At 49.3% G+C, this 143,298-nt stretch overlaps 1 long non-coding RNA gene across 1 annotated transcript; it reads right to left on the bottom strand.

Annotated features, from left to right (window-relative positions):
- Nucleotides 1-67,711: 67,711 nt before the first annotated feature.
- Nucleotides 67,712-142,504, bottom strand: LOC127462134 (uncharacterized). The gene is made up of 2 exons (XR_007900299.1): nucleotides 141,829-142,504; nucleotides 67,712-68,251 (listed from the first exon to the last, which is right to left on the bottom strand). It is a non-coding gene; the product is annotated as an uncharacterized LOC127462134 (long non-coding RNA).
- Nucleotides 142,505-143,298: the final 794 nt, after the last annotated feature.

Below are 143,298 nucleotides of genomic sequence, written 5' to 3'. Positions count from 1 at the left end.
TAGTTAATACTGTATTAAATGCTGTTTGTAGTATTTGTTTTAATGCCACCCGATAAGATAGTTACTTTGTATCCTTTTTTAGTTTTTAATTCCTCTTGCTAAGTTTATTACTATTATTATTATTCTCACTGTAATAAAAGATATTTTGTGTGCTTGAGTATTTTTTGGTACTTGTCTTTATTCCGGACATGTATCCAAAGGTACTGCTACACACAGAGATAACCTTTGGTGGGGGGAAAGAAAATGCATAGGGGAGAGAAAGGCAGGATAAGAGCAAGGGAGAGTAAGAGAAAGAAAAGCTGAGTGGACAGATGTATATAGTCACCGCCCACGGGGTCCAGCGATGCTTCCATGTCTGTCAGTTGAAGTGGTGGCCTTGATCTGCCAGGGGTGAAGGAGGGAAGTCCCCATACTCCAAGAAGTTATGAGTCATAGCCATGATTAGTGTCACGGACCATGCCTCGAGCCTCCAACATCTCGAGGGTTGCAGTCTCTCTTCTAAGGTTAGGGAACAGGCTTTGGGCATAGCTTGCAGTTACTGTGTGGACCAATTGTCAGAGACTGAAATGGTTAATGATTTATGCATTCTAGGAGACTTTTCAGGCTTTTGACTTGCATGATACCTCGGATGAGCAGTCGGGCCCCTCCCTCCCTCCAGTGTTGACGGTGTGAAGCCCTTAAAAGGCAAGAGCTGAGCTTACAGGCTTTTGACTGTTGATATATCTGATGAGGAATCAGGCCCCTCCCTCCCTCTGCTATGAGATGTTAGGGTTAGGGTTAGGGTTAAGGTTAGCAAGGGTTAGGGTTTAGGTTTTAGGGTTTATGGTTTGGGGTTTAAGGTTGGGGTGTGGGTTTGGGTTAGGGTTTAGTGTTAGGGTTAGGATTAGGGTTAGGCAGAATCGGTCTCAATGCGCGATCTAACAATCGCGGGTTTAGCCCATTCCAGACATGCAGCGGTGCCCAATAAGCCCCTCTCAGGCTATAAGCCCGATTCACTGCCCACCGCTGTCAGAATCTTTTGCTTTTTCTCTTGGGTCTCTGCTTTTGCTGTTGCTGTTCTGTTGCGTGTCTGGTAGAATACCTACCGCCGTCCGGTATGTACTCTGCTTCTATAGAGCACTGGCCCCGCCCACTGGGTGGAGTCAAGAGGTGGAGTCAGTGCTGATTGTTCTGTGTCACTGGCTTTGCCTACTGGGTGGAGTCAGTGCTGATTGGTCCACACAGTAACTGCAAGCTATGCGCAAACCCTTTTCCCTAACCCTAACACTAAACACGAGACTGCAAGCTGTGCGCAAACCCTTTTCCCTAACCCTAACCCTAAAAAAGAGACTGCAAGCTATGCGCAAACTCGGTTCCCTAACCCTAAAAAAAACCTGCAAGCTATGCGCAAACCCTTTCCCCTACCCCTCACCTTAAAAAAGAGACTGCAAGCTACTAAGGCTAGATTTAGGGTTAGGATTAGGGTTAGGGTTAGGGTTAGGGGTTAGGGTTAGGGTTAGGGTTAGGGTTAGGTTTTGAGTTAGGGTTAGGGTTAGAAAGGGTTAGGGTTAGGGTTAGGAAATTTAGGGTTAGGGTTAGAGGTAGCAAAAGTTAGGGTTAGGGTTAGGATTAGCAAAAGACAGGGTTACTGTTAGGGTTAGGGTTAGGGTTAGGGTTATGGGTAAGGGTTAGGGTTAGGAAGAATTTGTTTCAGTGGGCGATCTAACAATCGCGGTTTTAGCCCATTCTGGACACGCAGCGGTGCCCAATAAGCCCCTCTCAGGCTATAAGCCCGATTCAGTGCCCACCGCTGTCAGAATCTTTTGCTTTTTCTCTTGGGTCCCTGCTTTTGCTGTTGCTGTTCTGTTGCGTGTCTGGCAGAATACCCACCGCCGTCCAGTATGTACTCTGCTTCTATAGAGCACTGGCCCCGCCCACTGGGTGGAGTCAAGAGGTGGAGTCTGTGTTGATTGTTCTGCGTCACTGGCTTTGCCTACTGGGCGGAGTCAGTGCTGATTGGTGTTACAACCCACCCCAGGAAAAGGGGAGAGGGGGTAACTCAGGTTTTTATTAATAATTCCCTTGGGGTGGATTAAAGTGAAACGACACTAAATAATCGGTGTCTGAAAACATATACTGGTAAGGTTTATTTTAACAATTCTGTATCAACAGGCATGCTAGCAGTTTGGGAGTTGGGCTATCAGTTGGGAGGCATGGCTGAAAACAGGAAACAATAGCCCTAATTCCCAGGAAAGAAAGCCTGGAAGCTTTGGCTTTGTGGTGCAGTTGGTGGGCCACACTGGGCACTCCATGGGCAGGCAGCAAGAGTTTTCTGGATCTGGGAGTCAATCTGGGGGCCTCGGAGTGTTTGAGGGGAAGTTGGGAGTGTCCTGTGGGACCAGGATGGGATTTGAGGGCTCCTGGAGGGGCTGGGACGGGTGTATACTGCGGGCATCGTCTAGTATTGATGGGGGTGATCACTGAGCTGACTGTTTCATAATCATCCAAATTTTAACATACAATATGATTATTAGAATAAAAAGCAAAAAGGTAATATCAACAAAACAGTAACAGGGTGAAACTCTTGGTTGAAGACTGGTTTCTTCTTTTTATCCAGTGATTTTAATTCTTTTTCGTCTGAGTTTTAATCCCATCTTTGGCATTTTGCTGCCAACATTTTGTCCCCATATCCATTGGAAATTGTATTAACTGTTGATGAGAACAAAGTGGAATCCCAAGGTATGTGATATATTGATAGGATTTCACTGGCTGGCTTTTAATTTGTCCAGGTTTATCGCCATAATGCTTCTGCTCTTTAACCACTTGAATCAGAATGAATTGAGTTGTTTTCTGGGTCGGGTTCTCTTTTTGAGTCCAAGGTTTTTTAGTGGATTCAGTATCAGGCACAAAGGAAATTGAGGGAGGTAAAGAATAATCTTCCCTTTGTTCATTATCACAGGGATCACTCAGTGTATTTTCATTAATGTGAGGAAAGCTGGGAGACTCTAGAAACATCAGTTGAACTTCAAATTCTCCTTGTTTCTTTCTCTCCCGAGACTTAGAATCAGGGTTCTCTGTGGTTTCCCAAGTCTCAATGCCAGGGTAAGACACTGGTTTATGAAGTTGCCTGACCAAACCAGGAGCCTGTTTTTTTTAGCAACAGTTTTCTCTCTGCACTCTGGCGCAACAAGACTTTGAAGGTGGTCAACCTCAGTTTGAAGCAGCTCATTTTTAGCAACAAGTTTATCCGATTTTTCTCCTGTTTCCCTCTCAAAGGTTAACGATGACTTCAGCACCACATTTTCTGATTTCAAAACAGTAGACTCAACATCAGAAATCCATTCATGACTTCCCTGTCAGCACTCCATCCGAATGTCTGTGCTCTCACTTTGACCTGAGAGAAACCTCAGGCAGGTGGAAAAGGGTTGATAAAGAAAAAACAGATGGGTCCAGCAGAAGTGATGCTGCTTCTGTCAAAAGCAGAGCAGAGACCGAAAGCACTTTAGGAAGTTGCTTACAGAAGCACTTGTGCATTCCAAGTTACAGCTCAGGAGTCTCAGTGACTTGTCCAACATGAGAGTTTCTTTTCCATTTCTCAACCCCCAGATTCCTCAGGAGTAGGAAACTGGAAACACTGACTGAGAAAAGCTCCATTCCTTCCTAATAATTGTGCTTTGCCCTTCCCATTTGACAGTGCTCTTGGAAATGTGCTGCTGTGATCTGGATCTGTGAGCAGCCCTGACCTCCCAGAGCACTCATCCAATGGCAGGAAGACCCCACCTGGCTCCTGCTGGGGTTCTTGCCACCACGACCCAGTATGGGTCAATGGAATGGGGAGCAGGGCGGTGGGACCAGTAAGGACCAGTTAAGGGGGTTGGGGGCACTTCAGCATCTCCATCAAGGTCAGACCAGTACAGAGCAGCATAGACCAGTATAGATCGGTATAGACCAGTATAAACCAGTATGGACCAGTATAGACCAGTAAAAAACCAGTACGGACCAGTATGGACCAGTATGGACCAGTACAGGTCACTAGAACAGCGAGCAGGGTGGTGGGACCAGTAAGGACCAGTTAAGGGGGTTGGGGGCACTTCAGCATCTCCATCAAGGTCAGACCAGTACAGACCGGTACAAACCAGTATGGACCAGTATACACCAGTATAAACCAGGGTAGAGCAGCATAAACCGATATAAACCAGTACGGGTCACTGAAACAGGGAGTGGGGTGGTGGGATCAGTAAGGACCAGTTAAGGGGGTTGGGGGCGCTTCATCATCTCCGTCAAGGTCAGACCAGTACAGACCAGTATAAACCAGTATAGACCAGTATGGACTGGTATAGACCGGTATAGACCAGTATAAACCAGTACAGACCGGTACGGGTCATTGGATTGGGGAATGGGGCAGTGGGACCAGTAAGGACCAGTTAAGGGGGTTGGGGGCACTTCAGCATCTCCATCAAGGTCAGACCAGTACAGACCAGTATAAACCAGGGTAGAGCAGTATAAACCAGTATAAACCAGTACGGGTCCCTGGAACGGGGAACGGGGTGGTGGGACCAGTAAGAACCAGTTAAGGGGGTTGGGGGCACTTCAGCATCTCCATCAAGGTCAGGTCAGTATAAACCCGTATAGACCAGTATGGGCCAGTATAAACCGGTATAAACCAGTATGGAGCAGTACAGGTTACTGGAACGGGGAATGGGGCGGTGGGACCAGTAAGGACCAGTTAAGGGGGTTGGGGGCACTTCAGCATCTCCATCAAGGTCAGACCAGTACAGACCAGTATAAACCAGGATAGACCAGTATAAACCAGTATGGACCAGTACAGGTCACTGGAACGCGGAATGGGGTGGTGGGACCAGTAAGGACCAGTTAAGGCAGAACTCAGTTGGGACTTTATGGTTTGGGGGTGGGCGTGTCCCTTCTTTAGGTGGGCGTGGTCTCTCCCTGGTGGGCGTGTCCCATCCCAAGGTGGCCATAGCCTCTGCAAGTGGGCGTGTCTTTTGCATCCTCTCCCCCTCCCTGAACTGGGAGCTCAACTGGGACTTACTGGGTTTTGGGTGGGCGTGTCCCCTCCCAATGATGGACCCACTTTCAGCCCCTCCCCCCACCTTTAAGGGCCCCCCCAAAGCCCCTCCCCCCCCTTCCTGCACCTCCCCAACCCTCAGGGTCCCTCCTGTCCCTCCCCCACCCACCCTGAGGGTCCCTTCCTTCCCCTCCCCCCAGTGAACCTGCTACCCACCCCCCACTCTCAGGAGCCCTCCCTGTCCCTCCCCCACCTTCAGGGGCCCTCAGGACCCCTCCCCCAACCTCAGAGACTCTCCTGCCCCTCCCCCACCCTCGGGGAACTTCCTACCCTTCCCCCACCCTCAGGGACCCTCAGGGCCCCTCCTTCACTTTCGGGGTCCCTCCCTGCCCCTCCCCAACCCTCAGGACCCTCCTGCCCCTCCCCCCACCTCGGGGTCCCTCCTGCCCCTCCCCCACCCTCAGGGACTCGCCTACCCCTCCCCCACCCTCAGGGACGGTCCTGCCCTTCCCCCACCCTCAGGGAACCTCCTGCCCTTCCCCCACGCTCAAGGACCATCCTGCTCCATCCCCACCCTCAGTGTTCCCTCCTTCCCCTCCCCCCACCACTGGGGCCGTTACTGGTCCCTTACTGGTCTGTACTGGGAAGGGAGAGGGGAGGGGCCGCCCCCTCGAGGCCCCTCCCCCCAGTGACGTCACCGGGTCCCAAAAATAGCCCCGGGGGCCCAAACTGGAGGGGGGACCTGGAGCCGCTCCCAGTGTGACCAGTTCAGGTACTGGGAGGGACTGGGAGGGAACTGGGAGGGGCTGGGAGGGGGCAGGACTTCCCCCCCTCTCCCCCCTCCGTTTCCTTGGGGTGACCTTGGGGAGGGAGGGGGATGGGCCGCTCCCAGTGGCTCCCAGTAGCTCCCAGTAACCCCAGTAATGCCTCCGGTATCTCCAGCGACCCCCCCAGTAACCCCAGTCACTCCCCCAGTAGCTCCTAGTAGATCCCAGTAACCCCAGTGTCCAACCCAGTAGCTCCCAGGAACTCCCAGTAAGCCCCCCCGTAGCTCCCAGTAACTCCCAGTAACCCCAGTGACCCCCCCAGTAGCTCCCAGTAACCCCAGTGTCCATCCCAGTAACCCCAGTGACCCCCCCAGTAGCTTCCAGTAGCTCCCAGTAACTCCCAGTGTCCCCCCCAGTGCCTCCCAGTATGTCCCAGTTTAACCCAGTTCCCCCCCCCCCGTGGGCCCTGGACCGGGTGGGGGAGGGGCGGGCTCACATTTCCATGGCAACATCCCTTTCCCTCTGGCCCAGTTTCTCCCAGTTCCTCCCAGTTTAACCCAGTTTTTCCACATTTTTCCCCATTTTTCCACATTTCCCCCCATTTTCCAGATTTTTCCCAATTTTCCTACATTTTCCCAGATTTTTCCCCATTTCCCCCCCATTTTCCAGATTTTTCCCAATTTTCCTACATTTTCCCAGATTTTTTCCCAGTTTTACCCCATTTTCCCAGATTTTTCCCCATTTTATCCCCATTTTCCCAGATTTTCCCCCCATTTTCCCAGATTTTTCCCCATTTTTTCCACATTTTCCCGGATTTTTCCCAGATTTTTCCTCCACTTTTCCCAGAATTTCCCACATTTTCCCAGATTTTTCCCACATTTTTTCCCATTTTCCCCACATTTTCTCAGATTTCTCTCCAGATTTCTTCCAGATTTTCTCCAGATTTTCCCACATTTTCCCACATTTTCCCACATTTTTCTTGATTTTTCCCGATTTTCCCCATTTTGCCGGATATTTTCCCCATTTTGCCGGATTTTTTCCCCATTTTTTCCCATTTTCACACATTTTTCCTCATTTTCCCCCATTTTCACGGATTTCTCCTCATTTCCCCCATTTTCACACAGTTTTTCCCAATTTTTTCACATTTTCCCAGATTTTTCCCCATTTTCCCCAGATTTTTCCCCATTTCGCCCCCATTTTCTCCGATTTTTTCCCATTTTCCCACATTTTCCCAAATTTTTTCCCACATTTTCCCAGATTTTCTCCCTTTTTCCCCAGATTTTTCCTCAGTTTTCCCATTTTTTCCTAGATTTTTTCCCGATTATTTTCCCCATTTTCCCAGATTTCCCCCCTTTTTTTCTCATATTTCCCCGGATTTTTTCCCAATTTCCCCCCATTTTCCATGATTTTTCCCACATTTTCCCAGGTTTTTCCTCATTTTTCCCCATTTTTCCCAGATTTTTTCCATTTTTTCCCCTTTCCCCCCCATTTTTTCCACATTTTTCCCAGATTTTCTCCCATTTTCCCCAGAATTTCCCAGGTTTTTTCCCAATTTTTCCCCATTTTCCCAGTTTTTTCCCAATTTTTTCCCCATTTTCCCAGAGTTTTTCTCGATTTCCCCCCATTTTCCCAGATTTTCCCCCCATTTTTCCCACATTTTCCCAGATTTTCACACATTTTTCCCCATTTTCCCCCTTTTTTCCTCATTTTCCCAGATTTTCCCATATTTTTCCCCATTTTCCCCAGAATTTCCCACATTTTCCCCCATTTTGTCCCATTTCCCCGGTTTTTTCTCACATTTTTCCCAGAATTTTCCGCAATTTCCCCATTTGCCCACATTTTCCCAGATTTTTCACCATTTTCCTGATTTTCCCCCCATTTTTCCCACATTTTCACAGATTTTTCTCCAGATTTTCCCCCCATTTTTCCCCCATTTCCCCGCATTTTCTTGGATTTTTGGGTCCCCAGTTTTCCAAATTTCCCAAATTTCCCCAGTGGGAAAAAATGGGGGGGAAAAAACAGGAATTTTGGGGAAAATGGGGAAAAATTGGGGAAAAAAGTGGGAAATTTGGTGAACACAAATGAAAAATTGGGAAAAATGGGGGAAAATTTGAGAAAAAAGTGGGAAATTTGGGGAAAATTGATAAAAATGGGGAAAAATGGGGGGAAATTTAGGAAAACTGGGGGAAAATCCGGGAAAATGTGGACAAACGGGGGAAATTTTGGGGAAAAAGTCAGAAATTTGGGGAAATGGGGGATTTTGAGGGGAAATAGAGGGAAAATTGAGAAAAGATTAAGAAATTTGGGGAAAACGGGTGAAAAATCAGGAAAAATGGGGGATAATTGGGAAAAATTAGGGGAAATTTAGGGAAAAATTGGGAAAAAATGGCGGAATTTGGGGAAAATGGGGAAATTTGGGAAAAATGGGGTGAATTGAGAAAAAAATGGGGGAATTTGGGTAAAATTGGATGAAAAATTGGGGAAAGTTGGGAAAAATGGGGGGAAATTTGGGGAAAATGGGAAAAAATGGGGGAAATTTGGGAACAATGGAAGGAATTTGGAAAAGAAATGGGGAAAAATTGAGAAAAATGGGGAAATTTGGGAAAAATGGGGGAAATGGGGGGAAAATTGGGGAAAGAGTGGGAAATTTGGGAGAAATGGATGAAAAACTGGGAAAAATGAGGGGAAATTTGGGAAAAACTTGGGTGTCCCCACCAGGTTCGGCCCCGCCATGGCTCCGATAGCCCCGGGATCAGGTGAGACCCCTACCCCATGCCCTGACCCCTCCCCCTCCCCGAGGTCACTGCCCTGACCCCCCGAGTCCAGGCTGTCACCCCTCCCCCACGCCGTGGCCCCTCCCACACTTTATGGCCCCTTCCCCATTCTGTGGCCCCTACCCCATTCTGTAGCCCCTACCCCACTCTGTGACCCCTCTCCCACTTCATGGCCCCTTCCCCACCCTCTGACCCCTCCCCCACTCTCAGACCCTTCCCCCACTTTATGGCCCCTCCCCCACTCTGTGACCCCTCCCCCATTCTGTGACCCCTCTCCCACTCTGTGGCCCCTCCCCCACTTTACGGCCTCTCCCCCACTCGGTGACCCCTCCCCCACCGACAGCTTCTCCCTGCAGAGAGAACAGCCAACACACTATTTCACTTCTCACTTTAACAAAGCTCTTTTCTCCTTCAAGCCCCTCAAAGGCGCCAAGGCCACATAGGAGGCCACACACAAACAGTACTCCTCTTCCCACTTGACTACACCTTCTCCCTCACTGTTCTACAGGGAACACCAGGAATCTGCTCGCAGAGGCCTCTCCTTTCCCAGCAGTAGCTCAGCACAAGGAGTTAAAGGAGCTCAAGCCTTAGGCCACAAGAGCTGACAGCGAGGAAACTTTGGGAGCAAACTAATGCTGCTAACACGGACCCAGCTGAATCCAGCACACAATCACAGAATCCAAGAGTCCTTCAGCTTGGAAAAGACCTCCAAGCTCACTGAGTCTTGTGCAGCCCCTCCCCGACCGCCTGCAGGGACTGGATGATGCTTTGCACAAGCACCAAAAGGAATGTTGTGAAAGCCATGGCCTGCAGGAGGACACAGAGAAGGGCTTGGTTGGGGCTGGGAAGGAGGGAGCTGGCGCTGGGGGAGCGGGGATGGAACCTCGGGGATGTGACGCAGCAAGGACAGGGGTCCAGGCAGCTGGCAGGAGGCAAGGCCTCACCCCCTGCCCCAGCAGCAGCACCGGGCCCTGCCCAAGGCGCTCCTGCCAGGGGCTGGGCCCTGCAGGCAGGGGCAGAACCCACTCCCTGGGGCGGCCTTGCTGCCCCGGCCCTCGTCCGGCCCAGCCTCTCCCTGTGTGCGTGCTCCCCACAGCACAGACTGCACTGGGCAGCATCCCCTGATGGGCCCTGCAGAGCTGCCCCACGGGGGCACTTCCCTTTTATGTCACAGGTGCCACAGCCTGTCCCAGCCAGCCCTGCCCATTGTCCCCACCCCGGCTCAGTGACTCACAGTGGCCCCTGGCAACCAAAGAACCAAAGCCCCACACCCCCAGAGTGCAGCCCTACCCATGTGCAAGGGGCCCCCAAAGGGTTCCCTGCACAAAGCAGCCCCTCCAAACCCTTGTCAGATAGAAAACTGGGGGACGTGACCCTTGGATGCTTTTAGGACAGAGATACAAGCTTTTCTTGAATAATGGAGGGGGTCACTTTTTAATTATTAATATTTACAGTTATCCATTTGGGGACAGGATGTCCTACAGGCTAATGTGGTGTCACATTTGGAGTGAAAAGTACTTTTCAAAGAAACCCAGGGTGCATGGGTGATGCAGAGGAAGCTGCCAAGTCACCCAATGTGAAGCTCAACACTGCTTTGCAACAGCACTGCCCTTTCACACACATCTTTGGCAAAGACAAAGATGTCAGGCTTTAGTTTCTAAATCAGTAACACTTGACAAGACCTCTTTAGGAACTGACAGCAAGAGAACTTAGGAGCAGCTTAGGGTTGGCAAGTGTAGGAGCCAAGAAGAGAAGGGCTGATGGGTATGTCATGAACACTGACAGCTGGATGGTCGTGGAGCCGACCAAGGACTGCCAGATACAAAAGACATCACCTGCTGGACTTGGCCCAAACACCAGCCCCCTCCTCTCCCTTCTCAACCACTCAACCACAGCCTGCACACACCCACACCTGCCAGGGCCAACTGGCTGTTTCTCTTCTCTTTTCTGCCTGGGGGCGAAGGAAGAAGGACAGGGAGGGCATTTGCCTTCGGGCCAGAGGGAAGGGGAAGGAGATTCCCCCAAATCCATCCTTGGCAGGATGGGGGTTGGAGGAGACATTGGGGGACCCCCAAGAATATTTTCGAGATGAAGAAAGGATGGGGGCACCCACAGGGGGTTGGGGGGGGGGAGGGACCCAGGAATCTCGTGGTGGGACACTGGGGAGTTCCCAGTAGTTTCTTGGGGGGGCGGACCCCCAGCAGTCCGGGGTGGAAAAATGGACGGAGGAATCCGCCGTAAAGGGTTGGTGACACCCAAAAGACTCTAGGAGGGGGTCGGGAGGGGCCCCGGAGTCCTGAAGAGTGTTTGGGGGCCCCCAGGAGGGAGTCTGGGGGTCTGAGGTAGTCCCAGGAGATTTTCAAGGGTTAAGGGGATGCACAGGAGATTTGGGGGAGGAGGGGGAAAGGCGGAGGGTCCCCAGAAGTCTTGGGGGTGATCTAGGCGGTTTCCGAGAGTCTTGGGGGAGATTCGGAGGGGTCACCAGGAGCCCCTGGACCCCCTGAACTCACCCCACACCACCATGGCCTCCTTGGTGCCGCACGTGAAAAACAGCGCAGCGGGGGGAGACCCTGGGGCCGGGATCGATGGGGACCAATCGGGTTTAATCCCGATCCTCCCCTCCCCCGCCATCACCGCCCCGCTCCCGGCAGCCCCCGCGGAAGTTTCGACATTCTATTGGGTGACTCACCGGCACGAGGACAGGGGCCCAGCAGAATTTGGCAATGATGTCATTCCAGCAGAGCCGTTCTATTGGCCGTGACCCACGAGGGAGCCCCAAAACCTGTTCATGGCTTGGGGGGGAAGGACAGCCGGCACAGCCGGGAACGGGGGTGCAGAGGGTGTTCAAGTGCCCAGGAAAGAGGCAAAAAACATTCCCCTCTCCCTCCCAGTGCCTCCTCAGCCCATCCTGGTCTCTCCCCTGCTCTCCCAGTGCCCCCGTCCATCGAGGTCCCAGCCCGACCCTGCCCCCTGCTCTGCTCCGACCTGGATTTCTCCCCTGCAGGGGCAGCTGAGGTGGCTCCAGGGCGGGCGGGAGCTTTCGGGGCAGGGGGTGGCTCCTGACATGCTGCTGGAACCGCCCCTGTCTGGGCGGGCTCATCAGCCTGGGGCACCTCCTCACCCGAGCCTGGGGGACGGGCCGGCAACTGGGAGGGGCTTTGGGAAGGAATGGGGAGGCTGAGAAGGGCTTGGAGGTCGTGGGGGTAACTGGGAAGGTGTTTGGGGGAGTTTGGGGGTTTGGGAGGGAGGTTGGGGAGATTGGGGCAGCTGTGAGGGGTTTTGGGGAATCGTCGGGGATGTGGGAAGGAACTGGGAGAGAGTTTGGGGGCATACTCAAGGGGAAGGGGGCAACTAGGAGAGGGTTTGAAAGGTCCTGGGAGGGCTGGAGGTAACTGGGAGGGGTTTGGGGGCATCTTGTGGGTTTTTGTGGGTCTGGGAGGCAGTCTGGGGGCCTCGGAGGGTTTAAGGGGAAGTTGGGAGTGTCCTGTGGGACCGGGATGGGATTTGAGGGTTCCTGGAGGGGCTGGGAGGGCTTTATGCCTTTATACTGCGGGCATTGTCTAGTATTGATGGGGGTAATCCGTGAGTTGACTGTTTCATAATCATCCAAATTTTAACAAGACTTTGAAGGTGGTCAACCTCAGTTTGAAGCAGCTCATTTTTAGCAACAAATTTATCCGATTTTTCTCCTGTTTCCCTTTCAAAGGTTAACAATGACTTCAACACCACATTTTCTGATTTCAAAACAGTAGACTCAACATCAGAAATCCATTCATGACTTCCCTGTCACCACTCCATCCGAATGTCTGTGCACTCACTGTGACCTGAGAGAAACCTGCCTGTTTGCAGCGCACTGACTGGGTAACTTTTCTTTTTGCAGGTGGAAAAGGGCAGATAAAGAAAAAACAGATGGGTCCAGCAGAAGTGATGCTGCTTCTGTCAAAAGCAGAGCAGAGGCCGAAAGCATAGCTTGCAGTCTCTTTTTTAAGGTTAGGTTCAGAGAAAAGGGTTTGCGTATAGCTTGCAGTCTCTTTTTTAAGGTTAGGGTTAGGTAACAGGGTTTGCGCATAGTTTGCAGTCTCTTTTTTAAGGTTAGGGTTAGGGAAGAGGGTTTACGCATAACTTGCACTCTCGTTTTTAGGGTTAGGGTTAGGGAAAAGGGTTTGCGCATAGCTTGCATTCTCACTTTTAAGGTTAGGTTTAGGGAAAAAGGTTTGCGCATAGCTTGCAGTCTCTTGGTTAGGGTTAGGGTTAGGGAACAGAGTTTGCACATAGCTTCCAGTCTCTCTTTTAATGTTGGGGTCGGGGGACAGTGCTCTATAGAAGCAGAGTACATACTGGACGGCGGTGGGTATTCTGCCAGACACGCAACAGAACAGCAACAGCAAAAGCAGAGACCCAAGAGAAAAAGCAAAAGATTCTGACAGCGGTGGGCAGTGAATCGGGCTTATAGCCCCAGAGGGGCTTATTGGGCACCGCTGCGTGTCCAGAATGGGCTAAAACCGCGATTGTTAGATCACGCACTGAGACAAATTCTTCCTCACCCTAACCCTGACCCTAACAGTAACCCTGTCTTTTGCTAACCCTAAACCTAACCCTAACCCTTACCCTAACTTATGCTAGCTCTAACCCTAACCCTAAATTTCCTAACCCTAACCCTAACCCTTTCTAACCCTAACCCTAACTCAAAACCTAACCCTAACCCTAACCCTAACCCTAACCCTAACCCTAAACCCTAACCCTAACCCTAACCCTAACCCTAACACTAAACCCTAAACCAAAAGGAAACTTCCTTTGCTATGCCTACTGGGTGGAGTCAGTGCTGATTGGTATTAGAACCCGCCCCAGGAAAAGGGGAGAGGGGGTAACTCAGGTTTTTATTAATAATTCCCTTGGGGTGGATTAAAGTGAAACGACACTAAATAATCGGTGTCTGAAAACATATACTGGCAAGGTTTATTTTAACAATTCTGTATCAACAGGCATGCTAGCAGTTTGGGAGTTGGGCTATCAGTTGGGAGGCATGGCTGAAAACAGGAAAGAACAGCCCTAATTCCCAGGAAAGAAAGCCTGGAAGCTTTGACTTTGTGGTGCAGTTGGTGGGCCACACTGGGCACTCCATGGGCAGGCAGCAAGAGTTTTCTGGATCTGGGAGTCAATCTGGGGGCCTCGGAGTGTTTGAGGGGAAGTTGGGAGTGTCCTGTGGGACCAGGATGGGATTTGAGGGCTCCTGGAGGGGCTGGGACGGGTGTATACTGCGGGCATCGTCTAGTATTGATGGGGGTGATCACTGAGCTGACTGTTTCATAATCATCCAAATTTTAACATACAATATGATTATTAGAATAAAAAGCAAAAAGGTAATATCAACAAAACAGTAACAGGGTGAAACTCTTGGTTGAAGACTGGTTTCTTCTTTTTATCCAGTGATTTTAATTCTTTTTCGTCTGAGTTTTAATCCCATCTTTGGCATTTTGCTGCCAACATTTTGTCCCCATATCCATTGGAAATTGTATTAACTGTTGATGAGAACAAAGTGGAATCCCAAGGTATGTGATATATTGATAGGATTTCACTGGCTGGCTTTTAATTTGTCCAGGTTTATCGCCATAATGCTTCTGCTCTTTAACCACTTGAATCAGAATGAATTGAGTTGTTTTCTGGGTCGGGTTCTCTTTTTGAGTCCAAGGTTTTTTAGTGGATTCAGTATCAGGCACAAAGGAAATTGAGGGAGGTAAAGAATAATCTTCCCTTTGTTCATTATCACAGGGATCACTCAGTGTATTTTCATTAATGTGAGGAAAGCTGGGAGACTCTAGAAACATCAGTTGAACTTCAAATTCTCCTTGTTTCTTTCTCTCCCGAGACTTAGAATCAGGGTTCTCTGTGGTTTCCCAAGTCTCAATGCCAGGGTAAGACACTGGTTTATGAAGTTGCCTGACCAAACCAGGAGCCTGTTTTTTTTAGCAACAGTTTTCTCTCTGCACTCTGGCGCAACAAGACTTTGAAGGTGGTCAACCTCAGTTTGAAGCAGCTCATTTTTAGCAACAAGTTTATCCGATTTTTCTCCTGTTTCCCTCTCAAAGGTTAACGATGACTTCAGCACCACATTTTCTGATTTCAAAACAGTAGACTCAACATCAGAAATCCATTCATGACTTCCCTGTCAGCACTCCATCCGAATGTCTGTGCTCTCACTTTGACCTGAGAGAAACCTCAGGCAGGTGGAAAAGGGTTGATAAAGAAAAAACAGATGGGTCCAGCAGAAGTGATGCTGCTTCTGTCAAAAGCAGAGCAGAGACCGAAAGCACTTTAGGAAGTTGCTTACAGAAGCACTTGTGCATTCCAAGTTACAGCTCAGGAGTCTCAGTGACTTGTCCAACATGAGAGTTTCTTTTCCATTTCTCAACCCCCAGATTCCTCAGGAGTAGGAAACTGGAAACACTGACTGAGAAAAGCTCCATTCCTTCCTAATAATTGTGCTTTGCCCTTCCCATTTGACAGTGCTCTTGGAAATGTGCTGCTGTGATCTGGATCTGTGAGCAGCCCTGACCTCCCAGAGCACTCATCCAATGGCAGGAAGACCCCACCTGGCTCCTGCTGGGGTTCTTGCCACCACGACCCAGTATGGGTCAATGGAATGGGGAGCAGGGCGGTGGGACCAGTAAGGACCAGTTAAGGGGGTTGGGGGCACTTCAGCATCTCCATCAAGGTCAGACCAGTACAGAGCAGCATAGACCAGTATAGATCGGTATAGACCAGTATAAACCAGTATGGACCAGTATAGACCAGTAAAAAACCAGTACGGACCAGTATGGACCAGTATGGACCAGTACAGGTCACTAGAACAGCGAGCAGGGTGGTGGGACCAGTAAGGACCAGTTAAGGGGGTTGGGGGCACTTCAGCATCTCCATCAAGGTCAGACCAGTACAGACCGGTACAAACCAGTATGGACCAGTATACACCAGTATAAACCAGGGTAGAGCAGCATAAACCGATATAAACCAGTACGGGTCACTGAAACAGGGAGTGGGGTGGTGGGATCAGTAAGGACCAGTTAAGGGGGTTGGGGGCGCTTCATCATCTCCGTCAAGGTCAGACCAGTACAGACCAGTATAAACCAGTATAGACCAGTATGGACTGGTATAGACCGGTATAGACCAGTATAAACCAGTACAGACCGGTACGGGTCATTGGATTGGGGAATGGGGCAGTGGGACCAGTAAGGACCAGTTAAGGGGGTTGGGGGCACTTCAGCATCTCCATCAAGGTCAGACCAGTACAGACCAGTATAAACCAGGGTAGAGCAGTATAAACCAGTATAAACCAGTACGGGTCCCTGGAACGGGGAACGGGGTGGTGGGACCAGTAAGAACCAGTTAAGGGGGTTGGGGGCACTTCAGCATCTCCATCAAGGTCAGGTCAGTATAAACCCGTATAGACCAGTATGGGCCAGTATAAACCGGTATAAACCAGTATGGAGCAGTACAGGTTACTGGAACGGGGAATGGGGCGGTGGGACCAGTAAGGACCAGTTAAGGGGGTTGGGGGCACTTCAGCATCTCCATCAAGGTCAGACCAGTACAGACCAGTATAAACCAGGATAGACCAGTATAAACCAGTATGGACCAGTACAGGTCACTGGAACGCGGAATGGGGTGGTGGGACCAGTAAGGACCAGTTAAGGCAGAACTCAGTTGGGACTTTATGGTTTGGGGGTGGGCGTGTCCCTTCTTTAGGTGGGCGTGGTCTCTCCCTGGTGGGCGTGTCCCATCCCAAGGTGGCCATAGCCTCTGCAAGTGGGCGTGTCTTTTGCATCCTCTCCCCCTCCCTGAACTGGGAGCTCAACTGGGACTTACTGGGTTTTGGGTGGGCGTGTCCCCTCCCAATGATGGACCCACTTTCAGCCCCTCCCCCCACCTTTAAGGGCCCCCCCAAAGCCCCTCCCCCCCCTTCCTGCACCTCCCCAACCCTCAGGGTCCCTCCTGTCCCTCCCCCACCCACCCTGAGGGTCCCTTCCTTCCCCTCCCCCCAGTGAACCTGCTACCCACCCCCCACTCTCAGGAGCCCTCCCTGTCCCTCCCCCACCTTCAGGGGCCCTCAGGACCCCTCCCCCAACCTCAGAGACTCTCCTGCCCCTCCCCCACCCTCGGGGAACTTCCTACCCTTCCCCCACCCTCAGGGACCCTCAGGGCCCCTCCTTCACTTTCGGGGTCCCTCCCTGCCCCTCCCCAACCCTCAGGACCCTCCTGCCCCTCCCCCCACCTCGGGGTCCCTCCTGCCCCTCCCCCACCCTCAGGGACTCGCCTACCCCTCCCCCACCCTCAGGGACGGTCCTGCCCTTCCCCCACCCTCAGGGAACCTCCTGCCCTTCCCCCACGCTCAAGGACCATCCTGCTCCATCCCCACCCTCAGTGTTCCCTCCTTCCCCTCCCCCCACCACTGGGGCCGTTACTGGTCCCTTACTGGTCTGTACTGGGAAGGGAGAGGGGAGGGGCCGCCCCCTCGAGGCCCCTCCCCCCAGTGACGTCACCGGGTCCCAAAAATAGCCCCGGGGGCCCAAACTGGAGGGGGGACCTGGAGCCGCTCCCAGTGTGACCAGTTCAGGTACTGGGAGGGACTGGGAGGGAACTGGGAGGGGCTGGGAGGGGGCAGGACTTCCCCCCCTCTCCCCCCTCCGTTTCCTTGGGGTGACCTTGGGGAGGGAGGGGGATGGGCCGCTCCCAGTGGCTCCCAGTAGCTCCCAGTAACCCCAGTAATGCCTCCGGTATCTCCAGCGACCCCCCCAGTAACCCCAGTCACTCCCCCAGTAGCTCCTAGTAGATCCCAGTAACCCCAGTGTCCAACCCAGTAGCTCCCAGGAACTCCCAGTAAGCCCCCCCGTAGCTCCCAGTAACTCCCAGTAACCCCAGTGACCCCCCCAGTAGCTCCCAGTAACCCCAGTGTCCATCCCAGTAACCCCAGTGACCCCCCCAGTAGCTTCCAGTAGCTCCCAGTAACTCCCAGTGTCCCCCCCAGTGCCTCCCAGTATGTCCCAGTTTAACCCAGTTCCCCCCCCCCCGTGGGCCCTGGACCGGGTGGGGGAGGGGCGGGCTCACATTTCCATGGCAACATCCCTTTCCCTCTGGCCCAGTTTCTCCCAGTTCCTCCCAGTTTAACCCAGTTTTTCCACATTTTTCCCCATTTTTCCACATTTCCCCCCATTTTCCAGATTTTTCCCAATTTTCCTACATTTTCCCAGATTTTTCCCCATTTCCCCCCCATTTTCCAGATTTTTCCCAATTTTCCTACATTTTCCCAGATTTTTTCCCAGTTTTACCCCATTTTCCCAGATTTTTCCCCATTTTATCCCCATTTTCCCAGATTTTCCCCCCATTTTCCCAGATTTTTCCCCATTTTTTCCACATTTTCCCGGATTTTTCCCAGATTTTTCCTCCACTTTTCCCAGAATTTCCCACATTTTCCCAGATTTTTCCCACATTTTTTCCCATTTTCCCCACATTTTCTCAGATTTCTCTCCAGATTTCTTCCAGATTTTCTCCAGATTTTCCCACATTTTCCCACATTTTCCCACATTTTTCTTGATTTTTCCCGATTTTCCCCATTTTGCCGGATATTTTCCCCATTTTGCCGGATTTTTTCCCCATTTTTTCCCATTTTCACACATTTTTCCTCATTTTCCCCCATTTTCACGGATTTCTCCTCATTTCCCCCATTTTCACACAGTTTTTCCCAATTTTTTCACATTTTCCCAGATTTTTCCCCATTTTCCCCAGATTTTTCCCCATTTCGCCCCCATTTTCTCCGATTTTTTCCCATTTTCCCACATTTTCCCAAATTTTTTCCCACATTTTCCCAGATTTTCTCCCTTTTTCCCCAGATTTTTCCTCAGTTTTCCCATTTTTTCCTAGATTTTTTCCCGATTATTTTCCCCATTTTCCCAGATTTCCCCCCTTTTTTTCTCATATTTCCCCGGATTTTTTCCCAATTTCCCCCCATTTTCCATGATTTTTCCCACATTTTCCCAGGTTTTTCCTCATTTTTCCCCATTTTTCCCAGATTTTTTCCATTTTTTCCCCTTTCCCCCCCATTTTTTCCACATTTTTCCCAGATTTTCTCCCATTTTCCCCAGAATTTCCCAGGTTTTTTCCCAATTTTTCCCCATTTTCCCAGTTTTTTCCCAATTTTTTCCCCATTTTCCCAGAGTTTTTCTCGATTTCCCCCCATTTTCCCAGATTTTCCCCCCATTTTTCCCACATTTTCCCAGATTTTCACACATTTTTCCCCATTTTCCCCCTTTTTTCCTCATTTTCCCAGATTTTCCCATATTTTTCCCCATTTTCCCCAGAATTTCCCACATTTTCCCCCATTTTGTCCCATTTCCCCGGTTTTTTCTCACATTTTTCCCAGAATTTTCCGCAATTTCCCCATTTGCCCACATTTTCCCAGATTTTTCACCATTTTCCTGATTTTCCCCCCATTTTTCCCACATTTTCACAGATTTTTCTCCAGATTTTCCCCCCATTTTTCCCCCATTTCCCCGCATTTTCTTGGATTTTTGGGTCCCCAGTTTTCCAAATTTCCCAAATTTCCCCAGTGGGAAAAAATGGGGGGGAAAAAACAGGAATTTTGGGGAAAATGGGGAAAAATTGGGGAAAAAAGTGGGAAATTTGGTGAACACAAATGAAAAATTGGGAAAAATGGGGGAAAATTTGAGAAAAAAGTGGGAAATTTGGGGAAAATTGATAAAAATGGGGAAAAATGGGGGGAAATTTAGGAAAACTGGGGGAAAATCCGGGAAAATGTGGACAAACGGGGGAAATTTTGGGGAAAAAGTCAGAAATTTGGGGAAATGGGGGATTTTGAGGGGAAATAGAGGGAAAATTGAGAAAAGATTAAGAAATTTGGGGAAAACGGGTGAAAAATCAGGAAAAATGGGGGATAATTGGGAAAAATTAGGGGAAATTTAGGGAAAAATTGGGAAAAAATGGCGGAATTTGGGGAAAATGGGGAAATTTGGGAAAAATGGGGTGAATTGAGAAAAAAATGGGGGAATTTGGGTAAAATTGGATGAAAAATTGGGGAAAGTTGGGAAAAATGGGGGGAAATTTGGGGAAAATGGGAAAAAATGGGGGAAATTTGGGAACAATGGAAGGAATTTGGAAAAGAAATGGGGAAAAATTGAGAAAAATGGGGAAATTTGGGAAAAATGGGGGAAATGGGGGGAAAATTGGGGAAAGAGTGGGAAATTTGGGAGAAATGGATGAAAAACTGGGAAAAATGAGGGGAAATTTGGGAAAAACTTGGGTGTCCCCACCAGGTTCGGCCCCGCCATGGCTCCGATAGCCCCGGGATCAGGTGAGACCCCTACCCCATGCCCTGACCCCTCCCCCTCCCCGAGGTCACTGCCCTGACCCCCCGAGTCCAGGCTGTCACCCCTCCCCCACGCCGTGGCCCCTCCCACACTTTATGGCCCCTTCCCCATTCTGTGGCCCCTACCCCATTCTGTAGCCCCTACCCCACTCTGTGACCCCTCTCCCACTTCATGGCCCCTTCCCCACCCTCTGACCCCTCCCCCACTCTCAGACCCTTCCCCCACTTTATGGCCCCTCCCCCACTCTGTGACCCCTCCCCCATTCTGTGACCCCTCTCCCACTCTGTGGCCCCTCCCCCACTTTACGGCCTCTCCCCCACTCGGTGACCCCTCCCCCACCGACAGCTTCTCCCTGCAGAGAGAACAGCCAACACACTATTTCACTTCTCACTTTAACAAAGCTCTTTTCTCCTTCAAGCCCCTCAAAGGCGCCAAGGCCACATAGGAGGCCACACACAAACAGTACTCCTCTTCCCACTTGACTACACCTTCTCCCTCACTGTTCTACAGGGAACACCAGGAATCTGCTCGCAGAGGCCTCTCCTTTCCCAGCAGTAGCTCAGCACAAGGAGTTAAAGGAGCTCAAGCCTTAGGCCACAAGAGCTGACAGCGAGGAAACTTTGGGAGCAAACTAATGCTGCTAACACGGACCCAGCTGAATCCAGCACACAATCACAGAATCCAAGAGTCCTTCAGCTTGGAAAAGACCTCCAAGCTCACTGAGTCTTGTGCAGCCCCTCCCCGACCGCCTGCAGGGACTGGATGATGCTTTGCACAAGCACCAAAAGGAATGTTGTGAAAGCCATGGCCTGCAGGAGGACACAGAGAAGGGCTTGGTTGGGGCTGGGAAGGAGGGAGCTGGCGCTGGGGGAGCGGGGATGGAACCTCGGGGATGTGACGCAGCAAGGACAGGGGTCCAGGCAGCTGGCAGGAGGCAAGGCCTCACCCCCTGCCCCAGCAGCAGCACCGGGCCCTGCCCAAGGCGCTCCTGCCAGGGGCTGGGCCCTGCAGGCAGGGGCAGAACCCACTCCCTGGGGCGGCCTTGCTGCCCCGGCCCTCGTCCGGCCCAGCCTCTCCCTGTGTGCGTGCTCCCCACAGCACAGACTGCACTGGGCAGCATCCCCTGATGGGCCCTGCAGAGCTGCCCCACGGGGGCACTTCCCTTTTATGTCACAGGTGCCACAGCCTGTCCCAGCCAGCCCTGCCCATTGTCCCCACCCCGGCTCAGTGACTCACAGTGGCCCCTGGCAACCAAAGAACCAAAGCCCCACACCCCCAGAGTGCAGCCCTACCCATGTGCAAGGGGCCCCCAAAGGGTTCCCTGCACAAAGCAGCCCCTCCAAACCCTTGTCAGATAGAAAACTGGGGGACGTGACCCTTGGATGCTTTTAGGACAGAGATACAAGCTTTTCTTGAATAATGGAGGGGGTCACTTTTTAATTATTAATATTTACAGTTATCCATTTGGGGACAGGATGTCCTACAGGCTAATGTGGTGTCACATTTGGAGTGAAAAGTACTTTTCAAAGAAACCCAGGGTGCATGGGTGATGCAGAGGAAGCTGCCAAGTCACCCAATGTGAAGCTCAACACTGCTTTGCAACAGCACTGCCCTTTCACACACATCTTTGGCAAAGACAAAGATGTCAGGCTTTAGTTTCTAAATCAGTAACACTTGACAAGACCTCTTTAGGAACTGACAGCAAGAGAACTTAGGAGCAGCTTAGGGTTGGCAAGTGTAGGAGCCAAGAAGAGAAGGGCTGATGGGTATGTCATGAACACTGACAGCTGGATGGTCGTGGAGCCGACCAAGGACTGCCAGATACAAAAGACATCACCTGCTGGACTTGGCCCAAACACCAGCCCCCTCCTCTCCCTTCTCAACCACTCAACCACAGCCTGCACACACCCACACCTGCCAGGGCCAACTGGCTGTTTCTCTTCTCTTTTCTGCCTGGGGGCGAAGGAAGAAGGACAGGGAGGGCATTTGCCTTCGGGCCAGAGGGAAGGGGAAGGAGATTCCCCCAAATCCATCCTTGGCAGGATGGGGGTTGGAGGAGACATTGGGGGACCCCCAAGAATATTTTCGAGATGAAGAAAGGATGGGGGCACCCACAGGGGGTTGGGGGGGGGGAGGGACCCAGGAATCTCGTGGTGGGACACTGGGGAGTTCCCAGTAGTTTCTTGGGGGGGCGGACCCCCAGCAGTCCGGGGTGGAAAAATGGACGGAGGAATCCGCCGTAAAGGGTTGGTGACACCCAAAAGACTCTAGGAGGGGGTCGGGAGGGGCCCCGGAGTCCTGAAGAGTGTTTGGGGGCCCCCAGGAGGGAGTCTGGGGGTCTGAGGTAGTCCCAGGAGATTTTCAAGGGTTAAGGGGATGCACAGGAGATTTGGGGGAGGAGGGGGAAAGGCGGAGGGTCCCCAGAAGTCTTGGGGGTGATCTAGGCGGTTTCCGAGAGTCTTGGGGGAGATTCGGAGGGGTCACCAGGAGCCCCTGGACCCCCTGAACTCACCCCACACCACCATGGCCTCCTTGGTGCCGCACGTGAAAAACAGCGCAGCGGGGGGAGACCCTGGGGCCGGGATCGATGGGGACCAATCGGGTTTAATCCCGATCCTCCCCTCCCCCGCCATCACCGCCCCGCTCCCGGCAGCCCCCGCGGAAGTTTCGACATTCTATTGGGTGACTCACCGGCACGAGGACAGGGGCCCAGCAGAATTTGGCAATGATGTCATTCCAGCAGAGCCGTTCTATTGGCCGTGACCCACGAGGGAGCCCCAAAACCTGTTCATGGCTTGGGGGGGAAGGACAGCCGGCACAGCCGGGAACGGGGGTGCAGAGGGTGTTCAAGTGCCCAGGAAAGAGGCAAAAAACATTCCCCTCTCCCTCCCAGTGCCTCCTCAGCCCATCCTGGTCTCTCCCCTGCTCTCCCAGTGCCCCCGTCCATCGAGGTCCCAGCCCGACCCTGCCCCCTGCTCTGCTCCGACCTGGATTTCTCCCCTGCAGGGGCAGCTGAGGTGGCTCCAGGGCGGGCGGGAGCTTTCGGGGCAGGGGGTGGCTCCTGACATGCTGCTGGAACCGCCCCTGTCTGGGCGGGCTCATCAGCCTGGGGCACCTCCTCACCCGAGCCTGGGGGACGGGCCGGCAACTGGGAGGGGCTTTGGGAAGGAATGGGGAGGCTGAGAAGGGCTTGGAGGTCGTGGGGGTAACTGGGAAGGTGTTTGGGGGAGTTTGGGGGTTTGGGAGGGAGGTTGGGGAGATTGGGGCAGCTGTGAGGGGTTTTGGGGAATCGTCGGGGATGTGGGAAGGAACTGGGAGAGAGTTTGGGGGCATACTCAAGGGGAAGGGGGCAACTAGGAGAGGGTTTGAAAGGTCCTGGGAGGGCTGGAGGTAACTGGGAGGGGTTTGGGGGCATCTTGTGGGTTTTTGTGGGTCTGGGAGGCAGTCTGGGGGCCTCGGAGGGTTTAAGGGGAAGTTGGGAGTGTCCTGTGGGACCGGGATGGGATTTGAGGGTTCCTGGAGGGGCTGGGAGGGCTTTATGCCTTTATACTGCGGGCATTGTCTAGTATTGATGGGGGTAATCCGTGAGTTGACTGTTTCATAATCATCCAAATTTTAACAAGACTTTGAAGGTGGTCAACCTCAGTTTGAAGCAGCTCATTTTTAGCAACAAATTTATCCGATTTTTCTCCTGTTTCCCTTTCAAAGGTTAACAATGACTTCAACACCACATTTTCTGATTTCAAAACAGTAGACTCAACATCAGAAATCCATTCATGACTTCCCTGTCACCACTCCATCCGAATGTCTGTGCACTCACTGTGACCTGAGAGAAACCTGCCTGTTTGCAGCGCACTGACTGGGTAACTTTTCTTTTTGCAGGTGGAAAAGGGCAGATAAAGAAAAAACAGATGGGTCCAGCAGAAGTGATGCTGCTTCTGTCAAAAGCAGAGCAGAGGCCGAAAGCATAGCTTGCAGTCTCTTTTTTAAGGTTAGGTTCAGAGAAAAGGGTTTGCGTATAGCTTGCAGTCTCTTTTTTAAGGTTAGGGTTAGGTAACAGGGTTTGCGCATAGTTTGCAGTCTCTTTTTTAAGGTTAGGGTTAGGGAAGAGGGTTTACGCATAACTTGCACTCTCGTTTTTAGGGTTAGGGTTAGGGAAAAGGGTTTGCGCATAGCTTGCATTCTCACTTTTAAGGTTAGGTTTAGGGAAAAAGGTTTGCGCATAGCTTGCAGTCTCTTGGTTAGGGTTAGGGTTAGGGAACAGAGTTTGCACATAGCTTCCAGTCTCTCTTTTAATGTTGGGGTCGGGGGACAGTGCTCTATAGAAGCAGAGTACATACTGGACGGCGGTGGGTATTCTGCCAGACACGCAACAGAACAGCAACAGCAAAAGCAGAGACCCAAGAGAAAAAGCAAAAGATTCTGACAGCGGTGGGCAGTGAATCGGGCTTATAGCCCCAGAGGGGCTTATTGGGCACCGCTGCGTGTCCAGAATGGGCTAAAACCGCGATTGTTAGATCACGCACTGAGACAAATTCTTCCTCACCCTAACCCTGACCCTAACAGTAACCCTGTCTTTTGCTAACCCTAAACCTAACCCTAACCCTTACCCTAACTTATGCTAGCTCTAACCCTAACCCTAAATTTCCTAACCCTAACCCTAACCCTTTCTAACCCTAACCCTAACTCAAAACCTAACCCTAACCCTAACCCTAACCCTAACCCTAACCCTAAACCCTAACCCTAACCCTAACCCTAACCCTAACACTAAACCCTAAACCAAAAGGAAACTTCCTTTGCTATGCCTACTGGGTGGAGTCAGTGCTGATTGGTATTAGAACCCGCCCCAGGAAAAGGGGAGAGGGGGTAACTCAGGTTTTTATTAATAATTCCCTTGGGGTGGATTAAAGTGAAACGACACTAAATAATCGGTGTCTGAAAACATATACTGGCAAGGTTTATTTTAACAATTCTGTATCAACAGGCATGCTAGCAGTTTGGGAGTTGGGCTATCAGTTGGGAGGCATGGCTGAAAACAGGAAAGAACAGCCCTAATTCCCAGGAAAGAAAGCCTGGAAGCTTTGACTTTGTGGTGCAGTTGGTGGGCCACACTGGGCACTCCATGGGCAGGCAGCAAGAGTTTTCTGGATCTGGGAGTCAATCTGGGGGCCTCGGAGTGTTTGAGGGGAAGTTGGGAGTGTCCTGTGGGACCAGGATGGGATTTGAGGGCTCCTGGAGGGGCTGGGACGGGTGTATACTGCAGGCATTGTCTAGTATTGATGGGGGTAATCAGTGAGTTGACTGTTTCATAATCATCCAAATTTTAACATACAATATGATTATTAGAATAAAAAGCAAAAAGGTAATATCAACAAAACAGTAACAGGGTGAAGCTCTTGGTTGAAGACTGGTTTCTTCTTTTTCTCCAGTGATTTTAATTCTTTTTCGTCTGAGTTTTAATCCCATCTTTGGCATTTTGCTGCCAACATTTTGTCCCCATATCCATTGGAAATTGTATTCACTGTTGATGAGAACAAAGTGGAATCCCAAGGTATGTGATATATTGATAGGGTTTCACTGGTTGGCTTTTAATTTGTCCAGGTTTATCGCCATAATGCTTCTGCTCTTTAACCACTTGAATCAGAATGAATTGAGTTGTTTTCTGGGTCGGGTTCTCTTTTTGAGTCCAAGGTTTTTTAGTGGATTCAGTATCAGGCACAAAGGAAATTGAGGGAGGTAAAGAATAATCTTCCCTTTGTTCATTATCACAGGGATCACTCAGTCTATTTTCATTAATGTGAGGAAAGCTGGGAGACTCTAGAAACATCAGTTGAACTTCAAATTCTCCTTGTTTCTTTCTCTCCTGAGACTTAGAATCAGGGTTCTCTGTGGTTTCCCAAGTCTCAATGCCAGGGTAAGACACTGGTTTATGAAGTTGCCTGACCAAACCAGGAGCCTGTTTTTTTAGCAACAGTTTTCTCTCTGCGCTCTGGCGCAACAAGACTTTGAAGGTGGTCAACCTCAGTTTGAAGCAGCTCATTTTTAGCAACAAGTTTATCCAATTTTTCTCCTGTTTCCCTCTCAAAGGCTAACGATGACTTCAGCACCACATTTTCTGATTTCAAAACAGTAGATTCAACATCAGAAATCCATTCACGACTTCCCTGTCAGCACTCCATCCAAATGTCTGTGCTCTCACTTTGACCTGAGAGAAACCTCAGGCAGGTGGAAAAGGGTTGATAAAGAAAAAACAGATGGGTCCAGCAGAAGTGATGCTGCTTCTGTCAAAAGCAGAGCAGAGACCGAAAGCACTTTAGGAAGTTGCTTACAGAAGCACTTGTGCATTCCAAGTTACAGCTCAGGAGTCTCAGTGACTTGTCCAACATGAGAGTTTCTTTTCCATTTCTCAACCCCCAGATTCCTCAGGAGTAGGAAACTGGAAACACTGACTGAGAAAAGCTCCATTCCTTCCTAATAATTGTGCTTTGTCCTTCCCATTTGACAGTGTTCTTGGAAATGTGCTGCTGTGATCTGGATCTGTGAGCAGCCCTGACCTCCCAGAGCACTCATCCAATGGCAGGAAGACCCCACCTGGCTCCTGCTGGGGTTCTTGCCACCACGACCCAGTATGGGTCAATGGAATGGGGAGCAGGGTGGTGGGACCAGTAAGGACCAGTTAAGGGGGTCGGGGGCACTTCAGCATCTCCATCAAGGTCAGACCAGTACAGAGCAGCATAGACCAGTATAGATCGGTATAGACCAGTATAAACCAGTATGGACCAGTATAGACCAATATGGGTCACTGGAATGGGGAATGGGGCAGTGGGACCGATAAGGACCAGATAAGGGGCTTGGGGGCACTTCAGAATCTCCATCAAGGTCAGACCATTATAGACCAGTATAGACCAGTGTAGACCAGTATAGACCAGTATAGACCAGTATAGACCAGTAAAAAACCAGTACGGACCAGTATGGACCAATCTGGACCAGTACAGGTCACTAGAACAGCGAGCAGGGTGGTGGGACCAGTAAGGACCAGTTAAGGGGGTTGGGGGCACTTCAGCATCTCCATCAAGGTCAGACCAGTACAGAGCAGCATAGACCAGTATAGATCGGTATAGACCAGTATAAACCAGTATGGACCAGTATAGACCAGTAAAAAACCAGTACGGACCAGTATGGACCAGTATGGACCAGTACAGGTCACTAGAACAGCGAGCAGGGTGGTGGGACCAGTAAGGACCAGTTAAGGGGGTTGGGGGCACTTCAGCATCTCCATCAAGGTCAGACCAGTACAGACCGGTACAAACCAGTATGGACCAGTATACACCAGTATAAACCAGGGTAGAGCAGCATAAACCGATATAAACCAGTACGGGTCACTGAAACAGGGAGTGGGGTGGTGGGATCAGTAAGGACCAGTTAAGGGGGTTGGGGGCGCTTCATCATCTCCGTCAAGGTCAGACCAGTACAGACCAGTATAAACCAGTATAGACCAGTATGGACTGGTATAGACCGGTATAGCCCAGTATAAACCAGTACAGACCGGTACGGGTCATTGGAATGGGGAATGGGGCAGTGGGACCAGTAAGGACCAGTTAAGGGGGTTGGGGGCACTTCAGCATCTCCATCAAGGTCAGACCAGTACAGACCAGTATAAACCAGGGTAGAGCAGTATAAACCAGTATAAACCAGTACGGGTCCCTGGAACGGGGAATGGAGTGGTGGGACCAGTAAGAACCAGTTAAGGGGGTTGGGGGCACTTCAGCATCTCCATCAAGGTCAGGTCAGTATAAACCCGTATAGACCAGTATGGGCCAGTATAAACCGGTATAAACCAGTATGGACCAGTACAGGTTACTGGAACGGGGAATGGGGCGGTGGGACCAGTAAGGACCAGTTAAGGGGGTTGGGGGCACTTCAGCATCTCCATCAAGGTCAGACCAGTACAGACCTGTATAAACCAGGATAGACCAGTATAAACCAGTATGGACCAGTACAGGTCACTGGAACGCGGAATGGGGTGGTGGGACCAGTAAGGACCAGTTAAGGCAGAACTCAGCTGGGACTTAGTGGTTTGGGGGTGGGCGTGTCCCTTCTTTAGGTGGGCGTGGTCTCTCCCTGGTGGGCGTGTCCCATCCCAAGGTGGCCATAGCCTCTGCAAGTGGGCGTGTCTTTTGCATCCTCTCCCCCTCCCTGAACTGGGAGCTCAACTGGGACTTACTGGGTTTTGGATGGGCGTGTCCCCTCCCAATGATGGACCCACTTTCAGCCCCTCCCCCCACCTTTAAGGGCCCCCCCAAAGCCCCTCCCCCCCCTTCCTGCACCTCCCCAACCCTCAGGGTCCCTCCTGTCCCTCCCCCACCCACCCTCAGGGTCCCTTCCTTCCCCTCCCCCCAGTGAACCTGCTACCCCTCCCCCACTCTCAGGAGCCCTCCCTGTCCCTCCCCCACCTTCAGGGGCCCTCAGGACCCCTCCCCCAACCTCAGAGACTCTCCTGCCCCTCCCCCACCCTCGGGGAACTTCCTACCCTTCCCCCACCCTCAGGGACCCTCAGGGCTCCTTCACTTTCGGGGTCCCTCCCTGCCCCTCCCCAACCCTCAGGACCCTCCTGCCCCTCCCCCCACCTCGGGGTCCCTCCTGCCCCTCCCCCACCCTCAGGGACCCGCCTACCCCTCCCCCACCCTCAGGGACGGTCCTGCCCTTCCCCCACGCTCAAGGACCATCCTGCTCCATCCCCACCCTCAGTGTTCCCTCCTTCCCCTCCCCCCCCCACTGGGGCCGTTACTGGTCCCTTACTGGTCTGTACTGGGAAGGGAGAGGGGAGGGGCAGCCCCCTCGAGGCCCCTCCCCCCCAGTGACGTCACCGGGTCCCAAAAATAGCCCCGGGGGCCCAAACTGGAGGGGGGACCTGGAGCCGCTCCCAGTGTGACCAGTTCAGGTACTGGGAGGGACTGGGAGGGAACTGGGAGGGACTGGGAGGGACTGGGAGGGGGCAGGGCTTCCCCCCCGCCCCCCCTCCGTGTCCTTGGGGTGACCTTGGGGAGGGAGGGGGATGGGCCGCTCCCAGTGGCTCCCAGTAGCTCCCAGTAACCCCAGTAATGCCTCCGGTATCTCCAGCGATCCCCCCAGTAACCCCAGTCACCCCCCCAGTAGCTCCTAGTAGCTCCCAGTAACCCCAGTGTCTATCCCAGTAGCTCCCAGTAACTCCCAGTAATCCTAGTGTCCATCCCAGTAACTCCCAGTAACCCCAGTGTCCAGCCAGTAGCTCCCAGGAACTCTCAGTAAGCCCCCCAGTAGCTCCCAGTAACTCCCAGTAACCCCAGTGACCCCCCCAATAGCTCCCAGTAACCCCAGTGTCCATCCCAGTAACCCCAGTGACCCCCCCAGTACCTCACAGGAACTCCCAGTAAGCCCCCCAGTAGCTCCCAGTAACTCCCAGTAACCCCAGTGACCCCCCCAGTAGCTCCCAGTAACCCCAGTGTCCATCCCAGTAACCCCAGTGACCCCCCCAGTAGCTCCCAGTAACTCCGGTGTCCATCCCAGTAACCCCACTGACCCCCCCAGTAGCTTCCAGTAGCTCCCAGTAACTCCCAGTGTCCCCCCCAGTGCCTCCCAGTATGTCCCAGTTTAACCCAGTTCCCCCCCCCGTGGGCCCTGGGCCGGGTGGGGGAGGGACGGGCTCACATTTCCATGGCAACATCCCTTTCCCTCTGGCCCAGTTTCTCCCAGTTCTTCCCAGTTTAACCCAGTTTTTCCACATTTTTCCCCATTTTTCCACATTTCCCCCCATTTTCCCAATTTTTCCCAGATTTTCCCCCATTTTTCCACATTTGCCTGAATTTTTCCCCATTTCCCCCCTTTTTCCAGATTTTTCCCAATTTTCCTACATTTTCCCTGATTTTTTCCCATTTTTCCCCCATTTTCCCAGATTTTTCCCCATTTTGTCCAGATTTTCCCAGATTTTCCCCCCAGTTTCCCAGATTTTTCCCCATTTTTTCCACATTTTTCCCACATTTTCACACATTTTTCTCCAGATTTTCCCAGATTTTTTTTCCCATTTTTTCCACATTTTCCCCGATTTTTTCTCACATTTTTCCCAGATTTGCCCAGATTTTTTCCCCCATTTTCCTGGATTTTTCCCAGAATTTCCCATATTTTCCCCATTTTTCCAAAATTTTTTTTATCTTTCCCCATTTTTCCCCATTTCCTGGATTTTCTCCCATTTTTTCCACATTTTCCCACATTTTTCCTCATTTTTCCCAGATTTTCCCAGATTTTTCCCCATTTTTCCCAGATTTTCCCAAGATTTTTTCCCATTTTTTTAAATCTTTCCCCATTTTTCCCCATTTTCTGGGATTTTTTTCTCATTTTTCTCCATTTCCCCCCATTTTTCCCAGAATTTCCAGCATTTCCCCCCCAGTTTGTCCCCATTTTCCCAGATTTCTCCCCCCATTTTCCCAGATTTTTCCCCATTTTTTCCACATTTTCCCGGATTTTTCCCAGATTTTTCCCCATTTTCCCAGAATTTCCCACATTTTCCCAGATTTTTCCCACTTTTTTTCCCATTTTTTTCACATTTTCTCAGATTTTTCTCCAGATTTTCTTCCAGATTTTCCCACATTTTCCCACATTTTCCCACATTTTCCCCCATTTTCTTGATTTTTCCCGATTTTCCCCATTTTGCCGGATTTTTTTACCATTTTTTTCCCATTTTCACACATTTTTCCTCATTTTCCCCCATTTCCACGGATTTCTCCTCATTTCCCCATCTTTCCCACAGTTTTTCCCAATTTTTTCACATTTTCCCAGATTTTTCCCCATTTCGCCCCCATTTTCTCAGATTTTTTCCCATTTTCCCACATTTTCCCAAATTTTTTCCCACATTTTCCCAGATTTTCTCCCTCTTTCCCCAGATTTTTCGTCATTTTTCCCAATTTTCCCAGATTTTTTCCCGATTATTTTCCCCATTTTCCCGCATTTCCCCCCTTTTTTTCCCACATTTCCCCGGATTTTTTCCCAATTTCCCCCCATTTTCCATGATTTTTCCCACATTTTCCCAGATTTTTCCTCATTTCCCCCCATTTTCCCCAGAATTTCCCAAGTTTTTTCCCAATTTTTCCCCATTTTCCCGGAGTTTTTCTCCATTTCCCCCCATTTTCCCAGATTTTCACACATTTTTCCCCATTTTCCCCCTTTTTTCCTCATTTTCCCATATTTTCCCATATTTTTCCCCATTTTCCCCAGAATTTCCCACATTTTCCCCCATTTTGTCCCATTTCCCCGGATTTTTCTCACATTTTTCCCAGAATTTTCCGCAATTTCCCCATTTTCCCACATTTTCCCAGATTTTTCACCATTTTCCTGATTTTCCCCCCATTTTTCCCACATTTTCACAGATTTTTCTCCAGATTTTCCCCCCATTTATCCCCCATTTCCCCGCATTTTCTTGGATTTTTGGGTCCCCAGTTTTCCAAATTTCCCAAATTTCCCCAGTGGGAAAAAATGGGGGGAAAAAACCAGGAATTTTGGGGGAAATGGGGAAAAATTGGGGAAAAAAGTGGGAAATTTGGTGAACACGAATGAAAAATTGCAAAAATGGGGGAAAATTTGAGAAAATAGTGGGAAATTTGGGGAAAATTGATAAAAATGGGGGAAAATGGGGGGAAATTTAGGAAAACTGGGGGAAAATCCGGGAAAATGTGGACAAACGGGGGAAATTTTGGGGAAAAAGTCAGAAATTTGGGGAAATGGGGGATTCTGAGGGGAAATGGAGGGAAAATTGGGAAAAAAGTAAGAAATTTGGGGAAAACGGGTGAAAAATCAGGAAAAATGGGGGATAATTGGGAAAAATTAGGGGAAATTTAGGAAAAAATTGGGAAAAAATGGCGGAATTTGGGGAAAATGGGGAAATTTGGGAAAAATGGGGTGAATTGAGAAAAAAATGGGGGAATTTGGGTAAAATTGGATGAAAAATTGGGGAAAGTTGGGAAAAATGGGGGGAAATTTGGGGAAAATGGGAAAAAATGGAGGAAATTTGGGAACAATGGAAGGAATTTGGAAAAGAAATGGGGAAAAATTGAGAAAAATGGGGAAATTTGGGAAAAATGGGGGAAATGGGGGGAAAATTGGGGAAAGAGTGGGAAATTTGGGAGAAATGGATGAAAAACTGGGAAAAATGAGGGGAAATTTGGGAAAAACTTGGGTGTCCCCACCAGGTTCGGCCCCGCCATGGCCCCGATAGCCCCGGGATCAGGTGAGACCCCTACCCCATGCCCTGACCCCTCCCCCTCCCCGAGGTCACTGCCCTGACCGCCCGAGTCCAGGCTGTGACCCCTCCCCCACGCCGTGGCCCCTCCCACACTTTATGGCCCCTTCCCCATTCTGTGGCCCCTACCCCATTCTGTAGCCCCTACCCCACTCTGTGACCCCTCTCCCACTTCATGGCCCCTCCCCCACTCTCTGACCCCTCCCCCACTCTATGGCCCCTCATCAACTTTATGGCCCCTCCCCCACTCTCAGACCCTTCCCCCACTTTATGGCCCCTCCCCCACTCTGTGACCCCTTCCCCATTCTGTGACCCCTCTCCCACTTCATGGCCCCTCCCCCACTCTCTGACCCCTCCCCCACTTTATGACCCCTCATCCACTTTATGGCCCCTCCCCCACTCTCAGACCCTTCCCCCACTTCATGGCCCCTCCCCCACTCTGTGGCTCCTGCCCCACTCTGTGACCCCTCCCCCATTCTGTGACCCCTCTCCCACTCTGTGGCCCCTCCCCCACTTTACGGCCTCTCCCCCACTCGGTGACCCCTCCCCCACCGACAGTTTCTCCGTGCAGAGAGAACAGCCAACACACTATTTCACTTCTCACTTTAACAAAGCTCTTTTCTCCTTCAAGCCCCTCAAAGGCGCCAAGGCCACATAGGAGGCCACACACAAACAGTACTCCTCTTCCCACTTGACTACACCTTCTCCCTCACTGTTCTACAGGGAACACCAGGAATCTGCTCGCAGAGGCCTCTCGTTTCCCATCAGTAGCTCAGCACAAGGAGTTGTTGCCGGTGTATTTTGGTTCTGAAAAAAATCTCCGGAGCAGTTAATTAGGGGTGAGATAAGAAAGGGTTTATTTGCCAAGGCAATAGGTGATATAGACGCGCGCACCGGCCGTGCCCGAGAGGTTACATTTTATAGCATTATCCATCCAATCCCAGATGTGTCCACCCTTTGGCCCTTCCTCTGGACCGCCCCGGGCCCTCCCCCTGAGAATTGGGTCTGGGGTCTTTTTGGGACCACCTACTTCATCATCTTCAGCTTCATCAGAGTACAAAGGGTATATTGTCACCTAGTTTTTGACCGTACTCTGTGGTTTAGGCCCTGATACGCTGTTCTCCAAACAGTCTAGGCCTTTACCTTGACAAAAGACTAAACACTGCTACTGGATTCAGGGGTAGGTTGATATAGAAGGCATAGAATGGGGTAAAAGGGTTAGGGAATGTATAAACAAGGGAAAGGAACAAGGGACAGAGGGGTTTCTGCTTTTAAAACCTACCTATGAAATTTACAAGTCTTATAACTATTAGAAAAATAAAAAACCATTAGGGGCTTAAGGCATCAGTTCCCCCCTTAGAGACTGGACAAAACCCAAAGGTCTTTGTCCAATCTCTACTACCTACACTTACAACAACTATAAAATCGGTGTATGCAGTGAGCTATTACACTAACACTAAGTATATACAATACTAAGATAAACAGTTGTTTCATCCATGTCTAGTTCGGTAACCATGAGGTGAGTTTGTTGAGGACGTCTCCTAAACCTAGGGAGACATCATCCAGAGATATCTGATGAAAAATTTTGGTTTGATTTCGAATTGAGGCCAAATCATTATTAATTCTACCAGTCTGATCTATGTAAGAACAGCAGCTGGTATTGATGACTTTACACACACCTCCTTGTGAGGCTAGCAAAAAATTGAGGGCCTCTGTAACTGGCTTCCAGGTTCCTGGGAAATTCATCATGGACTTACCGAAGTTTGTCTCGTTTAGTAAAATGCCAATTAGGGGCCACTCACTATTCTCATCGTCAATTGCTGGTACTTGAGTACAAATCCAGCATTCCGTTTTTCGGAGAATTTTAGATACGTTTTGGACTAGGGCCACATGCAATTTTGGTCCCAAACTCGGTTCATGGTTACCGGTTGCATGAACAGAATACACAGAACAAGCAGTCTATTCCACATCCTCATCGTCGGTGTCTGGTTCTGTCTGGTTGGTTGTTCCAGGAGCTGATGCTTTCTTGACTCTAGAGTAGTGGAACCAGGGTTCTCTGCCAGCAACTTTGACGGAGGTGAGGGAGGTCAGCAGGACTTGGTAAGGTCCTCTCCACCTGGCTCGCAAGGGGTCACTGTTCCACCACTTGACGTAGACCCAGTCTCCTGGCTGGAATGGGTGAGCAGGGGTGTCCAGTCCTATAGGTCTGGATAACTCGATGACCTTCTGCAGCTTCTGCAAAGTAGAGCCTAAAGCAATCAAATATTTTTGTAAATCGGCTCTCCCCCTTAAGTGTACATCCCCTGGTACGTGTGGTGCCTGATATGGTCTTCCATATAATATTTCATAGGGGTTATGTTATCCCTCCGCCTCGGCTGGATACGAATTCTCAGCAGAGCTAGTGGCAAAGCCTGAACCCAGGACATAGATGTTTCCTGACAAATTTTACTAATTTGCATTTTCAAGGTGCCATTCATTCGTTCAACTTTGCCACTAGCCTGAGGTCTATAGGGGGTATGTAGGTCCCAGACAATTCCCAGGATGCGGCATACTTCTTTTACTACTGTCGCAATAAAATGTGTTCCTCTATCTGATGCCATTCCTAGAGGAACCCCAAACCTTGGAATTATGTGGTTTAATAAAGCTTTTACCACTTCCCTTGCTGCATTAGTGCGACAGGGGTATGCTTCAGGCCATCCACTGAAAGTGTCAACTAGTACAAGGATGTATTTGTACCCCCCCCATGGTGGTAACTCAGCAAAATCTATTTGCCAGTAATCTCCGGGTTGGTCTCCAGCTTTTGTTACCCCTAGTACCACTCTCTTTGATGTATCTGGATTATTTCGTTTGCAGATCTCACACTTACCTACCGTAGACTGCACAGCTTCGGTCATATTTGTTCCTATTACTGTTTTCTTTAGATGTTTCAGGAGATTTTCCGTTCCCCAATGGGTAGCCTCATGTTCCTGTTGAGCTATTTCCCTAAGGAGCGGTGGTGGGACTACAACCTGCCCGGTAGGGGTAACAGCCCACCCCCCTTCTTTGATTTCAGCTTTCAATGATTTAATTAGCTGATTGTCTCTCTCATCATACTTAGGGGTGTATTTTGTCAAGTCAATTTCTTTTTGTGGCACTACTGCCAAGATGCCTTTTTCTGCAGCCCTTTTTGCTGCTTGATCAGCAAACTGATTTCCCAACTCGGGAATTGTTTTCCCCTTCTGGTGGGCCCTACAATGCATAATAGCTACCTCCTCTGGTTTCCAAATACTCTGCAGGAGTGCATGGATTTGGTCTGCATGCTTGACTCCACTGCCTTGGGCTGTCAGTAGTCCTCTCTCCTTCCAGATGGCTCCATGGGCATGTACAACACTAAATGCATATTTTGAGTCAGTCCAGATATTTACCTTCTTTCCTTCACTCAGTTCCAAGGCTCTTGTCAGTGCAATTAATTCTGCTTTTTGGGATGACACATCTGCTGACAAGGCTTTTGCCTCGATCACTTCGTCTCTGGTTGTTACTGCATACCCTGTGAAGCGTTTACCATCTCGCATGAAGCTGCTTCCGTCTGTATACAGTTCCCAGTCTGCGTTTTCCAGGGGCTCATCCTTCAGGTCTGGTCTGCTGGAGTAAGTCTCCTCTATAGTCTGCAAACAGTCATGCTCGGGGACACTGTCAGTTAGTGTTGAAGACAGAAACATAGCTGGATTTACAATAGATGTTGTTTTTAGGGTAACATCGTCCTGTTCCAGCAACACAACCTGGTACTTAAGCATTCTGCTGGGGGACAGCCAGTGGCCTCCCTTTTGTTCAAGCACAGCTTGAACTGCATGGGGTACATACACAGTGATGTGCTGCCCAAGGGTGAGCTTCCGGGCCTCTTCAATCAGGATAACAGTTGCTGCGACAGCTCGCAGGCACCCCGGCCACCCTTGGCTAACACTGTCCAGCTGTTTGGAGAAATAAGCCACAGCTCTTCGTTGGCTTCCCAGAGTTTGTGATAATACCCCCAGAGCAACATTTAACTGCTCGTGTGTGAACAGTTCAAACGGTTTAGTCAAATCTGGTAGTCCTAATGCTGGAGCTGACATCAAGGACTGTTTCAGTTGCTTAAACACATCTCTGGTCTCATCTGTCCATGTTATAACTCCCTCTTTGGCCGTTTTCAGGGCTTCATACAGAGGTTTGACTAGCAACCCATAGTTAGCTATCCACAGCCGACACCATCCTACCATTCCTAGGAAAGCCTGCATCTCTCGTACAGTGTGGGGCTCTGGGAGACGGCAAATGGCCTCTTTTCGGTCTGTACTGAGTCGCCGATGCCCACGATAGATTTCAAGTCCCAGGTAGATGACTATCTCCTTGGCTATCTGTGCCTTTTCTCTCGAGACCCGATACCCACTTAGCCCCAAAAAGTTCAAGAGACTTACAGTGAGCTCGATGCATTGGTCCCGGTTTTTGGCTGCAATTAAGATGTCGTCAACATACTGCAGGACAACTCCTTCTTGCTTCTGTCTTCTCCAGTCCTCCAGTTCCTTTGCCAACTGATTTCCGAAAAGCGTTGGACTGTTCTTAAAGCCTTGTGGAAGAACTCTCCAGGTTAGTTGCGTTTTTCTCCCTGTCTCAGGATTTTCCCATTCAAAGGCAAAAATCTCCTGGCTATCTTTGTGTACAGGAATGCAGAAAAAGGCATCTTTGAGGTCGAGTACAGTAAACCATCCTAAATCCTCTGTCAATGTGGTTAACAGTGTATAGGGGTTGGCTACCACTGGGTAAATGTCCTCAGTTATTCTATTAATGGCCCTAAGATCTTGGACTAGCCGATAGCTTTTGCCATCAGCCTTTCTCACGGGCAGTATGGGGGTATTAAATCTGGATTCACATTCTACTAGTAAACCAAATTTGAGGAACTTTTCAATTATAGGTGCTAGGCCTTTTCGGCTTTCTAATTTCAAAGGATATTGTTTCTGCCTTACCGGGGCTGCTCCTGGCCTGAGTGCGATGCTTACTGGTTCAGCTTGCTTTGATTTCCCAGGGTACTCGCTGGCCCAGACTAAAGGTATGACAGCATTTTCAACTTCTGCAGGGATCTCTCCATGTTTTTCCTGTATAAAGAAAGCAGCTGCCTCGACATATTTAGTATCTGGGATTATAACCTTTATGTCTCCCCCCTTGGTGAATTTAATTTCAGCTTCTAATTTTTCTAGTAAGTCTCTACCCAGTAGAGGCTTAGGAGAATTTGGCATATAGAGAAATTGATGAGTTACCCAGTGTTTGCCCAGTTTGAATTTTAAAGGTTTAAAAAATGGCCTTGTTTCACTTACCCCTGTAGCACCTACCACAGTTACAGTTTCATGGCTCAGTTTCCCTTCCAAAGTATTTAATACAGAGTATGCTGCACCTGTATCAACCAAAAATTCAACATTCTCCCCCCCCAGCTTAGCTGTAACCAGAGGCTCTGCTGGGTAAGAAACCTCCGGTCCCCCTCATACATTCTGACTCACAGTCAGTTGGGGGGCTGGGGGTGGTGGTGGGGGAAGTGCGTTTTCAGTTCCCTTCAGCTCCGGGCAGTCTCTTCTCCAATGTCCCTTCTTCTTACAGTTAGAACATCTGTCATCGGCTATGTCCTGCCGGTGGTTAGACCTCTGATACCTGGGGTTACGTTTATGAGGCTCTTTGTAGCCACCTTCTTGTTCCCTTGTTTTCCTTTTCTGCTCCCTATTTTGATATGCCGTCCAGGCTACATCTAACAGCTCACTAATATTCCTTCTATCACCACCTGCCTTCTGCAGTTTTCTTCTTATATCATCTGTGGACTGCCCTATAAATAAGTATAACAGATTTTTCTTTCCCATCTCTGACTCTAAGTCGATATCCGTATATTTTCTGATAACATCTTTCAATCTATTTAGAAAATCAGTAGGTGACTCATTTATGTCTTGTCTAACCTCGTACATTTTGGACCAGTTCACCGCCTTCGGAACTCCATGCCGAAATCCATAAATTACCCAATCTTGATAACGTTTCAAAGCTCCTAAACCTGCTGCCACATTAGGATCCCATCCAGGATCCGTGAGGGGGAAGATATCTTTGACATCTTCGCCTGGAAACTGCCCAGAGGTTTTTTGTATTTCTATTGCTTTTTGAGCAGCTCTTTTCACCATTTCCTTCTCTGTTTGGTCTAATAAAGTATCCATCATAACCTCTAGATCATTCCAATCAGGATTCTGAGATTTGATTGCTCTTTGGACATAATTTGCCATCTTTTCCGGATTATCTCTATAAGCCCCCACACAATCTTTCCATTGCTGTAACTCAACCAGTGAGAAAGGAGCCTTTATTAATACCGTGCCTTGATTGGTCACGGCTTGTCTTAAGGGGGCTTCTAACGGTGGCTTGTCTTTTGCCCTTGTTCTACTTGCAACCGGATCGGGGCAAGCTAACACTTCGCGAGCCAATTTTCCTTTCGGTTTTACTACAGGCTGGTCGGCTTCTCCTTCCCCCGAGTTATCACTTAATTCACCCTCTGCTTCCGTGTCCTTATCAAACGGTGGTAACCCTCGCTTCTCCCTTCTCTCTGCAGCTGAAATCGGCTTGCCCTGTCTGTGCGTTTCTGTTCCCTTTTCGTGAGAGGCAGAGATTGGAAACTCCCTCGGTTCTTCTTTTCTTCCCCCTCCCCCAAGGATGGAAGCTTCCCCCTCGGGAGGGGGAGGCGTGGGAAAGGGGGCGGCTCCAGCTCCACCTCCCAAGTCAGTCAGGACAGAGGCTCCGCCTGTTGGCACCGCCCCTGCCCCTCCTGCCACTGCTCCTGTGGTCCCTGCCCCTGTTACTCCCACAGTGCCTGCTCCTGTACTCGTTGCCATGGCAGCAAGTCCTGTACTGATTGTGCCCGGAGCAGCTCCCGCCGCCCCGGAGCCAACTCCTCCGGAGATTCCAACTCCCCCTGGCGCAGCCATGCCCGCGCCAGGGAGTCCCCCCACGGCTCCCGCCTGTCCAGCTGGAGCCGGTCCAGGAGGAGCAACCACTGCCCCGGCAGCTCCAGCCCCCCCCACCGCCGCTGCAGCAGGGAGTCCGATTTGTGGAGCTCCCGGGCTACTTTCTCTCCTGTCAGGTGATATCAACATATCCAAATCATCCTCTCCGGTGTTCTTAAATAGTATTTGTGGGATAGGAGCAGCTTTAACTCGATCTTTCCTTTTCCCTCTTCCTAAAACCATTTCTGCTTTTTCCATCTTTCCTGAACTTTCGTTTTCCTTATCTCCTATACCCAATTCAGGGCGTGTTAACAAAAACAAGAACAACTCTGCATATCGAATTTCCTGCCACCTCTGTTCTACATGAAGAAGCGAGATCAACCGAAACACTGTATCCAGTTCAAACGGACCAAATTTCGGCCATGCTATCCCTCTCATTTGTCCAAACAACGGCCAAGCATTTAGAGACAACCTGCACAGCTCTTCCTTCTTTAAAGGTGTCTCAGAACCAGCTAAAGTTTTCCAGTGCTTTAGAACCAAACTAAGGGGGGATTCTTTAGGGATCTTAACTTTTGAATCCACACAACCCATGCTCGCAAAACAAAAGCAAACCACTCACACACACTGGGTCTCAAACTGACAACCTTTAGGTCACGAGGCTGTTAACGTAACCTCTCAGCTATTTACCAAGTCGTACCGACTATAGAGCCCCACCGGCTCTCCCACAGCGTCAGAGCACCGGAGGGCGTCCCCTCCAAAACCAGAACAGCCCCTAGGCTGAACACCCGCCCTGACCTGGGTAATTGGCGAACTAACCCGTTCGCCTCCCCCTGAAAATTGACTCTCTAGACTGTTTCGAGGGCCCAAGTCAAAATTTTCAGGAATCCGTGCCCCCTATCCCGGGACACAAAACTTTCCCGCAGCTGCTAACTAACCAGATTCGCTCTTTTCTTATCTCACCTCTATGCTCCGTGCTTGTTTTCGTGGGTTCCGTGGAGCTGGGCTTCTCAGACCGGCGGGAATTTCTCTCAGATAAAAGCTGGCTTGCTGAGGAATATTCCTGCTGATGAAAATTCCAGTCTGAAGAAGTCCCCGGTCCAGTTCTCCCCGTGCGGGTTCCACCACTGTTGCCGGTGTATTTTGGTTCTGAAAAAAATCTCCGGAGCAGTTAATTAGGGGTGAGATAAGAAAGGGTTTATTTGCCAAGGCAATAGGTGATATAGACGCGCGCACCGGCCGTGCCCGAGAGGTTACATTTTATAGCATTATCCATCCAATCCCAGATGTGTCCACCCTTTGGCCCTTCCTCTGGACCGCCCCGGGCCCTCCCCCTGAGAATTGGGTCTTGGGTCTTTTTGGGACCACCTACTTCATCATCTTCAGCTTCATCAGAGTACAAAGGGTATATTGTCACCTAGTTTTTGACCGTACTCTGTGGTTTAGGCCCTGATACGCTGTTCTCCAAACAGTCTAGGCCTTTACCTTGACAAAAGACTAAACACTGCTACTGGATTCAGGGGTAGGTTGATATAGAAGGCATAGAATGGGGTAAAAGGGTTAGGGAATGTATAAACAAGGGAAAGGAACAAGGGACAGAGGGGTTTCTGCTTTTAAAACCTACCTATGAAATTTACAAGTCTTATAACTATTAGAAAAATAAAAAACCATTAGGGGCTTAAGGCATCAGAGTTAAAGGAGCTCAAGCCTTAGGCCACAAGAGCTGACAGCGAGGAAACTTTGGGAGCAAACTAATGCTGCTAACATGGACCCAGCTGAATCCAGCACACAATCACAGAATCCAAGAGTCCTTCAGCTTGGAAAAGACCTCCAAGCTCACTGAGTCTTGTGCAGCCCCTCCCCGACCGCCTGCAGGGACTGGATGATGCTTTGCACAAGCACCAAAAGGAATGTTGTGAAAGCCATGGCCTGCAGGAGGACACAGAGAAGGGCTTGGTTGGGGCTGGGAAGGAGGGAGCTGGCGCTGGGGAAGCGGGGATGGAACCTCGGGGATGTGGTGCAGCAAGGACAGGGGCCCAGGCAGCTGGCAGGCGGCAAGGCCTCACCCCCTGCCCCAGCAGCAGCACCGGGCCCTGCCCAAGGCGCTCCTGCCAGGGGCTGGGCCCTGCAGGCAGGGGCAGAACCCACTCCCTGGGGCGGCCTTGCTGCCCCGGCCCTCGTCCGGCCCAGCCTCTCCCTGTGTGCGTGCTCCCCACAGCACAGACTGCACTGGGCAGCATCCCCTGATGGGCCCTGCAGAGCTGCCCCACGGGGACACTTCCCTTTTATGTCACAGGTGCCACAGCCTGTCCCAGCCAGCCCTGCCCATTGTCCCCACCCCGGCTCAGTGACTCACAGTGGCCCCTGGCAACCAAAGAACCAAAGCCCCACATCCCCAGAGTGCAGCCCTACCCATGTGCAAGGGGCCCCCAAAGGGTTCCCTGCATAAAGCAGCCCCTCCAAACCCTTGTCAGATAGAAAACTGGGGGACGTGACCCTTGGATGCTTTTAGGACAGAGATACAAGCTTTTCTTGAATAATGGAGGGGGTCACTTTTTAATTATTAATATTTACAGTTATCCATTTGGGGACAGGATGTCCCACAGGGGGCTGGGGGGGGGGAGGGACCCAGGAATCTCGTGGTGGGACACTGGGGAGTTCCCAGTAGTTTCTTGGGGGGGCGGACCCCCAGCAGTCCGGGGTGGAAAAATGGACGGAGGAATCCGCCGTAAAGGGTTGGTGACACCCAAAAGACTCTAGGAGGGGGTCGGGAGGGGCCCCGGAGTCCTGAAGAGTGTTTGGGGGTCCCCAGGAGGGAGTCTGGGGGTCTGAGGTAGTCCCAGGAGATTTTCAAGTGTTAAGGGGATGCACAGGAGATTTGGGGGACGAGGGGGAAAGGCGGATGGTCCCCAGAAGTCTTGGGGGGGATCTGGGCGGTTCCCGAGAGTCTTGGGGGAGATTTGGAGGGGTCACCAGGAGCCCCCGGAACCCCTGAACTCACCCCACACCACCATGGCCTCGTTGGGGCCGCACGTGAAAAACAGCACAGCGGGGGGAGACCCTGGGGCCGGGATCAATCGGGACCAATCGGGTTCAATCCCGATCCTCCCCTCCCCCGCCATCACCGCCCCACTCCCGGCAGCCCCCGCGGAAGTTTCGACGTTCTATTGGGTGACTCACCGGCACAAGGACAGGGGCCCAGCAGAATCTGGCAATGACGTCATTCCAGCAGAGCCGTTCTATTGGCCGCGACCCACGAGGGAGCCCCAAAACCTGTTCATGGCTTGGGGGGGAAGGACAGCCGGCACGGTCGGGAACAGGGGTGCAGAGGGTGTTCGAGTGCCCAGGAAAGGGGCAAAAAACTTTCCCCTCTCCCTCCCAGTGCCCCCTCAGCCCATCCCAGTGTCTCCCCTCTCTCCCAGTGCCCTCTCAGCCCATCCTGGTCTCACCCCTGCTCTCCCAGTGGCCCCGTCCATCGAGGTCCCAGCCCGGCCCTGCCCCCTGCTCTGCTCCGGCCTGGATTTCTCCCCTGCAGGGGTAGCTGAGGTGGCTCCAGGGCGGGCGGGAGCTTTCGGGGCAGGGGGTGGCTCCTGACATGCTGCTGGAACCGCCCCTGTCTGGGCGGGCCCGTCAGCCTGGGGCACCTCCTCACCCGAGCCTGGGGGACGGGCCGGCAACTGGGAGGGGCTTTGGGAAGGAATGGGGAGGCTGAGAAGGGCTTGGAGGTCGTGGGGGTAACTGGGAAGGTGTTTGGGGGAGTTTGGGGGTTTGGGAGGGAGGTTGGGGAGATTGGGGCAGCTGTGAGGGGTTTTGGGGAATCGTCGGGGTTGTGGGAAGGAACTGGTAGAGAGTTTGGGGGCATACTCAAGGGGAAGGGGGCAACTAGGAGAGGGTTTGAAAGGTCCTGGGAGGTCTGGAGGTAACTGGGAGGGGTTTGGGGGCATCTTGTGGGTTTTTGTGGGTCTGGGAGGCAGTCTGGGGGCCTCGGAGGGTTTAAGGGGAAGTTGGGAGTGTCCTGTGGGACCGGGATGGGATTTGAGGGTTCCTGGAGGGGCTGGGAGGGCTTTATGCCTTTATCCTGCGGGCATTGTCTAGTATTGATGGGGGTAATCCGTGAGTTGACTGTTTCATAATCATCCAAATTTTAACAAGACTTTGAAGGTGGTCAACCTCAGTTTGAAGCAACTCATTTTTAGCAACAAATTTATGCGATTTTTCTCCTGTTTCCCTCTCAAAGGCTAACGATGACTTCAACACCACATTTTCTGATTTCAAAACAGTAGACTCAACATCAGAAATCCATTCATGACTTCCCTGTCACCACTCCATCCGAATGTCTGTGCACTCACTGTGGCCTGAGAGAAACCTGCCTGTTTGCAGCGCACTGACTGGGCAACTTTTCTTTTTGCAGGTGGAAAAGGGCAGATAAAGAAAAAACAGATGGGTTCAGCAGAAGTGATGCTGCTTCTGTCAAAAGCAGAGCAGAGGCCGACAGCACTTTAGGAAGTTGCTTACAGAAGCACTTGTGCATTCCAAGTTACAGCTCAGGAGTCTCAGTGACTTGTCCAACATGGGAGCTCCTTTTCCATTTCTCAACCCCCAGATTCCTCAGGAGTAGGAAACTGAAAACACTGACTCAGAAAAACTCCATTCCTTCCTAATAATTGTGCTTTGTCCTTCCCATTTGACAGTGCTCTTTGAAATGTGCTGGTGTGATCTGGATCTGGGAGCAGCCCTGACCTCCCACAGCCCTGACCACACACACCTCATCCAACGGTAGGAAGAACCTGCCTGGCTCCTGCTGGGGTTCTCTCCACCCACCAACAAGCTTCTCCCTGCAGAGGGGTGGGCAACTACCCAGGTAGGATGAGACCTGACCCCAGCAGGCAGCAAAGTCCCTGCCCTGGCACAAAGAACCCCGGAGCACAGGGACCCTGCTCTGCAGGACAGCCCCGGGCATCCCTGGCTGCACCCCCACCTTCCCACCCCGCAACCATCCCTGGGAGAAGGAGCCCACCTGCGCTGTCCCTCTGACGGTGCTGCAGGGAAGGCCTGCCCTGGAGAACATCCTCCTCCGGCGCAACAGAGAAACTGGGAGAGTCCTGACAGATGTGCAAGGCTGTGGGATGTGGTAGCTTTAGGAGATTCCTCCAGGAACACAAGCGACATTGCCCTGCACCTGTAGACTCACTCTGCAGAGGAGTGTGAAGTTGTGTCCCCAAGTTGTGTCTCAGCTGAACACCTCCCATCTTTCTGCTGCCTTTAACCTCCCTTTGCCTTTCTTCTCTTCTCTCGTGCCTACAGGCAGTGCCCTCGGCCCTGCTGGGCTGTGCAGAGGAGCTGCTCCTGGGCAGAGCTGTCTCTCTGCAGTGCTGCCCGCTTGCCAGGATTTCCCTGTGTGCCAGGAGCCCGGCCCAGCTGAGCAGCACAGCAAGAGCCAAAGGCAGCCCTTTCTCTGCCCCTCTGGGTTCCCCGCAGGTGTCCCTGGGGCTCCAGAGGAACCTACTGTGGAAAGACTGAAGGAAACAATGATGTTCCCTCTTCTCACCTCTTCAGTGACACTTCTTTCCAGCAGTGACACTTCTTTCCAGCAGTGACATTTCTCCTCTTAGAAAATTACCAGGGTATGATGATCACCTTTTCTAGTTTCATCATTACACAGGACACCAGGAGGGTGACAGCAAAGGATCTGGTAACTCCCTGGCACAGCGGGGGTTTTCCTGGAGTCACTCAGAGAAATGTGTCAGGGCTCTGAGAGGTGTCCAACCCTGAGCTGGACTGATGCACACACGGGGGTGTTCAGAGACACGAGTCCTTCCCTGGCACACACACAGGCAGTTCATTGCAGCAGGGGCAGTGTCTCCCTGGGCTCCTGCTACCACTCCCAGAACCTGGAGCCACCTCAGCCCTGTAATGCTCCCACCCTGCCCACTCCTACACTTCAGATGAACATTGGGGTTTTCTAGTCACTGGAACTGCCCAGACCAGCCCCTCCCTGGTCCCCCCATCTCCCTGCCCCGCCCCAGCCCAGCAGAGCAGCACAGTCGTTTCGCGTCCTGCAGCCAGAAAGGGAGGCAATAGAGGACAGGGACAGTGACTGCATGTCTGGACTGCTCAGGAGATCATCAACTCAGGCGGCAGCTCCTGCAGCCCCAGGGCCAGACCCTCTTCCCAGTGGCCCAGGTAGCTGCTGCCACGTGGGCACAAGCTCTGCTGCCCAGGAGGGTCCTGTAGTGAAGGGCTTTGCAGATGGCCACGTAGCGGTCATAGGACATGATGGTGAGAAGGGCAAGCTCTGCTGTGATCACGAAGAAAAGCAAAAAACACCTGTGCAGCTCATCCTGAGTAGGACATGCCCCTGGTGTTCCAGAGGGAATTGGCCATGGCTTTGGGGAGAGTGGTGCAGATGCAGCCCGGGTGTGTGAGGGAGAGGTGGAGCAGGAAGAAGTCCCTGGGGGGTGTGCGGGTGGTGGTGGCAGGCTACGGCACTGAGGATGAGGCCGTTGCCCAGGAGGGCAGCCAGGGAGATGCCCAGGAAGAAGCAGAAGTGCAAGAGCTGCAGCCAGGAGGAGGAAGTGGGGGATGGAGCTGCTGTTGGACATGAGCTTCCTCCGGGCATCAGGAAATGTCCAAGGAGGAAAAGGCAGTGAAAACTTTGGGACAGGTTTCCTAGATCAAACCCATGAATTCCTCTGAGCATCTACCCTCATCCCAAGTATCTGCAGTCACACATATATAGATTCTGGACTGTAGAAGACAGGCTTAGCATGACTTTAAGATGATTTCTTCTCAATTTTTTGATTTATTTTTCTACTGCCAGGTCTGAGAGGGGCATCGTGGAACCAAAGGAACCCTGAGACATTTCAGAATCCCACATGTGTTGGGTCTGTCTGAGCTGGAGTTCATTTTCTCACTGCAGGCGTCACAGTGCTGTGCTTTGCATTGGGAGCTACAAAGGGGTTAATCACACCAGTGCTTTGGCAACTGCTGAGCAGGGCTGGTGCAGCATCTGCATTGTCAACTTCGTCCGCTGAATCGGGGGCAAGATCATGGGAGGCGATACAGACAGGTCAGTTGAGCCAAATGGACCAAAGGGACATTGCAGAATATATGACGTCAGCACAGCTACAAGAGCTCAGGAAAGGAACAGGAAAGGGGGAAAATCCATTTTTTTACGATACATGCCTTCTGAGCGGCTTCTCTGTGTGGTGAAGCCCTGCTTCCCATGAAGTGGCCAGGTATCGCTGCTGACAGGAAGTAGAGAGAAAATCTTTTTATTTTCCTCTTCACTTATGTATGCGCAAACTTTGGCTTTTGCTTTAGTAAAGTGCCTGATCTCAAGGTAGAAATAATTTTCCGTCTTATTCTGTCTCTTCTGTCTGGCTGGGAAGGGCAGCAATAGAGCAGCTTGGTGGGCACCTGGCATCCAGGTAAGGTCAACCCACTGCAACATTGCAGGGTCTCATGGAACCAAAGGACTGCTGGGAGACTGGGGGAACTCACGGAATCAAGTGGCCGTCGTGGCACTGCCCTGCATCATAGAAGCAAATGTTCCCTGGGAAACTACAGAAACCAGGGACTTAAGGGACATCATTGGGATGTGTGGGACCTCATGGAATTAAACAAAGCGTGGGATATCTTTGGAACTTCATGGAATCAAAGGGATAAAACAAAAGAATTAAACCCCATGACCAGAAACCATTGGATCGAACATTTCTTTTATATGCCAGCTGGGGATTCATGGGGGTACTCTGCCATGCATGAATCAAAGAATCAGTATAAATTTCGGAGTATAAATACAGTGATACTTGAAAGACCCTCCCCTTCACAAGCAGTCCAAAATTCTCTTCTGATTTTAGGGTCAAATAGCCTCTTGGATTTTATTCGTGGAGCAAGACTGCCATCTAGCGTCCATTTCTTCTGGGAGGGGCAGTCATTTTCACAGAGTGGTCTTCTCCCTTAGCAGGCCTCGTAGCATCTCTGATTGATCTATCCGACCCCTAATCCCTAAACTAAATGCTTTAGGGCCAGCTAAGACGTGTCTTAGAACTTCCCATTTGCTTAAACAATGTATAATTGACTTTCTTCTTAACAGAACAATCTCTTATTAAAGAAGTTTTCTGAGGCCTGTAAGCTAATTTCTTGAAGATGGGCATATGATACACTCTCTATTAGTTTCCATGTGTCATCTACATTCTCTCTCCTACAACTAATTGTAGTCTTAAAAGAAAAGAAAAGACTTCTACCATGCCAAGAAAGCAAACCCCTTTGTTGATTAGGATTTTTATCTAAGAAAAACTTGTGATTTACGAAGCCATTAAGGATAGAGATCCTCTCTCATTTCAGTGCCATTGTGACAATATGGGGCCTCATGTAACACATGGAACACAGAACACTGCACATTCCCAAGCAATCAAGGGGTCATTGTAACACTCCAGGGCCTCATGGAAGACGGAGGCCCTGCAGAGAGACCTCAAATCAGAGGTTTGGGCAATCCTCAACCAGAGGAAGTTCAACAAGGGGAAGTGCCAGATTCTGTCCCTGGGATGGGGCAACCCCGAATGTCCGGACAGACTGGGAATGATATTCTGCATAGCAGCGCTGGAAAATGGCCTCTGGGGTCCTGGTGGATGGCCAGTTGGCCAAGAGTCAGTGGTGCCCTGGCGGGGGCTCCCTGCTCGGTCACAGGAGGGTTTTCAGACACACGAGTCCTTCGTTTGCACACAGACACAGACAGTTCATGGCAGCAGGGGCAGTATCTCCTGGGATTCCTGCTGCCACGCCAGGAGCCTGGATGCACCTAAGCCCTTGTGGGGTGCCACCTGCTCTGCCACTATCTGAGATGCCCCACCGCCTGAGAGATGGAAACGCGGAGCTCTGTCCAAGAGAAGCACATCCCAGAGCTGCACGCATGGGCTTTGCCAGGATTTAGAACCGTAAATGCAATGTGACACCGAGACACTCTTTGTCCCACCTAACTTTAAGGTCTCCCCAGGAGGTTGATGGCAATTGTTCTTGCTCAGGGTCATCTCCCCACACCAACAGCAGGTGTGTGCTCAAGACTTGTCTGTGCAATGCAAACAGATACACCCTGTCTAGTTCTTCCAGTCTCTCCAAGGAAGGCAAAAGAATCTCTGTGTGCCGGGTGAGAAGCCAGTGCTGGAAGTTGTGGTTCTATTGTGAGTGCCAAGAGCGGATGGTAGGTCTGTGATGAATGCCCTGAGGAGATGACCTGGGTTTTCCAGTGCACATGGCAATAGATCACACCCTGCTTTGGTGGTCATTTATGTCCTACGGAACTGATAGAGATGGGAAAGAGAATGAAATTTTTGAATGTGCCTCTGAGTGCCCCTCAACCTGCTGCAAATGTGCAGATTCCAGTACATCCAGTTCAGGTGTGAGAGGCTGTTCCCTGGTCCTCTGAGCAAGAAGAGCTGGACAAGGGACACAGCAGAACTCGCTTACTGAGACTGCATCTCCATGAATCCCAAAGCAAGTGCTAGGGGTTATGCCACGTCCGAGTTTTCTCAGGGGAAGGTGTTTCTCCCATGCACTGCCTCCCCGTGGCAGAGGTGCCACAGCCCCCGACAAAACCACAAGTGGGCTTTGTCCCTAGTAAAAGTGATCCTACTGCTAGCAGGGATGATCCACGGGAAAGGCCAGGAGAGGTTGAGCCCGGAGGGCACTGAGCGCGGACGGACGTTCTGCCTCTCGTGCCCCTCGACTATTCTCGCAAGCCCAGCCCGGCCCCACCGGTTCTACGGTGCAGAGCACGGACGACCGTAGCGCTGCCGCCACGGTCGCCTAGTCTCCGCCACCAGCCAGCACCCGAGGAGAGCCCGAGAGACGCCGGCACCTGTCCCAGCCCCGGGGCGGATTTGTCGGAGGAGGACAGGGGAGGAGGGAGAGGAAGGCAGAGGAGGCGGAGAGGAGGTGGCCCACCAGGAGCAGAGAGGCGGGGCTGGCGGGGGCAGCGAGGTGCCGGGAAGCCGATCGGCGGCTGCGGCGCTGTCGGGGAGCGGGGCTGGCGGAGCTGGCCGCGGTTTTGATCTGTGCGCAGGGCTGGCGGCCGGAGACCGTAGGGGCCGGGGCAGTCCCCTGGGGTGGACTTGCATATTCTTTGAGGCTGCCCTCCTGTCTGGTAGGTTCTTCACAAAGCTCTTCTCCCGAACTATCTTCCCAGCCCTCCCTCCCTCTGGTCCATAAAGTATTCCCTGGGAACACTCATCGTTTTTTTCTTTGTCGAGCCGTTATTCTTTCCTTGCTTTACTCTCTGTCCTTCAGTGAATTCGTGCAGTCCCTCCTTCCCCTTTCCTACTTTTCTTCCAACACTGGCTTCTCAGCCGGCACACAGAGATTCTTTTACCTTCCTTGGAGAGACCGGAAGAACTAGACAGCGTGTATCTGTTTACATTGCGCAGACAAGTCTTGAGTACACACCTGCTGTTGGTGTGGGGAGATGACCCTGAGCAAGAACAATTGCCATCAACCTCCTGGGGAGACCTTAAAGTTAGGTGGGACAAAGAGTGTCTTGGTGTCACATTGCATTTACGGTTCTAAATCCTGGCAAAGCCCATGCGTGCAGCTCTGGGATGTGCTTCTCTTGGACAGAGCTCCGCGTTTCCATCTCTCAGGCGGTGGGGCATCTCAGATAGTGGCAGAGCAGGTGGCACCCCACAAGGGCTTAGGTGCATCCAGGCTCCTGGCGTGGCAGCAGGAATCCCAGGAGATACTACCCCTGCTGCCATGAACTGTCTGTGTCTGTGTGCAAATGAAGGACTCGTGTGTCTGAAAACCCTCCTGTGACCGAGCAGGGAGCCCCCGCCAGGGCACCACTGACTCTTGGCCAACTGGCCATCCACCAGGACCCCAGAGGCCATTTTCCAGCGCTGCTATGCAGAATATCATTCCCAGTCTGTCCGGACATTCGGGGTTGCCCCATCCCAGGGACAGAATCTGGCACTTCCCCTTGTTGAACTTCCTCTGGTTGAGGATTGCCCAAACCTCTGATTTGAGGTCTCTCTGCAGGGCCTCCGTCTTCCATGAGGCCCTGGAGTGTTACAATGGCCCCTTGATTGCTTGGGAATGTGCAGTGTTCTGTGTTCCATGTGTTACATGAGGCCCCATATTGTCACAATGGCACTGAAATGAGAGAGGATCTCTATCCTTAATGGCTTCGTAAATCACAAGTTTTTCTTAGATAAAAATCCTAATCAACAAAGGGGTTTGCTTTCTTGGCATGGTAGCAGTCTTTTCTTTTCTTTTAAGACTACAATTAGTTGTAGGAGAGAGAATGTAGATGACACATGGAAACTAATAGAGAGTGTATCATATGCCCATCTTCAAGAAATTAGCTTACAGGCCTCAGAAAACTTCTTTAATAAGAGATTGTTCTGTTAAGAAGAAAGTCAATTATACATTGTTTAAGCAAATGGGAAGTTCTAAGACACGTCTTAGCTGGCCCTAAAGCATTTAGTTTAGGGATTAGGGGTCGAATAGATTAATCGGAGATGCTATGAGGCCTGCTAAGGGAGAAGACCACTCTGTGAAAATGACTGCCCCTCCCAGAAGAAATGGACGCTAGATGGCAGTCTTGCTCCACGAATAAAATCCAAGAGGCTATTTGACCCTAAAATCAGAAGAGAATTTTGGACTGCTTGTGAAGGGGAGGGTCTTTCAAGTATCACTGTATTTATACTCCGAAATTTATACTGATTCTTTGATTCATGCATGGCAGAGTACCCCCATGAATCCCCAGCTGGCATATAAAAGAAATGTTCGATCCAATGGTTTCTGGTCATGGGGTTTAATTCTTTTGTTTTATCCCTTTGATTCCATGAAGTTCCAAAGATATCCCACGCTTTGTTTAATTCCATGAGGTCCCGCACATCCCAATGATGTCCCTTAAGTCCCTGGTTTCTGTAGTTTCCCAGGGAACATTTGCTTCTATGATGCAGGGCAGTGCCACGACGGCCACTTGATTCCGTGAGTTCCCCCAGTCTCCCAGCAGTCCTTTGGTTCCATGAGACCCTGCAATGTTGCAGTGGGTTGACCTTACCTGGATGCCAGGTGTCCACCAAGCTGTTCTATTGCTGCCCTTCCCAACCAGACAGAAGAGACAGAATAAGATGGAAAATTATTTCTACCTTGAGATCAGGCACTTTACTAAAGCAAAAACCAAAGTTTGCGCATGCATAAGTGAAGAGGAAAATAAAAAGATTGTCTCTCTACTTCCTGTCAGCAGCGATACCTGGCCACTTCATGGGAAGCAGGGCTTCACCACACAGAGAAGCCGCTCAGAAGGCATGTATCGTAAAAAAATGGATTTTCCCCCTTTCCTGTTCCTTTCCTGAGCTCTTGTAGCTGAGCTGATGCCATATATTCTGCAATGTCCCTTTGGTCCATTTGGTTCAACTGACCTGTCTGTATCGCCTCCCATGATCTTGCCCCCGATTCAGGGGACAAAGCTGACAATGCAGATGCTGCACCAACCCTGCTCAGCAGTTGCCAAAGCACTGGTGTGATTAACCCCTTTGTAGCTCCCAATGCAAAGCACAGCACTGTGACGCCTGCAGTGAGAAAATGAACTCCAGCTCAGACAGACCCAACACATGTGGGATTCTGAAATGTCTCAGGGTTCCTTTGGTTCCACGATGCCCCTCTCAGACCTGGCAGTAGAAAAATAAATCAAAAAATTGAGAAGAAATCATCTTAAAGTCATGCTAAACCTGTCTTCTACAGTCCAGAATCTATATATGTGTGACTGCAGATACTTGGGATGAGGGTAGATGCTCAGAGGAATTCATGGGTTTGATCTAGGAAACCTGTCCCAAAGTTTTCACTGCCTTTTCCTCCTTGGACATTTCCTGATACCCGGAGGAAGCTCATGTCCAACAGCAGCTCCATCCCCCACTTCCTCCTCCTGGTTGCAGCTCTTGCACTTCTGCTTCTTCCTGGGCATCTCCCTGGCGGCCCTCCTGGGCAACGGCCTCATCCTCAGTGCCGTAGCCTGCCACCACCACCCGCACACCCCCCAGGGACTTCTTCCTGCTCCACCTCTCCCTCACACACCCGGGTTGCATCTGCACCACTCTCCCCAAAGCCATGGCCAATTCCCTCTGGAACACCAGGGGCATGTCCTACTCAGGATGAGCTGCACAGGTGTTTTTTGCTTTTCTTCTTGATCACAGCAGAGCTTGCCCTTCTCACCATCATGTCCTATGACCGCTACGTGGCCATCTGCAAAGTCCTTCACTACAGGACCCTCCTGGGCAGCAGAGCTTGTGCCCACGTGGCAGCAGCTGCCTGGGCCACTGGGAAGCGGGTCTGGCCCTGGGGCTGCAGGAGCTGCCGCCTGAGCTGATGATCTCCTGAGCAGTCCAGACATGCAGTCACTGTCCCTGTCCTCTATTGCCTCCCTTTCTTGCTGCAGGACCAGAAACGACTGTGCTGCTCTGCTGGGCTGGGACGGGGCAGGGAGATGGGGGGACCAGGGAGGGGCTGGTCTGGGCAGTTCCAGTGACTAGAAAACCCCAATGTTCATCTGAAGTGTAGGAGTGGGCAGGGTGGGAGCATTACGGAGCTGAGGTGGCTCCAGGCTCTGGGAGTGGTAGCAGGAGCCCAGGGAGACACTGCCCCTGCTGCAATGAACTGCCTGTGTGTGTGCCAGGGAAGGACTCGTGTCTCTGAACACCCCCGTGTGTGCATCAGTCCAGCTCAGGGTTGGACACCTCTCAGAGCCCTGACACATTTCTCTGAGTGACTCCAGGAAAACCCCGCTGTGCCAGGGAGTTACCAGATCCTTTACTGTCACCCTCCTGGTGTCCTGTGTAATGATGAAACTAGAAAAGGTGATCATCATACCCTGGTAATTTTCTAAGAGGAGAAATGTCACTGCTGGAAAGAAGTGTCACTGCTGGAAAGAAGTGTCACTGAAGAGGTGAGAAGAGGGAACATCATTGTTTCCTTCAGTCTGTTCCACAGCAGGGTCCCCTGGAGCCCCAGGGACACCTGCGGGGAACACAGAGGGGTAGAGAAAGGGCTGCCTTTGGCTCTTGCTGTGCTGCTCAGCTGGGCCGGGCTCCTGGCACACAGGGAAATCCTGGCAAGCGGGCAGCACTGCAGAGAGACAGCTCTGCCCAGGAGCAGCTCCTCTGCACAGCCCAGCAGGGCCGAGGGCACTGCCTGTAGGCACGAGAGAAGAGAAGAAAGGCAAAGGGAGGTTAAAGGCAGCAGAAAGATGGGAGGTGTTCAGCTGAGACACAACTTGGGGACACAACTTCACACTCCTCTGCAGAGTGAGTCTACAGGTGCAGGGCAATGTCGCTTGTGTTCCTGGAGGAATCTCCTAAAGCTACCACATCCCACAGCCTTGCACATCTGTCAGGACTCTCCCAGTTTCTCTGTTGCGCCGGAGGAGGATGTTCTCCAGGGCAGGCCTTCCCTGCAGCACTGTCAGAGGGACAGCGCAGGTGGGCTCCTTCTCCCAGGGATGGCTGCGGGGTGGGAAGGTGGGGGTGCAGCCAGGGATGCCCGGGGCTGTCCTGCAGAGCAGGGTCCCTGTGCTCCGGGGTTCTTTGTGCCAGGGCAGGGACTTTGCTGCCTGCTGGGGTCAGGTCTCATCCTACCTGGGTAGTTGCCCACCCCTCTGCAGGGAGAAGCTTGTTGGTGGGTGGCGAGAACCCCAGCAGGAGCCAGGCAGGTTCTTCCTGACGTTGCATGAGGTGTGTGTGGTCAGGGCTGTGGGAGGTCAGGGCTGCTCCCAGATCCAGATCACACCAGCACATTTCCAAGAGCACTGTCAAATGGGAAGGACAAAGCACAATTATTAGGAAGGAATGGAACTTTTCTCAGTCAGTGTTTTCAGTTTCCTACTCCTGAGGAATCTGGGGGTTGAGAAATGGAAAAGGAGTTCCCATGTTGGACAAGTCACTGAGACTCCTGAGCTGTAACTTGGAATGCACAAGTGCTTCTGTAAGCAACTTCCTAAAGTGCTTTCGGCCTCTGCTCTGCTTTTGACAGAAGCAGCATCACTTCTGCTGAACCCATCTGTTTTTTCTTTATCTGCCCTTTTCCACCTGCAAAAAGAAAACTTGCCCAGTCAGTGCGCTGCAAACAGGCAGGTTTCTCTCAGGTCACAGTGAGTGCACAGGCATTCGGATGGAGTGGTGACAGGGAAGTCATGAATGGATTTCTGATGTTGAGTCTACTGTTTTGAAATCAGAAAATGTGGTGTTGAAGTCATCGTTAGCCTTTGAGAGGGAAACAGGAGAAAAATCGGATAAATTTGTTGCTAAAAATGAGCTGCTTCAAACTGAGGTTGGCCACCTTCAAAGTCTTGTTAAAATTTGGATGATTATGAAACAGTCAACTCACGGATTACCCCCATCAATACTAGACAATGCCCGCAGTATAAAGGCATAAAGCCCTCCCAGCCCCTCCAGGAACCCTCAAATCCCATCCCGGTCCCACAGGACACTCCCAACTTCCCCTTAAACCCTCCGAGGCCCCCAGACTGCCTCGCAGATCCACAAAAACCCACAAGATGCCCCCAAACCCCTCCCAGTTACCTCCAGCCCTCCCAGGACCTTTCAAACCCTCTCCTAGTTGCCCCCTTCCCCTTGAGTATGCCCCCAAACTCTCTCCCAGTTCCTTCCCACATCCCCGACGATTCCCCAAAACCCCTCACAGCTGCCCCAATCTCCCCAACCTCCCTCCCAAACCCCCAAACTCCCCCAAACACCTTCCCAGTTACCCCCACAACCTCCAACCTCTTCTCAGCCTCCCCATTCCTTCCCAAAGCCCCTCCCAGTTGCCGGCCCGTCCCCCAGGCTCGGGTGAGGAGGTGCCCCAGGCTGACGGGCCCGCCCAGACAGGGGCGGTTCCAGCAGCATGTCAGGAGCCACCCCCTGCCCCGAAAGCTCCCGCCCGCCCTGGAGCCACCTCAGCTACCCCTGCAGGGGAGAAATCCAGGCCGGAGCAGAACAGGGGGCAGGGCGGGGCTGGGACCTTGATGGACAGAGGCACTGGGAGAGCAGGGGAGAGACCGGGATGGGTTGAGAGGGCACTGGGAGAGAGGGGAGACACTGGGATGGGCTGAGGGGGCACTGGGAGGGAGAGGGGAAAGTTTTTTGCCCCTTTCCTGGGCACTTGAACACCCTCTGCACCCCTGTTCCTGGTCGTGCCGGCTGTCCTTCACCCCCAAGCCATGAACAGGTTTTGGGGCTCCCTCGTGGGTCGCAGCCAGTAGAAAAGCTGTGCTGGAATGACGTCATTGCCAAATTCTGCTGGGCCCCTGTCCTTGTGCCGGTGAGTCACCCAATAGAACGTCGAAACTTCCGCGGGGGCTGCTGGGAGCGGGGTGGTGATGGCGGGGGAAGGGAAGATCGGGATTGAACCCGATTGGTCCCGATCGATCCCGGCCCCAGGGTCTCCCCCCGCCGCGCTGTTTTTCACGTGCGGCCCCAACGAGGCCATGGTGGTGTGGGGGGTGAGTTCAGGGGGTTTGGGGGCTCCTGGTGACCCCTCCAAATCTCCCCCAAGACTCTCGGGAACCGCCCAGATCCCCCCAAGACTCCTGGGGACCCTCCGCCTTTCCCCCTCCTCCCCTAAATCTCCTGTGCATCCCCTTAACCCTTGAAAATCTCCTGGGACCACCTCAGACCCCCAGACTCCCTCCTGGGGACCCCCAAACACTCTTCAGGACTCCGGGGCCCCTCCCGACCCCCTCCTTGAGTCTTTTGGGTGTCACCAACCCTTTACAGTGGATTCCTCTGTCCATTTTTCCACCCCGGACTGCTGGGGGTCCACCCCCCCAAGAAACTACTGGGAACTCCCCAGTGTCCCACCACGAGATTCCTGGGTCCCTCCCCCCCCAACCCCCTGTGGGTGCCCCCATCCTTTCTTCCCCTTGAAAATATTCTTGGGGGTCCCCCAATGTCTCCTCCAGCCCCCATCCTGCCAGGGATGGATTTGGGGGGATCTCCTTCCCCTTCCCTCTGACCCGAAGGCAAATGCCCCCCCTGTCCTTCTTCCTTCGCCCCCAGGCAGAAAAGAGAAGAGAAACAGCCAGTTGGCCCTGGCAGGTGAGGGTGTGTGCAGGCTGTGGTTGAGTGGTTGAGAAGGGAGAGGAGGGGGCTGGTGTTTGGGCCAAGTCCAGCAGGTGATGTCTTTTGTATCTGGCAGTCCTTGGTCGGCTCCACGACCATCCAGCTGTCAGTGTTCATGACATACCCATCAGCCCTTCTCTTCTTGGCTCCTACACTTGCCAACCCTAAGCTGCTCCTAAGTTCTCTTGCTGTCAGTTCATAAAGAGGTCTTGTCAAGTGTTACTGATTTAGAAACTAAACCCTGACATCTTTGTCTTTGCCAAAGATGTGTGTGAAAGGGCAGTGCTGTTGCAAAGCAGTGTTGAGCTTCTCATTGGGTGACTTGGCAGCTTCCTCTGCATCACCCATGCACCCTGGGTTTCGTGGAGTTTTGTTGATCATGAAGCTAAGATCATTTCTATGGGAGTATTGGATGCATCTTGTGCTTATAACAGCTTGGTTACATTTCAGTCTTAGTTGAAGTGATAATGAAAAACCACTCTTTACGCCGTATAAAGTTAATTTGGGTTTCTTGTGTGACCGCGGTGGCTGGCACAAGATTTACCAACCCTGGTAAGTTGCTTTAACTAAGTCAAGTTTACACTTATTGCTTAATATTGATTACTGCTGAAAACCCGTGGGGGTGTGGCTAGGCAAGGCGTTTTGGGCTACAATTGGAGTGGTGTGCCTGATGCCTGCTCCTGCTGTCTTTTTAAGGTGCTGAGGGCATTTTCACTGGGATGCGGATACTTGCATGTATACATTTGGCAAGAACTAACTGTAAGGTTAGGACTAAGTCTTTTTTGTCCTTGGGTATGTGTAATAGCCGTCTTAACATCTTCAGTGTTATGCTTTATTGTAAGTTACAAGGACTAAGGCTGTTTTAGGTATGGTGATTATTATTGGGGCTTGTTTTAGTTGTAGTAATAGTTGCTATTGATTTAGGATTTGTTTAGTGGTTGGAGAAGTAGTTCTAGTGGATAACAAAAATGTGTTGTTGAGAAGTTAGAAGAGTAGAAAGGGGCAGGATTGTAGTGTTGTGGGCGGGTTTGTTAAGGTTTTATGTTCTTGTAGTTGAAATTACAACGATGGTTTTTCAGGCCAAAGGTCTTGGATAGAGGCCAAGCAGGAATTGTTATGACGTACTTTATACTATTTTTAAGTGTTAGTTTTATTTTGGGAGGACTAGCAGTTGCTTCCAATCCTTCTCCATACTATGCAGTAGTGGGGTTAGTGTTGGCGTCTATTGTAGGGTGTGGATGGTTAATGAGTTTGGGGGTGTCTTTTGTATCACTAGTGTTATTTCTGGTATATTTAGGTGGGATGTTAGTGGTTTTTGTGTATTCGGTTTCATTGGCAGCAGATCCATTTCCTGAGACCTGAGGGGACTGGCAGGTTGTTGGGTATGGTGCTGGGTTAGTTTTAGTGTTGGGGGGTGGGGTGTTTATTATAGGGCTATCTGAGTTAGAGTGGTTAGGGATAAACACAGTGGATAGTGGGGGTGTTTTATCTATTCGGTTGGATTTTGAGGGAGTAGCTATGTTTTATACTTGGGGGGTTGGCAATTTTTAATTGCGGGCTGGGGTCTGTTGCTGACGTTGTTTGTTGTGCTAGAACTTGTACGAGGGTTGTCTCGTGGGGCAATTCGGGCGGTTTAAGGTGGTGTGGTTCAGAGAATAGTTTAATGAAAATGCCAGCTTTGGGAGTTGGTGATAAAGGTTTGATTCCTTTTTTTCTGAAAGGTTGGAAAAAAGTTTGGGACCAACTGTTAAAGGCGTATGGGAGTGGAATATTAGTTAGAGTAGTGGGGGCGATTACTTGGGGAGGTAAGAGGGTTTAAGGAAATGATGGGGTAAATTAAAGTGTAAACAAACAAAGGAACAAATGACTGATGAAAGGAAATGATGGGGTAAATTAAAGTGTAAACAAACAAATGAACAAATGATGATGAAAGGAAATGATGGGGTAAATTAAAGTGTAAACAAACAAATGAACAAATGATGATGAAAGGAAATGATGGAGTAAATTAAAGTGTAAACAAACAAATGAACAAATGATGATGAAAGGAAATGATGGAGTAAATTAAAGTGTAAACAAACAAATGAACAAATGAATGATGAAAGGAAATGATGGGGTAAATTAAAGTGTAAACAAACAAATGAACAAATGATGATGAAAGGAAATGATGGGGTAAATTAAAGTGTAAACAAACAAATGAACAAATGATGATGAAAGGAAATGATGGAGTAAATTAAAGTGTAAACAAACAAATGAACAAATGATGATGAAAGGAAATGATGGGGTAAATTAAAGTGTAAACAAACAAATGAACAAATGATGATGAAAGGAATTGATGGGGTAAATTAAAGTGTAAACAAACAAATGAACCAATGATGATGAAAGGAAATGATGGGGTAAATTAAAGTGTAAACAAACAAATGAACAAATGACTGATGAAAGGAAATGATGGGGTACATTAAAGTGTGTTAAAAAAATTTAACAAATTGATGATGCAAATGTTTTAATTGGAAAATTAGGGGAATGGAAAGTTTGTAAAATTTGAAATTTTTGTTAAAAAATTTAAAAACAAAAATTAATGATGAATAGAGGGAAAGTCCCTAGATCATTGCAAAAAATGACAAAATTTTTGTAATTTTTTGTGAAATTGACGACAAAAAATATGTCTGGCGTGCATTAATTAAATTGCAACTTGATGAGAGACGTAATGGAAAAACCAAGCCAACAGCACGTGACAGTGCATCAGTGCAACAGTATGAGACCGAATAACACTTGAAATCATATCATTAATTTTCACGCGAAAGTGAGAAAACCGCTCGCCGACCATAAGGGGTACATGTCAACCATATATGGGAGCCCCCTGGCGGAGCACTCTGAAGGGCTTATTGAGATCTACCCCAAAAAAAAAACCCAAAAGTTTAGAAGAGAGAAAATGCCGCGATCACGAGGTCCAGGTTGGCCGAGCATCCCCAACCATTAGTAATGGAGCGGAAGTTTAGGAAAATTAAGCAAGTTATGGCCCTGACCGAGGAACCAGAGGCGACAAAGAGCAAGTTATGAGAGTGGGTTATTGGTGGAGAGGGAAAGAATACACCTGAAGTTGGACATGATAAACACTACTAACGCCGGGTTGCTGGTTTCTCGTCAGGAGTACGACTAATAAATAACCCAGCACTTCTTGGTTGGTACATAGAGCAAGGTTAAGTGGTGAGTGGTCCATGGACCATGGATTCTAGGTTCTGTGACGTTCCTCGTATTGAGAAGGATATTATGCGAAAATTAGCAGTTTTAGGTTGTAGTTCGTTTGGCGGGATTATTCCTAGAACATGACATGTTCTGTCCTTGTGTGGGAATGTGCCGAGTTCTGTGAATGACAAGTTTTGGGTTGTATGGGAGATAGTATGAAAATTTGGATGGTTTTGCAATAATAGTATGTCAGATTTTCCTACATGCATGTTATGTCTAATGTGGTGGAGAATGCTATGCAAAGTAATACATACCGTAGGGTATGGGGGGAGGGCGGCGCCCCTCCCCTTGATGTACGCGTTGATTGGAAAGTTGGGGGGTGTTTGGATATTTTTTGAAAAACTCTAAGAAGGGGGTGGCCTTCAGTCTTTGGTTTACAAGACCAACGTTTTTTATAAACTGTTAGAGTGGTTAGAGGTTGAGTATCTTATTTTCTATGAGACTAGTGATGGGGAATAAGATGAGAATGATTGTGAAGTAGGTAGTTGAGGCGAGTTGTCCGATGACAATAAATGGATGTTCGACTGGTTGGCTACCGATTCATGTAAGGATTAAAAGATTTGTTACTAGGATTCAGAATAAAAGTTGGGAGAGAGGTCGGAAGGTTATAGTTCGTTGCTTTGACATGTGCAGGAATGGGGCTAGAAATAGAATTAAGAGGTGGCTAGGACTAGGACTCCTCCTAATTTGTTGGGGATTGATCGTAGGATGGCATATGCAAATAGGAAGTACCATTCAGGTTTGATGTGGGGAGGTGTTACTAATGGGTTTGCAGGTGTAAAATTTTCTGGATCTCCTAAGAGGTTGGGTGAGAATATGGCAAGTGTTATTAGAGGAATGAGGAGGAACAAAAGGCCTAGAATATCTTTTATTGAGAAATAGGGGTGAAATGGGATTTTGTTGCAGTCTGAATAAATACCTAGGGGGTTGTTTGAGCCTGTTTCATGTAAGAAAGTTAAGTGGATGAGGGTGAGACCTACAATTAAGAATGGGAGGAGGAAGTGGAGGGCAAAGAACCGGGTAAGTGTAGGGTTGTCAACTGAGAATCCTCCTCAAGCTCATTCTACAAGTGTTTGGCCAATGTAAGGAATTGCTGAGAATAGGTTAGTAATTACTGTAGCGCCTCAGAATGATATTTGGCCTCATGGGAGGACATATCCTACGAAGGCAGTTGCTATTAGAGTTAAGAGGAGAATAACTCCTGTGTTTCAGGTTTCTTTATATAGGTAGGAGCATAGTAGAATCCTCGTCCGATGTGTAGATAAATACATATGAAGAAGAGGGAGGCGCCGTTTGCATGGAGGTTTCGGATTAGTCAGCCGAATTGAACATTTCGGCATGTATGGGCGACGGACGTGAATGCCAGGGTGATATCCGCTGTATAATGTATTGCTAGTAGGAGGCCAGTGGTGATTTGGATTGTTAGACAGATGCCAAGAAGAGATCCAAAGTTTCATCAGGCGGAAATGTTTGGTGGTGTTGGGAGGTCAATTAAAGAATTGTTGATTATTTTTAGAAGGGGCTTTTCGTAAGTTAGGGGCCATTAATTCTTAGTTCTGTGTAAATACGATTATAATTAAGATAGATAAAGCGAAGGATCCTAGATAGGTTTTGATTAGTCCGGCTTGTAGAGTAGTTGAGATTTTGGATATTTTGAGTTGAAGGGTCGCTAGCCCTTCTGGGCCTATTTTTTTATATCAGGATAGGTCGATTAAATGGGATGCAATGTTCTGACCGTTGTTTAGGAGTTTAGTAGAGCTGAGGCGGTGTATAAGGGGGTTAAAATATCCTAGAGTGCTGGAGAAGTTTATAGTGGTATTTTGTTTGGGGGCAGAGAAGGTATGTGTGAGTTTTGATAGTTCTAATGCCAGAATGATACCTAATGTTGTAATAATGATAGCAGTGGTTTTTGTGACCAGTGGTATAGTTATAGGAGGGGTTTTTGTAGGGGAGATATAGGAGGTAATTAATAGGCCACTTAATACTTCCGAGAGCGAGACGAGTAATTGGGTTTGTGACTGCTGGGTTGTTTTCATTGATGGGAGTAATGGAGGGAATCCGGGTGTAGTCAGTTTGTACTAGTAGGGCTATAAGTAGGCTGTAAGTTGCAGTGAAAGCTGTAGCTACGAGGGTTAGGAGGAGTGCTCAGGTGTTTAGATAGGAGGTGTTAAGACTTTCGATAATGAGATCTTTTGAGTAAAATCCTGCTAAAAATGGTGTTCCTATGAGAGTTAAATTTCCGATTGTCAGGCATGAGGTAGTTGAAGGGAGTAGTTTCTGTAATCCTCCTATTTTTCGAATGTCTTGTTCACCGTTAAGGTTGTGAATGATAGACCCAGAGCAAAGGAAGAGTATGGCTTTAAAGAATGCATGCGTAGAGATGTGTAGGAAGGCTAGTTGAGGTAGATTTAGACCAATAGTGACTATTATTAGTCCTAGTTGGCTGGATGTAGAGAAAGCAATAATTTTTTTGATGTCGTTTTGGGTAAGAGCGCATGTAGTGGCAAATAGGGTGGATAGGGCACCTATACAAAGGCACATAGTTAGGGCAATTTGGTTGTTACATAATATGTGGTGAGTGCGAATAAGTAGAAAGATTCCGGCAACTACTGTTGTGCTGGAATGGAGTAGGGCAGATACAGGGGTTGGTCCTTCTATAGCTGCTGGGAGTCATGGATGCAGGCCAAATTGGGCGGATTTACCTGTGGCGGCTAGGATGAGCCCTAAGAGAGGGAGAAGGGGTATTTGGTTTGGGGAGGATTGCTGTTGAATTTCTCAAGTGTTTATTGAGGATGCTAGTCATGCTATGCAGAGGATTAGTCCAATATCCCCAATACGGTTGTAAAGTACGGCTTGAAGTGCAGCGGTGTTGGCTTCTGCTCGACCGTGTCACCATCCAATCAGGAGGAAGGATATAATTCCGACTCCCTCTCAGCCGATAAATAAGAGGAATATGTTATTAGCGATGATTAAGATGAGTATTGCAATGAGAAAGATTAGAAGGTAAAGAGAGAATTTTGTGGTGTGGGGTTCTGAGGCTATATATCATGTTGTAAATTGAAGAATAGATCATGTTACGAATAGTGCAATAGGAAAAAACGTTAAGGAGTATTGGTCTATTTTAAGACTAAAAGGGATTTTGAAGTTCGCAATGAATTTTCATTCTCAATAGAAAGTGGTATTTTCCATATTTAAGTAAATGGAGAGGATTATGGGAATTAAACTAACTATGAAGGAAGTTTTAACAGTGTGTATGATGGTTGTTGGAGAGTTTAGATAGTTTTTGGATAGGAGGGGGAGTAAGATGGGTATAGAGAGGGTAACCAGGGTCAAGAATATAGAGGTGTTGAGGATTAATGGGAAGTCCATTACTTTTACTTGGACTTGCACCAAGATGAATGGCTCCTAAGACCAGTGGATTGCTATTATCCTTTAAAAGTAAGGGGGCTGAGGTCTTAGGCTCAGATGCAAAAGTTAGCAGTTCTTGTTGGTTAAACCTCCCTTCGGCAGGCAAGAAGAGTTTAACTTCTATTTTTAAGATCACAGTCTAATGTTTGGTTTAAAACTATGCTTGCATGTGGGAATTCCTGAGATTAGCTCTGGTTTTAGGATGAGGAGGAGGGAGGGTAGGATATGAAGTGTTATAAGGAGATGTTCTCGTGTATTTGAATTTTGGGTGGTTGTAATATAGGTTGGAGTTGGACCTTGTTGGGTTATAAGGAGTATGTAGAGGGTATAGGCTGCAGTTAGTAGAGTTGCGGCTCCGGTTAGGATAATGGTGAAGGTAGATCAGTTGAAGAGTGCAATTATGATAGTTAATTCAGCTATCAGGTTAGTGGTAGGAGGAAGGACTATGTTTGTTAGGTTGGCTAGGAGCCATCAGATTCCTGTTAGAGGTAAAAGGGGTTGTAGGCCTCGTGTTAGAAGGAGAGTAGGACTATGTATGCGTTCATAGTTTGTATTAGCTAGGCAAAATAGTATGGAAGAGGTGAGTCCATGTGAAATCATTAGGATTATGGCCCCTGAAACGGATCAGTGGGTTTGGAATATTGTTGCGGCAATGACTAGACCTATGTGGCTTACTGAGGAGTAGGCGATTAATGACTTAAGGTCGATTTGGCGTAGGCAGATGGAGCTTGTCATTAGTGCCCCTCATAAGGCTAGGGTTAAAAATGGGTAGTAGAGGTAGTCTAATAGGGAGTTTGTCATTATTGAGGTACGCATAATGCCGTATCCCCCAAGTTTGAGGAGGAGCGCAGCTAGGAGTATGGATCCTGCGATTGGTGCCTCTACGTGGGCTTTTGGGAGTCATAGGTGTAGTCCGTAAAGGGGAGCTTTCACTATGAAAGCGAGCAATAGGGCTAGACTTGATATGAGACCTGTTCAGGAGTTTGTAAGAGGTGAGTGTGAAAGTTTTATTATAGTGATGTGTATAGTTCCTGTTTGAGTGTGAAGATAGAGGATCACTACTAATAGGGGAAGAGAACTAATTAGTGTATAAAATAAGAGGTAGATTCCAGCACTTAAATGCTCTGGTTGGCTACCCCATCGTGTGATTAGAATTAGGGTAGGGATTAGGGTAGCTTCGAATGCGATATAAAATAATATCAGTTCTAAGGCTGAGAAGGCCAAGATAATGAATGGCTGGGTGAGGATTATGGTTATGGTAAAAATATATTTTCGTGTGGGAGGTTCTTGTTGAAGGTGATTTTGGCTTGCCAGGATTATAAGAGGTAGAAGTCAACAAGATAGAACTAATAAGGGGGATGAAATTTGATCAGTTCCAAGTCATGGTGATAGGTTTTTGCTAGGGTAATAGGTTGAAGGAAGTCATTGTAAGCTAGCGGTTGCAATTAAGAGGCTGTGCGAGGTGACATTGAGTCATAGGAATTTTGGAGGAGATAGGAGGGTTATGGGGAGTAATATGATTGTAGGGAGAATAATTTTTAACATTGTAGAAGGTTTAGATTGTGTAAATGATCCGATCCGTGAGTTCGGGTGGAAGCTACTAGGACTGCTAGACCGGCGCCTGCTTCACAGGCTGAGAATGCTAACATAAGAATGGGCATTAAGGTGGGGGATGTTGTTTGGGTTTGAATAGGTCATATGGAGAGGGCAATGTATATTGATAGTATTATACTTTCTAAGCATAGCAGGGCAGAAATTAGGTGTATTCGGTGAAAGGCTAGTCCTAGACTACTTAGGGTGAAGGCAGAGTAGAAGCTTAAATGCAGAAAGGTCATTGAGAAAGTCACGGGGTAGGACTGTGGTTTGTTGAGCCGAAATCAACTGTCTTTGCTAGACTAACTTTCTGAAGTTATTCTGCTCCTTCTAAGCCCCCTTGAATTCATTCATAAATTAGCCCTAGTGCGAGGAGGAGAATGACTGTGGAGGTTCATGTTAAGGTAGTGAGGGGGGAGAGGAGTTGAGTAGCCCATGGGAGGGGCAGTAGGAGGGCAATTTCTAGGTCGAACAAGAGGAATAAGATTGCGACAAGGAAGAATCGGATTGAAAATGGGAGGCGGGCAGAGCCCAGTGGGTCAAAGCCACATTCGTATGGGATAATTTTTCTGAATCTGGATTTATTTGAGCTAATCAAAGGTTTAGTGAAGTTAAGATAATACATAGTGATAGAGAAATTGTGAATATAAAGAGGATGATGTTAATTGCCTTTCTCTGGTTTTGATCCAGATTTTAGAGATTGGAAGTCAATTGTAATTAATATACTAGAAGGGCAAGATCCTCATCAATAGATTGTTATGTAGAGGAACAGTCAGATAATGTCAACAAAATGTCAGTATCAGGCCGCTGCTTCAAAGCCAAAGTGGTGGTTGGATGTGAAGTGGAATTTTACGAGGCGGAGGAGGCAAATCAAGAGGAAGGAGGATCCAATGATTACGTGGAGACCATGAAATCCTGTGGCGACGAAAAAGGTTGACCCATAGACTCCGTCGGCAATTGAGAATGGAACTTCATAATATTCTATTGCTTGAAGTGCTGTAAAGTAGAATCCTAATAGGACGGTTATAAGTAGGGCTTGGGTAGCTTGGTTCCAATTGCCCTCTGTAATGCTGTGATGTGCTCATGTGACAGTGACTCCTGAGGCTAGGAGGATAGCAGTGTTTAGTAGGGGGACTTCTATTGGATTGAGAGGTTTGATTCCTATAGGAGGTCATTGTCCTCCGAGTTCTGGAGTGGGGACTAAGCTGGAGTGGAAGAATGCTCAGAAGAATCCTAGGAAGAAGAATGCTTCGGATGTAATAAATAAAATTATTCCGTAACGTAAACCCTTTTGGACTGTAGGGGTATGGTAGCCTTGGAATGTGCTTTCTCGTACGATGTCACGTCATCATTGGAGTATCACTAGGATTATAGAGAGTAGGCCTAGGAGTAAGAGTTGGAAAGAGTTGTGGTGAAATCATATGGCTAACCCAGAGGTAGTGAGGAGGGCGGCTGCTGCTCCAAAAATGGGTCAAGGGCTTGGGTCTACTATGTGAAATGAGTGGGCTTGGTGTGTCATTAAGGGTTAAATGTTTTCTTGTAAGTAAAGGCTTAGAAGAAGTACAAAGACATACGCTTGGATTATTGCCACGGCCACTTCTAGAATTGTTAAGAGGAGTAGAATTGTTCTAGTTAGAAGGGACACGGTAGGTATAATGGGAAGGAGGACGGTAGTGGCTGTTGAAATGAGTTGGATGAGCAGGTGTCCTGCTGTGAGGTTGGCTGTGAGGCGAACTCCTAAGGCTAAAGGGCGAATGAGAAGGCTTGTTGTTTCAATTCTGATGAGGGCAGGAATTAGAGGTGTTGGGGTGCCTTCTGGTAGGAGGTGTCCAAGGGAAGCTGAAGGTTGGTTTCGTAGGCCTGTTAGCAGGGTGGCAAGTCATAGAGGGAAGGCGAGGGCTAGGTTTATTGATAGTTGGGTAGTAGGTGTGAATGTGTAAGGTAGGAGGCCTAATAGGTTAATTGTTAGAAGTATAATTATGAGTGATGATAGGATTAGGGCTCATTTATGGCCTTTTTTGTTTAATGGGGTTATTAGTTGTTTTGTGATTAAATGGAGAAATCAGAGTTGAAGAGTTGAAAGATGATTTGTAACTCATCGATTGCCAGGAGAAGGAAGTAATAGGGTTGGGAATAGCAGCGAGATGAGGATAAGGGGGATTCCGAGGAGGGTTGGGCTTATGAATTGATCAAAGAAGCTTAGGTTCATGGTCAGTTTCAGGAATGGGTTTTTATAGTGGGTAGTGTTTTGTTGGAGGGTGAGTTAGTTGGGGTAAATAGTAAGAGTTTAGGTTGAAGGATAAGAGAAAAAGTGAATCATGAAGTTAGTATGATAAAAAGTCAAGGTGCGGGGTTTAGTTGGGGCATGTCATTAAGGAGGGTGAATAATCCTCTTTCTCTAGCTTAAAAGGCTAGTGCTGGTTCATAGCTTCTTAATGATTAGGATGTTAGAAGTGAAGATCAGTTTTCGAAGTGTGTTAGAGGGGCTGATTCTACTACGATAGGTATGAAGCTGTGGTTGGCTCCACAGATTTCTGAGCACTGACCGTAGAAGATTCCAGGACGGGTTGTGATAAAGGAAGTTTGGTTCAGTCGTCCTGGAATTGCATCGGTTTTTACACCAAGGCTAGGAACAGCTCAGGAGTGGAGAACGTCATCAGCTGTAACAATAATTCGAATCGGGGATTCTATTGGAATGACGATGCGGTTATCAACTTCTAGGAGGCGGAAATGACCGAGTGGTAGATCCATAGTTGGTAGTATGTAAGAGTCAAAAGATAAATCTTTAAAGTCTGTATATTCGTAGGATCAGTATCATTGGTGGCCAATAGCTTTGAGGGTGAGGTCAGGCTCATCGATTTCGTCTATCATGTAGAGGATTTGAAGGGATGGGAGGGCTAGTATAATTAGGACAATGGCAGGTAAGATTGTTCAGACTAGTTCTACTTCTTGTGCGTCGACGGTGTTGGAGGATAGTTTTTCTATAAGTATAAGAGCTAGTAAATACAGGACTAGGCTACAAATGGCTAGTGTGACTATTAGGGCGTGGTCGTGAAATTCAATAAGTTCTTCTATAATAGGGGATGAAGCGTCTTGAAAACCAAATTGAGAGTGGTTGGCCATGGAGTTGGGATGGGATGTACTGGGTTTTCACCTGTGATTTAGTCTTGACAAGACTATGTAATGATTTTACTAACAACCCATAAGAAAGAAGCATGAGTGGTTTGATGCGGTTGGCTTGAAACCAGCTTATGAGGGTTCGATTCCCTCCTTTCTTGTACTTGGACAAAAGCTGGTTCTTCAAAGGTATGGTAGGGAGGAGGGCAGCCGTGAATTCATTCAATGTTTGTGGAGGTAAGTTCTGGTTGCACTACTTTCCGTTTGGATGCGAAGGTTTCTCAGATAATGAACATTAGTATAATTACAGCTACTATGGAGATGGAGGATAGGGTGTTTCATAGGGTATAAGCATCTGGGTAGTCTGAGTATCGTCGTGGTATACCAGCTAGGCCTAGGAAATGTTGTGGGAAGAATGTTAGGTTGACTCCAAAGAATATTACTCCAAAGTGGGCTTTAGTTCATGTAGAGTGAAGGGTGTAGCCAGTGAACAGTGGGAATCAATGTGTGAAGCCAGCTAAAATGGCGAATACTGCCCCCATAGATAATACATAGTGGAAATGTGCAACTACGTAGTAGGTGTCGTGCAGGGCGATGTCTAGGGAGGAGTTGGCAAGGACGATGCCTGTTAGTCCACCAATGGTGAAGAGGAAAATAATGCCTAGGGCTCATAGTATGGGCGGGTCTCATTTGATTGTTCCACCGTGTAGGGTTGCTAGTCAGCTGAAGACTTTAATGCCAGTGGGGATTGCAATAATTATGGTGGCGGATGTGAAGTAAGCTCGGGTATCTACATCCATTCCAACTGTAAATATGTGGTGAGCTCATACGATAAAGCCCAAGAAAGCAATGGATAATATGGCTCAGACTATGCCTATGTAGCCAAAGGGTTCTTTTGTACCGGTGTAGTAGGCTACAACATGGGAAATAATTCCGAATCCTGGTAGGATAAGGATATAGATTTCTGGATGGCCAAAAATCAGAATAAGTGTTGATATAAAATTGGGTCTCCGCCTCCTGCGGGGTCAAAGAATGTAGTGTTCAGGTTTCGATCTGTTAGAAGCATTGTAATGCCAGCAGCGAGGACTGGTAGGGAGAGGAGAAGTAGAACTGCAGTAATTAGGACGGATCAAACAAATAGAGGGGTTTGGTATTGTGAGAGAGCAGGTGGTTTTATATTGATTGCTGTGGTGATAAAGTTGATTGCCCCAAGGATGGAGGAGACACCTGCCAGGTGAAGGGAGAAGATGGCAAGGTCTACTGATGCACCGGCATGGGCTAGATTTCCGGCTAGGGGTGGGTATACTGTTCATCCTGTTCTGGCCCCGGCTTCTACTGTAGAAGATGCTAGGAGAAGTAGGAAGGATGGAGGAAGTAGTCAGAAGCTCATGTTCTTTATTCGTGGAAATGCTATGTCGGGGGCACCAATTATTAATGGTACTAATCAGTTACCAAACCCTCCGATTATAATAAGCATTGCTATAAAGAAAATTATAACGAAGGCCTGTGGGGTGACGATTACATTGTAAATTTGGTCATCGCCTAAAAGGGTGCCTGGCTGTCCTAGTTCTACTCGAATGAGGAGACTAAGGGCTGTGCTGATTATACCAGCTCATGTGCCAAAAATAAGGTAAAGTGTGCCGATATCTTTGTGGTTAGTGGAAAATAGTCAACGGTTGATGAAAGTCATAGGTAAGATGGCTGAGTGTAGAAGCGTTAGGCTGTAGTCCTTTTTACAGAGGTTTGATTCCTCTTCTTATCGATTCTGTAGTGAAGTTCCTGTTGAGTTGCAAGCTCATTGATGTGCATTAAACATGCGCCGGGATCTAGTAGACAGAAGCCTGTTGGTTGGGGCATTTAGCTGTTAACTAAAATTTTATGGGATCAAAGCCCATCTGTCTAGGGGGAGGTTCTAGCTTAATTAAAGCATCTGAGTTGCATTCAGGAGATGCAGGTTAGTATCCTGTGTACCTTAACAGAAACTAAGAGGGATTAGCCCTTGTTTAAGGCTTTGAAGGCCTTCGGTTTAAATAACCTAAGTTTCTAAGGGATTGCGAGTACTATGGGAGATAGTGGTAGGAGTATAATTGATAAGGAGGTAAAGGTTGTGGTTAGGGTGTTAGTTGGTTTGTTAGTTTGTCATTGTTTTATGTAGTTAGTGAAGTTTGGGGGTAGTGTGATGGTTGCACAGTAGGCCAGTCGTAGGTAGAAGAAAAGTCCAAGTAAAGAGAGTAGGGTAATAGCTGTGGCTACTACTGTTAGTTCTTGTTTTGTGAGCTCTTGAATAATTAACCATTTGGGTAGGAATCCCGTTAGGGGAGGAAGACCTGCAAGGGAGAGGAGAGTGAGCATAAGGATTGTGGTTAGTGATGGAATTTTGGTTCATGTGGATATAACAGTGGATAGTTTTAGGGTATTGGTTGTGTTAAGGATGAAGAAGATGGCGGAAGTTGTTACAGTATATAGATAGAAGGTAATTAAAGTCAGATTGGGGTTATAGTTGAGAATAATAGTTATTCATCCTAGGTGTGCGATAGATGAGAAATAAAAAGATTTTCTCTCTACTTCCTGTCAGCAGCGATACCTGGCCACTTCATGGGAAGCAGGGCTTCACCACACAGAGAAGCCGTTCAGAAGGCATGTATTGTAAAAAAATGGATTTTCCCCCTTTCCTGTTCCTTTCCTGAGCTCTTGTAGCTGAGCTGACGCCATATATTCTGCAATGTCCCTTTGGTCCATTTGGCTCAACTGACCTGTCTGTATCGCCTCCCATGATCTTGCCCCCGATTCAGGGGACGAAGCCGACAATGCAGATGCTGCACCAGCCCTGCTCAGCAGTTGCCAAAGCACTGGTGTGATTAACCCCTTTGTAGCTCCCAATGCAAAGCACAGCACTGTGACGCCTGCAGTGAGAAAATGAACTCCAGCTCAGACAGACCCAACACATGTGGGATTCTGAAATGTCTCAGGGCTCCTTTGGTTCCACGATGCCCCTCTCAGACCTGGCAGTAGAAAAATAAATCAAAAAATTGAGAAGAAATCATCTTAAAGTCATGCTAAGCCTGTCTTCTACAGTCCAGAATCTATATATGTGTGACTGCAGATACTTGGGATGAGGGTAGATGCTCAGAGGAATTCATGGGTTTGATCTAGGAAACCTGTCCCAAAGTTTTCACTGCCTTTTCCTCCTTGGACATTTCCTGATGCCCGGAGGAAGCTCATGTCCAACAGCAGCAGGCGACCCTTGTATAACAAGGAATGAATGATGCTCCTCGTGCGGTGGTGAGACAAAGAGAAGTTTATTCAAAATTCCCACTCTTAAATCCCTGCGTACCCTGTGACTTCTTCAGCCAATAGAGTTATATGTGACTGCGCATGTCCCCTCGGGCCCATCGCCCTGGCACATCCCCTGTGCATCCAGACACGCCTCCCACACAGCTCCATCCCCCACTTCCTCCTCCTGGCTGCAGCTCTTGCACTTCTGCTTCTTCCTGGGCATCTCCCTGGCTGCCCTCCTGGGCAACGGCCTCATCCTCAGCGCCGTAGCCTGCCACCACCACCTGCACACCCCCCAGGGACTTCTTCCTGCTCCACCTCTCCCTCACACACCCGGGCTGCATCTGCACCACTCTCCCCAAAGCCATGGTCAATTCCCTCTGGAACACCAGGGGCATGTCCTACTCAGGATGAGCTGCACAGGTGTTTTTTGCTTTTCTTCTTGATCACAGCGGAGCTTGCCCTTCTCACCATCATGTCCTATGACCGCTACGTGGCCATCTGCAAAGTCCTTCACTACAGGACCCTCCTGGGCAGCAGAGCTTGTGCCCACGTGGCAGCAGCTGCCTGGGCCACTGGGAAGCGGGTCTGGCCCTGGGGCTGCAGGAGCTGCCGCCTGAGCTGATGATCTCCTGAGCAGTCCAGACATGCAGTCACTGTCCCTGTCCTCTATTGCCTCCCTTTCTTGCTGCAGGACCAGAAACGACTGTGTTGCTCTACTGGGCTGGGGTGGGGCAGGGAGATGGGAGGACCAGGGAGGGGTTGGTCTGGGCAGTTCCAGTGAGTAGAAAACCCCAATGTTCATCTGAAGTGTAGGAGTGGGCAGGGTGGGAGCATTACAGGGCTGAGGTGGCTCCAGGCTCTGGGAGTGGTAGCAGGAGCCCAGGGAGACACTGTCCCTGCTGCAATGAACTGCCTGTGTGTGTGCCAGGGAAGGACTCGTGTCTCTGAACACCCCCGTGTGTGCATCAGTCCAGCTCAGGGTTGGACACTTCTCAGAGCCCTGACACATTTCTCAGTGTGACTCCAGGAAAACCCCCGCTGTGCCAGGGAGTTACCAGATCCTTTGCTGTCACCCTCCTGGTGTCCTGTGTAATGATGAAACTAGAAAAGGTGATCATCATACCCTGGTAATTTTCTAAGAGGAGAAATGTCACTGCTGGAAAGAAGTGTCACTGAAGAGGTGAGAAGAGGGAACATCATTGTTTCCTTCAGTCTGTTCCACAGCAGGTTCTCCTGGAGCCCCAGGGACACCTGCGGGGAACCCAGAGGGGCAGAGAAAGGGCTGCCTTTGGCTCTTGCTGTGCTGCTCAGCTGGGCCGGGCTCCTGGCACACAGGGAAATCCTGGCAAGCGGGCAGCACTGCAGAGAGACAGCTCTGCCCAGGAGCAGCTCCTCTGCACAGCCCAGCAGGGCCGAGGGCACTGCCTGTAGGCACGAGAGAAGAGAAGAAAGGCAAAGGGAGGTTAAAGGCAGCAGAAAGATGGGAGGTGTTCAGCTGAGACACAACTTGGGGACACAACTTCACACTCCTCTGCAGAGTGAGTCTACAGGTGCAGGGCAATGTCGCTTGTGTTCCTGGAGGAATCTCCTAAAGCTACCACATCCCACAGCCTTGCACATCTGTCAGGACTCTCCCAGTTTCTCTGTTGCGCCGGAGGAGGATGTTCTCCAGGGCAGGCCTTCCCTGCAGCGCCGTCAGAGGGACAGCGCAGGTGGGCTCTTTCTCCCAGGGATGGCTGCGGGGTGGGAAGGTGGAGGTGCAGCCAGGGATGCCCGGGGCTGTCCTGCAGAGCAGGGTCCCTGTGCTCCGGGGTTCTTTGTGCCAGGGCAGGGACTTCGCTGCCTGCTGGGGTCAGGTCTCATCCTGCCTGGGTAATTGCCCACCCCTCTGCAGGGAGAAGCTGTCGGTGGGTGGTGAGAACCCCAGCAGGAGCCAGGCAGGTTCTTCCTGCCGTTGCATGAGGTGTGTGTGGTCAGGGCTGTGGGAGGTCAGGGCTGCTCCCAGATCCAGATCACACCAGCACATTTCCAAGAGCACTGTCAAATGGGAAGGGCAAAGCACAATTATTAGGAAGGAATGGAGCTTTTCTGAGTCAGTGTTTTCAGTTTCCTACTCCTGAGGAATCTGGGGGTTGAGAAATGGAAAAGGAGCTCCCATGTTGGACAAGTCACTGAGACTCCTGAGCTGTAACTTGGAATGCACAAGTGCTTCTGTAAGCAACTTCCTAAAGTGCTTTCGGCCTCTGCTCTGCTTTTGACAGAAGCAGCATCACTTCTGCTGGACCCATCTGTTTTTTCTTTATCTGCTCTTTTCCACCTGCAAAAAGAAAAGTTGCCCAGTCAGTGCGCTGCAAACAGGCAGGTTTCTCTCAGACCACAGTGAGTGCACAGACATTCGGATGGAGTGATGACAGGGAAGTCATGAATGGATTTCTGATGTTGAGTCTACTGTTTTGAAATCAGAAAATGTGGTGTTGAAGTCATCGTTAGCCTTTGAGAGGGAAACAGGAGAAAAATCGGATAAATTTGTTGCTAAAAATGAACTGCTTCAAACTGAGGTTGACCACCTTCAAAGTCTTGTTAAAATTTGGATGATTATGAAACAGTCAACTCACGGATTACCCCCATCAATACTAGACAATGCCTGCAGTATAAAGGCATAAAGCCCTCCCAGCCCCTCCAGGAACCCTCAAATCCCATCCCGGTCCCATAGGACACTCCCAACTTCCCCTTAAACCCTCCGAGGCCCCCAGACTGCCTCGCAGATCCACAAAAACCCACAAGATGCCCCCAAACCCCTCCCAGTTACCTCCAGACCTCCCAGGACCTTTCAAACCCTCTCCTAGTTGCCCCCTTCCCCTTGAGTATGCCCCCAAACTCTCTACCAGTTCCTTCCCACATCCCCGACGATTCCCCAAAACCCCTCACAGCTGCCCCAATCTCCCCAACCTCCCTCCCAAACCCCCAAACTCCCCCAAACACCTTCCCACTTACCCCCACGACCTCCAAGCCCTTCTCAGCCTCCCCATTCCTTCCCAAAGCCCCTCCCAGTTGCCAGCCCGTCCCCCAGGCTCGGGTGAGGAGGTGCCCCAGGTTGATGGGCCCGCCCAGACAGGGGCGGTTCCAGCAGCATGTCAGGAGCCACCCCCTGCCCCAGAAGCTCCCGCCCGCCCTGGAGCCACCTCAACTGCCCCTGCAGGGGAGAAATCCAGGCCGGAGCAGAGCAAGGGGCAGGGCCGGGCTGGGACCTCGATGGACGGGGGCACTGGGAGAGCAGGGGAGAGACCGGGATGGGCTGAGAGGGCACTGGGAGAGAGGGGAGACACTGGGATGGGCTGAGGGGGCACTGGGAGGGAGAGGGGAAAGTTTTTTGCCCCTTTCCTGGGCACTTGAACACCCTCTGCACCCCCGTTCCCGGCCGTGCCGGCTGTCCTTCCCCCCCAAGCCATGAACAGGTTTTGGGGCTCCCTCGTGCGTCGCAACCAATAGAATGGCTCTGCTGGAATGACGTCATTGCCAAATTCTGCTGGGCCCCTGTCCTTGTGCCAGTGAGTCACACAATAGAACGTCGAAACTTCCGCGGGGGCTACTGGGAGTGGGGCGGTGATGGCGGGGGAAGGGAGGATCAGGATCGAACCCGATTGGTCCCGATCGATCCCGGCCCCAGGGTCTCCCCCCGCCGTGCTGTTTTTCACGTGTGGCCCCAACGAGGCCATGGTGGTGTGGGGTGAGTTCAGGGGTTCCGGGGGCTCCTGGTGACCCCTCCGAATCTCCCCCAAGACTCTTGGGAACCGCCCAGATCCCCCCCAAGACTTCTGGGGACCCTCCGCCTTTCCCCCTCCTCCCCCAAATCTCCTGTGCATCCCCTTAACCCTTGAAAATCTCCTGGGACCACCTCAGACCCCCAGACTCCCTCCTGGGGACCCCCAAACACTCTTCAGGACTCCGGGGCCCCTCCCGACCCCCTCCTAGAGTCTTTTGGGTGTCACCAACCCTTTACGGCGGATTCCTCCGTCCATTTTTCCACCCCGGACTGCTGGGGGTCTACCCCCCGAAGAAACTACTGGGAACTCCCCAGTGTCCCACCACGAGATTCCTGGGTCCCTCCCCCCCCCCAACCCCCTGTGGGTGCCCCCATCCTTTCTTCCCCTCGAAAATATTCTTGGGGGTCCCCCAATGTCTCCTCCAGCCCCCATCCTGCCAGGGATGGATTTGGGGGGATCTCCTTCCCCTTCCCTCTGACCCGAAGGCAAATGCCCCCCCTGTCCTTCTTCCTTCGCCCCCAGGCAGAAAAGAGAAGAGAAACAGCCAGTTGGCCCTGGCAGGTGTGGGTGTGTGCAGGCTGTGGTTGAGTGGTTGAGAAGGGAGAGGAGGGGGTTGGTGTTTGGGCCAAGTCCAGTAGGTGATGTCTTTTGTATCTGGCAGTCCTTGGTCGGCTCCACGACCATCCAGCTGTCAGTGTTCATGACATACCCATCAGCCCTTCTCTTCTTGGCTCCTACACTTGCCAACCCTAAGCTGCTCCTAAGTTCTCTTGCTGTTAGTTCATAAAGAGGTCTTGTCAAGTGTTACTGATTTAGAAACTAAAGCCTGACATCTTTGTCTTTGCCAAAGATGTGTGTGAAAGGGCAGTGCTGTTGCAAAGCAGTGTTGAGCTTCACATTGGGTGACTTGGCAGCTTCCTCTGCATCACCCATGCACCCTGGGTTTCTTTGAAAAGTACTTTTCACTCCAAATGTGACCCCACATTAGCCTGTAGGACATCCTGTCCCCAAATGGATAACTGTAAATATTAATAATAAAAAAGTGACCCCCTCCATTATTCAAGAAAAGCTTGTATCTCTGTCCTAAAAGCATCCAAGGGTCACGTCCCCCAGTTTTCTATCTGACAAGGGTTTGGAGGGGCTGCTTTGTGCAGGGAACCCTTTGGGGGCCCCTTGCACATGGGTAGGGCTGCACTCTGGGGGTGTGGGGCTTTGGTTCTTTGGTTGCCAGGGGCCACTGTGAGTCACTGAGCCGGGGTGGGGACAATGGGCAGGGCTGGCTGGGACAGGCTGTGGCACCTGTGACATAAAAGGGAAGTGTCCCCGTGGGGCAGCTCTGCAGGGCCCATCAGGGGATGCTGCCCAGTGCAGCCTGTGCTGTGGGGAGCACGCACACAGGGAGAGGCTGGGCCGGACAAGGGCCAGGGCAGCAAGGCCGCCCCAGGGAGTGGGTTCTGCCCCTGCCTGCAGGGCCCAGCCCCTGGCAGGAGTGCCTTGGACCGGGCCTGGTGCTGCTGCTGGGGCAGGGGGTGAGGCCTTGCCTCCTGCCAGCTGCCTGGGCCCCTGTCCTTGCTGCGCCACATCCCCGAGGCTCCATCCCCACTCCCCCAGCGCCAGCTCCCTCCTTCCCAGCCCCAACCAAGCCCTTCTCTGTGTCCTCCTGCAGGCCATGGCTTTCACAACATTCCTTTTGGTGCTTGTGCAAAGCATCATCCAGTCCCTGCAGGCGGTCGGGGAGGGGTTGCACAAGACTCAGTGAGCTTGGAGGTCTTTTCCAAGCTGAAGGACTCTTGGATTCTGTGATTGTGTGCTGGATTCAGCTGGGTCCGTGTTAGCAGCATTAGTTTGCTCCCAAAGTTTCCTCGCTGTCAGCTCTTGTGGCCTAAGGCTTGAGCTCCTTTAGCTCCTTGTGCTGAGCTACTGCTGGGAAAGGAGAGGCCTCTGCGAGCAGATTCCTGGTGTTCCCTGTAGAACAGTGAGGGAGAAGGTGTAGTCAAGTGGGAAGAGGAGTACTGTTTGTGTGTGGCCTCCTATGTGGCCTTGGCGCCTTTGAGGGGCTTGAAGGAGAAAAGAGCTTTGTTAAAGTGAGAAGTGAAATAGTGTGTTGGCTGTGGGAATGGGAAGGGAAGAGGAACGGAGAATGGGAAGGGAAAGAGGAATGGAAAGACATTTGCTGATGTTGTCGTTTGTTATGTTTGCATGTAGCAGGGTGTGGTGGAAGAAAAAACCAATTGGGAAAGATATGTGGCATGGAGAAGCATCTATGGGAACTAGATGGACTTTTATACACTGGACAATTCATCCACCGGACTGACAATTGTTCCCCAGTTTTACCCCAGTTTATTGCTGTATTGTCATGGAGTTTTATGTACCCCAGTTTACTGTTGAATTTTTATGAAGTTTGTTATACCTCCATATTGTTCCCCTTTCTCCCTCAGATTTTCCTGCCCAAAGTTGTTTGTCACCCTGTCTTCCCCTGCTTTCCCGCTCCTCTGCCACTGATTTGCTACAGTTTGCTGCAGTGCAAAGAGAGCTCCCATTGGCCCTTTCTCCTGGAGACTGCGAAGTTCCACCCGCCTTTTCCCTGTCTCCCTATCACACTTTTCCCTGAGTTGTCAGTTCCATGCTCCTCCCCAGTTCAGAATCCTCCCCTCAGACTTACCTTATTTAAACCCCTGTTGTCCCTGAATAAAGTGGCATTGCTGCACGAACCCTCGACTGTGCCAAGAACCGTTATTTCCCATCCCCCCGGACCGTGGTAGCAGGGAGATTGCCAAAACTGAAACCAGTACACAGTTGAAAGCTGAACAAAACAACATTTATTCCAAAGAAAGTAGCAAACAAAATGAGAAACCGAGAGACAGAAAAGAGAAGGGAAACAAGTCCCCAAGACAACCCCCCATTCACTCAAGTGTTACTTACCAGGTTGTCTTACCGACCCCAGAATGCTTAGAATTCCCCATAGCAGAAACTGCATCCTCATTATGCTCAATGAGCCAATTTTCATTAATGTGAGGAAAACTGAGAGACTGTAGAAACATCAGTTGAACTTCAAAGTCTCCTGGTTTCTGTCTCTCCTCAGACTTAGAATCAGGGTTAGGGTTAGGGTTAGGGTTAGGTTTAGGGTTGGGGTTAGGGTTTAGGGTTAGGGTTAGAGTTAGGGTTAGGGTTAGGGGTTTTTTTAGGGTTAGGGAACCGGGTTTGCGCATAGCTTGCAGTCTCTTTTTTAGGGTTAGTGTTGCTATGCACAAACCCGATTCCCTGACCCTAATCCTAAAAAAGTGAATGCAAGCTATGTGCAAACCCTGTTCCCTAATCTTAACCTTAAAAAAGAGACTGCAAACTATGCACAAAACCAGTTCCCTTACCCTAACTTTAAAAAAGAGACTGCAAGCTACTAGGGTTAGGGTTAGGGTTAGGGTTAGGGTAAGGGTTAGGGTTAGGGTTAAGGTTAGGGTTAGGGTAAGGGTTAGGGGTTAGGGTTGGGGTTAGGGTTAGGGTTAGTCAGAATCTGTCTCAATGCGCGATCTAACTATCGTGGGTTTACCCCATTCCAGGAACGCAAACCGTAAACCCTAAAACCTAAACCCTAACCCTTGCTAACCTTAACCCTAACCCTAACCCTAACATCTCATAGCAGAGGGAGGGAGGGGCCTGATTCCTCATCAGATATATCAACAGTCAAAAGCCTGTAAGCTCAGCTCTTGCCTTTTCAGGGCTTCACACCGTCAGCACTGGAGGGAGGGAGGGGCCCGACTGCTCATCACAGGTATCATGCAAGTCAAAAGCCTGAAAAGTCTCCTAGAATGCATAAATCATTAACCATTTCAGTCTCTGACAATTGGTCCACACAGTAACTGCAAGCTATGCCCAAAGCCTGTTCCCTAACCTTAGAAGAGAGACTGCAACCCTCGAGATGTTGGAGGCTCGAGGCATGGTCCGTGACACTAATTATGGCTATAACTCATAACTTCTTGGAGTATGGGGACTTCCCTCCTTCACCCCCGGCAGATCAAGGTCACCACTTCAACTGACAGACATGGAAGCATCGCTGGACTCCGTGGGCGGTGACTATATACATCTATCCACTCTCAGCTTTTCTTTCTCTTACTCTCCCTTGCTCTTATCCTGCCTTTCTCTCCCCTATGCATTTTCTTTCCCCCCACCAAAGGTTATCTCTGTGTCACATTGTGGTATGACAGTACCCAAACTGCTAGCATGCCTGTTGATACAGAATTGTTAAAATAAACCTCGCCAGTATATGTTTTCAGACACCGATTATTTAGTGTCGTTTCACTTTAATCCACCCCAAGGGAATTATTAATACAAACCTGAGTTACCCCCACTCCCCTTTTCCTGGGGCGGGTTGTAACACCAATCAGCACTGACTCCGCCCAGTAGGCAAAGCCAGTGACATAGAACAATCAACACGGACTCCACCTCTTGACTCCACCCAGTGGGCGGGACCAGTGCTCTATAGAAGCAGAGTACATACCGGACGGCGGTGGGTATTCTGCCAGACACGCAACAGAACAGCAACAGCAAAAGCAGAGACCCAAGAGAAAAAGCAAAAGATTCTGACAGCGGTGGGCACTGAATCGGGCTTATAGCCCGAGAGGGGTTTACTGGGCACCACTGCGTTCCTGGAATGGGGTAAACCCGCGATAGTTAGATCGCGCATTGAGACAGATTCTGACTAACCCTAACCCTAACCCCAACCCTAACCCCTAACCCTTACCCTAACCCTAACCTTAACCCTAACCCGAACCCTAACCCTTACCCTAACCCTAACCCTAAACCCTAACCCCAACCCTAACCCTTACCCTAACGCTAACCCTAACCCTAACCTTAGTAGCTTGCAGTCTCTTTTTTAAAGTTAGGGTTAGGGAACTGGTTTTGTGCATAGCTTGCAGTCTCTTTTTTAAGGTTAAGGTTAGGGAACAGGGTTTGCACATAGCTTGCATTCGCTTTTTTAGGATTAGGGTCAGGGAATCGGGTTTGTGCATAGTTTGCAGTCTCTTTTTTAAGGTTAGGTTCAGAGAAAAGGGTTTGCGCATAGTTTGCAGTCTCTTTTTTAAGGTTAGGGTTAGGTAACAGGGTTTGCACATAGTTTGCAGTATCTTTTTTAAGGTTAGGGTTAGGGAAGAGGGTTTGCGCATAACTTGCACTCTCGTTTTTAGGGTTAGGGTTAGGGAAAAGGGTTTGCGCATAGTTTGCATTCTCACTTTTAAGGTTAGGGTTAGGGAAAAAGGTTTGCGCATAGCTTGCAGTCTCTTGGTTAAGGTTAGGGAACAGGGTTTGTGCATAGCTTCCAGTCTCTCTTTTAATGTTGGGGTTAGGGGACAGTGCTCTATAGAAGTAGAGAACATACTGGACGGAGGTGGGTATTCTGCCAGACACGCAACAGAATAGCAACAGCAAAAGCAGAGGCCCAAGAGAAAAAGCAAAAGATTCTGAGAGCGGTGGGCAATAAATCGGGCTTATAGCCTGAGAGGGGCGTATTGGGCACCGCTGCGTGTCCGGAATGGGCTAAAACCGCGATTGTTAGATCGTGCACTGAGACAAATTCTTCCTAACCCTAACCCTTACCCATACCCCTAACCCTAACCCTAACCCTAACCCTAACCCTAACAGTAACCCTGTCATTTGCTAAGCCTAAACCTAACCCTAACCCGAACCCTAACTTTTGCTAACTCTAATCCTAACCGTAAATTTCCTAACCCTAACCCTAACCCTTTCTAACCCTAACCCTAACTCAAAACCTAACCCTAACCCTAACCCTAACCCTAACCCTAAACCCTAACCCTAACCCTAACCCTAACCCTAACCCTAAATCTAACCTTAGTAGCTTGCAGTCTCTTTTTTAAGGTGAGGGGTAGGGAAAAGGGTTTGCGTATAGCTTGCAGGCTTTTTTTAGGGTTAGGGAACCGGGTTTGCACATAGCTTGCAGTCTCTTTTTTAGGGTTAGGGTTAGGGAAAAGGGTTTGTGCATAGCTTGCAGTCTTGTTTTTAGTGTTAGGGTTAGGGAAAAGGGTTTGCGCATAGCTTGCAGTTACTGTGTGGACTAATCAGCACTGACTCCGCCCAGTAGGCAAAGCCAGTGACGCGGACCAATCCGCACTGACTCCACCTCTTGACTCCACCCAGTGGGCGGGGCCAGTGCTCTATAGAAGCAGAGTACATACCGGACAGCGGTGGGTATTCTACCAGACACGCAACAGAACAGCAACAACAATGGTAGACACCCAAGAGAAAAAGCAAAAGATTCTGACAGCGGTGGGCAGTGAATCGGGCTTATAGCCTGAGAGGGGCTTATTGGGCACCGCTGCGTGTCTGGAATGGGCTAAGCCCGCGATTGTTAGATCGCGCATTGAGACCGATTCTGCCTAACCCTAATCCTAACCCTAACACTAAACCCTAACCCAAACCCACACCCCAACCTTAAACCCCAAACCGTAAACCCTAAAACCTAAACCCTAACCCTTGCTAACCTTAACCCTAACCCTAACCCTAACATCTCATAGCAGAGGGAGGGAGGGGCCTGATTCCTCATCAGATATATCAACAGTCAAAAGCCTGTAAGCTCAGCTCTTGCCTTTTCAGGGCTTCACACCGTCAGCACTGGAGGGAGGGAGGGGCCCGACTGCTCATCACAGGTATCATGCAAGTCAAAAGCCTGAAAAGTCTCCTAGAATGCATAAATCATTAACCATTTCAGTCTCTGACAATTGGTCCACACAGTAACTGCAAGCTATGCCCAAAGCCTGTTCCCTAACCTTAGAAGAGAGACTGCAACCCTCGAGATGTTGGAGGCTCGAGGCATGGTCCGTGACACTAATCATGGCTATAACTCATAACTTCTTGGAGTATGGGGACTTCCCTCCTTCACCCCCGGCAGATCAAGGTCGCCACTTCAACTGACAGACATGGAAGCATCGCTGGACCCCGTGGGCGGTGACTATATACATCTGTCCACTCTCAGCTTTTCTTTCTCTTACTCTCCCTTGCTCTTATCCTGCCTTTCTCTCCCCTATGCATTTTCTTTCCCCCCCCTAAAGGTTATCTCTGTGTGTAGCAGTACGTTCAGATACATGTCCGGAATAAAGACAAGTGCCAAAAAATACTCAAGCACACAAAATATCTTTTATTACAGTGAGAATAATAATAATAGTAATAAACTTAGCAAGAGGAATTAAAAACTAAAAAAGGATACAAAGTAACTATCTTATCGGGTGGCATTAAAACAAATACTACGAACAGCATTTAATACAGTATTAACTAGTGAAAAGGGATACCAAAAAAAAAAAAGGATCTTAGTAAAAGGGGAAACTAAAGGAAAAATAGTATAAACATAAAAGGAGAATTAAAGGAACACTAAAAGGATATTAAAAAAGTTTGTTCTCTCAGTTGCTTCCTATCAAAAAACTGTGCTTACCCACACAGACAGGCCAGGGCTGTCAGGATCTGCAGCAGCTGGTCGGTACCCATGCTTAGCGGGCGCCCCCGCGGAGTAACACAGTCTCGGTGGTAGGATGAGTATCGCTCAACTCAGCAGCTCCGACACCCCATTTTTATCAGTTCCACATTACACTACGTAGGGTCAGTACGCAGTATAAGGTGATGTCTGAATGGCAGCCAAACACCGCCTAATCATTACCTCATGGCAGCAGTCTGCGCATGCCCTACTTGTAGGGCAAGGGGCGAGCGACCCCTGCCCACATAATCTTCCTCCCATCATCATCTTTCTCACCCCTATGGATGACCTCTACCATTGTGTTTCAAGGGTAGATGTATCTATCTTGCAATATGTAACAAAACCAAGGAAGAACTCAGCTCTGATAATAGGGGATATCAGGCTGACTTGCTGAAAAGCACAATGGACCTTACAATTAGCTTCTGCCATGAAGTTACATTGTACCATACTCTAGCTGGTTTCACATCCTAATATGATTCCGTTCTCACGCCTCTATGCTCCATTGATCATCTAATTCAAAAGTACCCCCCTTACATACCACCGCGTGATCAATGGTAGCAAGAGGGTGATAACAAACTACTCAAAATTGCAATGCATTTAGCCTGGTGTTTATCATTTGACGCACGCATGTTAGTATACAGGGAATCATACACAATATGCATGTTATTATACATCCAACTATTGGCAAGCCTATTAACGCTTTTCGTAACCAGGGCCATCCCCATTTCCAATCACCAAAGAGGTTCCATTCATCATGAACATGTAATTGTTGAGTAAGGGTTTTTAATTTCTGGATGCTAGCATGAACAGATTCAGAATGATCACTTAAATTCATGCAGCACATGCCCTCAAAATCTTGACAGCCATGTACCTGGGCTAACAACAAAAAAAAAAAATCAATAGCAGCTCTATTTTGTAAACTTGCATGTCTAACAGAGTCTACATCTGTGAGCAATGCACTCAAAGCAGCAGAAGTAGCATTAGCTTCTTTAGCCAACCAGCATGCTAGTTTATTTAGAGAAGCCAAAGCATGAGCAGTCCCTATCTGAGATATTACACTAGCAGTTATTCTTTCAGCCTTATTCCAAAACTCTACATCAGAGTTACAGTCCGGAGTAAACCACCGTGTGCTACGTCTGCGTCTTCTTAGTTTAGGCAAGGTTACGCTGCGAGGATGAAAAAAGGTTAATCGTCCAAAGGTACAAGGGCCTCCTACAGCCTTTCCCGGAATACCTTTCCATGCTCTTTGTCCACAAATGAGAAACAGATCATTTGGGAGACCTATCACATCGGATCCAGGAATAAATCGTTTTTGCAGAGTCTCATTGCACCAAGCTGATGCGTTCTGGTATATATCTCTAAGAAGAAATGTCAACTCCTGGATATGTGCAGTTTGCTAACACGGTCTCATTATATAGAGTTCCCCACCAGTAGTTATCAATGGGTATTCCAACCAGACAGGTGCGAAAAGGACTCGTGGGAGTTACCATGGACACACATATCATGTCCATCTTCGTCACGTTGGCCAGGGTGGTCCACACATTGACATCTAAAACAGAAGTCAGCAAAGAAGCAAAGTATAGCTGATATCTTTCTGGAAGGTACAGTTGGGTCTGGAAAAGGCCCTGCTGCTCTGCACCCTCAGGGGAGAAACCAGCTCCTGGGGGCTGTTGGATTCCATCCCACCGCGTGGTCCATGGTTGGACCATGACACTGGTGAATGACTCGAACAGTGTATTGATGAAGTGTCATTTCTAAAAATGTAAACAACATAACAACTGAGTAACAGTGAAAATACAGACAATAATATAATCATGTCCATCCCCAGTGCGGAGATCTAAGTGGATTACAGTGGTCATTTACTTGGAGTCAACAGTACTTGAGATAATCTTTTGACGGTTGGCAGACCTAGTTTCCAAGTTTGGACAGGTGAACAGGTGTGTCCAATCGTATGGGTTCATTTCCTTTCATCATTCATTTGTTCATTTGTTTGTTTACACTTTAATCTACCCCATCATTTCCTTTCATCAGTCATTTGTTCATTTGTTTGTTTACACTTTAATCTACCCCATCATTTCCTTTCATCAGTCATTTGTTCATTTGTTTGTTTACACTTTAATCTACCCCATCATTTCCTTTCATCAGTCATTTGTTCATTTGTTTGTTTACACTTTAATCTACCCCATCATTTCCTTTCACCCTCTTACCTCCCCAAGTAATCGCCCCCACTACTCTAACTAATATTCCACCACATACACCTTTAACAGTTGGTCCCAAACTTTTTTCCAACCCTTCAGAAAAAAAGGAATCAAACCTTTATCTCCAACTCCCAAAGCTGGCATTTTCATTAAACTATTCTCTGAACCACACCTCCTTAAACCGCCCAAATTGCCCCACGAGACAACCCTCATACAAGTTCTAGCACAACAAACAACGTCAGCAACAGACCCCAGCCCGCAATTAAAAATTGTCCCACCCCCCAAGAATAAAACATAGCCGCTCCCTCAAAATCCAACCGAATAGATAAAACACCCCCACTATCCACTGTGTTTATCCCTAACCACTCTAACTCAGATAGCCCTATAATAAACACCCCACCCCCCAACACTAAAACTAACCCAGCACCATACCCAACAACCTGCCAGTCCCCTCAGGTCTCAGGAAATGGATCTGCTGCCAATGAAACCGAATACACAAAAACCACTAACATCCCACCTAAATATACCAGAAATAACACTAGTGATACAAAAGACACCCCCAAACTCATTAACCATCCACACCCTACAATAGACGCCAACACTAACCCCACTACTGCATAGTATGGAGAAGGATTGGAAGCAACTGCTAGTCCTCCCAAAATAAAACTAACACTTAAAAATAGTATAAAGTACGTCATAACAATTCCTGCTTGGCCTCTATCCAAGACCTTTGGCCTGAAAAACCATCGTTGTAATTTCAACTACAAGAACATAAAACCTTAACAAACCCGCCCACAACACTACAATCCTGCCCCTTTCTACTCTTCTAACTTCTCAACAACACATTTTTGTTATCCACTAGAACTACTTCTCCAACCACTAAACAAATCCTAAATCAATAGCAACTATTACTACAACTAAAACAAGCCCCAATAATAATCACTATGCCTATAACAGCCTTAGTCCTTGTAGCTTACAATAAAGCATAACACTGAAGATGTTAAGACGGCTATTACACATACCCAAGGACAAAAAAGACTTAGTCCTAACCTTACAGTTAGTTCTTGCCAAATATATACATGCAAGTATCCGCATCCCAGTGAAAATGCCCTCAGCACCTTAAAAAGACAGCAGGAGCAGGCATCAGGCACACCACTCCAATTGTAGCCCAAAACGCCTTGCCTAGCCACACCCCCACGGGTTTTCAGCAGTAATCAATATTAAGCAATAAGTGTAAACTTGACTTAGTTAAAGCAACTTACCAGGGTTGGTAAATCTTGTGCCAGCCACCGCGGTCACACAAGAAACCCAAATTGACTTTATACGGCGTAAAGAGTGGTTTTCCATTATCACTTCAACTAAGACTGAAATGTAACCAAGTTGTTATAAGCACAAGATGCATCCAATACTCCCATAGAAATGATCTTAGCTTCATGATCAACAAAACTCCACGAAAGCCAGGACACAAACTGGGATTAGATACCCCACTATGCCTGGCCCTAAATCCCGATGCTTTCACCACTTAAGCATCCGCCTGAGAACTACGAGCACAAACGCTTAAAACTCTAAGGACTTGGCGGTGCTCCAAACCCACCTAGAGGAGCCTGTTCTATAACCGATAACCCACGATACACCCAACCATCCCTTGCCAAATCAGCCTATATACCACCGTCGTCAGCCCATCCCTAAACTGAGGGTTTAACAGTGGGCACAACAGCAACATCCCACTAATAAGACAGGTCAAGGTATAGCATAGAATACCTCACGACAAGGAGTGTGAAATCACTCCTAAAAGGTGGATTTAACAGTAAAGTAGGATAATAATGCCTCCTTTAAGCTGGCTCTGAAGCACGTACATACCGCCCGTCACCCTCCTCACAAGCTATGATTAATTTTATTTATAATAAACCCCTAAGCTAGAGATGAGGCAAGTCGTAACAAGGTAAGTGTACCGGAAGGTGCACTTAGTCTACCAAGACGTAGCTATAACTAAAGCATTCAGCTTACACCTGAAAGATATCTGTTCCATATCAGATCGCCTTGAAGCCTAACTCTAGCTCTTCTACCAGATTACATAGAAACTAAGTTAATACTACCCATTAAATCAAAACATTCTCTCACTCAACCTAGTATAGGCGATAGAAAGGTAAACTCAAGACGCAATAGAGATCATGTACCATAAGGGAAGAATGAAATAGTAATGACAAACCAAGCAATAAATAGCAAAGACCAACCCTTGTACCTTTTGCATCATGATTTAGCGAGAACTACCCAAGCAAAACGCCAATTTAAGCTTGCTTCCCCGAAACCCAAGCGAGCTACTTACGAGCAGCTATCTACTGAGCAAACCCGTCTCTGTTGCAAAAGAGTGGGAAGACTCGTTAGTAGTGGTGAAAAGCCAATCGAGCTGGGTGATAGCTGGTTGCCTATGAAATGAATCTTAGTTCCCTCTTAATTCACCTCCCAGGACTACGCTCAACCCACAGGAAGCGAATTAAGGGCTATTTAAAGGAGGTACAGCTCCTTTAAAAAAGAATACACTCTCCCCTAGTGGATAAATTTAATTACAGCTTAATTGTGGGCCTTCAAGTAGCCACCATTAAAGAATGCGTCAAAGCTCCTCACCTAAAAAAATCTAAATTTCCTCATGACTCCCTCTTCCCCAATAGGCCAACTTGTATTAAATAAGAGAATTTATGCTAAAATAAGTAACTAGGGATCCCCTCTATGGCGCAAGCTTACATTACAACATTATTAACAATCCACAGGATTTTTTTTAACCTTAACAAGACCTTATACCCAAAACTCTGTTAACCCACCTATGGAGCGCCCCCAAAGACGATTAAAATCTGTAAAAGGAACTAGGCAAATCCAAGGCCCGACTGTTTACCAAAAACATAGCCTTTAGCAAACTAAGTATTAAAGGTGAAGCCTGCCCAGTGACAATTTGTTCAACGGCCGCGGTATCCTAACCGTGCAAAGGTAGCGCAATCAATTGTCCCATAAATCGGGACTTGTATGAATGGCTTAACGAGGTCTTAGCTGTCTCCTACAGATAATCAGTGAAATTGATCTTCCTGTGCAAAAGCAGGAATAACCCCATAAGACAAGAAGACCCTGTGGAACTTTAAAATCTGCTACCACTCCCATAAACAATACTCACCCACAGGGCCTACTCCCCCGGGATTTTGCTGGTGTGCATTTTTTGGTTGGGGTGACCTTGGAGACAAACTTAACCTCCAAATATCAGACAATCCATCTTAACCAAGAACTACCCATCAACGTGCTAATAGTAACCAGACCCAATATAATTGATTAATGAACCTAGCTACCCCAGGGATAACAGCGCAATCTCCTTCAAGAGCCCACATCGACAAGGAGGTTTACGACCTCGATGTTGGATCAGGACATCCTAGTGGTGCAACCGCTACCAAGGGTTCGTTTGTTCAACGATTAACAGTCCTACGTGATCTGAGTTCAGGCCGGAGTAATCCAGGTCGGTTTCTATCTATGTTACAACTCCTTCTAGTACGAAAGGATCGAAGAAGTAAGGCCTATGCCACAAGCACGCCTTCGCACCCAGTAATGAACCCAACTAAATTACTAAGAGCTCCACCATAACCCCCTCCTAGAAAAGGACCGCTAGCGTGGCAGAGCTTGGCAAATGCAGAAGGCTTAAGCCCTTTACCCAGAGGTTCAAATCCTCTCCCTAGCTCCAACGCAAACCACATGACAATTCACTTAACCCTCACTTACTTTATTATATCAATATCCTATGCTCTCTCCATCCTCATCACCGTAGCATTTCTTACCCTAGTTGAACGTAAGATTCTAAGTTATATGCAAGCCCGAAAAGGGCCTAATATTGTAGGACCATTTGGCCTCTTACAACCTATAGCAGATGGAGTAAAGCTATTCATTAAAGAACCAATTCGTCCATCAACTTCATCCCCTTACTTATTTATATCTACTCCTATCTTAGCCCTTCTCCTAGCAATTACAATCTGAACACTACTTCCCCTACCCTTTCCCCTTACTGACCTAAACCTTGGCATACTCTTCCTTCTAGCTCTATCTAGCTTGGCAGACTACTCAATTCTATGATCAGGGTGAGCCTCTAACTCAAAATATGCCTTAATCGGCACCCTCCGAGCAGTCGCACAAACTCTCTCTTACGAAGTTACCCTAGCCATTATTCTCCTATCTGTAATTATCCTTAGTGGTAACTACACCCTCAATACCTTAGCTACAACTCAAGAACCTCTCTACCTCATTTTCTCCTCTTGGCCCTTAGCAATAATATGATATATTTCCACTCTTGCCGAAACAAACCGCGCTCCATTTGACCTGACAGAAGGAGAATCTGAACTAGTCTCAGGGTTCAACGTAGAATATGCTGCAGGGCCATTCGCCTTGTTTTTTCTTGCTGAATATGCTAATATTATACTAATAAATGCACTCACAACCATTCTATTCCTAAACCCCAGCTCACTTAATCTCCCTCAAGAACTCATTCCCCCTACTATAGCTACAAAAACCCTCCTCCTTTCCGCAGGATTCTTATGAATCCGTGCCTCTTACCCTCGATTCTGATATGATCAACTCATACATTTGCTTTGAAAAAACTTCTTACCCCTAACATATACCTATGGCATACCAGCCTTCCTATCTCCTATGCAGGTCTACCCCCCTACCTAAGACACTCAAGGAAATGTGCCTGAATCCAAAAGGGTTACTATGATAAAGTAAACATAGAGGTATACCGATCCTCTCATTTCCTAATTTTAGAAAAGTAGGAATCGAACCTACACTAAAGGAATCAAAATCCTCTATACTGCCTCTATATTATTTTCTAGTAAGGTCAGCTAATTAAGCTATCGGGCCCATACCCCGAAAATGATGGTTTAACTCTACCTTAAACCCCAAACCGTAAACCCTAAAACCTAAACCCTAACCCTTGCTAACCTTAACCCTAACCCTAACCCTAACATCTCATAGCAGAGGGAGGGCGCGGCCTGATTCCTCATCAGATATATCAACAGTCAAAAGCCTGTAAGCTCAGCTCTTGCCTTTTCAGGGCTTCACACTGTCAGCACTGGAGGGAGGGAGGGGCCCGACTGCTCATCAGAGGTATCATGCAAGTCAAAAGCCTGAAAAGTCTCCTAGAATGCATAAATCATTAACCATTTCAGTCTCTGACAATTGGTCCACACAGTAACTGCAAGCTATGCCCAAAGCCTGTTCCCTAACCTTAGAAGAGAGACTGCAACCCTCGAGATGTTGGAGGCTCGAGGCATGGTCCGTGACACCAATCATAGCTATAACTCCTAACTTCTTGGAGTATGGGGACTTCCCTCCATCACCCCCGGCAGATCAAGGCCACCACTTCAACTGACAGACATGGAAGCATCGCTGGACCCCGCGGGCGGTGACTATATACATCTGTCCACTCTCAGCTTTTCTTTCTCTTACTCTCCCTTGCTCTTATCCTGCCTTTCTCTCCCGTATGCATTTTCTTTCCCCCCCCCAAAGGTTATCTCTGTGTCACATTGTGGTATGACAGCACCCAATCTGCTAGCATGCCTGTTGATACAGAATTGTTAAAATAAACCTTGCCAGTATATGTTTTCAGACACCGATTATTTAGTGTCGTTTCACTTTAATCCACCCCAAGGGAATTATTAATAAAAACCTGAGTTACCCCCTCTCCCCTTTTCCTGGGGCGGGTTGTAACACCAATCAGCACTGACTCCGCCCAGTAGGCGGAGCCAGTGACGCAGAACAATCAACACGGACTCCACCTCTTGACTCCACCCAGTGGGCGGGACCAGTGCTCTATAGAAGCAGAGTACATACCGGACGGCGGTGGGTATTCTGCCAGACACGCAACAGAACAGCAACAGCAAAAGCAGAGACCCAAGAGAAAAAGCAAAAGATTCTGACAGCGGTGGGCACTGAATCGGGCTTATAGCCCGAGAGGGGCTTATTGGGCACCACTGCGTTCCTGGAATGGGGTAAACCCGCGATAGTTAGATCGCGCCTTGAGACAGATTCTGACTAACCCTAACCCTAACCCCAACCCTAACCCCTAACCTTTATCCTAACCCTAACCGGAACCCTTACCCTAACCCTAACCCTAACCCTAGTAGCTTGCAGTCTCTTTTTTAAAGTTAGGGTTAGGGAACTGGTTTTGTGCATAGCTTGCAGTCTCTTTTTTAAGGTTAAGATTAGGGAACTGGTTTGCACATAGCTTGCATTCGCTTTTTTAGGATTAGGGTCAGGGAATCGGGTTTGTGCATAGCTTGCAGTCTCTTTTTTAAGGTTAGGTTCAGAGAAAAGGGTTTGCGTATAGCTTGCAGTCTCTTTTTTAAGGTTAGGGTTAGGGAAGAGGGTTTGCGCATAACTTGCAGTCTCGTTTTTAGGGTTAGGGTTAGGGAAAAGGGTTTGCGCATAGCTTGCATTCTCACTTTTAAGGTTAGGGTTAGGGAAAAAGGTTTGCGCATAGCTTGCAGTCTCTTGGTTAGGGTTAGGGTTAGGGAACAGGGTTTGTGCATAGCTTCCAGTCTCTCTTTTAATGTTGGGGTTAGGGGACAGTGCTCGAAAGAAGTAGAGTACATACTGGACGGCGGTGGGTATTCTGCCAGACGCGCAACAGAACAGCAACAGCAAAAGCAGAGACCCAAGAGAAAAAGCAAAAAAATTGTGACAGCGGTGGGCAATGAATCGGGCTTATAGCCTGAGAGGGGCTTATTGGGCACCGCTGCGTGTCCAAAATGGGCTAAAACCGCAATTGTTAGATCGCGCACTGAGACAAATTCTTCCTAACCCTAACCCTTACCCATACCCCTAACCCTAACCCTAACCCTAACCCTAACCCTAACAGTAACCCTGTCTTTTGCTAACCCTAAACCTAACCCTAACCCTAACCCTAACTTTTGCTAACTCTAACTCTAACCCTAAATTTCCTAGCCCTAACCCTAACCCTTTCTAACCCTAACCCTAACTCAAAACCTAACCCTAACCCTAACCCTAACCCTAACCCTAACCCTAACCCTAACCTTAAACCCTAACCCTAACCCCAACCCTAACACTAAACCCTAAACCAAAAGGAAATTTCCTTTGCTATGCCTACTGGGCGGAGTCAGTGCTGATTGGTGTTACAACCCGCCCCAGGAAAAGGGGAGAGGGGGTAACTCAGGTTTTTATTAATAATTCCCTTGGGGTGGATTAAAGTGAAACGACACTAAATAATCGGTGTCTGAAAACATATACTGGCAAGGTTTATTTTAACAATTCTGTATCAACAGGCATGCTAGCAGTTTGGGAGTTGGGCTATCAGTTGAGAGGCATGGCTGAAAACAGGAAACAACAGCCCTAATTCCCAGGAAAGAAAGCCTGGAAGCTTTGGCTTTGTGGTGCAAGTTGGTGGGCCACACTGGGCACTCCATGGGCAGGCAGCAAGAGTTTTCTGGATCTGGGAGTCAATCTGGGGGCCTCGGAGTGTTTGAGGGGAAGTTGGGAGTGTCCTGTGGGACCAGGATGGGATTTGAGGGCTCCTGGAGGGGCTGGGACGGGTGTATACTGCGGGCATTGTCTAGTATTGATGGGGGTAATCACTGAGCTGACTGTTTCATAATCATCCAAATTTTAACATACAATGTGATTATTAGAATAAAAAGCAAAAAGGTAATATCAACAAAACAGTAACAGGGTGAAGCTCTTGGTTGAAGACTGGTTTCTTCTTTTTCTCCAGTGATTTTAATTCTTTTTCGTCTGGGTTTTAATCCCATCTTTGGCATTTTGCTGCCAACATTTTGTCCCCATATCCATTGGAAATTGTATTCACTGTTGATGAGAACAAAGTGGAATCCCAAGGTATGTGATATATTGATAGGATTTCACTGGTTGGCTTTTAATTTGTCCAGGTTTATCGCCATAATGCTTCTGCTCTTTAACCACTTGAATCAGAATGAATTGAGTTGTTTTCTGGGTCGGGTTCTCTTTTTGAGTCCAAGGTTTTTTAGTGGATTCAGTATCAGGCACAAAGGAAATTGAGGGAGGTAAAGAATAATCTTCCCTTTGTTCATTATCACAGGGATCACTCAGTCTATTTTCATTAATGTGAGGAAAGCTGGGAGACTCTAGAAACATCAGTTGAACTTCAAATTCTCCTTGTTTCTTTCTCTCCTGAGACTTAGAATCAGGCTTCTCTGTGGTTTCCCAAGTCTCAATGCCAGGGTAAGACACTGGTTTATGAAGTTGCCTGACCAAACCAGGAGTCTGTTTTTTTAGCAACAGTTTTCTCTCTGCACTCTGGCGCAACAAGACTTTGAAGGTGGTCAACCTCAGTTTGAAGCAGCTCATTTTTAGCAACAAGTTTATCCGATTTTTCTCCTGTTTCCCTCTCAAAGGCTAATGATGACTTCAGCACCACATTTTCTGATTTCAAAACAGTAGATTCAACATCAGAAATCCATTCATGACTTCCCTGTCAGCACTCCATCCAAATGTCTGTGCTCTCACTTTGACCTGAGAGAAACCTCAGGCAGGTGGAAAAGGGCAGACAAAGAAAAAACAGATGGGTCCAGCAGAAGTGATGCTGCTTCTGTCAAAAGCAGAGCAGAGACTGAAAGCACTTTAGGAAGTTTCTTACAGAAGCACTTGTGCATTCCAAGTTACAGCTCAGGAGTCTCAGTGACTTGTCCAACATGAGAGTTTCTTTTCCATTTCTTAACCCCAGATCCTCAGGAGTAGGAAACTGGAAACACTGACTGAGAAAAGCTCCATTCCTTCCTAATAATTGTGCTTTGCCCTTCCCATTTGACAGTGCTCTTGGAAATGTGCTGCTGTGATCTGGATCTGTGAGCAGCCCTGACCTCCCAGAGCACTCATCCAATGGCAGGAAGACCCCACCTGGCTCCTACTGGGGTTCTTGCCACCACGACCCAGTATGGGTCAATGGAATGGGGAGCAGGGCGGTGGGACCAGTAAGGACCAGTTAAGGGGGTTGGGGGCACTTCAGCATCTCCATCAAGGTCAGACCAGTACAGAGCAGCATAGACCAGTATAGACCAGTATAGACCAGTATAAACCAGTATGGACCAGTATAGACCAATAGGGGTCACTGGAATGGGGAATGGGGCAGTGGGACTGATAAGGACCAGTTAAGGGGGTTGGGGGTACTTCAGCATCTCCATCAAGGTCAGACCATTACAGACCATTATAGACCAGTATAGACCAGTATAGACCAGTATAGACCAGTAAAAAACCAGTACGGACCAGTATGGACCAGTATGGACCAGTACAGGTCACTAGAACAGCGAGCAGGGTGGTGGGACCAGTAAGGACCAGTTAAGGGGGTTGGGGGCACTTCAGCATCTCCATCAAGGTCAGACCAGTACAGACCAGTATAAACCAGGATAGACCAGTATAAACCAGGATAGACCAGTATAAACCAGTATGGACCAGTACGGGTCACTGGAACGCGGAATGGGGTGGTGGGACCAGTAAGGACCAGTTAAGGCAGAACTCAGCTGGGACTTAGTGGTTTGGGGGTGGGCGTGTCCCTTCTTTAGGTGGGCGTGGTCTCTCCCTGGTGGGCGTGTCTCATCCCAAGGTGGCCATAGCCTCTGCAAGTGGGCGTGTCTTTTGCATCCTCTCCCCCTCCCTGAACTGGGAGCTCAACTGGGACTTACTGGGTTTTGGGTGGGCATGCCCCCTCCCAATGATGGACCCACTTTCAGCCCCTCCCCCCACCTTTAAGGGCCCCCCCAAAGACCCTCCCCCCCCCTTCCTGCACCTCCCCAACCCTCAGGGTCCCTCCTGTCCCTCCCCTACCCTCAGGGTCCCTTCCTTCCCCTCCCCCCAGTGAACCTGCTACCCCTCCCCCACCTTCAGGGGCCCTCAGGACCCCTCCCCCAACCTCAGAGACTCTCCTGCCCCTCCCCCACCCTCGGGGAATCTCCTACCCTTCCCCCACCCTCAGGGACCCTCAGGGCCCCTCCTTCACTTTCGGGGTCCCTCCCTGCCCCTCCCCAACCCTCAGGACCCTCCTGCCCCTCCCCCCACCTCGGGGTCCCTCCTGCCCCTCCCCCACCCTCAGGGACCCGCCTACCCCTCCCCCACCCTCAGGGATGGTCCTGCCCTTCCCCCACCCTCAGGGAACCTCCTGCCCTTCCCCCATGCTCAAGGACCATCCTGCTCCATCCCCACCCTCAGTGTTCCCTCCTTCCCCTCCCCCCCGCACTGGGGTCATTACTGGTCCCTTACTGGTCTGTACTGGGAAGGGAGAGGGGAGGGGACGCCCCCTCGAGGCCCCTCCCCCCCAGTGACATCACCAGGTCCCAAAAATAGCCCCGGGGGCCCAAACTGGAGGGGGGACCTGGAGCCGCTCCCAGTGTGACCAGTTCAGGTACTGGGAGGGACTGGGAGGGACTGGGAGGGGGCAGGGCTTCCCCCACCCCCTCCGTGTCCTTGGGGTGACCTTGGGGAGGGAGGGGGATGGGCCGCTCCCAGTGGCTCCCAGTAGCTCCCAGTAACCCCAGTAATGCCTCCGGTATCTCCAGTGACCCCCCCAGTAACCCCAGTCACCCCCCCAGTAGCTCCTAGTAGCTTCCAGTAACCCCAGTGTCTATCCCAGTAGCTCCCAGTAACTCCCAGTAATCCTAGTGTCCATCCCAGTAACTCCCAGTAATCCTACTGTCCATCCCAGTAACTCCCAGTAACCCCAGTGTCCACCCCAGTAGCTCCCAGGAACTCCCAGTAAGCCCCCCAGTAGCTCCCAGTAACTCCCAGTAACTCCAGTGACCCCCCCAGTAGCTCCCAGTAACCCCAGTGTCCATCCCACTAACCCCAGTGACCCCCCCAGTAGCTCCCAGGAACTCCAGTGTCCATCCCAGTAACCCCACTGACCCCCCCAGTAGCTTCCAGTAGCTCCCAGTAACTCCCAGTGTCCCCCCCAGTGTCTCCCAGTATGTCCTAGTTTAACCCAGTTCCCCCCACCGTGGGCCCTGGGCCGGGTGGGGGAGGGGCGGGCTCACATTTCCATGGCAACATCCCTTTCCCTCTGGCCCAGTTTCTCCCAGTTCCTCCCAGTTTAACCCAGTTTTTCCACATTTTTCCCCATTTTTCCACATTTCCCCCCATTTTCCCCATTTTTCCCAGATTTTCCCCCATTTTTCCACATTTGCCTGAATTTTTCCCCATTTCCCCCTCATTTCCCAGATTTTTCCCAATTTTCCTACATTTTCCCAGATTTTTTCCCATTTTTACCCCATTTTCCCAGATTTTTCCCCATTTTTTCCACATTTTTCCCACATTTTCACACATTTTCACACATTTTTCTCCAGATTTTCCCAGATTTTTTTTCCCATTTTTTCCACATTTTCCCCGATTTTTTATCACATTTTTCCCAGATTTGCCCAGATTTCTTCCCCCATTTTCCCCGATTTTTCCCAGAATTTCCCATATATTCCCCATTTATCCAAAATTTTTTTTATCTTTCCCCATTTTTCCCCATTTCCTGGATTTTCTCCCATTTTTTCCACATTTTCCCACATTTTTCCTCATTTTTCCCAGATTTTCCCAGATTTTCCCCCATTTTCCCAGATTTTTTCCCATTTTTTTAAATCTTTCCCCATTTTTCCCCATTTTCTGGGATTTTTTCCCATTTTTCTCCATTTCCCCCCATTTTTCCCAGAATTTCCAGCATTCCCCCCCCAGTTTGTCCCCATTTTCCCAGATTTCTCCCAGATTTTCCCAGATTTTTCCCTATTTTTTTCCCATTTTCCCGGATTTTTCCCAGATTTTTCCTCCACTTTTCCCAGAATTTCCCACATTTTCCCACATTTTTCCCACATTTTTTCCCATTTTTCCCACATTTTCTCAGATTTTTCTCCAGATTTTCTTCCACATTTTCCCACATTTTCCCACATTTTCCCACATTTTTCTTGATTTTTCCCGATTTTCCCCATTTTTCTGGATTTTTTTCCCATTTTTTTCTCATTTTCACACATTTTTCCTCATTTTCCCCCATTTTCACGGATTTCTCCTCATTTCCCCATCTTTCCCACAGTTTTTCCCAATTTTTTCACATTTTCCCAGATTTTTCCCCATTTTCCCCATTTTCCCCAGATTTTTCCCCATTTCGCCCCCATTTTCTCGGATTTTTCCCCATTTTCCCACATTTTCCCAAATATTTTCCCACATTTTCCCAGATTTTCTCCCTATTTCCCCAGATTTTTCCTCAGTTTTCCCATTTTTTCCCAGATTTTTTCCCAATTATTTTCCCCATTTTCCCAGATTTCCCCCCTTTTTTTTTCCCACATTTCCCCGGATTTTTTCCCAATTTCCCCCCATTTTCCATGATTTTTCCCACATTTTTTCCACATTTTCCCAGATTTTTCCTCATTTTCCCTCATTTTTCCCAGATTTTTCCCCATTTTTCTCAGATTTTTTTCCCCATATTTCCAGATTTTCCCAGACTATTCCCCATTTTCCCCCCATTTTTTCCACATTTTCCCAGATTTTTCCCATTTTTTCCCCTTTCCCCCCATTTTTTCCACATTTTTCCCAGATTTTCTCCCATTTTCCCCAGAATTTCCCAGGGTTTTTCCCAATTTTTCCCCATTTTCCCAGTTTTTTCCCAATTTTTCCCCATTTTCCCAGATTTTTTCTCCATTTCCCCCCATTTTCCCAGATTTTCCCCCCATTTTTCCCACATTTTCCCAGATTTTCACACATTTTCCCCCATTTTCCCTCATTTTTCCATATTTTCCCATATTTTCCCCCATTTTCCCCAGAATTTCCCACCTTTTCCCCCATTTTTCCCCATTTCCCCGGATTTTTCTCACATTTTTCCCAGAATTTTCCGCAATTTCCCCATTTGCCCACATTTTCCCAGATTTTTCACCATTTTCCTGATTTTCCCCCATTTTTCCCACATTTTCACACATTTTTCTCCAGATTTTCCCCCCATTTTCCCCCCATTTCCCCACATTTTCTTGGATTTTTGGGTCCCCAGTTTTCCAAATTTCCCAAATTTCCCCAGTGGGAAAAAATGGGGGGAAAAAACCAGGAATTTTGGGGGAAAAGGGGAAAAATTGGGGAAAAAAGTGGGAAATTTGGTGAACACGAATGAAAAATTGGGAAAAATGGGGAAAATTTGAGAAAATAGTGGGAAATTTGGGGAAAATTGATAAAAATGGGGAAAACTGGGGGGAAATTTAGGAAAACTGGGGGAAAATCCGGGAAAATGTGGACAAATGGGGGAAATTTTGGGGAAAAATTCAGAAATTTGGGGAAATGGGGATTTTGAGGGGAAATGGAGGGAAAACTGGGAAAAAAGTAAGAAATTTGAGGAAAACGGGTGAAAAATCAGGAAAAATGGGGGATAATTGGGAAAAATTAGGGGAAATTTAGGGAAAAATTGGGAAAAAATGGCGGAATTTGGGGAAAATGAGGAAATTTGGGAAAAATGGGGTGAATTGAGAAAAAAAATGGGGGAATTTGGGTAAAATTGGATGAAAAATTGGGGAAAGTTGGGAAAAATGGGGGGAAATTTGGGAAAAATGGGGGAATTTGGAAAAAAATGGGGAAAAATTGAGAAAAATGGGGAAATTTGGGAAAAATGGGGGAAATGGGGGGAAAATTGGGGAAAGAGTGGGAAATTTGGGAGAAATGGATGAAAAACTGGGAAAAATGAGGGGAAATTTGGGAAAAACTTGGGTGTCCCCACCAGGTTCGGCCCCGCCATGGCCCCGATAGCCCCAGGATCAGGTGAGACCCCTACCCCATGCCCTGACCCCTCCCCCTCCCCGAGGTCACTGCCCTGACCCCTCGAGTCCAGGCTGTGACCCCTCCCCCACGCCGTGGCCCCTCCCACACTTTATGGCCCCTTCCCCATTCTGTGGCCCCTACCCCATTCTGTAGCCCCTCCCCCACTCTCTGACCCCTCCCCCACTCTATGGCCCCTCATCCACTTTATGGCCCCTCCCCCACTCTCAGACCCTTCCCCCACTTTATGGCCCCTCCCCCACTCTGTGGCTCCTCCCCCACTCTGTGACCCCTCCCCCATTCTGTGACCCCTCTCCCACTCTGTGGCCCCTCCCCCACTTTACGGCCTCTCCCCCACTCGGTGACCCCTCCCCCACCGACAGCTTCTCCCTGCAGAGAGAACAGCCAACACACTATTTCACTTCTCACTTTAACAAATCTCTTTTCTCCTTCAAGCCCCTCAAAGGCACCAAGGCCACATAGGAGGCCACACACAAACAGTACTCCTCTTCCCACTTGACTACACCTTCTCCCTCACTGTTCTACAGGGAACACCAGGAATCTGCTCGCAGAGGCCTCTCGTTTCCCATCAGTAGCTCAGCACAAGGAGTTAAAGGAGCTCAAGCCTTAGGCCACAAGAGCTGACAGCGAGGAAACTTTGGGAGCAAACTAATGCTGCTAACACGGACCCAGCTGAATCCAGCACACAATCACAGAATCCAAGAGTCCTTCAGCTTGGAAAAGACCTCCAAGCTCACTGAGTCTTGTGCAGCCCCTCCCCGACCGCCTGCAGGGACTGGATGATGCTTTGCACAAGCACCAAAAGGAATGTTGTGAAAGCCATGGCCTGCAGGAGGACACAGAGAAGGGCTTGGTTGGGGCTGGGAAGGAGGGAGCTGGCACTGGGGGAGCGGGGATGGAACCTCGGGGATGTGGTGCAGCAAGGACAGGGGCCCAGGCAGCTGGCAGGCGGCAAGGCCTCACCCCCTGCCCCAGCAGCAGCACTGGGCCCTGTCCAAGGCGCTCCTGCCAGGGGCTGGGCCCTGCAGGCAGGGGCAGAACCCACTCCCTGGGGCGACCTTGCTGCCCTGGCCCTCGTCCGGCCCAGCCTCTCCCTGTGTGCGTGCTCCCCACAGCACAGACTGCACTGGGCAGCATCCCCTGATGGGCCCTGCAGAGCTGCCCCACGGGGACACTTCCCTTTTATGTCACAGGTGCCACAGCCTGTCCCAGCCAGCCCTGCCCATTGTCCCCACCCCGGCTCAGTGACTCACAGTGGCCCCTGGCAACCAAAGAACCAAAGCCCCACACCCCCAGAGTGCAGCCCTACCCATGTGCAAGGGGCCCCCAAAGGGTTCCCTGCACAAAGCAGCCCCTCCAAACCCTTGTCAGATAGAAAACTGGGGGACGTGACCTTTGGATGCTTTTAGGACAGAGATACAAGCTTTTCTTGAATAATGGGGGGGTCACTTTTTTATTATTAATATTTACAGTTATCCATTTGGGGACAGGATGTCCTACAGGCTAATGTGGTGTCACATTTGGAGTGAAAAGTACTTTTCAAAGAAACCCAGGGTGCATGGGTGATGCAGAGGAAGCTGCCAAGTCACCCAATGTGAAGCTCAACACTGCTTTGCAACAGCACTGCCCTTTCACACATATCTTTGGCAAAGACAAAGATGTCAGAGTTTAGTTTCTAAATCAGTAACACTTGACAAGACCTCTTTATGAACTAACAGCAAGAGAACTTAGGAGCAGCTTAGGGTTGGCAAGTGTAGGAGCCAAGAAGAGAAGGGCTGATGGGTATGTCATGAACACTGACAGCTGGATGGTCGTGGAGCTGACCAAGGACTGCCAGATACAAAAGACATCACCTGCTGGACTTGGCCCAAACACCAGCCCCCTCCTCTCCCTTCTCAACCACTCAACCACAGCCTGCACACACCCTCACCTGCCAGGGCCAACTGGCTGTTTCTCTTCTCTTATCTGCCTGGGGGCGAAGGAAGAAGGACAGGGAGGGCATTTGCCTTCGGGTCAGAGGGAAGGGGAAGGAGATCCCCCCAAATCCATCCCTGGCAGGATGGTGGCTGGAGGAGACATTGGGGGACCCCCAAGAATATTTTCGAGGGGAAGAAAGGATGGGGGTACCCACAGGGGGTTGGGGGGGGGGAGGGACCCAGGAATCTCGTGGTGGGACACTGGGGAGTTCCCAGTAGTTTCTTGGGGGGGTGGACCCCCAGCAGTCCGGGGTGGAAAAATGGACGGAGGAATCCGCCGTAAAGGGTTGGTGACACCCAAAAGACTCTAGGAGGGGGTCGGGAGGGGCCCCGGAGTCCTGAAGAGTGTTTGGGGGTCCCCAGGAGGGAGTCTGGGGGTCTGAGGTGGTCCCAGGAGATTTTCAAGGGTTAAGTGATGCACAGGAGATTTGGGGGAGGAGGGGGAAAGGCGGAGGGTCCCCAGGAGTCTTGGGGGGGATCTGGGCGGTTTCCAAGAGTCTTGGGGGAGATTCGGAGGGGTCACCAGGAGTCCCCGGACCCCCTGAACTCACCCCACACCACCATGGTCTCGTTGGGGCCGCACGTGAAAAACAGCGCGGCGGGGGGAGACCCTGGGGCCGGGATCGATCGGGACCAATTGGGTTCAATCCCGATCCTCCCCTCCCCCGCCATCACCGCCCCGCTCCCGGCAGCCCCCGCGGAAGTTTCAACGTTCTATTGGGTGACTCACCGGCACAAGGACAGGGGCCCAGAAGAATTTGGCAGTGACGTCATTCCAGCAGAGCCGTTCTATTGGCTGCGACCCACGAGGGAGCCCCAAAACCTGTTCATGGCTTGGGGGGAAAGGACAGCCAGCACGGCCGGGAACGGGGGTGCAGCGGGTGTTCAAGTGCCCAGGAAAGGGGCAAAAAACTTTCCCCTCTCCCTCCCAGTGCCCCCTCAGCCCATCCCAGTGTCTCCCCTCTCTCCCAGTGCCCCCTCAGCCCATCCCGGTTTCTCCCCTGCTCTCCCAGTGCCCCCGTCCATTGAGATCCCAGCCCGGCCCTGCCCCCTGCTCTGCTTCGGCCTGGATTTCTCCCCTGCAGGGGCAGCTGAGGTGGCTCCAGGGCGGGCGGGAGCTTCTGGGGCAGGGGGTGGCTCCTGACATGCTGCTGGAACCGCCCCTGTCTGGGCGGGCCCGTCAGGCTGGGGCACCTCCTCACCCGAGCCTGGGGGACGGGCCGGCAACTGGGAGGGGCTTTGGGAAGGAATGGGGAGGCTGAGAAGGGCTTGGAGGTCGTGGGGGTAAGTGGGAAGGTGTTTGGGGGAGTTTGGGGGTTTGGGAGGGAGGTTGGGGAGATTGGGGCAGCTGTGAGGGGTTTTGGGGAATCGTCAGGGATGTGGGAAGGAACTGGGAGAGAGTTTGGGGGCATACTCAAGGGGAAGGGGGCAACTAGGAGAGGGTTTGAAAGGTCCTGGGAGGGCTGGAGGTAACTGGGAGGGGTTTGGGGGCATCTTGTGGGTTTTTGTGGGTCTGCGAGGCAGTCTGGGGGCCTCGGAGGGTTTAAGGGGAAGTTGGGAGTGTCCTGTGGGACCGGGATGGGATTTGAGGGTTCCTGGAGGGGCTGGGAGGGCTTTATGCCTTTATACTGCGGGCATTGTCTAGTATTGATGGGGGTAATCCATGAGTTGACTGTTTCATAATCATCCAAATTTTAACAAGACTTTTAAGGTGGTCAACCTCAGTTTGAAGCAGCTCATTTTTAGCAACAAATTTATCCGATTTTTCTCCTGTTTCCCTCTCAAAGGCTAACGATGACTTCAACACCACATTTTCTGATTTCAAAACAGTAGACTCAACATCAGAAATCCATTCATGACTTCCCTGTCACCACTCCATCCGAATGTCTGTGCACTCATTGTGACCTGAGAGAAACCTGCCTGTTTGCAGCGCACTGACTGGGTAACTTTTCTTTTTGCAGGTGGAAAAGGGTAGATAAAGAAAAAACAGATGGGTCCAGCAGGAGTGATGCTGCTTCTGTCAAAAGCAGAGCAGAGGCCGAAAGCACTTTAGGAAGTTGCTTACAGAAGCACTTGTGCATTCCAAGTTACAGCTCAGGAGTCTCAGTGACTTGTCCAACATGGGAGCTCCTTTTCCATTTCTCAACCCCCAGATTCCTCAGGAGTAGGAAACTGAAAACACTGACTGAGAAAAGCTCCATTCCTTCCTAATAATTGTACTTTGTCCTTCCCATTTGACAGTGCTCTTGGAAATGTGCTGGTGTGATCTGGATCTGGGAGCAGCCCTAACCTCCCACAGCCCTGACCACACACACCTCATGCAACGGCAGGAAGAACCTGCCTGGCTCCTGCTGGGGTTCTCACCACCCACCGACAGCTTCTCCCTGCAGAGGGGTGGGCAACTACCCAGGCAGGATGAGACCTGACCCCAGCAGGCAGCAAAGTCCGTGCCCTGGCACAAAGAACCCCGGAGCACAGGGACCCTGCTCTGCAGGACAGCCCCGGGCATCCCTGGCTGCACCCCCACCTTCCCACCCCGCAGCCATCCCTGGGAGAAGGAGCCCACCTGCGCTGTCCCTCTGACGGTGCTGCAGGGAAGGCCTGCCCTGGAGAACATCCTCCTCCGGCGCAACAGAGAAACTGGGAGAGTCCTGACAGATGTGCAAGGCTGTGGGATGTGGTAGCTTTAGGAGATTCCTCCAGGAACACAAGCGACATTGCCCTGCACCTGTAGACTCACTCTGCAGAGGAGTGTGAAGTTGTGTCCCCAAGTTGTGTCTCAGCTGAACACCTCCCATCTTTCTGCTGCCTTTAACCTCCCTTTGCCTTTCTTCTCTTCTCTCGTGCCTACAGGCAGTGCCCTCGACCCTGCTGGGCTGTGCAGAGGAGCTGCTCCTGGGCAGAGCTGTCTCTCTGCAGTGCTGCCCGCTTGCCAGGATTTCCCTGTGTACCAGGAGCCCGGCCCAGCTGAGCAGCACAGCAAGAGCCAAAGGCAGCCCTTTCTCTGCCCCTCTGGGTTCCCCGCAGGTGTCCCTGGGGCTCCAGGAGAACCTGCTGTGGAACAGACTGAAGGAAACAATGATGTTCCCTCTTCTCACCTCTTCAGTGACACTTCTTTCCAGCAGTGACACTTCTTTCCAGCAGTGACATTTCTCCTCTTAGAAAATTACCAGGGTATGATGATCACCTTTTCTAGTTTCATCATTACACAGGACACCAGGAGGGTGACAGCAAAGGATCTGGTAACTCCCTGGCACAGCGGGGTTTTCCTGGAGTCACACAGAGAAATGTGTCAGGGCTCTGAGAGGTGTCCAACCCTGAGCTGGACTGATGCACACACGGGGGTGTTCAGAGACACGAGTCCTTCCTGGCACACACACAGGCAGTTCATTGCAGCAGGGACAGTGTCTCCCTGGGCTCCTGCTACCACTCCCAGAGCCTGGAGCCACCTCAGCCCTGTAATGCTCCCACCCTGCCCACTCCTACACTTCAGATGAACATTGGGGTTTTCTAGTCACTGGAACTGCCCAGACCAGCCCCTCCCTGGTCCCCCCATCTCCCTGCCCCGCCCCAGCCCAGCAGAGCAACACAGTCGTTTCTGGTCCTGCAGCAAGAAAGGGAGGCAATAGAGGACAGGGACAGTGACTGCATGTCTGGACTGCTCAGGAGATCATCAGCTCAGGCGGCAGCTCCTGCAGCCCCAGGGCCAGACCCGCTTCCAAGTGGCCCAGGCAGCTGCTACCACGTGGGCACAAGCTCTGCTGCCCAGGAGGGTCCTGTAGTGAAGGGCTTTGCAGATGGCCACGTAGCGGTCATAGGACATGATGGCGAGAAGGGCAAGCTCCGCTGTGATCAAGAAGAAAAGCAAAAAACACCTGTGCAGCTCATCTTGAGTAGGACATGCCCCTGATGTTCCAGAGGGAATTGGCCATGGCTTTGGGGAGAGTGGTGCAGATGCAGCCCGGGTGTGTGAGGGAGAGGTGGAGCAGGAAGAAGTCCCTGGGGGGTGTGCAGGTGGTGGTGGCAGGCTACGGTGCTGAGGATGAGGCCATTGCCCAGGAGGGCAGCCAGGGAGATGCCCAGGAAGAAGCAGAAGTGCAAGAGCTGCAGCCAGGAGGAGGAAGTGGGGGATGGAGCTGCTGTTGCGCATGAGCTTCCTCCGGGCATCAGGAAATGTCCAAGGAGGAAAAGGCAGTGAAAACTTTGGGACAGGTTTCCTAGATCAAACCCATGAATTCCTCTGAGCATCTACCCTCATCCCAAGTATCTGCAGTCACACATATATAGATTCTGGACTGTAGAAGACAGGCTTAGCATGACTTTAAGATGATTTCTTCTCAATTTTTTGATTTATTTTTCTACTGCCAGGTCTGAGAGGGGCATCGTGGAACCAAAGGAGCCCTGAGACATTTCAGAATCCCACATGTGTTGGGTCTGTCTGAGCTGGAGTTCATTTTCTCACTGCAGGCGTCACAGTGCTGTGCTTTGCATTGGGAGCTACAAAGGGGTTAATCACACCAGTGCTTTGGCAACTGCTGAGCAGGGCTGGTGCAGCATCTGCATTGTCAGCTTTGTCCCCTGAATCGGGGACAAGATCATGGGAGGCCATACAGACAGGTCAGTTGAGCCAAATGGACCAAAGGGACATTGCAGAATATATGGCGTCAGCTCAGCTACAAGAGCTCAGGAAAGGAACAGGAAAGGGGGAAAATCCATTTTTTTACAATACATGCCTTCTGAGCGGCTTCTCTGTGTGGTGAAGCCCTGCTTCCCATGAAGTGGCCAGGTATCGCTGCTGACAGGAAGTAGAGAGAAAATCTTTTTATTTTCCTCTTCACTTATGCATGCGCAAACTTTGGCTTTTGCTTTAGTAAAGTGCCTGATCTCAAGGTAGAAATAATTTTCCATCTTATTCTGTCTCTTCTGTCTGGCTGGGAAGGGCAGCAATAGAACAGCTTGGTGGGCACCTGGCATCCAGGTAAGGTCAACCCACTGCAACATTGCAGGGTCTCATGGAACCAAAGGACTGCTGGGAGACTGGGGGAACTCACGGAATCAAGTGGCCGTCGTGGCACTGCCCTGCATCATAGAAGCAAATGTTCCCTGGGAAACTACAGAAACCAGGGACTTAAGGGACATCATTGGGATGTGCGGGACCTCATGGAATTAAACAAAGCGTGGGATATCTTTGGAACTTCATGGAATCAAAGGGATAAAACAAAAGAATTAAACCCCATGACCAGAAACCATTGGATCGAACATTTCTTTAATATGCCAGCTGGGGATTCATGGGGGTACTCTGCCATGCATGAATCAAAGAATCAGTATAAATTTCGGAGTATAAATACAGTGATACTTGAAAGACCCTCCCCTTCACAAGCAGTCCAAAATTCTCTTCTGATTTTAGGGTCAAATAGCCTCTTGGATTTTATTCGTGGAGCAAGACTGCCATCTAGCGTCCATTTCTTCTGGGAGGGGCAGTCATTTTCACAGAGTGGTCTTCTCCCTTAGCAGGCCTTGTAGCATCTCTGATTGATCTATCCGACCCCTAACCCCTAAACTAAATGCTTTAGGACCAGCTAAGACGTGTCTTAGAACTTCCCATTTGCTTAAACAATGTAAGACTTTCTTCTTAACAGAACAATCTCTTATTAAACAAGTTTTCTGAGGCCTGTAAGCTAATTTCTTGAAGATGGGCGTATGATACACTCTCTGTTAGTTTCCATGTATCATCTACATTCTCTCTCCTACAACTAATTGTAGTCTTAAAAGAAAAGAAAAGACTGCTACCATGCCAAGAAAGCAAACCCCTTTGTTGATTAGGATTTTTATCTAAGAAAAACTTCTGATTTACGAAACCATTAAAGATGGAGATCTTCTCTCATTTCAGTGCCATTGTGACAATATGGGGCCTCATGTAACACATGGAACACAGAACACTGCACATTCCCAAGCAATCAAGGGGCCATTGTAACACACCAGGGCCTCATGGAAGACGGAGGCCCCGCAGAGAGACCTCAAATCAGAGGTTTGGGCAATCCTCAACCAGAGGACGTTCAACAAGGGGAAGCGCCAGATTCTGTCCCTGGGATGGGGCAACCCCGAATGTCCGGACAGACTGGGAATGATATTCTGCATAACAGCGCTGGAAAATGGCCTCTGGGGTCCTGGTGGATGGCCAGTTGACCAAGAGTCAGCGGTGCTCTGGCGGGGGCTCACTGCTCGGTCACAGGAGGGTTTTCAGACACACGAGTCCTTCGCTTGCACACAGACACAGACAGTTCATGGCAGCAGGGGCAGTATCTCCTGGGGTTCCTGCTGCCACGCCAGGAGCCTGGATGCACCTAAGCCCTTGTGGGGGGCCACCTGCTCTGCCACTATCTGAGATGCCCCACTGCCTGAGAGATGGAAACGCGGAGCTCTGTCCAAGAGAAGCACATCCCAGAGCTGCACGCATGGGCTTTGCCAGGATTTAGAACCGTAAATGCAATGTGACACCAAAACACTCTTTGTCCCACATAACTTCAAGGTCTCCCCAGGAGGTTGATGGCAATTGTTCTTGCTCAGGGTCATCTCCCCACACCAACAGCAGGTGTGTGCTCAAGACTTGTCTGTGCAATGCAAACAGATACACCCTGTCTAGTTCTTCCGGTCTCTCCAAGGAAGGCAAAAGAATCTCTGTGTGCCGGGTGAGAAGCCAGTGTTGGAAGATGTGGTTCTCTTGTGAGTGCCAAGAGTGGATGGCAGATCTGTGATGAATGCCCTGAGGAGATGACCTGGGTTTTCCAGTGCACATGGCAATAGATCACACCCTGCTTTGGTGGTCATTTATGTCCTACGGAGGTGACAGAGATAGGAAAGAGAATGAAATTTTTGAATGTGCCTCTGAGTGCCCCTCAACCTGCTGCAAATGTGCAGATTCCAGTACATCCAGTTCAGGTGTGAGAGGCTGTTCCCTGGTCCTCTGAGCAAGAAGAGCTGGACGAGGGACACAGCAGAACTCGCTTACTGAGACTGCATCTCCATGAATCCCAAAGCAAGTGCGAGGGGTTATGCCACGTCCGAGTTTTCTCAGGGGAAGGTGTTTCTCCTTTGCATTGCCTTCCCGTGGCACTGGTGCCACAGCCCCCGACAAAACCACAAGTGGTCTTTGTCCCTAGCAAAAGTGTTCCTACAGCTAGCAGGGATGTTCCACGGGGAAGGCCAGGAGAGGTTGAGTCCGGAGGGCACTGAGCCCGGAGGGATGTTCTGCTTCTCGTGCCCCTCGACCATTCTCGCAAGCGCTTGCCCTGTTGGACAATTCAGGAGTCTCCACGTGCCAAAAGAGAGATGTGAGGGAAGAGACGATGGCGGTGTAAGAAGCACATGGCCTGTCAATCTGAAGATCCTCGATACCAAACACCACCCCTGCCACCCAGCCATGCCCCGCCGGTTCTAAGGTGCAGAGCACGGACCGCAGCCGCGCTGCCACCGCTGTCACCTGGCCTCCACCTCCAACCAGCACCCGAGGAGAGCCCGAGAGGCGCCGGCGCCTGTCCCAGCCCCGGGGCGGATTTGTCGGAGGAGGACAGGGGAGGAGGGAGAGGAAGGCAGTGGAGGTGGAGAGGAGGCGACCCGCCAGGAGCAGAGAGGCGGGGCTGGCGGGGGCAGCGGGGCGCCGGGAAGTGGATCGGCGGCTGCGGTGCTGTCGGAGAGCGGGGCTGGTGTCGCTGGCCGCGGTTTTGATCTGTGCGCAGGGCTGGCGGCCGGAGACCGTAGGGGCCGGGGCATCCCCCTGGGGGGATGTGCATATTCTTTGAGGCTGCCCTCCTGTCTGGTAGGTTCTTCACAAAGCTCTTCTCCCGAACTCTCTTCCCAGCCCTCCCTCCCTCTGGTCCCTAAAGTATTCTCTGGGAACACTCATCGCTTTTTTCTTTTTCGAGCCGTTATTCCTTCCTTACTTTACTCTCTGTCCTTCAGTGAATTCGTGCAGTCCGTCCTTCCCCTTTCCTACTTTTCTTCCTCTCTTCGCTTGGCTTAATCCCGCAACTTTCCATTCTTCAGTGACTTCACCAATCCATTTCTCGTTTCCGCTCACCTCTCTCCGGCAAATATTAATGGACATTTCAACTACTACACACCTTTATATCCTCTTAAAATTCTTCTCCGTATTGGCTTGACTGCTACTGTGCCCTTTGTTTTGGGAAAAAACATCCAGTGCAAAAACACTTCTGACGGCTTTTCTTCATCTCCCTGCCAGTGTCTGCAGGTAGAGCCCAGGTGCAACAGGACCCATTGGTAGAGACCACCGAGAGCAGTGAAATCACCAAGTGCTCACACGCCAACATAGGAAACGGTGAATTTATCCATTCCTACCGGCAGCTCCCGGGTCACAGCCCCGAGTTCCTTGGTGCTAAATGGTCCAGAGAGCTGCTAAATGGTCCAGAGAGCTGCGGGCGCAAACGGGGCGGCTGTGGGTGACGGGTGATGGTCTTTCCACCGTCCCCTGGCTCTCCGGGCACCGTCATGGAGACGAGTTGGGTATTAGTGCTTCTAGTAAAACAGGGGTTTCAGCCATACAAAGAGAACAGGCTTGAGTACCTGGGTGCCAAGTGACGTAAAAAGCACAACGCAGCGCAAGAGGCACCAGTCCTAGAACACTGAATTTACCCCTGGTCTATCAAATCCTCATCTCACTAAACTTAATAATGCGTCAGATTCTGCTTCCAGGTTGCCTCTGGCACGACCTCCAGTTTTCTCCAGGCTGCCCAAATAGTTAGAACTCTCTGTTTTCAGGACAAGCATACATATTTCAGGTGTTCCCTTGTCTTCTGAGCAGGAGAAGTGACACAACTGGGATCTCATCACGGAGACTGTATCTCCATTGGTCCAAAGCGGGTGGGAGATGCCATGCCGTGATTTCTCATGGGCAGGTGCTTCACCCATGTACTGCTTCGGCATAGAACTGGTGCCACAGCCCAAGTCTAAAACTAAGGTGCTATTTGTCTCCAGCAGAAATGCTCCTGCTGACAGCTCCGCTCCCCACAGATGTCGATGGGTCTCTCGGTGTATCACAGCCCCCGTAAGCCATGGCCCACTGCAAACAGAGAGATTTGAATATGTTGCCAACTGGGGAAAACTGGAAGTCGTGCCAGAGGCAGCCTGCAGGTTGAAAGTGATGCATTAATAAAGTTAGTGAGATGAGAGTTTGATAGACCTGGAGCAGCTTTTGAATGATCTCCTGATTTTCTTTAGAAAAGGAGAAATGTGTGACTGCAGAGAGAGCCGAGATATCTTTTGGTGGCAGCATGTGGAGGAGAGGACAGACGGAGAGGGATAGCAAAGTTGAAGTGGCGAGCAGAGAGAGAGAAGGAGGCCTGAGCTTTCTCTTCTTTCCCTCTTTATTTTTTTAGAGAAGTAAGATCGCCTGGAGTGAACACATGAAGGACAGCAAGTACATGATCTGCAGTGATGTTTCTCTATTCAGTTGTATTCCCCCACGGGGCCTGAAAGGGCAGTTGACTATTTCCTGGGAGGAAAAAGAATGCATTTATGAAAAGCTGGGATACAGAGAGGAGGTGTACCAGGCAGAAAGTGACGACGAGGTAGCCAAAAATCATGCTGAGACGAACCTGCCTGTTTGCCGAGAGTGTCAGAAATCTCCACCCTGTGCCGAGAGAAGAGAGCTGCCAGAAACGAATCTCTTAGAGGGGGAGCAAAGGAAGCAGGAGGGCCGAGAAATGAACTGTACTTTCAGTACCTCAAATGCTCTCTTTGGGTTTCTCCCTCCCCAAGCAACAGCTCGTCTGGCTCCCCCAGTCGATGGCATTCTGAGCATTGCCTGGCTCTGGGGTCTCACTCATGGGCAGAGATTGTTCCCGGTCAGCTCGCAGTGCAGTCCTCCCCTCCCCAGTTGCAATCGCCTGCTCTGCTGCACACCCACTAATGTACTTTTGGGAGCTCCGGGCTTCTACCCTTCTGCACCTTTCACATCTTCCCGTGCTGTCCTCAGCTCTCTGGGTTGCTTGCAGCTTCCTCGGGGAACACGTGTCTCCTCCGCTTCTGTGGCTTTTCCCCTGCCCTTCTTCATCTGCCTGGGAAGAATACCTCTCTCCCAGCTCCCCGGGAAAGGGAGATGAGCCCTGCTGGGCAGCAGCCCAGTGTCTCTAGATTTGCCTTTCTCTTCTGCCAAAACGCAAAGTCTGAGAGGAACGTGGCTCCAGCAGGGCTGCTGGATATCCCAGCTCCAGCGATGGCAAGGAGAGCATATGCCCTAGGGAATGTACTGAGGGATGAGCAGGGAACAGGATGAAGACCCTGACGCACATGCAGGGAGCACATGGGGCAACTGCCAGAGTGTTGCTTGCGAGTGGTGGGGCTAGGAGAACCCTGACCCATCCAGGGCAGTTGAATGTCTGTGGGCTTGGCAGATGGAGACCCTTACACCCAGCCCCTTCCCTAAACCAAGTCCAGAGGGATCCCAGGCACCCATCACACCACAGGAAACAGAGGCTTTCACATGCTTCCCAGGTGGAAGAGCATTATCGTGTTCACCCTCCTTATGCCTGTGTGCTCCTGAAAATTTCTACCATCTTAAGTATCAAAGGAGAGATAACACATTTAGAGGAAGCTGAGAATTCTGCATTTTTACTGAGAGGCTAATGAAGGATGGTCCTGCAACCATCCTTCCTGAGGCCAGGGCCACATGGCTGGAGGTCTCTCCTTTCTTACTGCTTTGTTTTCCTCTCTCACCACCTCTAACACTTGGTCTGGCTTGGTTTCCCCTCCCTCCTTCGCACTGTCTGCCTTCACAGCTTCTTCACAACATGTCCGAGATGTAGTGTTCAGATCCTTGACGAGTGACACTCCAAATATTGCGGACCCTTACTCTCTGTCTTTTCAACACTCCAGGCAAGGCAAGAACCCCTCCTCCTATCCAAAGAGAAAGACCTTCATGAACCAGAGAATCGCGGCTCCTGCCTGGAGTGGATCAGAGTAACCGGGAGATGATGCCTAAAGAGAAGCTAGGGACACACATGGCAGCTGACTGCAGGATGCCCAGATTTGCGCTACCCTGTGCTGTATAAATCACTTTGCACTCAGGCATTCTGTCGCAAGCCTGCGCTCTGTGTAGGAATGAAAAGCCATGTTTTCATAGAGGTGCTAATTTGCTCTGCTGTAGAACCAATTAACCGAGTTTTGTTTCTAAGAGAATCCCCTGAAATCTCTGAAGACGACAGGGTCAATGAGTCCGTATCTGCCAGGGCCCAGGAATACAGAGCCGCCTTCCCATGATGGGGTCCGGAGAGCCAGAGGACGGCGGAAAGACCGTTTCCCGTCACCAACAGCTACCCCGTTGGCGCCCGCAGCTCTCTGGACCATCTAGCAGCGCGTACGAGGAGATCGGGGCTGTGACCCGGGAGCTGCCGGTAGGAATGGATACGGTCTCCGGCCGCCAGCCCTGTGCACAGATCAAAACCGCGACCAGCGCCGCCAGTCCCGCTCCCTGACAGCGTGGCAGCCGCTGATCCGCTTCCCGGCGCCTCGCTGCCCCCACCAGCCCCGACTCTCTGCTCCTGGTGGGCCGCCTCCTCTCCGCCTCCTCCCCTGTCCTCCTCCGACAAATCCGCCCGGGGCTGGGACAGGCGCCGGCGCCTCTCGGGCTCTCCTCGGGTGCTGGCTGGAGGCGGAGGCCAGGCGACAGCGGCGGCAGAGCGGCAGCGGTCCGTACTCTGCACCGTAGAACCGGTGACGCCGGGCTGGGTTTGCGAGAATGGTCGAGTGGCACGAGAGGCAGAACATCCCTCCGGGCTCGGTACCCTCCGGACTCAACCTCTCCTGGCCTTTCCCGTGGAACATCCCTGCTAGCTGTAGGAACACTTTTGCTAGGGACAAAGACCACTTGTGGTTTTGTCGGGGGCTGTGGCACCAGGGCCGCGGGGAGGCAATGCATGGGAGAAACACCTTCCCCTGAGAAAACTCGGACGTGGCATAACCCCTCGCACTTGCTTTGGGATTCATGGAGATGCAGTCTCAGTAAGCGAGTTCTGCTGTGTCCCTCGTCCAGCTCTTCTTGCTCAGAGGACCAGGGAACAGCCTCTCACACCTGAACTGGATGTACTGGAATCTGCACATTTGCAGCAGGTTGAGGGGCACTCAGAGGCACATTCAAAAATTTCATTCTCTTTCCTATCTCTGTCACCTCCGTAGGACATAAATGACCACCAAAGCAGGGTGTGATCTATTGCCATGTGCACTGGAAAACCCAGGTCATCTCCTCAGGGCATTCATCACAGATCTGCCATCCACTCTTGGCACTCACAAGAGAACCACATCTTCCAACACTGGCTTCTCACCCGGCACACAGAGATTCTTTTGCCTTCCTTGGAGAGACCGGAAGAACTAGACAGGGTGTATCTGTTTGCATTGCACAGACAAGTCTTGAGCACACACCTGCTGTTGGTGTGGGGAGATGACCCTGAGCAAGAACAATTGCCATCAACCTCCTGGGGAGACCTTGAAGTTATGTGGGACAAAGAGTGTTTTGGTGTCACATTGCATTTACGGTTCTAAATCCTGGCAAAGCCCATGCGTGCAGCTCTGGGATGTGCTTCTCTTGGACAGAGCTCCGCGTTTCCATCTCTCAGGCAGTGGGGCATCTCAGATAGTGGCAGAGCAGGTGGCCCCCCACAAGGGCTTAGGTGCATCCAGGCTCCTGGCGTGGCAGCAGGAACCCCAGGAGATACTGCCCCTGCTGCCATGAACTGTCTGTGTCTGTGTGCAAGCGAAGGACTCGTGTGTCTGAAAACCCTCCTGTGACCGAGCAGTGAGCCCCCGCCAGAGCACCACTGACTCTTGGTCAACTGGCCATCCACCAGGACCCCAGAGGCCATTTTCCAGCGCTGTTATGCAGAATATCATTCCCAGTCTGTCCGGACATTCGGGGTTGCCCCATCCCAGGGACAGAATCTGGCGCTTCCCCTTGTTGAACGTCCTCTGGTTGAGGATTGCCCAAACCTCTGATTTGAGGTCTCTCTGCGGGGCCTCCGTCTTCCATGAGGCCCTGGAGTGTTACAATGGCCCCTTGATTGCTTGGGAATGTGCAGTGTTCTGTGTTCCATGTGTTACATGAGGCCCCATATTGTCACAATGGCACTGAAATGAGAGAGGATCTCCATCCTTAATGGCTTCGTAAATCAGAAGTTTTTCTTAGATAAAAATCCTAATCAACAAAGGGGTTTGCTTTCTTGGCATGGTAGCAGTCTTTTCTTTTCTTTTAAGACTACAATTAGTTGTAGGAGAGAGAATGTAGATGATACATGGAAACTAACAGAGAGTGTATCATACGCCCATCTTCAAGAAATTAGCTTACAGGCCTCAGAAAACTTGTTTAATAAGAGATTGTTCTGTTAAGAAGAAAGTCTTACATTGTTTAAGCAAATGGGAAGTTCTAAGACACGTCTTAGCTGGCCCTAAAGCATTTAGTTTAGGGATTAGGGGTCGAATAGATCAATCGGAGATGCTATGAGGCCTGCTAAGGGAGAAGACCACTCTGTGAAAATGACTGCCCCTCCCAGAAGAAATGGACGCTAGATGGCAGTTTTGCTCCACGAATAAAATCCAAGAGGCTATTTGACCCTAAAATCAGAAGAGAATTTTGGACTGCTTGTGAAGGGGAGGGTCTTTCAAGTATCACTGTATTTATACTCCGAAATTTATACTGATTGTTTGATTCATGCATGGCAGAGTACCCCCATGAATCCCCAGCTGGCATATTAAAGAAATGTTCGATCCAATGGTTTCTGGTCATGGGGTTTAATTCTTTTGTTTTATCCCTTTGATTCCATGAAGTTCCAAAGATATCCCACGGTTTGTTTAATTCCATGAGGTCCCGCACATCCCAATGATGTCCCTTAAGTCCCTGGTTTCTGTAGTTTCCCAGGGAACATTTGCTTCTATGATGCAGGGCAGTGCCACGATGGCCACTTGATTCCGTGAGTTCCCCCAGTCTCCCAGCAGTCCTTTGGTTCCATGAGACCCTGCAATGTTGCAGTGGGTTGACCTTACCTGGATGCCAGGTGCCCACCAAGCTGCTCTATTGCTGCCCTTCCCAGCCAGACAGAAGAGACAGAATAAGATGGAAAATTATTTCTACCTTGAGATCAGGCACTTTACTAAAGCAAAAGCCAAAGTTTGCGCATGCATAAGTGAAGAGGAAAATAAAAAGATTTTCTCTCTACTTCCTGTCAGCAGCGATACCTGGCCACTTCATGGGAAGCAGGGCTTCACCACACAGAGAAGCCGCTCAGAAGGCATGTATTGTAAAAAAATGGATTTTCCCCCTTTCCTGTTCCTTTCCTGAGCTCTTGTAGCTGAGCTGACGCCATATATTCTGCAATGTCCCTTTGGTCCATTTGGCTCAACTGACCTGTCTGTATGGCCTCCCATGATCTTGTCCCCGATTCAGGGGACGAAGCTGACAATGCAGATGCTGCACCAGCCCTGCTCAGCAGTTGCCAAAGCACTGGTGTGATTAACCCCTTTGTAGCTCCCAATGCAAAGCACAGCACTGTGACGCCTGCAGTGAGAAAATGAACTCCAGCTCAGACAGACCCAACACATGTGGGATTCTGAAATGTCTCAGGGCTCCTTTGGTTCCACGATGCCCCTCTCAGACCTGGCAGTAGAAAAATAAATCAAAAAATTGAGAAGAAATCATCTTAAAGTCATGCTAAACCTGTCTTCTACAGTCCAGAATCTATATATGTGTGACTGCAGATACTTGGGATGAGGGTAGATGCTCAGAGGAATTCATGGGTTTGATCTAGGAAACCTGTCCCAAAGTTTTCACTGCCTTTTCCTCCTTGGACATTTCCTGATGCCCGGAGGAAGCTCATGTGCAACAGCAGCTCCATCCCCCACTTCCTCCTCCTGGCTGCAGCTCTTGCACTTCTGCTTCTTCCTGGGCATCTCCCTGGCTGCCCTCCTGGGCAATGGCCTCATCCTCAGCGCCGTAACCTGAGCAGTCGAGACATGCAGTCACTGTCCCTGTCCTCTATTGCCTCCCTTTCTTGCTGCAGGACCAGAAACGACTGTGTTGCTCTGCTGGGCTGGGGCGGGGCAGGGAGATGGGGGGACCAGGGAGGGGCTGGTCTGGGCAGTTCCAGTGACTAGAAAACCCCAATGTTCATCTGAAGTGTAGGAGTGGGCAGGGTGGGAGCATTACAGGGCTGAGGTGGCTCCAGGCTCTGGGAGTGGTAGCAGGAGCCCAGGGAGACACTGCCCCTGCTGCAATGAACTGCCTGTGTGTGTGCCAGGAAGGACTCGTGTCTCTGAACACCCCCGTGTGTGCATCAGTCCAGCTCAGGGTTGGACACCTCTCAGAGCCCTGACACATTTCTCTGTGTGACTCCAGGAAAACCCCGCTGTGCCAGGGAGTTACCAGATCCTTTGCTGTCACCCTCCTGGTGTCCTGTGTAATGATGAAACTAGAAAAGGTGATCATCATACCCTGGTAATTTTCTAAGAGGAGAAATGTCACTGCTGGAAAGAAGTGTCACTGCTGGAAAGAAGTGTCACTGAAGAGGTGAGAAGAGGGAACATCATTGTTTCCTTCAGTCTGTTCCACAGCAGGTTCTCCTGGAGCCCCAGGGACACCTGCGGGGAACCCAGAGGGGCTGAGAAAGGGCTGCCTTTGGCTCTTGCTGTGCTGCTCAGCTGGGCCGGGCTCCTGGTACACAGGGAAATCCTGGCAAGCGGGCAGCACTGCAGAGAGACAGCTCTGCCCAGGAGCAGCTCCTCTGCACAGCCCAGCAGGGTCGAGGGCACTGCCTGTAGGCACGAGAGAAGAGAAGAAAGGCAAAGGGAGGTTAAAGGCAGCAGAAAGATGGGAGGTGTTCAGCTGAGACACAACTTGGGGACACAACTTCACACTCCTCTGCAGAGTGAGTCTACAGGTGCAGGGCAATGTCGCTTGTGTTCCTGGAGGAATCTCCTAAAGCTACCACATCCCACAGCCTTGCACATCTGTCAGGACTCTCCCAGTTTCTCTGTTGCGCCGGAGGAGGATGTTCTCCAGGGCAGGCCTTCCCTGCAGCACCGTCAGAGGGACAGCGCAGGTGGGCTCCTTCTCCCAGGGATGGCTGCGGGGTGGGAAGGTGGGGGTGCAGCCAGGGATGCCCGGGGCTGTCCTGCAGAGCAGGGTCCCTGTGCTCCGGGGTTCTTTGTGCCAGGGCACGGACTTTGCTGCCTGCTGGGGTCAGGTCTCATCCTGCCTGGGTAGTTGCCCACCCCTCTGCAGGGAGAAGCTGTCGGTGGGTGGTGAGAACCCCAGCAGGAGCCAGGCAGGTTCTTCCTGCCGTTGCATGAGGTGTGTGTGGTCAGGGCTGTGGGAGGTCAGGGCTGCTCCCAGATCCAGATCACACCAGCACATTTCCAAGAGCACTGTCAAATGGGAAGGACAAAGTACAATTATTAGGAAGGAATGGAGCTTTTCTCAGTCAGTGTTTTCAGTTTCCTACTCCTGAGGAATCTGGGGGTTGAGAAATGGAAAAGGAGCTCCCATGTTGGACAAGTCACTGAGACTCCTGAGCTGTAACTTGGAATGCACAAGTGCTTCTGTAAGCAACTTCCTAAAGTGCTTTCGGCCTCTGCTCTGCTTTTGACAGAAGCAGCATCACTTCTGCTGGACCCATCTGTTTTTTCTTTATCTGCCCTTTTCCACCTGCAAAAAGAAAAGTTGCCCAGTCAGTGTGCTGCAAACAGGCAGGTTTCTCTCAGGTCACGGTGAGTGCACAGACATTCGGATGGAGTGGTGACAGGGAAGTCATGAATGGATTTCTGATGTTGAGTCTACTGTTTTGAAATCAGAAAATGTGGTGCTGAAGTCATCGTTAGCCTTTGAGAGGGAAACAGGAGAAAAATCGGATAAATTTGTTGCTAAAAATGAGCTGCTTCAAACTGAGGTTGACCACCTTCAAAGTCTTGTTAAAATTTGGATGATTATGAAACAGTCAACTCACGGATTACCCCCATCAATACTAGACAATGCCCGCAGGATAAAGGCATAAAGCCCTCCCAGCCCCTCCAGTAACCCTCAAATCCCATCCCGGTCCCACAGGACACTCCCAACTTCCCCTTAAACCCTCCGAGGCCCCCAGACTGCCTCGCAGATCCACAAAAACCCACAAGATGCCCCCAAACCCCTCCCAGTTACCTCCAGCCCTCCCAGGACCTTTCAAACCCTCTCCTAGTTGCCCCCTTCCCCTTGAGTATGCCCCCAAACTCTCTCCCAGTTCCTTCCCACATCCCTGACGATTCCCCAAAACCCCTCACAGCTGCCCCAATCTCCCCAACCTCCCTCCCAAACCCCCAAGCTCCCCCAAACACCTTCCCAGTTACCCCCACGACCTCCAAGCCCTTCTCAGCCTCCCCATTCCTTCCCAAAGCCCCTCCCAGTTGCCGGCCCGTCCCCCAGGCTCGGGTGAGGAGGTGCCCCAGGCTGACGGGCCCGCCCAGACAGGGGCGGTTCCAGCAGCATGTCAGGAGCCAACCCTGCCCCGGAAGCTCCCGCCCGCCCTGGAGCCACCTCAGCTGCCCCTGCAGGAGAGAAATCCAGGCCAGAGCAGAGCAGGGGGCAGGGCCGGGCTGGGACCTCAATGGACGTGGGCACTGGGAGAACAGGGGAGAGACCGGGATGGGCTGAGGGGGCACTGGGAGGGAGAGGGGAAAGTTTTTTGCCCCTTTCCTGGGCACTTGAACACCCGCTGCACCCCCGTTCCCGGCCGTGCTGGTTGTCCTTTCCCCCCAAGCCATGAACAGGTTTTGGGGCTCCCTCGTGGGTCGCAGCCAATAGAACGGCTCTGCTGGAATGACGTCATTGCCAGATTCTGCTGGGCCCCTGTCCTTGTGCCGGTGAGTCACCCAATAGAACGTCGAAACTTCCGCGGGGGCTGCCGGGAGCGGGGCAGTGATGGCGGGGGAGGGGAGGGTCGGGATTGAACCCAATTGGTCCCAATCGATCCCGGCCCCAGGGTCTCCCCCCGCCGCGCTGTTTTTCACGTGAGGCCCCAATGAAGCCATGGTGGTGTGGGGTGAGTTCAGGGGGTCCGGGGGCTCCTGGTGACCCCTCCGAATCTCCCCCAAGACTCTTGGGAACCGCCCAGATCCCCCCCAAGACTTCTGGGGACCCTCTGCCTTTCCCCCTCGTCCCCCAAATCTCCTGTGCATCCCCTTAACCCTTGAAAATCTCCTGGGACTACCTCAGACCCCCAGACTCCCTCCTGGGGACCCCCAAACACTCTTCAGGACTCCGGGGCCCCTCCCGACCCCCTCCTAGAGTCTTTTGGGTGTCACCAACCCTTTACGGCGGATTCCTCCGTCCATTTTTCCACCCCGGACTGCTGGGGGTCTACCCCCCGAAGAAACTACTGGGAACTCCCCAGTGTCCCACCACGAGATTCCTGGGTCCCTCCCCCCCCCAACCCCCTGTGGGTACCCCCATCCTTTCTTCCCCTCGAAAATATTCTTGGGGGTCCCCCAATGTCTCCTCCAGCCCCCATCCTGCCAGGGATGGATTTGGGGGGATCTCCTTCCCCTTCCCTCTGGCCCGAAGGCAAATACCCCTCCTGTCCTTCTTCCTTCGCCCCCAGGCAGATAAGAGAAGAGAAACAGCCAGTTGGCCCTGGCAGGTGTGGGTGTGTGCAGACTGTGGTTGAGTGGTTGAGAAGGGAGAGGAGGGGGTTGGTGTTTGGGCCAAGTCCAGCAGGTGATGTCTTTTGTATCTGGCAGTCCTTGGTCGGCTCCACGACCATCCAGCTGTCAGTGTTCATGACATACCCATCAGCCCTTCTCTTCTTGGCTCCTACACTTGCCAACCCTAAGCTGCTCCTAAGTTCTCTTGCTGTCAGTTCATAAAGAGGTCTTGTCAAGTGTTACTGATTTAGAAACTAAAGCCTGACATCTTTGTCTTTGCCAAAGATGTGTGTGAAAGGGCAGTGCTGTTGCAAAGCAGTGTTGAGCTTCACATTGGGTGACTTGGCAGCTTCCTCTGCATCACCCATGCACCCTGGGTTTCTTTGAAAAGTACTTTTCACTCCAAATGTGACACCACATTAGCCTGTAGGACATCCTGTCCCCAAATGGATAACTGTAAATATTAATAATAAAAAAGTGACCCCCTCCATTATTCAAGAAAAGCTTGTATCTCTGTCCTAAAAGCATCCAAGGGTCACATCCCCCAGTTTTCTATCTGACAAGGGTTTGGAGGGGCTGCTTTGTGCAGGGAACCCTTTGGGGGCCCCTTGCACATGGGTAGGGCTGCACTCTGGGGGTGTGGGGCTTTGGTTCTTTGGTTGCCAGGGGCCACTGTGAGTCACTGAGCCGGGGTGGGGACAATGGGCAGGGCTGGCTGGGACAGGCTGTGGCACCTGTGACATAAAAGGGAAGTGTCCCCGTGGGGCAGCTCTGCAGGGCCCATCAGGGGATGCTGCCCAGTGCAGCCTGTGCTGTGGGGAGCACGCACACAGGGAGAGGCTGGGCCGGACGAGGGCCAGGGCAGCAAGGCCACCCCAGGGAGTGGGTTCTGCCCCTGCCTGCAGGGCCCAGCCCCTGGCAGGAGCGCCTTGGGCAGGGCCCGGTGCTGCTGCTGGGGCAGGGGGTGAGGCCTTGCCGCCTGCCAGCTGCCTGGGCCCCTGTCCTTGCTGCGCCACATCCCCGAGGCTCCATCCCCGCTCCCCCAGTGCCAGCTCCCTCCTTCCCAGCCCCAACCAAGCCCTTCTCTGTGTCCTCCTGCAGGCCATGGCTTTCACAACATTCCTTTTGGTGCTTGTGCAAAGCATCATCCAGTCCCTGCAGGCGGTCGGGGAGGGGCTGCACAAGACTCAGTGAGCTTGGAGGTCTTTTCCAAGCTGAAGGACTCTTGGATTCTGTGATTGTGTGCTGGATTCAGCTGGGTCCGTGTTAGCAGCATTAGTTTGCTCCCAAAGTTTCCTCGCTGTCAGCTCTTGTGGCCTAAGGCTTGAGCTCCTTTAACTCCTTGTGCTGAGCTACTGATGGGAAACGAGAGGCCTCTGCGAGCAGATTCCTGGTGTTCCCTGTAGAACAGTGAGGGAGAAGGTGTAGTCAAGTGGGAAGAGGAGTACTGTTTGTGTGTGGCCTCCTATGTGGCCTTGGTGCCTTTGAGGGGCTTGAAGGAGAAAAGAGCTTTGTTAAAGTGAGAAGTGAAATAGTGTGTTGGCTGTTCTCTCTGCAGGGAGAAACTGTCGGTGGGGGAGGGGTCACCGAGTGGGGGAGAGGTCGTAAAGTGGGGGAGGGGTCACAGAGTGGGGGAGGGGCCATAAAGTGGGGGAAGGGTCTGAGAGTGGGGGAGGGGCCATAAAGTGGATGAGGGGCCATCGAGTGGGGGAGGGGTCAGAGAGTGGGGGAGGGACCATGAAGTGGGAGAGGGGTCACAGAGTGGGGTAGGGGCTACAGACTGGGGTAGGGGCCACAGAATGGGGAAGGGGCCATAAAGTGTGGGAGGGGCCACGGGGTGGGGGAGGGGTCACAGCCTGGACTCGGGGGGTCAGGGCAGTGACCTCGGGGAGGGGGAGGGGTCAGGGCATGGAGTAGGGGTCTCACCTGATCCTGGGGCTATCGGGGCCATGGCGGGGCCAAACCTGGTGGGGACACCCAAGTTTTTCCCAAATTTCCCCTCATTTTTCCCAGTTTTTCATCCATTTCTCCCAAATTTCCCACTCTTTCCCCAATTTTCCCCCCATTTCCCCCATTTTTCCCAAATTTCCCCATTTTTCTCAATTTTTCCCCATTTCTTTTCCAAATTCCTTCCATTGTTCCCAAATTTCCCCCATTTTTTCCCATTTTTCCCAAATTTCCCCCCATTTTTCCCAACTTTCCCCAATTTTTCATCCAATTTTACCCAAATTCCCCCATTTTTTTCTCAATTCACCCCATTTTCCCCAAAATTTCCCCATTTTCCCCAAATTCCGCCATTTTTTCCCAATTTTTCCCTAAATTTCCCCTAATTTTTCCCAATTATCCCCCATTTTTCCTGGTTTTTCACCCGTTTTCCCCAAATTTCTTACTTTTTTCCCAGTTTTCCCTCCATTTCCCCTCAAAATCCCCCATTTCCCCAAATTTCTGACTTTTTCCCCAAAATTTCTCCGGTTTTCCACATTTTCCCGGATTTTCCCCCAGTTTTCCTAAATTTCCCCCCAGTTTTCCCCATTTTTATCAATTTTCCCCAAATTTCCCACTTTTTTCTCAAATTTTCCCCCATTTTTCCCAATTTTTCATTCGTGTTCACCAAATTTCCCACTTTTTTCCCCAATTTTTCCCCTTTTCCCCAAAATTCCTGGTTTTTTCCCCCCATTTTTTCCCACTGGGGAAATTTGGGAAATTTGGAAAACTGGGGACCCAAAAATCCAAGAAAATGTGGGGAAATGGGGGAAAAATGGGGGGAAAATCTGGAGAAAAATGTGTGAAAATGTGGGAAAAATGGGGGAAAATCAGGAAAATGGTGAAAAATCTGGGAAAATGTGGGCAAATGGGGAAATTGGGGAAAATTCTGGGAAAAATGTGAGAAAAATCCGGGGAAATGGGGAAAAATGGGGGAAAAGGTGGGAAATTCTGGGGAAAATGGGGGAAAATATGGGAAAATATGGAAAAATGAGGGAAAAAAGGGGGGAAATGGGGAAAAATGTGTGAAAATCTGGGAAAATGTGGGATAAATGGGGGGAAAATCTGGGAAAATGGGGGGAAATCGAGAAAAAATCTGGGAAAATGGGGAAAAATGGGGAAAAAACTGGGAAAATGGGGAAAAATTGGGAAAAACCCTGGGAAATTCTGGGGAAAATGGGAGAAAATCTGGGAAAAATGTGGAAAAAATGGGGGGGAAAGGGGAAAAAATGGGAAAAATCTGGGAAAATAGGGAAAAAATGGGGGGGAAATGGGGAATATTCTGGGAAAATCTGGAAATATGGGGAAAAAAATCTGAGAAAAATGGGGAAAAATCTGGGAAAAATGGGGGGAAATGAGGAAAAATCTGGGAAAATGTGGAAAAAATGTGGGAAAAATCATGGAAAATAGGGGGAAATTGGGAAAAAATCCGGGGAAATATGGGAAAAAAAGGGGGGAAATCTGGGAAAATGGGGAAAATAATTGGGAAAAAATCTGGGAAAAAATGGGAAAACTGAGGAAAAATCTGGGGAAATAGGGAGAAAATCTGGGAAAATGTGGGAAAAAATTTGGGAAAATGTGGGAAAATGGGGAAAAATCCGAGAAAATGGGGGCGAAATGGGGAAAAATCTGGGGAAAATGGGGAAAATGGGGAAAAATCTGGGAAAATGTGAAAAAATTGGGAAAAACTGTGGGAAAGATGGGGAAATGAGGAGAAATCCGTGAAAATGGGGGAAAATGAGGAAAAATGTGTGAAAATGGGAAAAATGGGAAAAAAATCCGGAAAAATGGGGAAAATCGGGAAAAATCAAGAAAAATGTGGGAAAATGTGGGAAAATGTGGGAAAATGTGGAAGAAAATCTGGAGAAAAATCTGAGAAAATGTGGGAAAAATGGGAAAAAATGTGGGAAAAATGTGGGAAAATGTGGGAAATTCTGGGAAAAGTGGAGGAAAAATCTGGGAAAAATCCGGGAAAATGGGGAAAAAATAGGGAAAAATCTGGGAAAATCTGGGAGAAATCTGGGAAAATGGGGACAAACTGGGGGGGAAATGCTGGAAATTCTGGGAAAAATGGGGGGAAATGGAGAAAAATGGGAAAAAATCCCAGAAAATGGGGAAAAATGGGGAAAGATTTAAAAAAATGGGAAAAAATCTTGGGAAAATCTGGGAAAAATGAGGAAAAATCTGGGAAAATCTGGGAAAAATGAGGAAAAATGTGGGAAAATGTGGAAAAAATGGGAGAAAATCCAGGAAAATGGGGAAAAATGGGGAAAGATAAAAAAAATTTTGGAAAAATGGGGAAAATATGGGAAATTCTGGGAAAAATCGGGGAAAATGGGGGAAGAAATCTGGGCAAATCTGGGAAAAATGTGATAAAAAATCGGGGAAAATGTGGAAAAAATGGGAAAAAATCTGGGAAAATCTGGAGAAAAATGTGTGAAAATGTGGGAAAATGTGGGAAAAATGTGGAAAAAATGGGGAAAAATCTGGGAAAATGGGGGGAAAATCTGGGAAAATCTGGGTAAAATGGGGAAAAATCTGGGAAAATGGGGTAAAAATGGGAAAAAATCTGGGAAAATGTAGGAAAATTGGGAAAAATCTGGAAAATGGGGGGGAAATGGGGAAAAATTCAGGCAAATGTGGAAAAATGGGGGAAAATCTGGGAAAAATGGGGAAAATGGGGGGAAATGTGGAAAAATGGGGAAAAATGTGGAAAAACTGGGTTAAACTGGGAGGAACTGGGAGAAACTGGGCCAGAGGGAAAGGGATGTTGCCATGGAAATGTGAGCCCGCCCCTCCCCCACCCGGTCCAGGGCCCACGGGGGGGGGGGAACTGGGTTAAACTGGGACATACTGGGAGACACTGGGGGGGACACTGGGAGTTACTGGGAGCTACTGGAAGCTACTGGGGGGGGTCAGTGGGGTTACTGGGATGGACACTGGAGTTCCTGGGAGCTACTGGGGGGGTCACTGGGGTTAGTGGGATGGACACTGGGGTTACTGGGAGCTACTGGGGGGGTCACTGGGGTTACTGGGAGTTACTGGGAGCTACTGGGGGGCTTACTGGGAGTTCCTGGGAGCTACTGGGGTGGACACTGGGGTTACTGGGAGTTACTGGGATGGACACTAGGATTACTGGGAGTTACTGGGAGCTACTGGGATAGACACTGGGGTTACTGGGAGCTACTAGGAGCTACTGGGGGGGTGACTGGGGTTACTGGGGGGGTTGCTGGAGATACCGGAGGCATTACTGGGGTTACTGGGAGCTACTGGGAGCCACTGGGAGCGGCCCATCCCCCTCCCTCCCCAAGGTCACCCCAAGGACACGGAGGGGGGGCGGGGGGGAAGCCCTGCCCCCTCCCAGTCCCTCCCAGTCCCTCCCAGTTCCCTCCCAGTCCCTCCCAGTACCTGAACTGGTCACACTGGGAGCAGCTCCAGGTCCCCCCTCCAGTTTGGGCCCCCAGGGCTATTTTTGGGACCCGGTGACGTCACTGGGGGGAGGGGCCTCGAGGGGGCTGCCGCTCCCCTCTCCCTTCCCAGTACAGACCAGTAAGGGACCAGTAACGGCCCCAGTGGGGGGGGGAGGGGAAGGAGGGAACACTGAGGGTGGGGATGGAGCAGGATGGTCCTTGAGCATGGGGGAAGGGCAGGAGGTTCCCTGAGGGTGGGGGAAGGGCAGGACCGTCCCTGAGGGTGGGGGAGGGGTAGGTGGGTCCCTGAGGGTGGGGGAGGGGCAGGAGGGACCCCGAGGTGGGGGGAGGGGCAGGAGGGTCCTGAGGGTTGGGGAGGGGCAGGGAGGGACCCCAAAAGTGAAGGAGGGGCCCTGAGGGTCCCTGAGGGTGGGGGAAGGGTAGGAAGTTCCCCGAGGGTGGGGGAGGGGCAGGAGAATCTCTGAGGTTGGGGGAGGGGTCCTGAGGGCCCCTGAAGGTGGGGGAGGGGCAGGGAGGGCTCCTGAGAGTGGGGGAGGGGTAGCAGGTTCACTGGGGGGAGGGGAAGGTAGGGACCCTGAAAGTGGGGGAGGGGCAGGAGGGATCCTGAGGGTTGGGGAGGTGCAGGAAGGGGGGGGAGGGGCTTTGGGGGGGCCCTTAAAGGTGGGGAGAGGGGCTGAAAGTGGGTCCATCATTGGGAGGGGACACGCCCACCCAAAACCCAGTAAGTCCCAGTTGAGCTCCCAGTTCAGGGAGGGGGAGAGGATGCAAAAGACACGCCCACTTGCAGAGGCTATGGTCACCTTGGGATGGGACACGCCCACCAGGGAGAGACCACGCCCACCTAAAGAAGGGACACGCCCACCCCCAAACCACTAAGTCCCAGCTGAGTTCTGCCTTAACTGGTCCTTACTGGTCCCACCACCCCATTCCGCGTTCCAGGGACCCGTACTGGTCCATACTGGTTTATACTGGTCTATCCTGGTTTATACTGGTCTGTACTGGTCTGACTTTGATGGAGATGCTGAAGTGCCCCCAACCCCCTTAACTGGTCCTTACTGATCCCACCACCCCATTCCGTGTTCCAGTGACCCGTACTGGTTTATATTGGTCTATACTGGTCCATACTGGTTTATACTAATCTATACTGGTCTATACTGGTCTGTACTGGTCTGACATTGACGGAGATGCTGAAGTGCCCCCAACCCCCTTAACTGGTCCTTACTGGTCCCACCACCCCATTCCCCGTTCCAGTCACCTGTACTGGTCCATACTGGTTTATACCGGTTTATACTGGCCCATACTGGTCTATACGGGTTTATACTGACCTGACCTTGATGGAGATGCTGAAGTGCCCCCAACCCCCTTAACTGGTTCTTACTGGTCCCACCACCCCATTCCCCGTTCCAGGGACCCGTACTGGTTTATACTGGTTTATACTGCTCTCCCCTGGTTTATACTGGTCTGTACTGGTCTGACCTTGATGGAGATGCTGAAGTGCCCCCAACCCCCTTAACTGGTCCTTACTGGTCCCACTGCCCCATTCCCCATTCCAATGACCCGTACCGGTCTGTACTGGTTTATACTGGTCTATACCGGTCTATACCAGTCCATACTGGTCTATACTGGTTTATACTGGTCTGTACTGGTCTGACCTTGACGGAGATGATGAAGTGCCCCCAACCCCCTTAACTGGGCCTTACTGATCCCACCACCCCATTCCCTGTTTCAGTGACCCGTACTGGTTTATATCGGTTTATACTGCTCTACCCTGGTTTATACTGGTCTATACTGGTCCATACTGGTTTGTACCGGTCTGTACTGGTCTGACCTTGATGGAGATGCTGAAGTGCCCCCAACCCCCTTAACTGGTCCTTACTGGTCCCACCACCCTGCTCGCCGTTCTAGTGACCTGTACTGGTCTATACTGGTCTATACTGGTCTATACTGGTCTACACTGGTCTATACTGGTCTATAATGGTCTGACCTTGATGGAGATGCTGAAGTGCCCCCAAACCCCTTAACTGGTCCTTATCGGTCCCACTGCCCCATTCCCCATTCCAGTGACCCATATTGGTCTATACTTGTCCATACCGGTTTATACTGGTCTATACCGATCTATACTGGTCTATGCTGCTCTGTACTGGTCTGACCGTGATGGAGATGCTGAAGTGCCCCCAACCCCCTTAACTGGTCCTTACTGGTCCCACCGCCCTGCTCCCCATTCTATTGACCCATACTGGGTCGTGGTGGCAAGAACCCCAGCAGGAGCCAGGTGGGGTCTTCCTGCCATTGGATGAGTGCTCTGGGAGGTCAGGGCTGCTCACAGATCCAGATCACAGCAGCACATTTCCAAGAGCACTGTCAAATGGGAAGGGCAAAGCACAATTATTAGGAAGGAATGGAGCTTTTCTCAGTCAGTGTTTCCAGTTTCCTACTCCTGAGGAATCTGGGGGTTGAGAAATGGAAAAGAAACTCTCATGTTGGACAAGTCACTGAGACTCCTGAGCTGTAACTTGGAATGCACAAGTGCTTCTGTAAGCAACTTCCTAAAGTGCTTTCGGTCTCTGCTCTGCTTTTGACAGAAGCAGCATCACTTCTGCTGGACCCATCTGTTTTTTCTTTATCTGCCCTTTTCCACCTGCCTGAGGTTTCTCTCAGGTCAAAGTGAGAGCACAGACATTTGGATGGAGTGGTGACAGGGAAGTCATGAATGGATTTCTGATGCTGAATCTACTGTTTTGAAATCAGAAAATGTGGTGCTGAAGTCATCGTTAGCCTTTGAGAGGGAAACAGGAGAAAAATCGGATAAACTTGTTGCTAAAAATGAGCTGCTTCAAACTGAGGTTGACCACCTTCAAAGTCTTGTTGCACCAGAGTGCAGAGAGAAAACTGTTGCTAAAAAAACAGGCTCCTGGTTTGGTCAGGCAACTTCATAAACCAGTGTCTTACCCTGGCATTGAGACTTGGGAAACCACAGAGAAGCCACAAGAAGACTTCTTCTTCCAGAGAAGTCTCAGGAGAGAAAGAAACAAGGAGAATTTGAAGTTCAACTGATGTTTCTAGAGTCTCCCAGCTTTCCTCACATTAATGAAAATAGACTGAGTGATCCCTGTGATAATGAACAAAGGGAAGATTATTCTTTACCTCCCTCAATTTCCTTTGTGCCTGATACTGAATCCACTAAAAAACCTTGGACTCAAAAAGAGAACCCGACCCAGAAAACAACTCAATTCATTCTGATTCAAGTGGTTAAAGAGCAGAAGCATTATGGCGATAAACCTGGACAAATTAAAAGCCAGCCAGTGAAATCCTATCAATATATCACATACCTTGGGATTCCACTTTGTTCTCATCAACAGTGAATACAATTTCCAATGGATATGGGGACAAAATGTTGGCAGCAAAATGCCAAAGATGGGATTAAAACCCAGACAAAAAGAATTAAAATCACTGGAGAAAAAGAAGAAACCAGTCTTCAACCAAGAGCTTCACCCTGTTACTGTTTTGTTGATATTACCTTTTTGCTTTTTATTCTAATAATCATATTGTATGTTAAAATTTGGATGATTATGAAACAGTCAACTCACTGATTATCCCCATCAATACTAGACGATGCCCGCAGTATACACCCGTCCCAGCCCCTCCAGGAGCCCTCAAATCCCATCCTGGTCCCACAGGACACTCCCAACTTCCCCTCAAACACTCCGAGGCCCCCAGATTGACTCCCAGATCCAGAAAACTCTTGCTGCCTGCCCATGGAGTGCCCAGTGTGTCCCACCAACTTGCACCACAAAGCCAAAGCTTCCAGGCTTTCTTTCCTGGGAATTAGGGCTGTTGTTTCCTGTTTTCAGCCATGCCTCCCAACTGATAGCCCAACTCCCAAACTGCTAGCATGCCTGTTGATACAGAATTGTTAAAATAAACCTTGCCAGTATATGTTTTCAGACACCGATTATTTAGTGTCGTTTCACTTTAATCCACCCCAAGGGAATTATTAATAAAAACCTGAGTTACCCCCTCTCCCCTTTTCCTGGGGCGGGTTGTAACACCAATCAGCACTGACTCCGCCCAGTAGGCATAGTAAAGGAAATTTCCTTTTGGTTTAGGGTTTAGTGTTAGGGTTAGGGTTAGGGTTTAAGGTTAGGGTTAGGGTTAGGGTTAGGGTTAGGGTTAGGTTTTGAGTTAGGGTTAGGGTTAGAAAGGGTTAGGGTTAGGAAATTTAGGGATAGAGTTAAAGTTAGCAAAAGTTATGGTTCTGGTTAGGGTTAGGTTTAGGGTTAGCAAAAGACAGGGTTACTGTTAGGGTTACAGTTAGGGTTAGGGGTATGGGTAAGGGTTAGGGTTAGGAAGAATTTATCTCAGTGCGCGATCTAACAATCGCGGTTTTAGCCCATTCTGGACACGCAGCGGTGCCCAATAAGCCCCTCTCAGGCTATAAGCCCGATTCATTACCCACCGCTCTCAGAATCTTTTGTTTTTTCTCTTGGGTCTTTGCTTTTGCTGTTGCTGTTCAGTTGCGTCTGGCAGAATACCCACCGCCGTCCAGTATGTACTCTACTTCTATAGAGCACTGTCCCCTAACCCCAACATTAAAAGAGAGACTGGAAGCTATGCACAAACCCTGTTCCCTAACCCTAACCCTAACCAAGAGACTGCAAGCTATGCGCAAACCTTTTTCCCTAACCCTAACCTTAAAAGTGAGAATGCAAGCTATGCGCAAACCCTTTTCCCTAACCCTAACCCTAAAAACGAGACTGCAAGTTATGCGCAAACCCTCTTCCCTAACCCTAACCTTAAAAAAGAGACTGCAAACTATGCGCAAACCCTGTTACCTAACCCTAACCTTAAAAAAGAGACTGCAAGCTATACGCAAACCCTTTTCTCTGAACCTAACCTTTAAAAAGAGACTGCAAGCTATACGCAAACCCTTTTCTCTGAACCTAACCTTAAAAAAGAGGCTGCAATCTATGCGCAAACCCGATTCCCTGACCCTAATCCTAAAAAACTGAATGCAAGCTATGTGCAAAACCAGTTCCCTAACCCTAACTTTAAAAAAGAGACTGCAAGCGACTAGGGTTAGGGTTAGGGTTAGGGTAAGGGTTAGGGTTGGGGTTAGGGTTTAGGGTTAGGGTTAGGGTTAGGGTTAGGGTAAGGGTTAGGGTTGGGGTTAGGGTTTAGGGTTAGGGTTAGGGTTAGCGTTAGGGTAAGGGTTAGGGGTTAGGGTTGGGGTTAGGGTTAGGGTTAGTCAGAATCTGTCTCAATGCGCGATCTAACTATCGCGGGTTTACCCCATTCCAGGAACGCAGTGGTGCCCAGTAAACCCCTCTCAGGCTATAAGCCCGATTCAGTGCCCACTGCTGTCAGAATCTTTTGCTTTTTCTCTTGGGTCTCTGCTTTTGCTGTTGCTGTTCTGTTGCGTGTCTGGCAGAATACCCACCGCCGTCCGGTATGTACTCTGCTTCTATAGAGCACTGGCCCCGCCCACTGGGTGGAGTCAAGAGGTGGAGTCCGTGTTGATTGTTCTGCTTCACTGGCTCCGCCTACTGGGCGGAGTCAGTGCTGATTGGTGTTACAACCCGCCCCAGGAAAAGGGGAGAGGGGGTAACTCAGGTTTTTATTAATAATTCCCTTGGGGTGGATTAAAGTGAAACGACACTAAATAATCGGTGTCTGAAAACATATACTGGCAAGGTTTATTTTAACAATTCTGTATCAACAGGCATGCTAGCAGATTGGGTGCTGTCATACCACAATGTGACACAGAGATAACCTTTGTGGGGGGGAAAGAAAATGCATAGGGGAGAGAAAGGCAGGATAAGAGCAAGGAAGAGTAAGAGAAAGAAAAGTTGAGAGTGGACATATGTATATAGTCACCGCCCGCGAGGTCCAGCGATGCTTCCATGTCTGTCAGTTGAAGTGGTGACCTTGATCTGCCGGGGGTGAAGGAAGGAAGTCCCCATACTCCAAGAAGTTATGAGTTATAGCCATGATTAGTGTCACGGACCATGCCTCGAGCCTCCAACATCTCGAGGGTTGCAGTCTCTCTTCTAAGGTTAGGGAACAGGTTTTGGGCATAGCTTGCAGTTACTGTGTGGACCAATTGTCAGAGACTGAAATGGTTAATGATTTATGCATTCTAGGAGACTTTTCAGGCTTTTGACTTGCATGATACCTCTAATGGGCAGTCTGGCCCCTCCCTCCCTCCAGTGCTGACAGTGTGAAGCCCTGAAAAGGCAAGAACTGAGTTTACAGGCTTTTGACTGTTGATATATCTGATGAGGAATCAGGCCCCTCCCTCCCTCTGCTATGAGATGTTAGGGTTAGGGTTAAGGTTAGCAAGGGTTAGGGTTTAGGTTTTAGGGTTTACGGTTTGCAGTTTAAGGTAGAGTTAAACCATCATTTCCGGGGTATGGGCCCGATAGCTTAATTAGCTGACCTTACTAGAAAATAATATAGAGGGAGTATAGAGGATTTTGATTCCTTTAGTGTAGGTTCGATTCCTACTTTTCTAAAATTAGGAAATGAGAGGATTGGTATACCTCTATGTTTACTTTATCATAGTAACCCTTTTGGATTCAGGCACATTTCCTTGAGTGTCTTAGGTAGGGGGGTAGGCCTGCATAGGAGATAGGAAGGCTGGTATGCCATAGGTATATGTTAGGGGTAAGAAGTTTTTTCAAAGCAAATGTATGAGTTGATCATATAGGAATCGAGGGTAAGAGACGCGGATTCATAAGAATCCTGCGGAAAGGAGGAGGGTTTTTGTAGCTAAAGTAGGGGGAATGAGTTCTTGAGGGAGATTAAGTGAGCTGGGGTTTAGGAATAGAATGGTTGTGAGTGCATTTATTAGTATAATATTAGCATATTCGGCAAGAAAAAAACAAGGCGAATGGCCCTGCAGCATATTCTACGTTGAACCCTGAGACTAGTTCAGATTCTCCTTCTGTCAGGTCAAATGGAGCGCGGTTTGTTTCGGCAAGAGTGGAGATATATCATATTATTGCTAAGGGCCAGGAGGAGAAAATGAGGTAGAGAGGTTCTTGAGTTGTAGCTAGGGTATTGAGGCTGTAGTTACCACTAAGGATAAATATGGATAGGAGAATAATGGCTAGGGTAACTTCGTAAGAGATAGTTTGTGTGACTGCTCGGAGGGCGCCGATTAAGGTATATTTTGAGTTAGAGGCTCACCCTGATCATAGAATTGAGTAGACTGCCAAGCTAGATAGAGCTAGAAGGAAGAGTATGCCAAGGTTTAGGTCAGTAAGGGGAAAGGGTAGGGGAAGTGGTGTTCAGATTGTAATTGCTAGGAGAAGGGCTAAGATAGGAGTAGATATAAATAAGTAAGGGGATGTAGTTAATGGACAAATTGGTTCTTTAATGAATAGCTTTACTCCATCTGCTATAGGTTGTAACAGGTCAAATGGTCCTACTATATTCGGCCCTTTTCGGGCTTGCATATAACTTAGAATCTTACGTTCAACTAGGGTAAGAAATGCTACGGTGATGAGGATGGAGAGAGCATAGGATATTGATATAATAAAGTAAGTGAGGGTTAAGTGAATTGTCATGTGGTTTGTGTTGGAGTTAGGGAGAGGATTTGAACCTCTGGGTAAAGGGCTTAAGCCTTCTGCATTTGCCAAGCTCTGCCACGCTAGCGGTCCTTTTCTAGGAGGGGGTTATGGTGGAGCTCTTAGTAATTTAGTTGGGTTCATTACTGGGTGCGAAGGCGTGCTTGTGGCATAGGTCTTACTTCTTCGATCCTTTCGTACTAGAAGGAGTTGTAACATAGATAGAAACCGACCTGGATTACTCCGGTCTGAACTCAGATCACGTAGGACTGTTAATCGTTGAACAAACGAACCCTTGGTAGCGGTTGCACCACTCGGATGTCCTGATCCAACATCGAGGTCGTAAACCTCCTTGTCGATGTGGGCTCTTGAAGGAGATTGTGCTGTTATCCCTGGGGTAACTAGGTTCATTAATCAATTATATTGGGTCTGGTTACTATTAGCACGTTGATGGGTAGTTCTTGGTTAAGATAGATTGTCTGATATTTGGAGGTTAAGTTTGTCTCCAAGGTCACCCCAACCAAAAAATGCACACCAGCAAAATCCCGGGGAGTAGGCCCTGTGGGTGAGTATTGTTTATGGGAGTGGTAGCAGATTTTAAAGTTCCACAGGGTCTTCTTGTCTTATGGGGTTATTCCTGCTTTTGCACGGGAAGATCAATTTCACTGATTATCTGTAGGAGACAGCTAAGACCTCGTTAAGCCATTCATACAAGTCCCGATTTATGGGACAATTGATTGCGCTACCTTCGCACGGTTAGGATACCGCGGCCGTTGAACGAATTGTCACTGGGCAGGCTTCACCTTTAATACTTAGTTTGCTAAAGGCTATGTTTTTGGTAAACAGTCGGACCTTGGATTTGCCTAGTTCCTTTTACAGATTTTAATCGTCTTTGGGGGCGCTCCATAGGTGGGTTAACAGAGTTTTGGGTATAAGGTCTTGTTAAGGTTAAAAAAAATCCTGTGGATTGTTAATAATGTTGTAATGTAAGCTTGCGCCATAGAGGGGATCCCTATTTACTTATTTTAGCATAAATTCTCTTATTTAATATAAGTTGGCCTGTTGGGGAAGAGGGAGTCATGAGGAAATTTAGATTTTTTTAGGTGAGGAGCTCTGACGCATTCTTTAATGGTGGCTGCTTGAAGGCCCACAATTAAGCTGTAATTAAATTTATCTGCTAGGGGAGAGTGTATTCTTTTTTAAAGGGGCTGTACCTCCTTTAAATAGCCCTTAATTCGCTTCATGTGGGTTGAGTGTAGTCCTGGGAGGTGAATTAAGAGGGAACTAAGATTCATTTCATAGGCAACCAGCTATCACCCAGTTCGACTGGCTTTTCACCACTACTAACGAGTCTTCCCACTCTTTTGCAACAGAGACGGGTTTGCTCAGTAGATAGCTGCTCGTAAGTAGCTCGCTTGGGTTTCGGGGAAGCAAGCTTAAATTGGCGTTTTGCTTGGGTAGTTCTGGCTAAATCATGATGCAAAAGGTACAAGGGTTGGTCTTTGCTATTTATTGCTTGGTTTGTCATTACTATTTCATTCTTCCCTTACGGTACATGATCTCTATTGTGTCTTGAGTTTACCTTTCTATCGCCTAGACTAGGTTGAGTGAGAGAATGTTTTGATTTAATGGGTAGTATTAACTTAGTTTCTATGTAATCTGGTAGAAGAGCTAGAGTTAGGCTTCAAGGCGATCTGATATGGAACAGATATCTTTCAGGTGTAAGCTGAATGCTTTAGTTATAGCTAAGTCTTGGTAGACTAAGTGCACCTTCCGGTACACTTACCTTGTTACGACTTGCCTCATCTCTAGCTTAGGGGTTTATTATAAATAAAATTAATCCTAGTTTGTGAGGAGGGTGACAGGCGGTATGTACGTGCTTCAGAGCCAGCTTAAAGGAGGCATTATTACCCTGCTTTACTGCTAAATCCGCCTTTTAGGAGTGATTTCACACTCCTTGTCGTGAGGTATTCTATGCTAGAAAATGTAACCCATTTCTACCATCTCATGAGCTATACCTTGACCTGTCTTATTAGTGGGATGTTGCTGTTGTGCCCACTGTTAAACCCTCAGTTTAGGGGTGGGCTGACGACGGCGGTATATAGGCTGATTTGGCAAGGGATGGTTGGGTGTATCGTGGGTTATCGGTTGTAGAACAGGCTCCTCTAGGTGGGTTTGGAGCACCACCAAGTCCTTAGAGTTTTAAGCGTTTGTGCTCGTAGTTCTCAGGCGGATGCTTAAGTGGTGAAAGCATCGGGATTTAGGGCCAGGCATAGTGGGGTATCTAATCCCAGTTTGTGTCCTGGCTTTCGTGGAGTTTTGTTGATCATGAAGCTAAGATCATTTCTATGGGAGTATTGGATGCATCTTGTGCTTATAACAACTTGGTTACATTTCAGTCTTAGTTGAAGTGATAATGGAAAACCACTCTTTACGCCGTATAAAGTTAATTTGGGTTTCTTGTGTGACCGCGGTGGCTGGCACAAGATTTACCAACCCTGGTAAGTTGCTTTAACTAAGTCAAGTTTACACTTATTGCTTAATATTGATTACTGCTGAAAACCCGTGGGGGTGTGGCTAGGCAAGGCGTTTTGGGCTACAATTGGAGTGGTGTGCCTGATGCCTGCTCCTGCTGTCTTTTTAAGGTGCTGAGGGCATTTTCACTGGGATGCGGATACTTGCATGTATATATTTGGCAAGAACTAACTGTAAGGTTAGGACTAAGTCTTTTTTGTCCTTGGGTATGTGTAATAGCCGTCTTAACATCTTCAGTGTTATGCTTTATTGTAAGCTACAAGGACTAAGGCTGTTATAGGCATAGTGATTATTATTGGGGCTTGTTTTAGTTGTAGTAATAGTTGCTATTGATTTAGGATTTGTTTAGTGGTTGGAGAAGTAGTTCTAGTGGATAACAAAAATGTGTTGTTGAGAAGTTAGAAGAGTAGAAAGGGGCAGGATTGTAGTGTTGTGGGCGGGTTTGTTAAGGTTTTATGTTCTTGTAGTTGAAATTACAACGATGGTTTTTCAGGCCAAAGGTCTTGGATAGAGGCCAAGCAGGAATTGTTATGACGTACTTTATACTATTTTTAAGTGTTAGTTTTATTTTGGGAGGACTAGCAGTTGCTTCCAATCCTTCTCCATACTATGCAGTAGTGGGGTTAGTGTTGGCGTCTATTGTAGGGTGTGGATGGTTAATGAGTTTGGGGGTGTCTTTTGTATCACTAGTGTTATTTCTGGTATATTTAGGTGGGATGTTAGTGGTTTTTGTGTATTCGGTTTCATTGGCAGCAGATCCATTTCCTGAGACCTGAGGGGACTGGCAGGTTGTTGGGTATGGTGCTGGGTTAGTTTTAGTGTTGGGGGGTGGGGTGTTTATTATAGGGCTATCTGAGTTAGAGGGGTTAGGGATAAACACGGTGGATAGTGGGGGTGTTTTATCTATCCGGTTGGATTTTGAGGGAGCGGCTATGTTTTATTCTTGGGGGGTGGGACAATTTTTAATTGCGGGCTGGGGTCTGTTGCTGACGTTGTTTGTTGTGCTAGAACTTGTATGAGGGTTGTCTCGTGGGGCAATTTGGGCGGTTTAAGGAGGTGTGGTTCAGAGAATAGTTTAATGAAAATGCCAGCTTTGGGAGTTGGTGATAAAGGTTTGATTCCTTTTTTTCTGAAGGGTTGGAAAAAAGTTTGGGACCAACTGTTAAAGGTGTATGTGGGTGGAATATTAGTTAGAGTAGTGGGGGCGATTACTTGGGGAGGTAAGAGGGTGAAAGGAAATGATGGGGTAGATTAAAGTGTAAACAAACAAATGAACAAATGACTGATGAAAGGAAATGATGGGGTAGATTAAAGTGTAAACAAACAAATGAACAAATGACTGATGAAAGGAAATGATGGGGTAGATTAAAGTGTAAACAAACAAATGAACAAATGACTGATGAAAGGAAATGATGGGGTAGATTAAAGTGTGTTAAAAAAATTTAACAGATTGATGATGCAAATGTCTTAATTGGAAAATTAGGGGAATGGAAAGTTTGTAAAATTTGAAATTTTTGTTAAAAAATTTAAAAACAAAAATTAATGATGAATAGAGGGAAAGTCCCTAGATCATTGCAAAAAATGACAAAATTTTTGTAATTTTTTGTGAAATTGACGACAAAAAATATGTCTGGCGTGCATTAATTAAACTGCAACTTGATGAGAGACGTAATGGAAAAACCAAGCCAACAGCACGTGACAGTGCATCAGTGCAACAGTATGAGACCGAATAACACTTGAAACCATATCATTAATTTTCACGCGAAAGTGAGAAAACCACTCGCCGACCATAAGGGGTACATGTCAACCATATATGGGAGCCCCCTGGCGGAGCACTCTGAAGGGCTTATTGAGATCTCCCCCCAAAAAAAAACCCCAAAAGTTTAGAAGAGAGAAAATGCCGCGATCACGAGGTCCAGGTTGGCCGAGCATCCCCAACCATTAGTAATGGAGCGGAAGTTTAGGAAAATTAAGCAAGTTATGGCCCTGACCGAGGAACCAGAGGCGACAAAGAGCAAGTTATGAGAGTGGGTTATTGGTGGAAAGGGAAAGAATACACCTGAAGCTGGACATGATAAACATTACTAACGCCGGGTTGCTGGTTTCTTGTGAGGAGTACGACTAATAAATAACCCAGCACTTCTTGGTTGGTACAGAGAGCAAGGCTAAGTGGTGAGTGGTCCATGGACCATGGATTCTAGGTTCTGTGACGTTCCTCGTATTGAGAAGGATTTTATGTGAAAATTGGCGGTCTTAGGTTTTAGTTCGGTTAGCGGGATTATTCCTAGAACATGACATGTTCTGTCCTTGCGTGGGAATGTGCCGAGGTCTGTGAATGACAAGTTTTGGGTTGTATGGGAGATAGTATGAAAATTTGGATGGTTTTGCAATAATAGTATGTCAGATTTTCCTACATGCATGTTATGTCTAATGTGGTGGAGGATGCTATGCAAAGTAATACATACCGTAGGGTATGGGGGGAGGGGAGGGCCCCTCCCCTTGATGTACGTGTTGATTGGAAAGTTGGGGGGTGCTTGGATATTTTTTGGAAAACTCTAAGAAGGGGGCGGCCTTCAGTCTTTGGTTTACAAGACCAACGTTTTTTATAAACTATTAGAGTGGTTAGAGGTTGAGTATCTTATTTTCTAGGAGACTAGTAATGGGGAATAAGATGAGAATGATTGTGAAGTAGGTAGTTGAGGCGAGTTGTCCGATGATAATAAATGGATGTTCGACTGGTTGGCTACCGATTCATGTAAGGATTAAAAGATTTGTTACTAGGATTCAGAATAGAAGTTGGGAGAGAGGTCGGAAGGTTATAGTTCGTTGCTTTGACATGTGCAGGAATGGGGTTAGAAATAGAATTAAGACGGAGGCGGCTAGGGCTAGGACTCCTCCTAATTTGTTGGGGATTGATCGTAGGATGGCATATGCAAATAGGAAGTACCACTCAGGTTTAATGTGGGGAGGTGTTACTAATGGGTTTGCAGGTGTAAAATTTTCTGGATCTCCTAAGAGGTTGGGTGAGAATATGGCAAGTGTTATTAGAGGAATGAGGAGGAACAAAAGGCCTAGAATATCTTTTATTGAGAAATAGGGGTGAAATGGGATTTTGTCGCAGTCTGAATAAATACCTAGGGGGTTGTTTGAGCCTGTTTCGTGTAAGAAAGTTAAGTGGATGAGGGTGAGACCTGCAATTAAGAATGGGAGGAGGAAGTGGAGGGCAAAGAACCGGGTAAGTGTAGGGTTGTCAACTGAGAATCCTCCTCAAGCTCATTCTACAAGTGTTTGGCCAATGTAAGGAATTGCTGAGAATAGGTTAGTAATTACTGTAGCGCCTCAGAATGATATTTGGCCTCATGGGAGGACATATCCTACGAAGGCAGTTGCTATTAGAGTTAAGAGGAGAATAACTCCTGTGTTTCAGGTTTCTTTATATAGGTAGGAACCATAGTAGAATCCTCGTCCAATGTGTAGGTAAATGCATATGAAGAAGAAGGAGGCGCCGTTTGCATGGAGGTTTCGGATTAGTCAGCCGAATTGAACATTTCGGCATGTATGGGCAACGGACGTGAATGCCAGGGTGATATCCGCTGTATAATGTATTGCTAGTAGGAGGCCAGTGGTGATTTGGATTGTTAGACAGATGCCAAGAAGAGATCCAAAGTTTCATCAGGCAGAAATGTTTGGTGGTGTTGGGAGGTCAATTAAAGAATTGTTGATTATTTTTAGAAGGGGGTGATGTTTTCGTAAGTTAGGGGCCATTAATTCTTAGTTCTGTGTAAATAAGATTATAATTAAGATAGATAGAGCGAAGGATCCTAGATAGGTTTTGATTAGTCCGGAGTGTAGAGTAATTGAGATTTTGGATACTTTGAGTTGAAGGGTCGCTAGTCCTTCTGGGTCTATTTTTTTATATCAGGATAGGTCGATTAAATGGGATGCAATGTTCTGGCCGTTGTTTAGGAGTTTAGTAGAGCTGAGGCGGTGTATAAGGGGGTTAAAATATCCTAGAGTGCTGGAGAAGTTTATAGTGATATTTTGTTTGGGGGCAGAGAAGGTATGTGTGAGTTTTGATAGTTCTAATGCCAGAATGATGCCTAATGTTGTAATAATGATAGCAGTGGTTTTTGTGACCAGTGGTATGGTTATAGGAGGGGTTTTTGTAGGGGAGATATAAGAGGTAATTAATAGACCAGCTATAATACTTCCGAGAGCGAGACGAGTAATTGGGTTTGTGACTGCTGGGTTGTTTTCATTGATGGGAGTAATGGAGGGAATCCGGGTGTAGTCAGTTTGTACTAGTAGGGCTATACGTAGGCTGTAAGTTGCAGTAAAAGCTGTAGCTACGAGGGTTAGGAGGAGTGCTCAGGTGTTTAGATAGGAGGTGTTAAGACTCGATAATGAGATCTTTTGAGTAAAACCCTGCTAAAAATGGTGTTCCTATGAGAGCTAAATTTCCGATTGTCAGGCATGAGGTAGTTGTAGGGAGTAGTTTCTGTAATCCTATTTTTCGAATGTCTTGTTCACCATTAAGGCTGTGAATGATAGACCCAGAGCAAAGGAAGAGTATGGCTTTAAAGAATGCATGCGTAGAGATGTGTAGAAAGGCTAGTTGAAGTAGATTTAGGCCAATAGTGACTATTATTAGTCCTAGTTGGCTGGATGTAGAGAAAGCAATAATTTTTTTGATGTTGTTTTGGGTAAGAGCGCATGTAGCGGCAAATAGGGTGGATAGGGCACCTATACAAAGGCACATAGTTAGGGCAATTTGGTTGTTACATAACATGTGGTGAGTGCGAATAAGTAGAAAGATTCCGGCAACTACTATTGTGCTGGAATGGAGTAGGGCAGATACAGGGGTTGGTCCTTCTATAGCTGCTGGGAGTCATGGATGCAGGCCAAATTGGGCGGATTTACCTGTGGCGGCTAGGATGAGCCCTAAGAGAGGGAGAAGGGGTATTTGGTTTGGGGAGGATTGCTGTTGAATTTCTCAAGTGTTTATTGAGGATGCTAGTCATGCTATGCAGAGGATTAGTCCAATATCCCCAATACGGTTGTAAAGTACGGCTTGAAGTGCAGCGGTGTTGGTTTCTGCTCGACCGTGTCACCATCCAATCAGGAGGAAGGATATAATTCCGACTCCCTCTCAGCCGATAAATAAGAGGAATATGTTATTAGCGATGATTAAGATGAGTATTGCAATGAGAAAGATTAGAAGGTAAAGAGAGAATTTTGTGGTGTGGGGTTCTGAGGCTATATATCATGTTGTAAATTGAAGAATAGATCATGTTACGAATAGTGCAATAGGAAAAAACGTTAAGGAGTATTGGTCTATTTTAAGGCTAAAAGGGATTTTGAAGTTCGCAATAAATTTTCATTCTGAATAGAAAGTGGTATTTTCCATATTTAAGTAGATGGAGAGGATTATGGGAATTAAGCTAACTATGAAGGAAGTTTTAACAGTGTGTATGATGGTTGTTGGAGAGTTTAGATAGTTTTTGGATAGGAGGGGGAGTAGGATGGGTATAGAGAGGGTAGCCAGGGTCAAGAATATGGAGGTGTTGAGGATTAATGGGAAGTCCATTACTTTTACTTGGACTTGCACCAAGATGAATGGCTCCTAAGACCAGTGGATTGCTATTATCCTTTAAAAGTAAGGGGGCTGAGGTCTTAGGCTCAGATGCAAGAGTTAGCAGTTCTTGTTGGTTAAACCTCCCCTCGGCAGGCAAGAAGAGTTTAACTTCTATTTTTAGGATCACAGTCTAATGTTTGGTTTAAAACTATGCTTGCATGTGGGAATTCCTGAGATTAGCTCTGGTTTTAGGATGAGGAGGAGGGAGGGTAGGATATGAAGTGTTATAAGGAGATGTTCTCGTGTATTTGAATTTTGGGTGGTTGTAATATAGGTTGGAGTTGGACCTCGTTGGGTTATAAGGAGTATGTAGAGGGTATAGGCTGCAGTTAGTAGAGTTGCGGCTCCGGTTAGGATAATGGTGAAGGTAGATCAGTTGAAGAGTGCAATTATGATAGTTAATTCAGCTATCAGGTTAGTGGTAGGAGGAAGGGCTATGTTTGTTAGGTTGGCTAGGAGCCATCAGATTCCTGTTAGAGGTAAAAGGGGTTGTAGGCCTCGTGTTAGAAGGAGAGTAGGACTATGTATGCGTTCCTAGTTTGTATTAGCTAGGCAAAATAGTATGGAAGAGGTGAGTCCATGTGAAATCATTAGGATTATGGCCCCTGAAAAGGATCAGTGGGTTTGGATTATTGTTGCGGCAATGACTAGACCTATGTGGTTTACTGAGGAGTAGGCGATTAATGACTTAAGGTCGATTTGGCGTAGGCAGATGGAGCTTGTCATTAGTGCCCCTCATAAGGCTAGGGTTAAAAATGGGTAGTAGAGGTAGTCTAATAGGGAGTTTGTAATTATTGAGGTACGCATAATGCCGTATCCCCCAAGTTTGAGGAGGAGCGCAGCTAGGAGTATGGATCCTGCGATTGGTGCCTCTACGTGGGCTTTTGGGAGTCATAGGTGTAGTCCGTAAAGGGGAGCTTTCACTATGAAAGCGAGCAATAGGGCTAGACTTGATATGAGGCCTGTTCAGGAGTTTGTAAGAGATGAGCGTGAAAGTTTTATTATAGTGATGTGTATAGTTCCTGTTTGAGTGTGAAGATAGAGGATTACTACTAATAGGGGAAGAGAACTAATTAGTGTATAAAATAAGAGGTAGATTCCAGCACTTAAACGTTCTGGTTGGCTACCCCATCGTGTGATTAGAATTAGGGTAGGGATTAGGGTAGCTTCGAATGCGATATAAAATAATATCAGTTCTAAGGCTGAGAAGGCCAAGATAATGAATGGTTGGGTGAGGATTATGGTTATGGTAAAAATATATTTTCGTGTGGGAGGTTCTTGTTGAAGGTGATTTTGGCTTGCCAGGATTATAAGAGGTGGAAGTCAACAAGATAGAACTAATAAGGGGGATGAAATTTGATCAGTTCCAAGTCATGGTGATAGGTTTTTGCTAGGGTAATAGGTTGAAGGAAGTCATTGTAAGCTAGCGGTTGCAATTAAGAGGCTGTGCGAGGTGACATTGAGTCATAGGAATTTTGGAGGAGATAGGAGGGTTATGGGGAGTAATATGATTGTAGGGAGAATAATTTTTAACATTGTAGAAGGTTTAGATTGTGTAAATGATCCGATCCGTGAGTTCGGGTGGAAGCTACTAGGACTGCTAGACCGGCGCCTGCTTCACAGGCTGAGAATGCTAACATAAGAATGGGCATTAAGGTGGGGGATGTTGTTTGGGTTTGAATAGGTCATATGGAGAGGGCAATGTATATTGATAGTATTATACTTTCTAAGCATAACAGGGCAGAAATTAGGTGTATTCGGTGAAAGGCTAGTCCTAGACTACTTAGGGTGAAGGCAGAGTAGAAGCTTAAATGCAGAAAGGTCATTGAGAAAGTCACAGGGTAGGACTGTGGTTTGTTGAGCTGAAATCAACTGTCTTTGCTAGAACGATACCTGTTAGTCCACCAATGGTGAAGAGGAAAATAAAGCCTAGGGCTCATAGTATGGGCGGGTCTCATTTGATTGTTCCACCGTGTAGGGTTGCTAGTCAGTTGAAGACTTTAATGCCAGTGGGGATTGCAATAATTATGGTGGCGGATGTGAAGTAAGCTCGGGTATCTACGTCCATTCCAACTGTAAATATGTGGTGAGCTCATACGATAAAGCCCAAGAAAGCAATGGATAATATGGCTCAGACTATGCCTATGTAGCCAAAGGGTTCTTTTTTACCGGCGTAGTAGGCTACAACATGGGAAATAATTCCGAATCCTGGTAGGATAAGCATGTAGACTTCTGGATGGCCAAAAAATCAGAATAAGTGTTGATATAAAATTGGGTCTCCGCCTCCTGCGGGGTCAAAGAATGTAGTGTTCAGGTTTCGATCTGTTAGAAGCATTGTAATGCCAGCAGCGAGGACTGGTAGGGAGAGGAGAAGTAGAACTGCAGTAATTAGGACGGATCAAACAAATAGAGGGGTTTGGTATTGTGAGAGAGCAGGTGGTTTTATATTGATTGCTGTGGTGATAAAGTTGATTGCCCCAAGGATGGATGAGACACCTGCCAGGTGAAGGGAGAAGATGGTAAGGTCTACTGATGCACCGACGTGGGCTAGATTTCCGGCTAGGGGTGGGTATACTGTTCATCCTGTTCTGGCCCCGGTTTCTACTGTAGAAGATGCTAGAAGAAGTAGGAAGGATGGAGGAAGTAGTCAGAAGCTCATGTTATTTATTCGTGGAAATGCTATGTCGGGGGCACCAATTATTAATGGTACTAATCAGTTACCAAACCCTCCGATTATAATAGGCATTACTATAAAGAAAATTATAACGAAGGCCTGTGGGGTGACGATTACATTGTAAATTTGGTCATCGCCTAAAAGGGTGCCTGGCTGTCCTAGTTCTGCTCGAATGAGGCGACTAAGGGCTGTGCCGATTATACCAGCTCATGTGCCAAAAATAAGGTAAAGTGTGCCGATATCTTTGTGGTTAGTGGAAAATAGTCAACGGTTGATGAAAGTCATAGGTAAGATGGTTGAGTGCAGAAGCGTTAGGCTGTAGTCCTTTTTACAGAGGTTTGATTCCTCTTCTTATCGATTCTGTAGTGAAGTTCCTGTTGAGTTGCAAGCTCATTGATGTGCATTAAACATGCGCCGGGATCTAGTAGACAGAAGCCTGTTGGTTGGGGCATTTAGCTGTTAACTAAAATTTTATGGGATCAAAACCCATCTGTCTAGGGGGAGGTTCTAGCTTAATTAAAGCATCTGAGTTGCATTCAGGAGATGCAGGTTAGTATCCTGTGTACCTTAACAGAAACTAAGAGGGATTAGCCCTTGTTTAAGGCTTTGAAGGCCTTCGGTTTAAATAACCTAAGTTTCTAAGGGATTGCGAGTACTATGGGAGATAGTGGTAGGAGTATAATTGATAA

The sequence above is a fragment of the Manacus candei genome, unplaced genomic scaffold, assembly GCF_025592945.1.
Source record: "Manacus candei isolate 608988 ecotype Guabito, Panama unplaced genomic scaffold, ASM2559294v1 h1tg000119l, whole genome shotgun sequence".
NCBI lineage: Eukaryota > Metazoa > Chordata > Aves > Passeriformes > Pipridae > Manacus > Manacus candei.
This window is presented reverse-complemented; position numbering and strand designations above follow the sequence as displayed.